Below are 144,179 nucleotides of genomic sequence, written 5' to 3'. Positions count from 1 at the left end.
AGTTTGAGACCTAGTGATCAAATGGAGTGAGCTGAATTTAAAAGGCCCAGACTTGCTCCCTATCAAAAGCAGAGGCTTGAAAACACTACCCAGGATTTGAAGTGGAGGAGGTAAACTCATGCTAATCTAAAGTGTTCAATAAGTGCCAGGCTGATCATTCTCCATAGAAATCATTGACCAATTGTTAGTAAAATGAGTCAGGTTGTATCCATGGCAAAACCTGTTTGAGGAGAAAACTCTTATTTTGATACTCAAGAATAGCTTAAAGCTACCACAGCTATGTGCAGGCATCAGATGAAAACAGAAAAAGGAGGTTGCTAGGCCATGCTTGTGCTATAGATAACTGCAAATGGAGAAAATCATGCATTGAGTAACACTTAGGAACTCTTAGCTCTTCAGATAATATTCAATATTCTTGATAACTAATCATACTGCCTATTGATGCTTCCACAACATACTAGACCAGTAACAGCTAACCAGTCTGGCCTAGACTGTTGTACAAACCAAGGCCACATGGTTGAAAGTGTTATGGAACAGGGTAATAAAGTACTTGGTTAACAGAGTAAACCAGTTTTTCTTAATCTTGACAATTTGACAATGTGTGGACTTCAATTCCCAGAATTCCTCATTCAGCCATGCTGAGGAACTCTGGGAGTAGAAGTCCACATATTTTCAAGTGGCCAAGGTTTAGAAAACCAGAATAAAGTATGGTTTCCTTAGCTAAACTGTGGTGAACTCAGTCAATATCTGAAATTCCTTTCCTCAAGGTAACCCAGATATGCTTCTAAGTCCAAAGCTCAAGTGACATACTGGTGAAAACAATGCACTCTACATAGCCCCAGAGACCCTCTTCTGGTACTCTGAAAGTTCCAGAACAGCCCTGAGGGGAGACAAATGCTAACCAGAATTTAGCATATCTTCTGAGAGAAGCAACAGTCCTTAGCAAACAAGCAATTTGTCTTTTCACATGCTGAATGGATGAGGGAGTGGGAGAAATCACAGTAAATGGTTATTGTTAAACTGACACAATAGGCCATGATGTATACTATACCAAAACACAGACACACTTCTCCATTTAGCCTGGTAGGGCCAACACGAATAAAAAAGGCAGGTGACATTTCCACTGTGTTTTGGGGTGGGTGGGAGGGTGTGTGTGGAATAATGCCTTCCCAGACACCCCGAAAACGATCCAGAGTAAACAGGACAGCGGTCCCTCTTCTAACCCATAGAAGGTTCATCCATCTTCCCTCCCACCCGGTATGGGGGGGGGGGAGGAAAAAAGTCTCTCCTCCGCCATCTCCGCAAACAAGCGGGGGGGGGGGGAAGAGGAATGGGACTTGGAAGAAATCAAAAACAGCAAGCAGCCTCCCCGCTCCAGCCTTTTGCCCCGGCCAAAAAACAAAAACAAAACCGCTGGTTCCCGCTCGCTCGTTCACCCACCTCCTCTTCCTCTACTTACAAAATTGTCTTCGCATCCGTTCTCTGGACACAAGACATAAAAAGAAACGCCTGGGTCTGCGTAGAAATCCATCCTCCTCTCGGTCTCCTCCGTGGCAATAAGCTCGAAGGGGGTGTTGGAGCACCATTTATCCGCAACGTCAGCCAGCTGCTGGAAATCCATCCTCTTCTGTACTGGCAGCTGCCTTCAGCCTCCTCCTTCCTCGGCTTGTGACTGTATCCGATTCTGCTCCCCTCGCCCGCTAGGAAACCGGGCAGTCGGCCCTTCTGTGGGCAGGGAAAAGGAAGGGTTACTGGGGGTGGGGGTGCTTCAGGCCAGGGCCCTCCTTTGCACCCTGAGTGATTGTTGCCGCTTACTAGCTTAACGTTACTTGATAACTTCCATATATTGTTTACATACTGGGTGTAGAAGGCTGCTTGGCGCTCTCTGTCTGTTCTGTCTGTCTGTCTGTCTGTCGCTCGCTGTTTCTTCCCCGCCTCCTCCTCCTCCTGCCGCCGCCGCCGCCGCCTTTTCCTCTTCAGTGGCCGCCTAATATAGGCTCAGGGCAGCTGCGCTAAATTCTGTGGGGGTCAATTAACGGGTGTGGGTAAAAGCTGGATTTTGCCGGATCCTACTTGGATTTTAAAGGATCCACCCGTTTCTTCTCAAACCCGAGTCCTTCTGTTAAGCTCGCGAGCCTCATCCACCTCTCCACCTGCTTGAAGGCCCCTCCTACCAACTCTCAGGATAGTAATTCTTGAAATATTCTGCCAGCACGCATGCATAAAACCGGATATCTAGGTTCTAAAGGCCCTTGCCAATATTTGCATGACAACCCTTTTTCTCTAGGCCGATTTTTGCTCCAAAATAAAAACACAAGTTGGGCCTCTTCTACTTCAAAGCAATCGAATGCATTAGAGCCTTGCAAAATCACAGTGAGCATTCTGGATCTTATCAAATCCAACCAAAGTGGGATTTGCATTTTCAAATATTAACATCTGCCTTTGATGAATTTCAAAACTAAAAATGTAAGATTGCTTTTTAGTTACACTCTAGTGTAAAATATTTTTTTAATTCCAGTCTTGAAAAATATTTGCAGTTTGGCCTTAAGTCTTTTTATGCAGAAGTCTATTTGACTAACATTTAATGATTACTAAACTGGGAGGCAATATGTGTAAGTGAAAAACTAACTTCCAGTAAAAGCAGAGGATTTGCTATTCAATCTCCCCCCCCCCCGTCCCCCTCAAGATCTTGTGTGATCAGAAGGCACACAACGCTATGTTCCTTTTAGCCATCAAGTATGATCATTTGAGGGATGCGGTAGCTCAGTGGGTTAGGACGCTGAGCTTGTCGAACAGGAGGTCGGCAGTTTGGCGGGTTGAATCCCGAGTGCCGTGTAACAGTGAGCGCGCCTGTTACTCGTCCCAGCTTCTGCCAACCTAGCAGTTCGAAAGCACGTAAAAATGCAAGTAGAAAAATAGGGACCGCTATGGTGGGAAGGTAACAGTGTTCCGTGCACCTTTGGCTAGCAGGAGGGCACTAGAAGAAAAAGTAACATGTAATCATACTCAGGCTAGGAAGTGATATAAATGTACCTGCTAGCTGTTTTTTTAAGGACATAGAACTACAAATTAGCCAAGTACTTCATTGACTAGTATTTGTGAATCCAATCCATGTGATTAGCTTATGTTCTGTATGCTTTATAGTTAGGCTAACTGTGTAGTCATGGCAAGTATTATCATTTGAACAAAGCTAGTATGAAAATAGGGACGCGGTGGCTCAGTGGATTAGGACACTGAGCTTGTTGATCAGATGGTCAGCAGTTTGGCGGGTCGAATCCCGAGTGCCGCGTAACAGAGTGAGCGCCTGTTACTCGTCCCAGCTTCTGCCAACCTAGCAGTTCGAAAGCACGTAAAAATGCAAGTAGAAAAATAGGGACCGCTATGGTGGGAAGGTAACAGTGTTCCGTGCACCTTTGGCGTCTAGTCATGCCGGCCACATGACCACGGAGATATCTTCGGACAAGCGCTGGCTCTTCGGCTTTGAAACGGAGATGAGCACCGGCCCCTAGAGTTTGAAACGACTAGCACGCATGTGCGGGGGAACCTTTACCTTTACCTTTATGATCATTTGATTTGTACAGTAAGTGTTTATTGTATTTTATGTTATGTTTTATGTCCTTTCTTACATCACTGTGATAAATTACTGAATGAATAAACATTAAGACAATCTCTATAACTGGACACTGTTACTAGGCGGAAATAATTTTAGACTGTTCAGAACTGTAATGGACTTTTTTTTAATTGTCTTTCTTGAAATTTTTGCATCTTAATATGGTCAGAAACCTGTCTGTAATTTCATGTATTTGGCCTTCTCCTCGAGTTTTATTAATATAATGATTCTTGAACCTCCTCTTCCCCATTGCTCAGCAACACATAGGGCACTATGACACCTCCAACCCTTCTGATATGCTATTTGCTCTCTTCCCCAAAATACTTGGAAACAGAGGTCACCTCCTCAGGGCACCTGCAACAATTCTGGATTGGTAGTGCATTTGTTTAATCACATGCCACCATCTTTGTGAGCAACACTGCCAATTCATTTCTGGCTCTACTACAACACAACAGGAATTGTTGGAATACAGTTCAGAATTGAAGCTTGAGGATAACTGGGTTTGGGTAGAAGAAATAACTGCCTCATCATACCTCTTGGTGTTTTCCCTGTTTTATATCTACTAAACTACCACACCACCACACTATCTTTGTGCTAATTTTTTCTCATTAGGACAAAGAAGCAGCCTTCACAACAAAGGATAATTTTATACTAATTTTCTCTTTAATCTCAGCATCAGAACCAATTTATTAATGAAATGATTGGCATTGTGGGAAGACCTAATTCATCTATTTGCCAATCTAGCCAGGTTAAAATGTCTTTGTTCTCCATCATCAGGGAAAAAAAGAATGTGAATGAATGTTCTTCATTATATTGCAACTTTTCTGTTGATTACCTGTACAGTTTGAAGGTTGCAGACTATTAAAGAGTGTGTGTACTAGTTTATACTATGAATTTTTTTCTTGAATCCTACTGTTCCATGATTTACTTTACTGTGTTAGGATTTATAAAATAAACCTGTGCAGTGACCTCCAGTGGCCTCTTTCAACAAACCAACAATACAATCAGGTGACAAGATGAACCTAGAAGTTTCCACAAACCAGATTGATTGGCTATCTCATTTTAACTGCTGTAACTTAGGTATAGGCCAGGGGTCAGCAACCTGAAACAGTGAAAGAGCCACTCGGAACTGGTTCCCTCACAAAAGGAAAAACTGGGAGCCACAAAAAATATGTGCGCATGCGCATACATGCGTGCATGCGCAGAACAGGGTTTGACAAGAGTGGAGCCAAGGCGAGATATGCACCTGCCCTGCATATTTGAATTGATTGGTTGAACTTTTTTAGTCCCACTTTTTTTTTTTGGACTGCACATGGCAGAGGACTGGGAGCCGCAGGAGATGGCTGAAAGAGCCGCATGTGGCTCCGGAGCCACGGGTTGCAGACCTGTGGTATAGGCTAAACAAATTTCTGTATGATTTTAAGTCAAAGAAAGAAGAAACACATTATCAAAATAGAAAGAACAACAAAGAAATTATATATATTTATTTCTGGCAAATGATTTCTGTAACTAAAAAATTAGAAAAAAAATAACATATTAATTACATATAAAGTTATGCTGATGAAGTTTGTCTGGCTGTCCTGGGCTCAGTCACTTGTCATGGTGCTTAATTGTTGAAGGTCACTGCCTGCTCTTGTTATTCTTTATTATATTTAAACTGCTTGGGCTGGACTGTTGCTCAGGCAGAGGACACTTCCTAAATTAGATTGGGACTTTGTACCTATGTTCTTTTCAAGCCTCATTTTCTAGACAGAGCAGCTCCGTTCCTGCAGGTCAACATTTGAATTCTAGGCAGGTTAGGGATTATCTAATAATATTAACAAAAAATAATTTTATTTATGTTTCCTCAAGGCAAAAAATGGAATTCTTTATTTATGTTAAACATCCTTTCAGGTAGATTTGCATATCACACTAAATCATAGTTTGTTGAATATGGCTTGCTGAATAACCCATTATTATCTTGAATTATGAATCATTCTAAGCCATGAGTCATGTTTACAAACCATCTGTCTGTGAACTGGCACCGGGCCGCGGCATGCTAGAAACCAGGCCATGTAAACAAGCGAAGCTGCATTTGTAGGATGCAGGCAACATGTAAAACTACACGCCCCCTCTGGTCCATGGAAAAACCTCTCTCCACGGAACCAATCCCGGGTGCCCAAAGGTTGGGGGCCGTAGAGTTAGAGCTTGTGCTGCAGGATGTTTTACAGACTTTTCAATGTTTCCTGGAAAATAAGACCGGGTCTTATATTAATTTTTGCTCCAAAAGATGCATTAGGGCTTATTTTTTGGTTAGGTCTTATTTTGAGGAAATACAGAACTAAATGCATTCATCTGGTAACTCGGGCTTATTTTGGGGGTGGGGTTTATATTACGAGTATCCTGAAAAATCATGCTAGGCTTATTTTCCAATTGGGTCTTATTTTGGGGGAAACACAATATATAATCAAATTTATTTATTTATTTATTTATTTATTTATTTATTTTATTTTATTTTTATACCGCCCTTCTCCCGAAGGACTCAGGGCGGTGTACAGGGCAATACAATAAAATACAACATATAAAAATTAAAAAATATTAAATACAACGGCCCAATTCAATAAATTAATACAAAAGTGTTAAAATACCCCTAAACCCATCAGACCAGGCCGGCTTGTTCAAATAAATATGTTTTTAGGTCACGTCAGAAGGAGCGAAGGTCGGGAGCCATCCGGAGCTCCACCGGTAAACGGTTCCAAAGGTCTGGCGTGCCCACAGAGAACGCCCTCCCCCTGGGGGCCGCCAGTCGACACTCTTTGACCGACGGCACCCTAAGGAGGCCCTCTCTGTGGGAGCGCACTGGATGAAGGGAAGTTGATGCTGGCAGCAGGTGCTCCTGTAAGTAACCCGGACCCATGCCATTTAGGGCTTTATAGGTCGTAACCAGCACCTTGAATCTTACCTGGAGGGCAACCGGAAGCCAATGCAGCTCACGGAGTAGAGGTGTAACATGGGAGTATCAGGAAGCCCCCACCACCACTCGCGTGGCTGCATTCTGCACCAGCTGGAGCCTCCGAGTAGTCCTCAAGGGCAGCCCCATGTAGAGAGCATTGCAGTAGTCCAAACAGGAGGTCACGAGTGCATGAGTGACTGTGCGCAAGGCATCCCGGTCTAGATAGGGCCACAACTGACGCACCAGGCGAACCTGGGCGAAGGCCCCCCTAGTCACAGCTCCTATATGATCATCCAAGGAGAGCTGTGAATCTAGGACACCCAAGTTGCGAGCCCTATCTACGGGGGGGTAATATCTCACCCCCCATAATTAACGATGGAATATTCTGAATTTCCCGAGACGCCGGCACACACAGCCACTCAGTCTTGTCAGGCTTGAGCCGAAGCCTGTTCCTCCCCATCCAGACCTGGACCGCCTCCAGGCAACAGGACATCACGGAGAGGGAACTAAGCCTGGTGTCACTAGTTTCTACACACATCGGGGGGAAAGCGCAATCCTATTAATTTTAGTGGAATTTACACCCTTGCTTTACATAGTACTGTGTTACAGATTATAGAGCTGCCATTTATCTATAATCAATTTGTGGACTATTTTTTCAATGTTTATCTGTAGAACTTTCACTTAGTTCTTTGTTATACTTTATGAGTCAAACTAGAGTCTTGGACTTTAAGAGAGCTAATTTCAATACACTTAGAGAGAGCTTGGGAAGGATTCCATGGATGAAAATCCTCCAGGGGAAACAACTCAAGAAGATTGGGAAATTTTGAAAAGTGAGATAATAAAAGCCCAGTCTAGCACAATACCAACAAAGAGGAAAACTAACAACTCTCAAAAAAAACCAGCATGGCTGCATAAATAACTCTCTGATAAATTGAAAGATAAAAAGGACAAGTATGGAAAGTGTAAAGAGGGGCACATAATTAAGGCAGAATATCAGCCTGAGCCTGCAAAGATGAAGTGAGGAAAGCTAAGACTCAAAATGAACTAAGGCTTGCGACCAAAGTCAAAAATAACAAAAAAAGCTTCTTTCAACATGTAAAAAACAAAAAAGTAAAGGAAATGATTGGTCCATTAGTGGGGGAAAGTGGCAAGAAGGTGACAAGCAACAGGGAGAAAGCAGAACTATTTAACTCATTTTTTGCATCCGTCTTTACACAAAGGGGAAAAAACAGCCCAACCTATTAAAAACTATCATAAAAAACAAATTAGAAACACAAGTTAAGATAGGCAAGAAAATGGTAAGTGAGCACCTGTCCAGCCTAGATGAGTTCAAATCACCAGGACCAAATGGATTACACCCTAAGGTTTGAAGGAACTGGCAGATGTGATCTCAGAACCACTGAACTACATCTTTCAAAGATCCTGGAGCACTGGGGAACTACTAGAGGACTGGAAAAGAGCTGATGTGGTTCCCATCTTCAAAAAAGGAAAAAAAATGGATCCAGGAAATTACACACCTATCAGCCTGACCTCAATACCTGGGAAGATTCTGGAAAACATAAACAACTAATCAGCGAACACCTAGAGGCAAACAAAGTCATTACCAAAAGCCAACATGGGTTTGTCAAAAACAGATCATGCCAGAGAAATCTTATTGCATTCTTTGACCAGGTGACAAAATTAGTGGACCAGAGGAATGCTGTGGATATAATTTATTTGGACTTCAGTAAGGCATTTGATAAAATGTGGGTTAGACAACATCACTACCAGACAGATTCGTAGCTGGCTGACCAGCCATACTCAGCATGTGTTCCTCAATGGAATTGCATCTACATGGAGGGAAGTGAGTACTGGGGTGCCCCAGGGCTCTGTCCTGGGTCTAGTGCTCTTCAACATCTTCATCAATGATTTGGATGAGGGGATAGATGGGGAACTCATCAAATTTGCAGATGACACTAAGCTGGCAGGAACAGCGAACACGCCAGAAGACAGGCTTAAGATACAGAAGGATCTTGACAGACTTGAACATTGGGCACTATCTAACAAAATGAAATTCAATGGTGAAAAAAGTAAGGTTCTACATTTAGGCAAGAAAAACCAAATGCACAGGTATAGTTTAGGAGGTACCTTGCTCAATAGTAGTAACTGTAGGAGGTAACTTGGAGTCCTAGTGGACAATCACTCAAATATAAGCCAGCAGTGTGCTGCAGCTGCCAAAAAAACCAACACAGTGCTAGGTTGCATTAATAGAGTTGCAATCAATCACGTGAAGTGTTAATACCACTTTACAATGCCTTGGTAAGGCCACACTTGGAATACTACATCTAGTTTTGGTCACCACGATGTAAAAAAGATGTTGAGACTCTAGAAAGAGTACAGAGATGAGCAACAAAGAAGATTAGGGGACTAGAGGCTAAAACATACAAGGAACGGTTGCTGGAATTGGGAATGTCTAGTCCAGGGGTCAGCAACCTGAAACAGTGAAAGAGCCACTCGGAACCGGTTCCCTCACAAAAGGAAAAACTGGGAGCCGCAAAAAAATATGTGCACATGCGCGCATGCGCAGAACAGGGTTTGACTGAAGAGTGGAGCCAAGGTGAGATATGCACATACCCTGCATATTTGAATTGATTGGTTGAACTTTTTTAGTCCCACTTTTTTTTTTTTGGACTGCACATGGCAGAGGACTGGGAGCCGCAGGAGATGGCTGAAAGAGCCGCACGTGGCTCCGGAGCCGCGGGTTGCGGACCTGTGGTCTAGTCTAATGAAGAGAAGGATGAGGGGTGACATGATAGCAGTGTTCCAATATCTCAGGGGCTGCCACAAAGAAGAGGGAGTCAAGCTATTCTCCAAAGCACTTGAAAGCAGGACAAGAAGGAATAGATGGAAACTAATCAAGGAGAGAACCAACCTAGAACTAAGGAGAAATTTCCTGACAGAACAATTAATCAATGGAACAACCTGCCTCCAGAAGCTGTAAATGCTCCAACACTGGAAGTCTTTAAAAAGAGACTGGACTGCCATTTGTTTGAAATGATATAGGGTTTTCTGCCTGAGCAGGAGTTGGACTAGATCACGGGTCGGCAACCCGCGGCTCCGGAGCCGCATGCGGCTCTTTGAGCCGTCTCCTGCGGCTCCCAGCCGCCTGGTGCGCGCGCACCTCTTTGAACGGGCAGTGGTGCGCGCGCACCTCTCCAAATGGAGAGTGGCACCGCCCGTTTGGAGAGGTGCGCGCGCACCTCCCCGAATGGTGAGAGGTGCGCGCGTACCTCCGCGCGAACGGGCAGAGGTGCCGCTCTTTGAGGAAGCTGTAGCGGCCCGTCTCCGAAGCTGCTGCTTTCGGCAGCTTTGCAGACAGGCCGCTACAGCTTCCTCAAAGAGCAGCGCCCCTGCCCATTCTGAGAGGTGCGCGCGCACCTCTCCGAACGACCGGAGGTGCGCGCGCACCTCCCCAAACCTTTGGAGAGGTGCGCGCGTACCTCCGCGCGAACGGGCAGAGATGCCGCTCTTTGAGGAAGCTGTAGCGGCCCGTCTCCGAAGCTGCCGAAAGCGGCAGCTTTGGAGACGGGCCGCTACAGCTTCCTCAAAGAGCAGCCCCCCTGCCCATTCGGAGAGGTGCGCGCGCACCTCTCTGAACGACCGGAGGTGCACGCGCACCTCCCCAAACCTTTGGAGAGGTGCGCGCGCACCTCCGCGCGAACGGGCAGGGGCGCTGCTCTTTGAGGAAGCTGTAGCCGCCTGTCTGCAAAGCTGCCGAAAGCGGCAGCTTCGGAGACGGGCCGCTACAGCTTCCTCAAAGAGCGGCATCTCTGCCCGTTCCCGCGGAGGTATGCGCGCACCTCCAAAGGTTTGGGGAGGTGCGCGCACACCTCCGCGCGAACGGGCAGGGGCGCTGCTCTTTGAGGAAGCTGTAGCCGCCTGTCTGCAAAGCTGCCGAAAGCGGCAGCTTCGGAGACGGGCCGCTACAGCTTCCTCAAAGAGCGGCATCTCTGCCCGTTCGCGCGGAGGTATGCGCGCACCTCCAAAGGTTTGGGGAGGTGCGCGCGCACCTCCGGTCGTTCAGAGAGGTGCGCGCGCACCTCTCCGAATGGGCAGGGGGGCTGCTCTTTGAGGAAGCTGCCGCGGCCCGTCTGCAAAGCTGCTGAAAGTGGCAGCTTTGCAGACGGGCCGTCGCCGTCGGGCAACCGGGAACCGGTTCCATCTCACTTTTTAAAAAAATGGCAACCGCGTGCATCCGTGCAAAAAACTGTTTTGCGCATGCGCAAAACCTTTTTTGCACATGCGCGTGCATGGACACACGCACGCGGCTCCCACTTTTTTTAATTTGTGATGGAACCGGTTCCCAGTGGCTCTTTTCCTTTTTTAGGTTGCCGACCCCTGGACTAGATGACCTTCAAGGTCCCTTCCAACTTATTATTATATGTCCATTGCACCAAATGAATATAGTAGTAAAAAAATTGCTATTTAAAATGGCACTGTGGCTTTATCCTCCAGTCTGGGCCTATATTTACTATTGTTTATAGATTGAAATCTAGAGATGCCCACATTTATGCAGCCTTAAACTCTGAATATATCAGCAACCAAATATTTTACCTGTCATGTCGGGATTTTGGCCTCAGGTTATATTTGCTAATATCTGTTTTCTTGAACAAACAGATATTCAGCAATTGGTTTTTAAAAATGTTTTCCTTATTTTCATTTCCATATTTTTCTCAGGGATAAGCACCTTATAAGCTGTGAGTTCATATAACATGCAGCCTACAGTTTTTCCCCTTGCCGAAGAATTTTTCTGGTGCCAATAATAACATGTTCATAGCTTCACTCAGAGATCCTGTCCAGAGAATGCAAGTTATGATCATCGAAGTTTGGGCAATATATTTAGAATGTGGTAATGGTGTATTTACTATGCTGTAAATATTGCATAGTATATACTATTTCATTACTTTTGTGTAATTTTAATTGTTATTTAATTTTTCTTTTTTTTTACTGTAGTTGGATCATTTTTAAGCAGGAAATTACATTATAAATAAAATTGTCTTCTGTTTGATTTTAAAGTTCCTTGCATCAAGTCAGTTACAGCATATGCAGAGTAATATAGACAAGGCCTTATGCGGTAGGTTTTACTCTGAACCAACATTTGTTCCCTTGCAATTCATGGATCATCTACACGGACCTACCAAAAAGAATAATACAGTGTCTGCAGCTGGTTACTTGTTACTGTGCAACAATAGCTTGGATTTCCCACACACATCACCATCATCAGAACTGGATGTTTGAGTATAGGTAATCCTCAACTTACAACCATAACTGGGACCAGAATTTCTGTCGCTAAATGCAATAGCAATGTGGAAGAATCATTATTTTAAGAAGTTACTGTTTTGATTTCTCCTTCATATTAAGAATAAGTCTAGAAGTTCAGAGTTCATTCTTAGCTAACCTGCTTGTTTTTCACTCTTGCTGTGGAATAAAGGAAAAGGGGAAGGAACCTTCACATAACTCTAAAGCTTTGTCCTCTGTAAAAATCTTAAGAGTAGCAGTTCCAACCCCAGTCGTGTGCAATCTCCTGAACATAACAGGGCCATGAAATCATGGTGCCAGGTTTTGATTTAAAAAAACTGTTTTATGGAGGGGGGCACTTCTGCATGGAGTATAGCACTAGGTACTGTGAATACTGGCTACCCATGGGGTATCTTTGCTGTTGTTATTAAGGAGCTCCTGGAAGCTTGTAAAAGAGTTGGGCATTACCTTGCTTATTATGTTTGGTTTTTATGTTATGCTTTTAAGTCTGCTTGAACTAAAAATAAAACTTAAAATCCTTTTATTTAAGGGAGTGTTCATTGTCTTTGGATCCAAAACAATCAATTGCCTAGGCAACTGATCACTGCCCTGACATTTGGCAAAACATAATTGGGATGAAGATATAATCCAGTGACAATGCCCTGGTTCTGGAAAAGAATATCTACTAGGCAAGGTGCTGGTACCATAATTATATCCTTTGTTGGCCCAGCACAAGCGTTTGTGTGATGCCAGCAAGGGTTGGTGATAGCGCCACAGGTCGTGAAATGGGATACCGTGCCGTGGGGTACAAAAATGGGATGCTGCCACACCTCAGGGTGCAAAAATGGGATGTCGCTGCATCTTGGGGTGTGAAAATGGTATGCTGCTGCACCAAAGGGCGTGAAAACTGGGCGCCATGCAAAAACAGGGCACTGCACCACCCAAGAATGGGGCAGGGCTAGTGAGTATCATGTGGGTGCTAGTGCCACCCTGTTTGCATCACGCATGTGCTCGCGGCCCCATTCATGCGTACACGCACGCACATAAAATGCTGCCCCTCCCTTTCCCGCCAACTGAGAAAGGTTGGTGACCTTTGATCTAAAGACCTTTTGATTAACCAATATTTGAGATTGCCTAATGCCACTACAGAAGCATCCTTATTTGATTGGTGTATACTGACTATACAGTACAGAAACCCAGCTGCCAAGAGCAGATGCCTTCATGTCATTCCATTAGAGAGGCAATGGATTAATTAAGAGGAATAGTTATACAGGCAGGGATTTAGCAGCCAAGGTTTACAAGACCTGATGCTCAATGTCTCACAGCTGGGATGAGGACCACTTTATGAAAGGAGTCCCTTGCTGTATGCTAAGTTCTTTGCTGGCACTGCTGAGCCCAGCACAGGGTTATATAATGCTGATAGGGCAACTATCAGTGTTATAACCTCCTGTATCTTGTATATAGGGTACCGAGAGAAATGTTCCCAAGCCTCTTAAGTGGCTAAAGAGGGAGAGAGTTCTCAGCAAAGAGAATCCAATTTCATGAAACTTCTTTTAAAAAGTGTGCCAAAAACAGATATGTTACCTTCCAAACTTAAAACTGTATAAAATTAAATAAGCATATCCCACCACAGGCAGCAGCAGTGCCTGGAAATTTTATATAGTATGTAAAAGAAGCTGGTTGATTAATGTATTTTTTGTCTTTAGCAATGCATCTGAGGACATTTTAGACAAAACAAGAAGAAATGAAGTTTGCTATGTTCTTGCTTTATGAGCTTTAAGGTATAATTCACTGTATGAATTTGGAACTCCTTGTCATTGCAAAGAAGTGGCATTTTTGTCAAAGGTGTCTTTTTTATTCCTTCCTTTCTTTTAAAACCAAAAAAAAAAGAAAGGGCCAACAATTTTACTAGGAGCCAGTCTGGTGTAGTAATTAAAAGTACCTGGATAGAAACTGAGTTCGGATTTGTCTTTTTTCAGAGCATCCAATTGATGATTTGGGGCTAGTCATGGTCTCTCAGCTTTAGGAACGAGGTATGATAGACCGCTTCTGAAAAAGTTGCCAACAATGCTAAGAATCACGACTGACTCAAAACACACACACACACACACACACACACACACATTATGGGAAAATCGCCAGCCCAATGTTGTCAAAAGAATGTGAGAATAGACAATGTTATAATAATAATAATAATAACAACAACAACAACAAGTTGGAAGGGACCTTGGAGGTCATCTAGTCCAACTCCCCGCTCAGGCAGGAAACCTTATACCATTTCAGGCAAATGGCTGTCCAGTCTCTTCTTAAAAACCTCCAGTGTTGGAGCATTCACCACTTCTGGAGGCAGGTTGTTCCACTGGTTAGTTGTTCTAACTGTCAGGAAGTTTCTCCTTAGTTCTAGGTTGCTTCTCTCCTTGACTAGTTCCCATCCGTTGCTTCTTGTCCTGCTTTCGGGTGCTTTTACTTCTGACATGTCTCTGAATTAGATCAATTTACTGAGAACCCATGAAAGTAAACTATAAATTTATAATCTCACCCTGTCCTGCAATAGTGTAGGCTCTTGGAAGAGAGGCAGAAAAGGGAGGAGAGGCTGGGTCTAGAAGAAAGAAATTTAAGTTACAGGTGGCTCTGCTTATGGCAGCAGTAAGAGGGAATCAGGAAAGTAAGACCACTGACCAGATAAAAAAAAGTCCCAAACAATGAGGAGGAAAGTTCAATGTATTTTGAAGTGAAGAAAGAGGAAAGTTCTCACTGATAATAAATGCAGGTGATCAGAAAGAAGAGGCAGCAGCTTCATATGTTTTAGTTTTTAAACTCTACATGGATTATAGAAGTTTATTAGATTTCATTTGTCCCTCAGCATAGCACATGATAAATAAAGCAGAAAATAAAATATATTTAAGACAATGTTTGATACAGACTCCATAGATTAATATGGTCTAACAAACATTTTATAACAACTTTTGATTAGGGAAGCAGTTCAATACTAAACATGTATACATTTTCTTCTTCCCAGCTTTGCAGCTCTTGATTTTCGAAAGTTATAGGGGAAATAAATGGCATTAGGAGCTGTGGTGGTGCAGTGGTTAGAATCCAGTATTGCAAGGTAATTCAGCTCATTGCCAGGAATTTGATCCTGACTGGCTTAAGGTTAAGTCAGTTTTCCATCCTTGCAAGGTCAATAAAACGAGAACCCAGATTGTTGGGGGCAATATGTTGACTCTGTAAATCGCTTAGAGAGGGCTGTAAAGCCCTATGGAGCGGTATATAAGTTTAAGTGCTATTGCTATTAAAGTTTTTTGCAACTGAATTGTATAATTGTAGTGAGCTATTTAAGCTTTGCCTCAAGGTTGCTTGCAATCAGCCATACCCTGTCAGGTATTGTTGTGATTCTGTTAATCTTTGATGATTTATCTTTACTGCAGGAGTATTTGGCTTGCCCACCTGAGAGTGGGCAGTTAATCCTGATGAGTCCAAGGACCAGACATCCATGATAATTTAGGAGTCCTATAGTCTGTTTACCATTACGATATGGTTAACAAGGTACAACTTTTTCCCCTTCCCCAAATGGTGCAAAAGGAAAGGGTGGTATGGTATGGAATTGGAAAGAAGATGCTTTCAATGAAGTAAAATGTGTAACTGACAGCAAGAGTCATAGAAGATAACCATACAAGGGATCTGTGGAAACCTATAATCAGAAAAAGTGGCCTATAGAGTTTTGGTTAAAGCTGTTCAAAAGTGCAGAAGTACAGTATGTCCTGTTGAAAAACGCAATAGGTGGTAATTATGTACTACAATATATGGAAGAAATAAACCCAATCATAGTTAAAACAGCACCCAATGTAGGGATGGATAAGTGACTCTAGAACAGAAAAAGGATGTTGAGGTCAATTTAAGTCTCTGCTTTGGTGAAATGAAAAGCGTATTTATAACAAAAGCTTATTTATCACTATATAAATGGTAACTTGGGGACCTGTCATGTTCCTGGAAGAGGTTATTAACAAGCCTCTGGAAAATATTAATTGGCTGAAAAAAGCAATTGGTAAACTATATTTGCCCTCTCCTTTGCAAATTATTTTGATGCCCTCACTTTGGCTTTAATATATAAATGTCTAACCACGGGCACTCAAAAAGCAATTGGGCTATATCTCTGGACCTGTAGATTTATAGTATAGCTGTAGATTTATGGTATAGTATAGTATGACTGGATTGTTCTCAGGTCTGGTTTGTTTATAAATGATTCCAGGTGTTTGGCACCCAGATTATAGAAGATAACTTTAGGGACAGCAATGTTTTGCAAGAGCTATTTTTGCCAAGTGAAAGGGATGGATAGCCCAAAGAATATACCTTAATACCTTAAAGGATCAGCGTGGATAAATGTGTTATTGTTTCCAACTATTTTCTATCTTCTGTTTTCTAGAAAAATTTTCTTTGAAGCTGTTGTGTATATTTTAGATTACAATAGCTTTCACAGATAATTGGGGTCACAAAGATATTGAACGTATGACTCAATAACTGATTGTTAAAATAGCTGCATTTGTTCTAATTTACGAATACATGAGCATTAGTACAATTGCTGATGTCCTAGCAGTAATTGGGACCCTCTATCTGCTATCAGCTAGGGAGGAACAGGTGTCATTAAGTAAGAATGCTGTTTGTTCATCTTGCATCCAGTTTTAGAACACCAAACAAGACCACTATATCTCCAGATTTATTTATTTTATTTATTTATTGAACTTATATACCGCCCTTCTCCCATGGGACTCAGGGCGGTTCACAAGGTAATTAAAATAACACTACAAATACAAAAAGTTAATAACAATTAAAATAAATTATCCTTAAAATATAAAACGCCTATAGCTCCAATTAAAACCCAATTATAATTATAATAAGTTAAAATTAAAATTCTCAGTCCTGGCCGGAAAGCTCAAAGAGCCAGGTCTTCAGGTTGCTGTAGAAGTTTAATACAGGTAGTCCTTAACTTACAACAATTTGTTTAGTGATCATTTAAAGCGGCACTGAAAAAAGTGACTTATGATCATTTTTCACATGACCATTGCAGCTTCCCTGTAGAAAAATTAGCAAAATTCAGACACTTGGCAACTGACTCATATTTAGGTTTGTTGCAGTGTCCCAGGGTCATGTGATCACCTTTTGCGATCTTCTGTAAAGCAGTCAATGGAGAAGCCAGATTCACTTAATAGACATCTTACTAACTTAAAACAACTTCATTAATTCACTTAATGACTCTGGGAAGAAAGATTGTAAAATGGGGCAAAACTCACTTAACAAATGTTTTGCTTAGCAACAGAAATGTTGGGCTCAATTATGGTCATAAGTGTAGGACTGCTTGCAAAGTGTTTTTAGAATGGAGCCCAACTATAATCAATATTTTAAATTTGGCATAGCATCCAGTAATTATTTTTCTAATAGCTATATAGATATGTATTCCATATGTTAAAGTTAAATGTTTCTATGAAAATGTACCATTTATTATTTGGAGACTTGGAAATCATGCAAAGAAAAAAATATGGAGAGAAATTACAATATGTCAGAGGTGAAATGTAGTGGCAATGTGGGAAGAGCATTGTTATTTTGAAAAGTTACTTAGATATTTTGATTTCTCCTTCATATTAAGGTCTAATTTAGAACTAGACTTCTTTTCCACTCTTGCTTGCTGAACAAAGGAGAAGGGGGAGAAATCTTCATGTATTTTCAAAGCTTCTCTTGCTGCAAAAATTTCAGACTTTTTATTCCCATCCTAGATTCATGTGTCAAGGTAAGTCAAGGTAAGGTATTCCAGTCTCCTGAACGTAGGGCCATGAAATCACAGTGCCAAGTTTTGATAAAACCTTTAGGATTGTTGTTAATTGGGGAGCTTCTGCAATGGAACTGAGCACTAAGTACTGTTGATAGCATATGTACTGTCATTGTTAAGGAACTTCTGGCAGCCTTTAAGAGATTTGGGTGTTATCTTGTTATGTATGCTTTTAATTCTGTTTGCTTGAACTAATAATAAAGCCTAAAATCCTTTTATTTACTAGTGTGCTTATTACCTCTGGAACCAAAAGAACCAAGTGCAGTTCACAGATGCGTGTAATTTTTTTTTTTAGCTTTAGTAACTGAGAAAGTTTATTTGAATAAAACTCAAATTTCCCATTACTCTCATTACATGCAGATTATCTAGAGGGTACTTTTTTCTCTGCTATATTTTCATAATAGCTCTAAATGTTGATTGCATGGAGTATCAAGATTAGCAATGCATTAATTTTTATAAAAAATGCACATTAATTTATTTTTGGCACTTTTTAAAAATAAAAGCAATTTCTCCTTGTTGAGAGGCTGATAAAACTCCAATATTCAATTTTTCAGATACAGCTGTTATTTGCAGTCTAATGGGTCAACTGATTTTTAGAGAAACCACATTTTTGGTGAAGCAAGCAGAACTTTTCATTAGGTGTTGTTTCAGGATCAAACAATGGGAGGTAGAGAGTAGTGATGAGGTCTCAGGAGCAAAAATGTGTATTGTGCCCCTGAAAGATACTGCTCCATTGTTGATGGTGCAGTGAGATTCAGAGACTGGGAATTGATGTGGCCTGCTCCTCTTCCTCGTGAATGGGGATAAATGGACAATTCAGTGACCCAATAAGATTTAGTAAGATTGTGGATAAACTTGGATGGATGGTGGCTTAATTCACCTCCACTCCCTTGTAACATATGTTTTTCCAAGATATATGAGGCTACACTAAATAGGAGAAGGAAAAGAAACTGCAGAGTAGAGTCTCATTTTATGCTGCCTTTCTGGGGATACTTTTCAAAAGCAGAGGTGATTAGTGCTTCATTCTCTCAACATTGTTTATGTGACACAGGTAACTGAAAGGCATTAGTCTGAAGCTAAAATTAAATCCATTTGTGACAATTTAAATGGTTTGTACAATCATTACAGCTCAATTTTTGTGTGAATAGAGCTATTAAATTTTTGGCTCTTGTTCCTTTTTCCCACCAAAACATTTTTGCCCATCAATTAGTTTTGAGCACCAATTGGTTGTAATTAGTTATTTCAGATGACTTGCACATTCTTCCTGTCAAATGGGTTTATGGTTATAGATTGATATTTGACATTTACCTTTATGAATTTATGTAACCTCACCATACCCCGAAGGATTTTGCAAATTGATTATATCAACAGCAATAGCGCTCTTAGACTTATATACTACTTCATACCGTATTGAAGTATGGAATATTTCTGAACTTTTGAATAGCTGTAACAAAAACTCTATAGGCTGCTTTTTCTGATTTGAGTTGGTTTGCCAGATCCCTTGTATGGTTATCCTCTATGACAGGGGTCCCCAACCTGTGGGCCACGGTCTGGTATTGGTTCGTGGCCTCTTGGCCACTGGGCCGTGGAAATGGCTAACAAGTGCGCGCACATGTGCATGCACCCTCCTCACTCGCGCTAGCAGCCCCATTTGTGCACGCATGGGGGCGCTAGCACTGCTGCCAGCATCATGCAGGCATTAGTGGCCCACTTGCGCATGGGTGCTAGCAGCAGTGATGTGTGTGCACTGCGCACATTTCTCTGCTCCTCCCTCCCTCCGGGCCACCAACCTGGAAAGGTTGGGGAGCTCTGCTCTATGACTCCTGCTGTCAGTTCTAAAAGATTCCCTTGATCTGGAACTTATACACTTTATTGAATTACGTTTTACTTCATTGAAAGCATCTTCTTTCCAATTCCATACCATATCACCTTTCCTTTTGCACCATTTGGGGAAGGAGAAAATGTTGTACCTTGTTAACCATGTTATAATGGTAAACAGATCATAGGACTCCTAAAATTTTTATGGGTGTCTGGTCCTTGGATTCATCAGGATTAACTGCCCACTTTCAGGTGGGCAAGCCAAATACTCCTGCAGTAAACATAAATCATCAAAGATTAACATAATCACAACAATACCTGACAGGGTATGGCTGATTGCAAGCAACCTTGAGGCAAAGCTTCAAAGCTCATTACATTTTGTATTTAGGTAAAGATAATGTTATACAATTCAGTTGCAAAAAACCTTTAATAGCAATAACACTTAGACTTATATACTGCTTCATGGTGCTTTACAGCCCTCTCTAAGTGATTTACAGTCAGCATATTGCCCAACAATCTGGGTCCTCATTTTACCGTCAGAAGGATGGAAGGCTGAATTAATGTTGGGCCTCTTTGTCACAGAAGCATATTTGAATCAGCATATTGCCCCCAACAATCTGGGTCATTTTATCAACCTCAGAAGGATGGAAGACTGTGTTAACCTTGAGTCAGTTAGGATCGAACTGTTGGCAGTCGGAAGTTAGCCTACAATACTGCATTCTAACCACTGCGCCATTTGGACATCGGATTTTAATACTACTGGTGGGCAAAATACAGAACAAGATTTATCTTTGATAAATCAGGAATATTTTTCTAGTCTACAGCTAGATTTTTGTACCGAAACCTAGTTTGTTTCACAGTATGTCAACTACTGTGAACTAACGTTCGCACAGCCAGCTAAATGGATGCTGTGGATGTCTCTAATGCTTCCAATCCCTGTCTCCATTCTTATGCTGTATACTAATTATCCTAGCTTTGATATCTATGGAAAATGCTGGTATTTGTGATTCGGTTAATCATGCCAACTTGATCAAAGACCAATACAACTATATTGTTAAATCTGTGATGTGCACACTACAAAGCTGTAACAATTCTTGTGTTTCTGGGTCAGGACCACATGTATATCTAAGATTGTGCATTCATGTGTAAATAATACTGAGTAACAATTTTTCACTATGGTTAAGGTATTCAAACCAGTACTGTATAAAACAGTATTGTATTGTGTAAAACAGTATAAAGGGTATTAAGTTCAAAAAGGTCAGATGAGTTCTAACAAGAGAGAAAGCTCTGTTAGTGTTTGTGCTGCTGAAGCTTATTCTTTTATTTAAATAAATTTTAAAACACAAAACTACAAAATGTTACAAATAATATAATCCAAAATACAGAAATATAAACAAATATAGATTGATGATACAAGTACATCTGAGGCAAAATAACATCAAAAATAATGTATTATACTTCTTAGATTCCATTTCATTCCTATTTTTATTCCTTTAATACTTGAACTGTTAAACACTTCAGTTGTCTCAATAGTCATGCTTTTAAATCACATATGGCTACATGAATCACAAGAATTCTCTTTAGGAATCAAAAGAGCATCTCCTGTGCAAGTGTTATGGACCGTGAATAGTTTGAAAACGCTTCAGCCCTGTTGAAGTATTCTTTTCCTTCAGTTTACTATTTGCATGCCTCTATAAAATAATTGAAATTCCATGATAAAGTTCATTTTTAAAAAGACCCTAATTAAGCTGACTTTTGAAGAAGTACATTTAAGTACATATAGCGTTGAAGCCATATTAATATTTATATATTTATTAACCAGAACAATTTGTCTTGCTTTTGTCAAATATCATGACCTCATCTTGGAACGCTGTGGGAAAATATGAATCCTGTTCTGAGAATTCATTGCAGCCTTAATAGCATACAACTTGCCAGTCAAAACAAAAATGAACATCCCCTTCATTCTGAATTTGGACAGTCATGAATGGTTCATAGCCCTGATGATAAATTTGTTTCCCCCCCATTTGTTTGTTAGTTCTAGACAAGGAGTCTATGAAAAATTCATACTACAACTGAAAGCTATGATGTCATTCAGAGCACTGACTTATGCCAGTCAATTTCACAGTCTTCACAATAGCTACTGCTGCTATGTGAAGCCAAAGAGACACAAATATTTACTGTGCCTGTTTTGCCTTGTAACTCTTTGTTTCTCACTTGTCACTAGGTATGAGATCATTTTTTCAGCCTACTGAGTCCATGTCTTTGCACTGGCATATAAAGAACTCTGTTGCTTGTGTGGGACAAAACAGTAGAACTTTTGAGAGGAAAACTAGATCTGATTTAAACACAAGGCACTTTTATTCCAGTAACAACAATAATAATAATCTTTGTCTGCTTAGTCCCCTTTTTAAAACAATAATAAAATTAAAATGAAGTCACACATTTTAATATTCATTCCCTTAAAACCAATCTTGATAATATGCAGCCTAAATTGTAGGAGATTGCTGGATATGCTTCTTACTAAGGTTGCTAACAAGTAAATTGCTCAAAAATATTTTCTATATTAGTAATTTGAAAATATGGGACAGTAACTATAGATAAACTAAATTAAACTTGAAAAACAATTTGGTACTTTTAACTCATGAAATTCTCAAGAAATATTTCATTGGTGAAATATTTTTTCTGCATTAATTTTCTGCTTTTTGTTTCAAATTATTGTATAAATGGGTTAGCTGTATTTAGTACAAAGCATGTATGAAGTTTAAAATACTTCATTAGGAAACAATATATGAAGGGTTGTCTCTTCTTCTAACCAAAGCAGCTTGACAGATGAGACTTATCAGTGTTTGAAACAAAAATCTTGTTAGCAATAAGATTGGCTAGCAATTGTTCCAAGATCAATATGAAACAGTATTTCTTTTATATCATCTGAAGTTTCAGACCTTATCATTCTATGCTATATGCACTAAATATTAGTAAACAAGAAAATCTTACAATTATCATTTCTATCCACAGAAATGTTATATATCTCGCACACGTAACGTTAATTCAATTGTACTTGGCAGTATGGAGCACTAAATAATACTGGCTTCTTCAATACTAGGATAGCAGACATAAATGCCCAATTTGAAATATTTGCATAAGTAATAATATGACATTTGTATGTTTTTTATTTGCACACAAATGGCCATTTGTGCATAAATGACTATATAAATTTCCTGCAAAAATAAAAAGCCCTAGTAAATCCTTACAGCTCACAACTAGTCTTTGAGAAACTCTGTTAGCTAGCCTGTTTATAGTGTATATAGCCTTTGTTTATAGTGTAAAATATATTCAAGACAGCCTGAAAAAAATGGGAGCAAGGTGAGAGTGGTTTTTTCCCCTAGATGATTAAACTTTCCTTGTCACAAGGGAATTTTTATTCACCACAAATATCCACTTGTATAATTTTGTACCCCTGCCTTAAACTTATGAAATTTAGGTGCTATCATTCTTATTTTGATATCTCATTGAATATCAAAGTTATGTATTTCTTTTTAAAATGATTGATATCTACCTTACAAATAACTTTTGCTTTAAATTTTCAAGGGACTCAAGCAAGAACCTGATTAGAATTCATCAAGATGATTACCTTTTACAGGTTATGGTATATGACATGTCTGAAGATAAGATTTCAGTTTTAGATTAAAATTATTCACACCTACTGAAAAAAGTTAAAAGATTATACTACAATAGACTTAATTTATACATAGAATAAACAGAGGACAGTTCTGCTCCAAGAACATTTCCCTTCAGGTCACATAATGTTAACAATTCTATTTATATAGATGGGTTCTAGTAAGTCAGTTACCACTTTTGTATTACTCTTCATTAAATCTGCATTTCTATATAACAGGAAACAAAAGCAGCAAACCTAATTTAATCGTCGCTGTCACTCCCAGATTCACTCAACTGCAAGTCATTTCCTGTTGTTAAAAAAAAGAGAATTGTCTTAATTTTGAATTAAGTTCTACATTGATGAATTATGAAATGTTAGCTATCAGAGACATAAGAGAGCAAAAATAGGCAGCAATTTTATAAGACCATTAAAGAGTTTACTCCAAGTGGATTAGTTCTGATATGTATACTGAAGACCGGAGTTCTATTATTTCTGTTTCCAGTGTTCTTTGGCATGATTCACAAGAAGCCCAAATGTTGCAATGATTCCTATGCAAATCACAAGCTCATAATTTTCTTTAATAAACTTGTGTACAACTAGAGTTTAAGTTTTTTATTGGCTTCATCAGACTTGACCCAGTAATGGGACTTTGAACTAATATGAACTAAAGCAACTGCATGTACTGTTAGTATCAGTTTCTTTAGACTAGATCTGAATCAGTCAGACCAACAACTGCTCTAAGTTATGAGGTCATGCTGAAAAATGCAAGTCATTACTATCTATAAAAAATCATGACATAAAGATTAACTAAGGTAAAGGTAAAGGTTCCCCCGCACATGCGTGCTAGTCGTTTCCGACTCTAGGGGCCGGTGCTCATCTCCGTTTCAAAGTCGAAGACCCAGCGCCTGTCCGAGGACGTCTCCATGGTCATGTGGCTGGCATGACTAGATGCCAAAGTCGCACGGAACGCTGTTACCGTGGTGGTCCCTATTTTTCTACTTGCATTTTTTTACGTGCTTTTGAACTGCTAGGTTGGCAGAAGCTGGGACGAGTAACAGGCGCTCACTCTGTTACGCGGCACTTGGGATTCGACCCGCCAAACTGCCGACCTTCTGATTGACAAGCTCAGCGTCCTAACCCACTGAGCCACCGCGTCCCTTAAAGATTAACTATTAAGTGTATAAAGGGAAAAATAAAGTATGTGTTGGAAAAGGAAAATAAGTGTTTCCAACAGAAGAGAATACATTTAGCTTAAGGTTGAACTGTGAAGTCCTTGGGTGCTCTCTGAGCTTGATTGTTTGCTTACAGAAATAACAGCCTTTATGATGGACCAACAAGAAGACCAGCAGAGTGCATCCATGAACACCAACTAATAGTTAAAAGATACACCTTAATGTCATGTGGACAGACTCAATCATAGCTTTGACTGAGAAACTGTGAGCATCCTAAAGGTAAAGGTAAAGGTTCCCCTGCACATATGTGCTAGTCGTTTCCAACTCTCGGGGCCGGTGCTCATCTCCGTTTCAAAGCCGAAGAGCCAGCGCTTGTCTGAGAACGTCTCCGTGGTCATGTGGTCGGCATGACTAGACGCCAAAGGCGCACGGAACGCTGTTACCTTCCCACTGTACTGCTCCCTATTTTTCTACTTGCATTTTTTACGTACTTTCGAACTGCTAGGTTGGCAGAAGCTAGGACGAGTAACAGGCACTCACTCTGTTATGCGGTACTTGGGATTCGACCCGCCAAACTGCCGACCTTCTGATCAACAAGCTCAGCGTCCTAACCCACTGAGCCACCGCATCCTAGACCAAGCATCCTAGACCAAGCTAAATCCAAAATATCTAGAGAATTCCTGGAAGCTCAGCATTCAGACAAATCAGCCATTAAAGATATATATAGAGAATCACATTTACAAATAATTCAAGAGATGGTAAAAAAAAAACTAAGGAGGAAACAAAAAGACCAGAACACATTCTCTCCAGCAGTTTATATCCGGAAAAGAAGGAATACCAGACAAACAATCAAGCAGAAATAATATCCTAGTCAAGGAACCGATGATCTTATGAGACAGTCCCGATGGAGCAGTGGTTAAAATGAAGTACTGTAGGCAAACTCTACCCACAGCCTGGAGTTTGAGCCTGATGGGGCTCAAGGTTGACTGAGCCTTCCATCCTTCTAAGGATGGTAAAATGAGGATCCAGATTGTTGGGGCAATATGCAGATAATGCTTCTATATTGTAAACTATCTAGAGAGTGTTGTAAAGCACTAAATTGTGGTATACAAGTTTAAATGCTATTGCTATTACTTAACTAAGTAATGAAACATCTACAAGCAAAGAAACAATTCAGAGAACAGCAAGGACTCAACAGAAAACAAGTGTGTTTGTGAATACAAATGTCACTTGTTATCTGCAGTCTTATATTCACAATTATAGAAACCAAGCCTACAAACATTTTTGTACCTGCAAAAAGGTGCAAATGTTACATTATGTCAAAAAAGCAGTCAAGCTTTTGTGGATGCGTAAAATATATTTTTGAAAGAATTATATCATCTAAGCAAGATGCCTGCATTTCTTTTTCACTTAGTTGCAGCTTGATTGTGAGGCTCTAAGTAGCTTCTTTGTGACTTTTAGCTCCTTTCAAATTGCTTTCCTGGCTGATGATGGGAGCTGCCCTTCTTACACCATATGGTTTATGCTGGCTTCTCTACTGCCTGCAGTTGTTGCAGGATGTCTGTGGACCAACTTCTCAAATGTGCTCATCCTGTTCACATATAATTACTGATTTCCATAAGTTGTGTGTGGGCAGCATTGACATCCAGTAGCCTGACAGAAATTAATGCAAACAAGTTGTAGGCAGCATCACCATCTTATGGGCTTCTTGAATGCCAGTGCTGATTGAAGACTGTTCCCACAGTAAGTCACTTGAAAGAGGCTAGTTACCTAAAGGGAGCCACATGGAGCCCTCCTGACTGAGCTGATCCAATGGGATGCATTTCAATTGGGCATGAAAAAGGAGCGAATAAAGATCACTACACAGACAACCCTTATGGGAGGTCAACCACAGACTCAACCCCAATTCCCAAAGATGAAAAATTTTGTTATTTCAGTACCGTTATCTCCCAGGAATGAGGACAACTTGTACTTAGAGCAGCCTTCCTGAGCATGTTGCTCTTGTGAAATCTTGGTCTATAGTTCTTATAATTTCCAGGTTGCATTTATGTTGTATGATGGCTACTTAGTGAAAATACTTACTGAGAGTATTCATGAGTTGATTGTTGCCTTGTGCCCTGCCAGTACCATTGGCAACCACATTCTTGTTGTTACACTGCTGAGAAGGAGAAGGATGTGCAGTTTCACCCCCATCACTGCTGGAAGTTTCATCACCGCTCCCAGAGGAACTCTCAGAATCAGATGAACTGCTGCCACTACTGCTACTCATCTGCTCAATAATTTCAACCTCAGCTCTTAGTTCTAGAGTAAAAATAGGAGGGTCATTTCTTAAACGTTTATTTATTCATTAAAAATATAGCCTGAGTTTTCTCAAGAAATTCAAACTTATTTAGATAGCACTTGCCCCTGCAATTCTAATTCTATATGGTTGATTTTGCCCTAGGATTGAAATTCTAATTTTAACTTAAATATAATGCTCCATTGGCTCTCAGTTATTTAGCCCACCCCAGATAGTCCATGGTTTTAAAAGATGTCACAGTTTTAATTAAATTACATTTGGTTTCAACTAATATAATTGTAAGGTGACTGGCTGTTGAAGGTTATAAGCTGTGTTCCTGCCATTGGAAAAATATACTGAAGAAAACTTACAAGGGGGAGTAATAAATTTTCTTTCCATCTCAGACAGTAGGCAGGCTATAGTAAGTGTTCTACCTCTCTTAATGTCATCCAATTGAGGCTCTGGTGAAGGATTGTCTTTCAGTGGGGATGTTTTAGGTCCAGCTGCAGGCTTTATTGGAGCTCTGAACTGGCTGGAAGATTGTGCAGCTCGAGCAGATTGCTGTTCTATCCGTGCTTGGATTTTACTGCTGCCTTCAGCTCTGAAAGGAAATATTTAAAACAGATAACATGTATAATATGTAGTTGCTTTCCATAACTTACCATACCCTTAATTTAGTTTGAGTCACATTATTTATTTTAAGAAACCCTTACTACTGTTTTCATATTAGAAATACGTCCAGTATAATCTTGGGTCTTCCCTTTCAGACAAAGAACCTTTATATCTAATATATCAAAGGCGGCTGTCTCTCCCCAACTCCTGCCTGTTCCAAAACTGTTGATTTTGTTGGCTATTCTGCCAGTTATAATTAAAATAGTACAAAAAGTGGTGAATTTATGTGTGTGGAGATTTCTGTAAGAGTAATTGGGTCCGCTCTTCATACTTCTGTTTCCTCATATTGCTTCTCCTTTGTGGCTATGCAGAGGAGTTCTTCCAATTCTAATCCTTCTTTGTAGCTTGAGGGAATTATGGAACTAGGATTGGTACAGTCTTTGAGAGAAATGGGAAGCTTAGAAATATGAAATATAAACAAACAAATAAATAAAATCTAATTTCTATTCTCTCATTCTCTCTGATCTTAATAAATCTTAAAGATTAAATAAATAATACCAATGTACCATTTATGGAACTGCTAAATTCCCATTCTTTCAACTGAAGAAGCAAGAATTAAGTACCAGCTAAAGTTTCCCAAGAATTAATTTTTTAAAATTTAAAATATCATCTAGGTCATCCCTCTGCTAACTTTATTAAAGACGGATAAGATCAGTGATGATTAAAGTTCTAATAGGGAGAGAAAGCATATCGGATATTCTTGGAATAGCCATTTCATTTAAGAGTGGAGGTTATGGACTATGTACTAGACTAGATTTCTTTCCACCATTCTGATATTTAATGTTTATTATTTTATATAGTCAAGATAAAAGTAGGGGATAGAAGAACAGTTATTTCAAAAAGAATTATACCAGACATGTCAAACACAAGGCCCGGGGGCCGGACCCGGTCCGCGAAGTGGTTTCATGTGGCCCGCAAAGCCATCCTGGAAACAGTGAGGGAATGGCCCCCACTGCCTTGGCCCTGGCCCAGAGACCCTCCTTCTGCCAGAGACCCTCACTCAGATCTGTCCCACTCCTGCCCAGGACCCCATAGGCACTCTTGATGCAAACGATGTAGAGCTGGCCACGCCCACCCAGTAGGCCATAGGCACTCTAGCCACGCCCACCCAGTAGGCCACGCCCACCCTGGCCATACCCACCTGGCCCCCTGAGGGCAACCGCAATGCTGATGCGGCCCTCAGTGAAACTGAGTTTGACACCCCTGAATTATACTATATGCTGATCCATATTGGCCTCATATGTTTGAGCCTGTGTTACCTTGTCTTTTTGACTTGAATGCTGCTACTTATCTTTTCAAGCACATATTCCCCAGTATCATGGTTGATAATAAGTACACAGTCTTTTTGGTAAGGCCTTTTGTTTCCTTTGAAAACAGTCATTGGAGGCGTAGAACCCTGATATTGAAGAAAAATAAAAATATATTTAAATCTAAACAGGTAGTTATGCATATGTAAGAAAAACAGATATAATAAATAGCATAATCAGTGTCTCAAATCCAACTCAGAAGATTATGCTTTAATCTGTATTTTCTTAATATTTTGTTCTATGATAGGTCGTTGCTATATTTTTAGATGCAAGAAAGAAATCATATTTACTTTGGCAAAATTAGTACACAGAACTTGCTATTTACAAAAATGATTATTCATTTGCTAATTTTCCAAAGAAAAATTGTCTGTATACTATGCCTGTTACACAGAAGAAATAACTGAAATTAGAAGTGACAATTGTCATAAACCAGTAGAGAAACATTTGTTGATTTTGCTACAGCAGACTGATATGGCTAACTTTGTGACTATAAACACCATATTAAATATTCTATCGCTATGCAGATAGGCAATGCAACAAAATATTTTATTTATAGTTGAGAATATAATTTATAAAGAAATCAAACAGAAAGTTTAGTTATGATTCAATATCTGGAACAAATATATCATCAATATTATTTATATTCAATATCAATAGATTTACAGAACTTAACATACAGTGAGGGGAAAAAAGTATTTGGTCCCCTGCTGATTTTGTACATTTACCCACTATCAAAGAAATGATCAGTCTATAATTTTAATGGTAGGTTTAATTTAACAGTGAGACACAGAATAACAACAAAAAATCCAGAAAAATGCATTCCAAAAAAGTTATAAATTGATTCGCATTTTATTGAGTGAAATAAGTGTTTGATGCCCCATCAATCAGCAAGATTTCTGGCTCCCAGCTGTCTTTTATACAGGTAACAAGCTGAGATTAGAAGTACTCTCTTAAAGGGAGTGCTCCTAATCTCAGCTTGTTACCTGTATAAAAGACACTTGTCCACTGAAGCAATCAATCAGATTCCAAACTCTCCACCATGGCCAAGACCAAAGAGTTGTCCAAGGATGTCAGGGATAAGATTGTAGGCCTATTCAAGGCTGGAATGGGCTACAAGACTATCGCCAAGTAGCTTGGTGAGAAGGTGACAACAGTTGGTGTGATTATTCACAAATGGAAGAAACACAAAATAACTGTCAATCTCTATCGGTCTGGGGCTCCATGCAAGATCTCACCTCGTGGAGTTTCAATCATCATGAGAGCAGTGAGGAATCATCTCAGAACTACACGGAAAGATCCTGTCAATGATCTCAAGGCAGCTGGGACCACAGTCACCAAGAGAACAATTGGTAACACTCTACGTTGTGAAGGACTGAAATCCTGCTCAAGATCCCCCTGCTCAAGAAGCACATGTACAAGCCTTAAGTTTGCCAATGAACATCTGAATGATTCAGAGAACTGGGTGAAAGTGTTGTGGTCAGATGAGACCAAAATCAATCTCCTTGGCATCAACTCAACTCACTGTGTTTGGAGGAGGAATGCTGCTTATGATCCCAGGAATACCATCCCCACCGTCAAACATGGAGGTGGAAATATGCTTTGGGGGTGTTTTTCTGCTAAGGGGACAGGACAACCTCACTACATCAAAGGGACGATGGACTGGGCCATGTACTGTCAAATCTTGGGTGAGAACCTTCTTCCCTCAGCCGGGGCATTGAAAATGGGTTGTGGAGAGGTATTACAGCATGGCATGGCAATGATCCAAAACACACAGGCAAGGCAACAAAGGAGTGGCTCAAGAAGAAGCACATTAAGGTCCTAGAGTGGCCTTAGCCAGTCTCCAGACCTTTATTCCATAGAAACTCTGTGGAGGGAGCCGAAGGTTCAAGCTGCCAAATGACAGCCTTGAAACCTTAATGACTTGGAGATGATCTGCAAAGAGGAGTGGGACAAAATCCCTCCTGAGATGTGTGCAAACTTGGTGGCCAACTACAAGAAATGTCTGACCTCTGTGACTGCCAACAAGTACTAAGTCATGTTTTACGAAGGGGTCAAATACTTATTTCACTCATTAAAATGCAAATCAATTTATAACTTTTTAAAATGCGTTTTTCTGGATTTTTTGTTATTCTGTCTCTCACTGTTAAAATAAACCTACCATTAAAATTATAGACTGATCATTTCTTTTGTCAGTGGGCAAATATACAATATCAGCAGAGGATCAAATACTTTTCCCCCTCACTGTGGTTCTAGAGAATTCAGAAATATTACTTTATGAATACTTCAATGCACATTAGGATTCATACATAGCCAAAATAATATTAGGCAATGAAAATGTTTTAAATATAACATCTATATAGAAAGTTGCCAGAAATTGAGAAGGATTCTGACATATTTGTCTCAGGTTGATTATCGGAGGTGTGCATGCTCTGAAACATCAGAGTATTACAAATCTCACAAGCACACACACTAACCTTTATATAGATTCCACACAAGCTTGAAAAAAGTACTGTAGGCCCTATATAAAGATGCATTAAACTAATGCAGCAGCATCTTTCTTCAAGCTTGCCTGGAAATCAGAAGTGCTTATTTCAATGATACAGTAAAAAGTCGTATTTATAGTCAGGCCAAAGTATTTCTTTGCAATCTTTCTCAAAGTATGCACAGCATATTCAAAAGACAGTCGTTAAAAAATGGTGTTTTCTTAAGCAAGTCTGAGTTCCCACAAATTGTTTTTATGAAGTATATCATGTTTCCCTTGGCTACATGTGAAGAGTTCAGAGCAAAGCTTGTAGGAACCTTGACACAGAAAGCAAATCTGCAATGTGAGATATGGGAAACTTACAGGAATATGTGGTAATGTAATTGTGACTTCATCTCCTTTACCAACTTGAAGCTCCCCTTCACAAGACGTATCTATAGATGCTGGTTTAAAATCATCTAGAGGATACAATAACTGATATTAAACATACATCAGATTATAAAGGATGCTTGATGAGTATTTATTTAGACACAATCACATTACTACTTTAATTTTATTTTATTTTATTGTTTTCATTGGCATTCAAATAATTTTGGAACCAGCTTAGTAGAGTGAATGTGCAGACAGGAATTAAACTGAATTACCAAATTATAATGTTCTTCTGCAATTAGGTCTGTCGTGCTTTGTTAGCCAATAACACAAAAAATTCTAACACATCATACTTCATTTTTTCAAAAAGCTATTATCTGCTATAAAAAATAAAAATAAAAGCCTTAATTTTTTAAAATTTCCTTGACCAGTCTTTTTTTTTTGAAGTTCATTCGTAAGGCCAGTTTTTGTTTTAAATGACAATTCTATAAGTGGCCAACTGAACCAACTTTTTTCTAGAAATAACTATTTTCAGATAATACTCCCTACCTTAGTTTGAGAGCACAAAAATTATTAAGAATGCAACGAAGACTGATTCTAGCTATGAAACAAAAGGTTTCTATTGTAGTCCTTGTCTTTTCAACAATTCCAAGAATGATTGTCAGTATAGGCCTGGTATATTCCTCTTCCTTTAATAGTAACTTGATGTAATACAACCAACATTATATATAATAAGCATCTATAATATGCAGTCTACTATTAGCAGCCTGAGGTGACAACTGGATGCACATTTTGCATTGACAGCAACTACAAAAGGCACAATTCTTTCCTGGTGCTGCAAACAGATATTAATCAATGTCCTATGTTATTAAATGTATTTTTAATTTTTATCTTGCCATTTTCTCTGAGAGCTCAAGACAGCACATATATGGGTATTCTTATTTGAAATCAAGTCTCTGGATATGACATGACATTGTGCAACATATAATTATATAATATAATTATACATTATACAATAAAATTTTGTTTTAATAGAATAATTAGAGTGTTTATTAAACATGAATGCCCATATTTGTCATTTGCCTGTTATGCAAAATCTGTCCTCTGGGCCATGTTATATTTCTTAATGTGATGATACTCAAAAGAATTGTAAACTGCCTCAGAAATTGAGGTTTTACTGTTCTTGTTTGAAGATCCCTCCAGATATACCTTTTGTGCAAATCCTGGACTATGGATCTAATGAAATCAGGGCTGTGTAGGGCTGAGTTAAAAACTCTTCTAACTCAGCCCTACAATAAGCTTCTTTCTTTTTCTTATCTTTTTTTTCCAGTGCCGGAGTTTGTGGGCAGCTTTTTAAAATTGGCTTTGCTTTTATGTCACCACACTTTTTCTGGATGCAAGCAAACTCTTGGCTCAATGTATGCTAGAGAAGTAACAGAAGCAAATTTTTGAATCTCTTCTGTTGAACATCTGGAGGGAGAACTGATTGGCTTGTGGTATTCCTTGCTAGTTTTCATTTCTTTTTATCTTAGAAGCTGCTCATATGCTTCAAACTTATTGGTGAGGAATTGGAAAATGAAACTGAAAATTATTTTATGATTGGAAACTGAAGAAATGAAGTTTTTCTCATTTATTTTTTTTGGTGAGGAAAAAAACCCACAAGTAAATGTCTAGAGGTGAAACTCTTTACAGAAGGGACAGATAAAGTAGGGCTAGATTTGCCTAATCCATAACTAACAAACATAGGTAACTGATTTAATCTAATTGCCTGGGTTTGCATAATACTAAACTGTCAATTAACCATATCACTTAGATCATGGGTGTCAAACTCGCTGTGTCATGTGACATGTTGTGACATATTGTGACTTCTTTCGCATTGCCAGAGCTGGGGTGGGTGCAGCCTCCGCATGACGCAACCGGCCCATGGGCCGGCAGTTTGACACCCCTAACTTAGATTCTCACAGCACACTAAACCTGAGTAAATAAAAGCAACTACTACATTCACATCTCACTTTTGTCCAAAATGTTTTGAAAGGGTGATGTTTTTTTTAATGTTACTCTAAATGAACCATATGGTGGTTTAACATAGTGGCCTCATTACCACAAGAATACAATTGGCTCAATTCTCACAACACAGGGATCCACAAACTATCCAACCCTATTAAGCCTTTCTGTGGATATTAGCTATTAAAACCTCTAGAACATTATCCCCTTCCAGGTGAGATTTGCACCCATCCCTTTGGCCTTTGGAAAGGGCCTGAAAACCTGGCTCTGACATCTGATCTGGGCCCCAACATGTCATTCTGGAGGTGGTTAATGGACTGAGGTAAGACCCCATCCCCTCCCTGTGTACATCTGTTAACTTTCCTTCCCATCTTTATCAATTTAAATAAATTTTAGTGTTAATATGTTTTATTTATTGTAAACTGCCTGGAGTCGCCTTTAGACGAGATGGGCAAGCACATAAATCTAATAAACAAGCAAGCAAGCAATTCTCCAAATACTAAAATCAACCGTGTATCATAAAGCGAGTTCAATTGGGCTTACTCCCACAATAGTGTAGGTAAGCCTACCCCAACATAGTGCGCTCCCAGGTAAACCACAGCACGCGGCTGCCGCTTGGCTGAGCAGGATGGGAGGTTGTAATCCAAACCTTAGAGGAGTGGACCAGGCTGGGGAAGGCTGCTCTACCCACTTACCTGGGAGTAAGTCACCCTGAACTCAATTATCGGTTAGGCAGGCATAGGCTAGCGCGGTTAGGGCCCTCTTTTGACACGGGGCCAAGCCAGCTTAATCAAGCCGATGCTTTGGGGGTCGCCGGCCTGGCCCGTAAGCGCCGCCTCTGCCGGGCACTCACAGCGAATGGTGTGGAAGGAGGCTTTAGGGTGCCGCTCGAAGCTTTCGCCCAGCTGCAGAGGATGCTCCTCCTTGTCCAGCAGCGGGTTCGCCACGCCGTTCATGGCTACTGCGGCGCCCACCGAGAACAACAAGAACACCCGCAGCCGCCCCGCCCCGCCGCCTTCTCTTCCGGGATCGGAGCAGCGTGCAACTGGGAAAAGGCTCCCCGTCCGGGGGAGCCGATCGAGAGAGGACCACGCGGCTCGGCAGTACCGTAAGGCGTCCTCGTGGTTTTTGGGCAGGGAGATCCGGGAAACTTTTGAGGGGCAAGAAGGGCGTGCGGGGTGGCGGGACGAGGAAGGCCTTACCGGCCCCAAACAGCTAGGTAGGTAGGTAGGTAGATGATAGAAAGAAAGGAAGCACTAGGGAAAGCCTACCACCGCCTGAGACTGCTGCATTTGGCCTGATCCGCAAAGGGTTCTTGAATCGATAGCAACCCTCAGGACGCGGAAATTAATCCAGATCCCTAATTGGATCTTTCTGCCTGATACGCCCTTCCTCCGAGCTGAACAAGAATCGATCACCTCGGAGCACTTTCTGTTGTGTTTTCTTGGGAAACAGGAGTGTAAAAAGGTGTATTGAGATGCTGTCAGATTAATAGTTTTTCTATTTAATTGATTTTAATAATAAAAAAAACAGTCGAAGGCTCCTACCAGGAGAATTCATCTCTTGGTAACTTCAGACTGATCTTTGAACTCTTGTTTTGGCTACAGAATGTAAGTGGTTGGTTATTGCCTTTTTTCGTTGGTATTCGTAGTCCGTGACTTAAAACGGTGACCATTTGAAGTTAAAATGGCACTCAAAAAAGTGATTTATGATTTTTTTTACACTTACGACCGTTGCAGCATCCCCAGTCATGTGAGCAAAATTCAGACACTCAGCAACTCATATTTATGAAGGTTGCAGCGTTCCAAGGTCATGTGATCACCTTTTGCAACTTTCTGACAAGCAAAGTCAATGGGGAGCCCAGATTCACTTAACCATGTTACTAACTTAAGAACTGAAGTGACTCACTTAATAACTGTTGCAAGAAAAGTCGTAAAACAGGGCAAAACTAATTTAAGAAGTGCCTCATTTAGCAACAGAAGTTTTCAGCTCAACTATGTAAATTGTCGAACACCTGTAGTCTAGACTGGTAGTCTACCCAGAACTAACAGAGGCCTCCCTTTGAAGGACTGCCTCTGAGCCCAAAATAACTCAACCAAGTGCAGTCAGATTAATAGTTGATGTAGCTCAGGATTGCTTAGATCACTATTTCTATGTGTAGACCCAGGGCTTCCCCTAGGCCAGGGGTAGGCAACCTTGGCTCTTTTATGACTTGTGGAGTTCAACTGGCTCAGGAATTCTGGGAGTTGAAGTCCATGAGTCATAAAAGAGCCAAGGTTGCCTACCCCTGCCCTAGGCCATCTCAGGCATCCTCAAATTCAAAATTATTCCCAGCCTATGTTGAAAAACAATACGATAACAGCTATGAGAAGTGGTAGCTGCATTGTTTTAATAAATATTGATAAATATAGCCCATAAAAATAAAAGCTGTTTGGGGATCCTCTATATTATATTTTTTAAAAGTAATACAATGTGATATGAAGTCCTGAGAGAAAAAAGTTTTAAGAAACACTGGTCTAGAATAGATCATTCTTCTGCAGCCTGACCCCTTCTATGTGAATTGAAACCAGTTCTAGAATTCCCAATAACCATGATCAAACTGAGCCTTCTGGTATTTGGTGGTATATAGCCATTGTCTCAAATTGTGATTAGGATAGACGGCTGTAGCTCTGTAATAAGACTGAATACTACACTAAAATTGTATTTGCATGATAAACCAGCCAGTAATATTTATAACATATCAATCCAGCCTATGTTGTTAGTTTATGGTTCAGTTATGCATGTTTTACAAATCCAGCCTAACTGGTATGGCTTTCTGTGCTATTCCTTGGTTTGCTGTATGTATGACATGGTTTACTGAGGGAAGAGTAAATGGAAGAATAAATTTTGTTATGGTTTGGGGCAATCGGTTATTGACTAATGGGTTAGTTTGTGTGATAAACCCATCCTACAAATAAATTGTGGCATTAATTAAGTTGTGGTTGGGTTAACACATGAAACTAAACTGAAACTCGAATTACATCTGGGCTTAAGGTGCCATAAGAATCAAATTAATATTTTCTAGTCCATCTTGGTGGACTATTATTCACTACTGTAATGAAGAACTGTTAACTGGTTACATTATTTCTCTTTGTGACCTGTAAGTGCATGCAGAGCTCTTAATAGATTAATTAAAGTGTGCTTTTAGAAAATGAAAGTAAAGGAAATGATCTATTATCAACATACTTTATTTGGTACCCAGAGAAAATTGAGAAATAATAACCTTTCTTTATTGTGTTTTTGCATCTAGTTCTTGCATAATATGTGATATGGCCAATTATTTAATTAAGGATTAATGCAGCTTTGAATCTGCTATGTCCAGTAATTAAGATGATTAAATCCAAAATTCTGAAAAGTCACTCATCTATTCCACATACTGATGAGGTAATAATTGCTTGTGAAGATGAGTCTTTCGCAAAAACAGAGCAGAAGACAAGAATTCTAGGTCCTGAAGAAGCAAAACAATTAACCCAAAATCAGGTCTTAGTATCTGACTTCAAGAAGCAGAAACTTGAGAAAGAAGCACAAAAGAACTGGGATCTATTCTACAAAAGGAACAGTACCAATTTTTTTAAGGACAGACACTGGACAACAAGAGAGTTTGAAGAACTAAAAGCCTGCCGTAAAGTGAGTTTCACATTCTTTGACACCAGAGGGCAGTAAAGAACTACTATAAAAAAATCTCTGAATTGAAAGCCTCTAACTGATCTTATTATGTTATGCATTCTATAAAATTCAGGCTAGGCTGGTACAGTATGTTTGTTTTGCAGATTCCATGGTAAAGTTTGAGATGGAAATTATAATATTGTCAGTCAGTTCCTTGGTATGCAGAAGGCCTTGCTCTGCAAAGGAACTTTTACTACATGTACATATTTTAGGCTTTAATTCATTCATACCCTTGGAAAAATAACAGGTCATAGAATTATAAAACAAAATGATACAACTTAATTTAAAGATGCTTGGTTTATGCCAAACAATAGTAGTTACCATGTCTATCATTTGCAATAAAATAGAAACATAAAAATACAATGATGGAGAATAATTCTTTCTTTTCCTATCAAGATGGCTATTAAACTTTATTTTAGGAAAATGTTTATAATTGGACATCTGGGGATGTAGTTGGGATCCTCAGAAAGCATTAAGCTAGAAAGTTGACAATTCTCAATTGCTATCAAATAATAAAAATCTATAAAGTTGGGTGAGAACTGAATTTCTAAAGTTGAATTGGGAAGCTATCAGTTCTCCAGCTGTTGACAAATTGGAAGTCCTACCACCCTCACCAATTTGTCACACAAAATAGGATAGTTGGGAGATCTAGTTCAGTAATATCCGGAGGGCTGCACGCTCTTCACACCTGCAGCAATGAGATATCATTATTATAAATCATGAGTGGAATTATGATTGTAGAACTCAGAAAAGTTGCAATTTTTATCTTTTTCAATCAATTTGATTGAAGATGATTCATTTTTCCAGAGTTGAATCTGGTCCCAATTCCTAAAAGATGCAAGTGGAGTTGTGCTGTGTGAAACAAGTATCCATATAGTGAACAAATGGAGTTCCTGGACTATATTCTTAGCATTTTGTCACTAGCAGAAACAGTAAGGATCAGCTAAGTGGTAATGTTAGTCTCTATTCAGAGCGACATAGCAAAAGAATTAGATGGATTCTGGGCAATTTTGTCCAGTTTGTTGATAAAGTAATTTCAATAATTAAGTTATAACTCATTTTTGTATAGAATACAAAAAGTATCATGAATTCTGTTTTATATCTTTAATTTCAAGAAACTATCTTTGATTGATCTTATGCTTCTGATTCACTAGAAGATGATTCCATCTGTTGTATGTATTAAGATACAACATTTGTATAAATTGTATGACTTGAATCACAATAGGTGTAAATGGAAATTTGCTATAATAAATTTGATTTTAAAAGCTAATGTTGTTAGTCCAAAAATTAATTCATGTTGTTTGAAAGGATCAGACAATTACAATTTTTATTTTCTCACCTCTTCAGTTTGAAGATCAAAAATTGACAATTCTAGAAGCGGGTTGTGGTGTTGGGAACTGTTTATTTCCACTTCTAGAAGAAGATTTGAATATTTTTGCTTATGCGTGTGACTTCTCTCCCCGAGCAGTGGAGTATGTAAAGGTTCGTAAAATATTTGTCATTTTTTTCTTCCATTAAGTGAATACATACATTTGAAAGATAAGCTTTTAAAAAAATGAGAAGAAAGCAAAAATGGCATTGTTTTAATATCATTAAATTGGTTCAGATCTGCTGAAATTAATTAGAATTAGACAATCATTATTAGCTGAAGTCCTATTTTTAATGTCTGTGTAGCAATGTCAGAGTTTGTATTTAGGTCATTTAGGAGGTAATACTTTTTCATTTGAACTACCTATTATTTACTCATTTGTTTAATTTGATTTGGTAGTTCATTAAATTATCTTAGCCTGGAATTTGAGTTTTATGCATAGTGGTTAATATTACTCAGAATTTTATGGAACAGAGCATCGAAATTACTTATTTTAAAAATTTGTAAGATCGCTTATGATGCTGAATCACTATAGTAAAAACAATTACATAATACAATAAAAGATCCACACCCTAATGCTGGAAGAAATACATATGTACAATTTTATATATAATATTAACAATCAGGTCTGCTTTTTCTATTTTATACCAAGGTGAAAAATTTCTTCTGAATGTACATAAACCAAATAATGTCAGCAATTTCAAAAAGTGTGAATTTGAAGACCATTTTAAAGTTTCTGAAATGAAAAAGTGATCTAAAGATACTACCATGGGAAAGGTTGTGATTCATATTTAATTACCTGCTTTTCTGCTTGGTTGTCTTCAGTTCAACACTGAGGGAGATTATAATAAACAGCTTCAAAATATCCACTATCTAAACCACTATTTTCCAAACTTGGCAACTGAAAGTAGACAGATTTCAGCTCCCAGAATTCCCAAGATAGCCAAACTTTTCTGTATTATTCAGTGTTCTATCCTCTTTGATTTACTGTGCCAGCTTCAGATTTCAAAATATAAACTTAAATAAGGTTGTACCATATGTTTATTTCACAGCAAAATTCTCTATATGATGCCAAAAGATGCAAAGTATTCCTGTGTGACCTGACCAAAGATGATCTTGTGGAAAATGTACCACTAGAGTCGGTGGATGTGGTTATGTTAATATTTGTACTTTCTGCCATTCATCCTGAGAAGATGCATTTAGTTTTGCACAATATTTACAAGGCAAGTCTGCATGGTTATAATAACATGGTTTTTACCATGAGCATGTATTTTTGCTATGAAAAGATTTATTTATTTTTTTATTTTAATTCCATTTATATCCCGCCCTTCTCCGAAGACTCAGGGCGGCTTACACGCTTAGCAGTAGCCTTCATTCTATGTATATGCCTGCTTATTAGGGCTTTCACACACACCCCAAGCGGCATTATTACAAAGTCAGCTTAATTGCCCCCAACAATCTGGGTCCTCATTTTACCTACCTGTAATACAGAATCTGTGCTCTAATTCACACAATACATTTTATATATGTCAGCAATCCTTGTATGATTCAGACTTGCAGCAACTTTCAAAGAGATGATCTTTATTTGTGTATTTTATCTGCGAGGAACTAAAAGAAGCTGTAAATAGTCTGAACTAAAAGGAATGCTGTGTATCAGGTTTGTCTTTTCCAAATAAGATTTAATAGAAAGGTAATTCATACAGATAAACCTTGCTTAATGACTATAATTGGACTGGCAATTCCATTAGTAAGTGACATGGTAGTTAAGCGAGACATCAAGCAATTGTGATGTGATTTTTCTGTCAGTTTCCACATTGACTTGCTTGTGAGAAGCTCTCTGCAAATGGCAATCACATGATCCATGGATGCTGCAGTGGTTGAGGACTGCTCAAAAAGTTACTTTTCTGTGCTGTCTAGCTTCAAACACTTGCTAAATAGGGCAGTCATTAACTGAGGATTACATATTTGCTTCAGGTGTATTTACCTATCTTGTAATAACTAGAAAGTGGATTAATTCCCAGGAATATGACTCAGAATGTCTTAAATGCAAACTAAGGTGGTGATTCCCAGGTTCAAGCAAATAATGGGAATTGATTTAAGCTATGAAATGTGTTTTATGACAACTATGAAATTAATTTTTCTAGTGTTATAATTAATGTGGAATAATATTTTAAAACTCTTTTAGAAAGAAATGAAATTGTGTCAAGTCTGCTTAACAGGACCGAGCCAAAGTGGCACAAAATGTTCCACTTTTTATTATTACATGGTTTTGTGTATTAATTAAGTCCAGCTTAATATGCTTCATATTGTTCTCAGGTTTTAAAACCAGGTAAATATGTCCTATTCAGAGATTATGGCCTTCACGACCATGCAATGCTGAGGTTTAAATCTGCTTGCAAGGTGGGAGAAAATTTCTACGTACGACAAGATGGAACCAGGTCATACTTTTTTTCTGATGGTGAGATCTTAATTAAGATATTACGCAGTGTGGGAAGCACCCAACAAATACTGAAAAGCAGGAAAAGTTTGCAAAACAAAAATCTGTCAGAACAAAAATACAGTGTATTTATAGTAATCTATAAATAATACCCAGGTATTTTTACTGAAAGGTTTTCTACAATACAAGCATACTGATGGAAAAAAAATCATTTGTTCAACAATAAAGAAGCTAGATATGTTTAAATATCAAAAAGCTGCAAATAGCAGCCTCAACATCAGAATGTTATTTAATAACTGTTAACATTCATTTTGATATGTATATAATCCTTTTCTAATGTAAGTTTGTATAACTCCAAATGTAATAGTAGTCCCTACAAAGTATAAACCTAAAGAAACTGTCCTCCAACATTCCTTTTATATCCAATTTCAGCAATTTAGGATTTAAGGATTTCTTCTTAAGCTAATACTTCCTTGTATTCTTGAAAGCAATGAGAGTCTGACTAAATCAGCGTTTCTCAATCTTTGCAAATATCAGATATGCTGATTCCGACTCTCAGACGAATGGGATTTGAAGTCCACCTATCTGAAAGTTGCTGAGATTGAGAAACGCTGGATTAAATTATACTAAAAACTTTAGTCCAGCTTCTTCTTGCTGACCATGGACGGGCAGGTGCATAGTGAAACCCCAGGTAGCTCAACCTACTCCCATTTCTTTTCAGAGAAATAAAAATAAAAATGTTATTGACTCTGACTGTCAAACAGTGACAGAAGGTAAGGGATGTGAAGGCAGCCTCATATAATAATTTGTAAGATTCTAGAGTCACCTTGTAGGGGAGATGGGCAGCATAGAAATTAAATAAATAAATAAAATCCTGATGAAATAAAATCCCTTTGCGGCTGGGTTATAAAATAAAAGTATCTCGTGGGTTACATTTTATTTATAACCACTAAAGATATTTCTATTTTATAATCAGCCACAAAGGGATTTGACAATTGCCCACATTTCAGTAAAAGCTTCTATTGAGATACCTTCGAAGCTGAGCCCTGCTGCCTCGAATAATCTCCAGGTTTTCTCAAAAACTAATTTATTAAAAAATATATATTGATAGTTAATGATAGATTGTTATTCAAAAGATATATCCTAAGTACCTCATAAAGGGACAATCCATACTTAGCAGCTTTCTTGGGCAAGTGGAAGGAAAATCTGACTTTGGATACTGCATCATTTTCTGCATTGATGCCTATATCTTTTTTTAAAACCATCAATGAAACTGTTTCTCATTTTTTTGTTTTGAGAAGAATAACCTGCCTATTCAGGATTTGTATCATTTCATCTTTGTACTTTAACACAAGTTTCTTAAAAATATTCTTCCCTTTTTTCCTGTAGCGTTTTTGGCAGAACTTTTCCTGTCTGTGGGATATGAGGAAATAGTCAATGAATATGTGTTTCGAGAAACTTTGAACAAAAAAGAAAACATATGTGTGCCAAGAGTTTTTCTCCAAAGCAAATTTCGAAAGCCTCAAAAATAAGCTTTTGCTAATAAGTTGTTGGACAGTTGAAGTTCAAGATTACTTTCTTATGTTACTCAGTTTAAACCATTGTGGGCTGCTTGCGGTCCTGGACAGTTGACAATGCAGCCCTACAAGGTTGTAAAATTTTAATATATTATTTTTAGCAATAGTTACCATATTATATATTTTATACATGTTCAAGACAATTCCTCTTTACTCAATGCAGTCCAAGAAAGCCAAAAGTTGGACATCCACATTCTTTTTTAACTTTTGTATGTATATTTCGATATTTATTGCCCTGTACACCGCCCTGAGTCGTTCGGGAGAAGGGCGGTATAAAAATTTAATAAATATAAATATATATATATTACATTCATGAAAATAAGCCTAGCACTTGCCTAGTCCTCTTCTATTAATACAGTCCTGAAGATTCTGTTTTTATTTTAAATATAATTCCATAATTTTTGATTAAACTACCAATTTTCAGATTTATCATTCAGGATCACAAAGCTTTTCTTGGCAAGACTTTAGAATGCTTATTGTCAGGCAAATTCCAGAAGTGTGGCTAGCCTCATATGTAAGAAGTGTCTGATTTCACATGATAGCTTTGTTGATACAACAGAGAGCCAGTACTACTTTACTACACCTTAGCCTAACATAATGTGCATACCTAATGTGTATGGTTAGTTTATAATGTGTATGGTTAGTTTATAACTCATTATCTAAGGGAACACCTGCTGCCAGCATCAATTTCCCATCGTCCTGTGCGCTCCCACAGGGAAGGCCTCCTCAAGGTACTGCCAGTCAAGGATTGCCGACGGGCGATCCACAGCGGGAGGGCGTTCTCTGTGGGCGCGCCTGCCCTATGGAATCAACTGCCAACGGAACTCCGGACTGCCCCCGACCTTCGTTCATTTCGCCGGGACCTAAAAACCTGGCTCTTTGAGCTATCTGGTCTGGACTGAGGGGTTTAATGTTTTTAAATTGTGATTTAATTTTTGCGGCTAGGCTTAATTTTATTTTATTTTAATTTTATATTGGATTGTTCTTAAATTTTGCCTTGTAAACCGCCCTGAGTCCTTTGGGAATAGGGCGGTATATAAACCGAATAAATAAATAAATAAATAAATTATTATTTTTAAACCCAAAACATTACCTTTTGTTAACCCAGGGTGAGTGTAGTCACAGTTGTAGAAACATAGTATGTCACTAAGTGTAGTTTAGTTTGTTGATTATGAGCCCCTTTTGTGGGTTGTAAATCTTAAATTGTGATTTAGTATGTTATGCAATCCCAACTAATAGTAGTTCTTTTAATTCATTGTTAAATAAAATGTACCTCATCATAATGAAAGCCACTTAAGTGACTTTGGGCCAGTCACTCTATCTCAGCCCAACACACCTGAAGGGGTTATTGTTATGGGGAACATAGGAGGAGAAAGGTGTATTGGATATGTTTGTATCTTGAGTTATTTGTAAAAATAATAAAGGCGGAATAGATAATAGAATGGAGAGGGAGAAAGAATCTGAATTCTAATATTAGATAAGCACATTGGATGCCAAAATTCAGATACGCCTGAAAGACAGCTGTTCGTACACATATATTTTGCTCATACACTTTGAAATACTTTGCTGCTGAACAAAATATTTTTGTACATGTGGTCCTGAGGTTACAACCATTAAGTGTTCCTTACCTTGTGATGGCCCTGAACTAGAGCAGGGCTCCCCAACCCCCAGTCCGTGGAGCAGTACCGGGCAGTGGGATGCCAGCAACTGGTTTGCACAAACAAGTAAAGCCCTATCCGCAAGATGCAGGCAGCACACAAAACCACGTACCCTCTCTCCACGGAACCGGTTCCTGGTGTCCAAAAGGTTGGGGACCTCTGAACTAGAGGATTTACAATATATTCTAATGACTGTAAGTGTTTCCATTTTGATGTGATTCTGATACTAGCTTTTGGATGCCTGACCCAAAAGCTAGGGTTAGAATCACATGATTGCAGCTACATGATTGCAATTTCCAATCAAACAAACACAATGAGGAACAAACAAGCAGGAATCAGAAGTCCCAGCCATATGTGTTTCTCACTTAACAACCCGTGTAATCCTCACTTAAAATTTTTAACTGGGAGAGCCAGAATTGCTTTTGTTATATAACAGGGTCATGTGACATTATGCTTTATGACTGCATCACTTAGTGATAGCAATTCTGGTTCCACTGTCATTGAACTAACTAAATATTGTAAATTGGAGGAACAAGCAATGCTTCCTTGAATACAGAAGCCGTTGTCTGCGATCAGACAGGAAAACAAGACATTTGATTGATAAAGCTGGGATAAAGCTAGAAATTCTCCTATTTAGCATTATTGGACTGTATTTATTTGGCATGCTCATTTGGAGACTTAGCTATGCTCACACAACTCATTAACTCAGTTTTAAGTAAACCATTGTCAATGTTCAAACAACACATTGAAGCATAGATCATACTGGCTGAAATAACACAATACACTAAGACACAAACTAAAGTACATGTTAGTTTAATGTGCACATGAAGTGATTATAGTCATTGATACTGGTTTGGTTCAACCCATTAGACCCGGCTAAATTTGTGTATGCTTCAGAGTGTTATTTTCACTTGAAATGGGAAAGAACTGTTAAAAGGAGGATGAGTAAAAAAGATGGCTACTTCTGTTGTAATAAGAGCAGGTTTCAGTCTTCAGTTTTCTGGCAATAATAGGAAGTAAGTAGGCTATGTTTGATGGTGTTACAGCTTCTTGCATCCAGTACAATGAGCCAAAATTTTGTCCTACATCAGGCAACTTATTTCTTAAATATTGTAAAGGCTGAACTCTCTTACTACATTAAATATTTGCTTAACTATGATTAATTGACTAAACTGCGATTGGCTTAGCCTTTGTGCCATTAAAAAAAAATGTTGGATTAGACATGACTTGAGAGATCTGTGATAGGAATCTCCTGATGTTTTTTTGGCCTAAATAGATGGGAAATCTGGGCCATGTGGCCCTTGACCAAATTGCAAAATCATTCTCCTAGTAATCATTTATGACTTGGATCAAAACAAACTGTCTCTTGTGCTGGCAGCCCACTAGGCAGGAAGTGAGGGAGGGAGGGAGAAGCAGCCATAAAAAAACAGGCCCGGCAGAAAAAGAGTAAAGGAAAAGGGTGGCTCTGTTCACTCTGGCCTACGCTTTCCCTATCACACAGTCCTATGAAATCACAATGCTCACTCAGGCTCAAAATCAGTGAGCAGAAAGCCAAGTTTCAGTCAGGTCATGGCGGTGGGCTGAAAAGCTAATCTTTTATTCTTGAGTTATATTCCTCATTTTCATTTTCTCAAACTTATAACTCACAAGAGGTTAGAAGAATAGAGTAGGTATCTTTTCCTCTTTTATTTATTGCGGGGAGAAGAACTTGTATGAAGAAAGCTGCACAAATCCAGCCAGAATGTTTTGAAAACTGTGACTTAAAGCTTAATGGGTTGTCATCTCGGTCAGCCATTATATTCATCTTAGGGAAGCCAGGGCTTAGTGTGTGAACACTGCCATTGTAACGTAATTAAGAAACCGGGTTTAAAACCAAACGATGGCCTAGAATAATATATTGACCTGGTACTAAATTTAATATTTGAATGTTTTCAATCTATTCTTAAAATGATTTAAAAGTTGATTGATAAAAAGGACATAATTGTGGTGCTCTATTGATTATATTAGGTATCAAGTATACTTCATAGCTAATTAGTTCATGCTTTTCTTTTTGATCAGAGTTATATTCAACTTCGTTTACACTGTAGTTTTATAGCACCGAAGAAGACAGGTAGAGTGTTGGTACTGATAGGATGGAATGTATTTGCACAATATATTGTTGGGCTGATTTCTTGGTAACTGTTTTCAAAACAATTTCAGAGACAGTCTCACTTTAACTGGGCTGTGATATCACCAGTCCATGCAGGAAATCTCTGTGCAACATTGTGACATAATCAGTTTCTGTTACCATGGATCAGTTCTTCTTTTGCTCATAATTTTTTCAGTTTACTTTCATCCACATGCCTTATTATTTGTTACTAAAATTATAAAAAAGAAATTCTTTGTTGGTTCTTCTATCTGGCATATACACAACTGGCTTATAAACTTCTTCTGAGTTGTTATATAATTGTTGTGATTCAGGGTCAGCCTGTGGGTTCGGCAGTTGGGTCGGACGACTCAGAGGGGGAGGGGGGTGTTGAAGACCTTGCTGAGGGGGTTGAAGATCTTGGTGATGATAGCCCTCAGGCAGGCCCCTCCCACTTGGTCACCATGGAGACCCAGCTGTGTGAGCCTGACAGTGTGGATGAAGATGACCCACAGCTGGCCCTGTTCAAGGACGCAGGAGGCAGTCAAGTAGGAGTAAACAGAGGAAGGCAATGGGGCTTCTTGGAAGGAGGCAGAGAGAAGCCACGCCCTGAACTCTATAAAGGGAATGTGTGGGGAGGGCTGGTTTGCTGAAAGCAACCGCTCAGATAGTGTTTCAAAGCTCCTGTATCTTGGTTCGTGTCTTGTTTGTTTTTGTAGTAATAAATTTGGCAGACGTTATTCCAGCCTCTTGCCGTTTGTAAAGGGGTTGCCTTTTCTGCAGGGCCGGTAGCAGGCTGGTACAGAACAATAAAGTTAGAGTGGCTGCCTAAAATCACATGGTAACAGAAGTGAAAATATTGGATAATTACATGACAATCCCATTTTTGCTGTTAGGATATCTCTCAATTAGACCATAATAGTGATCTAATAGTTGTATTTCATCATTCAGAAGATCCAAAATAAAGTGGGCTGACTAGGAAGTATTGGCTTGTTTTCTTTCTGTTCTACCATTAGAACTGGATCCTTACATTGTGCTCCTTACTCTGTGATCCCTGACCCCAAGTTTTAGTAGTACAGTATCTCTTTGGGAATTGAAACTTCCCACCATTTCCTTTACCTTGACATCCAAGAAGTATCATCTCTTCTCTAAAGGAACACAACCTCTGCTAACACCAATTTATTATCTCTTTGCCAAGGCATGGTACAAATCTCCATAACACAGTAACTACCAAATTACATATTGAGGATCACTGGGTTAAAAATAAAAATATGAAGTTGGGAATTAAAATTAATTAAAATGTTGCATAATTGTTTTAGTGCTGTGGTCACATGTTCCTTGAAAGCATTCATGGTCACTATTTATTTTGGAAAACTTAATCCAGACCCCTCATTAGACTTTTGTGGGGATTTGGTACATATACCAATGTCTTTACTCTGTAGAACATTTGTATCGTTTTCATTCTTTCGCAGCAAACATTTTTCAGCATGATCTAGTGTGTCTTATTTTCTACCTTTTTACATTATGTCTGTCCATACATCTAGAGATATACATTTGTTTGCCTCATGAAAGTCATTGGGGCACAAAATGTCATTTTCCACTCCTATGTCCTCTAGCACAAAGTGTACCTCAGTCGCTGAGAATGCATTTCTCATATAAAAGGTGTAGGTTCAATCTGGCCATTTTCTACCTAGGACCAGACAAATCTCTACCTGAAACCATGGAGAACTAAACTTCTGAAACTGAAGAATTTCACTTCTCCTTCCATATGTGTATCTACTGTATCTGTAAAGGAGAGTTCAGTCTCACTTTGTTGCTCAACCATTAAAATACTGTCATCTTTCATGGTTTTACTCTGTATGCTGCACCTTAGATATGTACCTTATGATATCCATGTTAAGGACAATTTTGTGCAGTACAATGAGATTTATAATGCAGCATATCAGGCAAACATAGTTGGTGGTAATGCTACTAAACCATGCTTTATTTTAACACAGTTTGCAGCCTACAGTGACTTGATCAGTGTAGCAAGTTAAACTACAATCAATTTTAATTGCTTAGTGTAATGTAGGAATTAAGCCAATATAAAATATTTTTTCTATTAAATGATGAAATAGGTTTACTACATGATTTGTAAGACAAGGAAACCTCCTTATGGAATTACCCTACATAAGTGGCAGCTATTTGTGGTTGTGATAGTAACTGGGCTCCCAACCTTCGCTCTTTTCGCCGCGACCTGAAGACTTGGCTATTTGAACTTGCCGGCCTGGACTGAGGGACTGGGATTTTAGATTTTAAATTTTAAAAATTTTAAATTTTAGAATGTTTTTTATTGTTTAGGGCTATTTGGTTTAATTTCATTTTAATTTTTGTATATTATGTGTTGTTCATAGTGTTTTAATTGCCCTGTACACTGCCCCGAGTCCCTTGGGAGAGGGGCGGTATGTAACTCCAAATAAAATAAAATATAAATAAATAAATAAATACAACTAGGGTGTTCTCCAAGGTACCTCATTATGTTCTAATTTTGGAACTGACGGAAGTAGTATCCATAAACCTGTCAGTTTCATAAACAATGAAGCCTACATTTTAAAAGCACTTGTAGGAAGGAAACCAAATTGAGAAGGTATAGAAACCAAGAAAATACAAAAGTAGTTCAGAGGAAACGTGGCTGTTTTAAATGTAACCTTCCCCCAAGAATTTACTTTTGTTTGAAATACAGAAGGAATAAGAATATACCTGTATTATATATCAATTTACATCTCAGATAGGGTGGCTTCATCAAATGACCATACGTCAGTTCCCTTTTCTGTAACAGGGTTACAAAGTTAGTACATTCACTTTAGGATTTCTCTGTTACACAAGAGAGAGACAAACAAATACTCATATTTCTTCTTTTCAACACTGGGAAACCTGCATCTCTGATCTGTGTTTGGGGAAATGATTTGGAATCATATGTTAATCTGTGATTTGATTAGTTAGCCACAATGGTTCTTATGACATACTAAACTTTCAGAAATAGTTACCATAATCCTGGCATTGTTCACATAACATGCTAAATCAAAACAAATATTCAGATTACATCCTACACAACCTTTTGATTCACATAAGATTTTAACAGATAATATGGTTTGATTCTGTCTTAGCCAATGTAAGCATACACAAAACTAAGTTACATTTCATGGTTTACAGACCACAATGGCTAGGTTTACATAAATATTAGAAGTGATCAGGCAACTGCAGTATTTATTAAAGTTTTTCCTATTCTGTGCCTTAGAATGTGAATAACTGTTTTAATGAGAAAACACAGTGGAGGCTTGGCCACTAATCTAATCTCTGTAAGAACTACAGTGCCTCTCCTGGGAGAAAAGGATACTACCATAGTAAAAAAAAGGAAATCTGGCTTGTGCAAGAGTCCAAAAACTTTGTCCAAAAGATACTTCATGAAGCAATTCTGCTTTCCTTCTAACAGCAAAAGGAAATGAAGTGTGGTGTTGCTTCACTTGTGTCACTCTTGAGTCTGGTGTCCAGCAACTTCACTACATAGAAGAGATTGAAACAGTTTAGTGAAAGACATTGGGTCACACAAAGCACCTCATTGAGGACAATGGCATTACTGCCTTGAGAAGGAGAATTGTGATGATGCTTTGGCATGAAATGCCTTGTACAAGGCTTAGTTGCCTGACATGAGCCTAGTGTTGCACTGTTTTTAGCTCTGGGTTATTTCAGCAATGCACATTTTTTAAAAAAGCTGGGCTTTGATGAGCCATCTTGACTTTTTGACACCCCTATACAGCCTGGCCATAATAGATTTCCCAACAGATTTCTCTTAAATAAACGAAAACAAAGATTGCCTATATTCCTAAATCAAAATTAATGAGGTCAAATATCCTATTGTAAATCAGTAGAATAATGCAACTTCAGGTTTCAGGATCTTTAAAAGAGATTGACAGAACAAACATCTCAAATAATAATTATTCAAAATTGATTGAAATTGTTTTCTTCTTGGATTTATGATCAGATTTGCAGCTGACAAATAATGCCTGGGATCCCTTGGCATAATCCACCAATTACAACTGTGCTGCCACCATGTGGTTGTTTGGGGAAATTAAAATATGCTACCTTAACTGGGTCAGCCAACTCCTCCCACTCTGACGTATTTCCTCCTTCTGACCATGTGCCTTTACACCCCTCCCCTTGCTGCGATGGATTTCCTTCTGGTTCCTTTGTGTTTCATCTCCTCCTCCATAACCGGCAGACACATGTGCAGACACTGTGAGCCGTTACTGTCTTGACCTTGAAAATACCGTCTATGCATCGTCTACCTCACCTTGTTTTGCTGTACTCTTCTCTGCATGCAAATAAAGGTCCTTCTGGATGATAAAAGGTACTTTCACGAGTTCTGCTATCTGGCAAAGACTGTTATCAATGATAGTATCCACTTATACAGGCCGGCACAGGGGTCTTAGAAAGGGGAAAAATCATTAAATGACAGGCTGATCCAGAATAGTCAAAAGACAGTTTGAATTCCTACTGCCTGCAATCCATATGTGTGTGTGTTATCTGCAAGCAAGCTCAGTGCAAATCCACCATCTTGTGAAAGCAGAAGCTTAATAAGCATTTTCTGTGCAAAGCTGAAAAACTGTTTCTGTATATTGGATTTTGTTATAAACCCTGTTTAAGCTGCAATCTGCTTAAAGAGACTACCTATATTTTTTTTGCAAAACTTGAAAAAATGTCTAGACAAGGCTCTGAACACTCTTTTATTGCTGAATCAAAAGAGATGCATCATGTTTCAGACCTCACAGACATTCAGGGAGCTGAGTGTGCTGATTCTGCTGTAAAACCCAAGCGTACACTAAGACGAACCCAGAAACTCAGGGAAAATTATGAGGCAACTAGAAATGAATTTTCCAGTAATCTGTCAGACTTATGGTAAAAAACTGTGCACTGCATGTCAATTTTGCAGAGTCTTAATGAATAATCCTGCTGAATTAAGAGGCTCTATAAATCACCTATCTGCAGCTTATAAACGTTACCAGCAGCTGTCTGCAAAATACACAGGTTTTTTTAATGACTCTAATGTAGATGATTCCTCAGCAGAGCTAACCACGATTGATGAACTAAACCAGCAAAGAGATTCCCTAGTGCAAGATGCAAAGAATAAGGCAGAATTCCATATTACTGAACTGCAGGAGACCAGATCTTATAGATCCACATCAACTAAAGTCACAATACGCTCTGCTAGATCCTCTCGTTCCAGAGCTTCAACATTGAGTGACAAGCTAGTAGAGGCCCGAGCACTTGTAGAGGCAAAGAAAGTGCATGTTTCCTTTGCCAGAAAGGAAACTGAAATAGAAGCTGAGAGCAAAGCCCGCCAAGCAGAGGAGGAAGCCCGTCAAGCAGAGTCAGAATACAGAATAAAGATTCTGCGAATGGAAAAGGAGGAGGCAACTGCCTGAGCAAAGCTGAAGGTCTATGAACAGGCAATGAAGGAAAGCACCGATCCAGATTGTTCCATCCCAATAGAAGTGGAAGATGCGATGGAACGCACCGGTCAATATGTGCTAAAGCATAATGTTTCCAACGATGCAGAGCAATGCTGTCCTGACTCACCACACAGAGACCCCAGAACTGCAAAGGCCTGCAACTCTTCAACACCACAACACAAGTGTGCCAACTGTACTTCCTATGAACAACACAAAGACCCCAAGCCTGCAAAAGCCTGCAACTCTTCAACACCACAACACAAGTGTGCCAACTGTACTTCCTACAAACAACACAAAGACCCCAAGCCTGCAAAAGCCTGCAACCCTTCAACACAACACAGGTGCGCCAACACTTCAAATTGCATCACCTACTGCCAATGACAAAGTAACTTCCAGCAATAAACAATGGTTTAATTGACAGCCAGCACAAGCCCTAGGGACTACACCACAACTAGACTCTCTTGCAACAGCATTCTATCTTGGTATACCTCACCCTTATTCACCAGAGAACCTTCACACCCAAGGGGTCCCACAAGTTTCTTTGGCATCAAGGAGTGAGAGATCACCGCAGCTGAATGCTCTTGCAACATAATCCTATCCTGGCATACCTCACCTTTATTCACCAGAGAGCTTTCATGCCCAAGGGGTCCCACAAGTTTCTTTGGCATCAAGGAGTGAGAGACCAGACCATTCTGACTGCGCCAGACACATGATTCGTCAAGAGCTCATCACCACTAGCCTCTCAAGGTTTGATGACTGTCCAGAGAACTACAGATCCTGGAGATCAACCTTCAAAGCTGTTATTGCTGATCTCAACCTTACCGCCAAGGAGGAACTCGATCTACTCATAAAGTGGCTCGGGCCAGAATCTGCAGATCGTGTTAAAAGACTGAGATCAGTGCATGTTGACTCCAGACGCAGGTCTCGCTGCTGTATGGGCAAGACTTGAACAAGCCTTCAGAAGCCCAGAAGCATTAGAGAATGCTCTATTCAAAAGACTACAAAACCTTTTGAAGATAGGCAACAAAGACAATCACAAGCTCCAGGAACTAAGTGTTCTCCTCATGGAGATAGAATTGGCAAAAACAGACCCACGTCTACCTGGTCTAAGCTACCTGGACACCTCCCATGGTGTCAATCCAGTGGTGTTAAAACTGCCATACGGCCTGCAGGAGAAATGGACACAGCAAGGCTCAGACTACAAAGGACACCATGGTGTTTCTTTTCCCCCATTCTCATATTTTTGCAGGTTCATCAGCCACCAAGCCTGGATAAGAAATGATCCCATCTTCAACTTCAGTGAACCCAGTGTGCCTGCTCCATACACAGCAGCTCCACACAGAGACTTACGTGGAGCTGTGTTTATAAGAAAAACGGACATCTCACCTCCTGTACCATTTCCTGCTCAATGGAGTGATTCAGGTGGTGGGAATGAAGATCCTAATCGTCAGTGTCCTATTCACAAAAAACCTCACCCTCATAGAAAATGTCGTGAGCTTAGAGCAAAGACTATGCAAGAGTGAAAAGAGGTTCTTCAAGAGCTTGAAATATGTTACAGGTGCTGTGCTTCATATGACCATTTTGCTAAAGATTGTAAAGCCTCTGTCAAGTGCACAGAATGCAATAGTGACAAGCACTATACAGCTATGCATCCTGCTCCACTTCTAAGCGATCCACAGCAACCACCTGCATCTAACCCTGCTTCAAATTATGACAGGGAGCAACATGGCGGGGAGCAACAAAATCATGTTCCAGTCACAAATGTCTCATCTTCACCCCAATCTCCAAGTTAGCGACCTTGTTCTGCTCAAGGACCAACAAGCTCAAGAATTGAAAGGCACCAAAACTGTCATCAGACCCATCACAGATCTTCTCCTGCTTTTGCCTCTTGAGGACTGAACTCGTCGCCTTTCCTGGTTGGATCCTGACTTCAAGAAGAAAAGTGATTTGAACTTTACATTAGACTCTTTTAGGCCTGTAATGGCAATTCTTATTGCAATATGTATGCATGTTTATTTCTTATATCTCTCAGGTTTATTTCTTATATCTCTCAGGTTTTTAAGACAACAAGCAAATCACAACCATTTATTTGTATTTGCATACCTACCGGTATCAAGTTTATAGTGGTATTATGAAATACCAGACAGGGAGTGTGCTGCCACCATGTGGTTGTTTGGGGAAATTATAATATGCTATTTTAACTGGGTCAGCCAACTCCTCCCACTCTCTGACGTATTTCCTCCTTCTCCTGACCATGTGCCTTTACACCCCTCCCCTTCCTGGGATGGGCTTCCTTTTCTTGGTTCCTTTGTGTTTCATCTCCTCCTCCATAACTGGCAGACACACGTGCAGACACTGTGAGTCGTTACTGTCTTTTGACCTTGAAAATACCGTCTATGCATCGTCTACCTCACCTTGTTTTGCTGTACTCTTCTCTGCACACAAATAAAGGTCTTTCTGGATGATAAAAGGTACTTTCACGAGTTCTGCTATCTGGCAAAGACTGTTATTAATGATAGTATCCGCTTATACAGGCCAGCACAGGGGTCTTAGCAAGGGAAAAATCATTAAATGACAGGCTGATCCAGAATAACAACTATTTTATCTATTATCACATGATTTTGTAATTTTTATAAGATGATAAATGCAAGTAAACTCATTTATCAATTTTGGGAGTTAAACAGTATTGCACACTGAGAACTCAAGCTCTAATTAACTGGGCAAGAGGATATTCCTGATTCTATGCTATGCCTCTCATGGTCTTTGGCCTGATGTTTCCTTTAAGGATTCCTTTGAGTTACATACATATATGTAGTGCCTTTGAGCCAATGTTAACTCCTGGTGACTGCCTGGACAAGTCTCTGCAGTTTTTGTGGCAAGATTTCAGAAGTAGTTTGTCATTGCTTCCTTTTTAGCGCCGGGAGAAAGTGACTGGACCAAGGTCATCCAGCTGACTTTGTGCCTAAGGGACTAGAAATTATGGTCTCCTACTTTCTAGTTCAGTTCTTTAACCATTACTTCAAACTGGCTTTCAGATTTGGGTTAACTAATCACAAGTGTTCATAGTTGAGAGCTGAAGATCTCAAAGACAAAGATGAAGTAGAAAGGAATAGTACAGAATATTTCGATAAGGTTGAGCAAAACTCTAAAATGATTGGGTGACTGAAAAACCTCATAAGACACGATAGGTGTCATCAGAATCCATGAAGACAAGAAAGTATTTGTTGAGCAAGATCAGAAAGAAAAAGCAGGTTATGCAAATTGTTAGATGTATAGGAAACCACCTGCACTGTTAAGAAAGTCTTAAGGAAAGACTGGCAGTGAATGAGGAAGCAGATGGTAAGTGGGTGGGGGAAAAATAAGACCGTCTCAATAGATCTACCACAAACTATTCTGTTCAGGTTGAAAAAATATCCTCCCACTCCCTCTTGCCTGACGTCTTTATATGTTCGTATCGCAAGAAACCCTAGATAATAAGATCTGGTTACAACTGATGGCTGGAAAAACAAAATATTCTGTTTTGTTCCTGACACCAATTTTATCTAGGCAGAAATCGGAACTACAGATAGTCCTCCACTGACAACAGTTCACTTAGTAAAAAATTCAAAGTTACAATGATACTGAAAAAATGACTTACGACCATTTTTTATACGTACCACTGTTGTAGCATATCCATTGTCATGTGATCAAAATTCATATGTGTGGCAAGTGGTTCATATTTATGACAGTTGCAGTGTCCCGGGATCATGTCATCACCTTTGGTGAGCTTCTGATAAGCAAAGATAATGGGGAAGCCAGGTTGCTTTAACAACCATGTTGCTAACTTAACAACTGCAGTGATTCACTTAACCACTATGTCAAGAAAAGTTGTAAAATGGGGTAAAATTCACTCAACAAATGTCTTGCTTAGCAACAGATTTTTTGGGGCACAATTGTGGTCATAAGCAGGGCTTTTTTTCTCATAGAACGCTCAGAACGGAGTTCCGGCACCTTTTTTGGATGGAACCTTGTAGGGTAGGCAAGGCAGGTTGTATGACACGTATGAGTTCCAGCACCTTTTTCTTTTACAAAAAAAAGCACTGGTCATAAGTCAAAGATTACCTATATAGTCTATAAACTCATATGAAGCTTGTGTGCAAGTGCACACAGGCATGTGTTTGTATTTTGGTTTGTAGTTCAATTGGCAATCAGATATTCACCATTATAGCCAATTTTAGTCTTCTGAATGCAAAGAAATGTAAACATAAACATGTATACAGTACATGCCACTTCAGATGTAATTTTAGGAATATCTATTCTAATAAAATAAAAATAAGTCAGCTCTGCCTTTGGAGATGCTGTGTGGGTATCTTGTTTGTCGTGGAGCACAGGTTGAAATGTAGCTGCTTAGAAAAACCAGAGGGGCCTGGAAAAGAATTGGAAATTCCTGGAAGAGATCATAAGGAGGAACAACTGAAACCTGAGCAATAGTAGGTTCCAAAAGATCTCTAGATGTAGAAGATGAAGGTGCATGTTCTCCTAAATAATTATGAGCTGATATTTTCTTTCTCGCCATGGAAAGTGTGATCTGGATCTGGACTAGTTAGGAAGCTGTCCAGTTCAGTGATGATTTTGTAGCCCAGAATCAAATGATCATAAATGAAATTTCATGGACAGTTGTTACTCTTTTATATAACATCTTTATATAATTGTACTTTATCTGGGAACAAATCCCATTCAGCTCATTAAGATGATATAGTATTGCATATTATAAGGTTTTCTACTTTGTTCTGCACTGATCAGACACTAGCTCAAATATTGTATCTAGAAAGGTATTATATTTTAGGAAGACATCAAAAAAAATGGAACAACTTTAGAAAAGATACAGAGAAAGAGTAAAGCATAAGAAACTAGGACACAAGAATGAAGATTGAAGGAACTAGCCGGGATCATTCATCAGATGGCCCAATAAAATTATAGTGGGCCCAACTGATGCCTCTTTCCTTTTTAACTACAGTCTCACTCATCATCTTGACTCTTTTGATCCTCCCCTAAAGACATTCCACAAACACAACATTCAGCCATGAGAATACTAATGGGGGGGGATATGGTAGTGCCTTTCAAAAATTTAAAAAGTTAACATGAAGAAGGTCAAATTCTGTTGTCTATCATTCTAGACTGTAGACTATAAAATATTAGATTAAAATTTCAGGAAGACAGATTCCAGTTTACTATTAGGAAAAATGATCAAAATGTGAGTGCTTTGTAACTGGCATGTATTTATAATAGATTCAGTGTCTGTTCCAGAATCACTTGATCATCTTTTGCGATCTTCCCAGAGGGCTTCCAATAAGCAAAGTTAATGGATCTGCTTAATGACTGTGTGATTTGCTTGACAACTATGACAAAAAAGAGTAAAATCCTATATCTCATATTTTGTCTATTAGTAAATAATAAGCCCTCATTATTCAATCCTAATCAGCAAAAGCCCATTAAGAGCTAGCAGAAATTTCTCTTTTTGTCCCTGTCTTTCTGTGTGTCTCTTTGTCTGCCTCCCTCTCCCCCCCTCTCTCTCTCACGCACACGTACATACATACATACATACATACATAATACATACACAAAACACCTTAAACTTTTCAACTTTGAGATAGTTTCTCAAATACATATTCTCTTGAAATAATATTGCCAGATTTTTTTCTTAAACAGTTTGGCATTTCTACTGCAACCTCTCTCTTCTCTCTAACTATAAAACAATGCAATTTCATGATAGGTCAGGAACAGCCACAATTACTTCAGTCATAAACCAGGAACAGCCACAATTACTTCAGTCATCAAAGGTTTAGTGATATCTTAGTCTAAGAAAGGTAACTATGCAGGCTTTTATGCATATTTGTTGGGAATAAGCTCCACTGCTGTTGGTGAGGTTAAAGTGAAGTTTCCTTATATCCTGGCAACTTCATGGACACGTACACAAAGTTATCTTAGCAAGTATTTGATATTGGTTTGTACCTGCCTTTTGCCGATACTACTTTTCTTTTTCCCAATCCTATTCTATAGTCCTAACATTTTCCAGTGGTCTTCTATCATATCAATGCATCTATCACACCATATCGTATATCATATTGTATCATTATTTGTTCCTTCTGTTTCAAGATTGGTCAAGGTCCATTTGCCATACAGCTAGATTTAGTGACATCACTTCTGGATAAACAAACAAAGAATCACTCTGTACCACTAACTTTGCAACTGAACACTATAGATTTAAGATCCATAGCTTGGTTTCACATCCTGTTAGCTGAAGCATAGATGTTTTGTTTACCATTTTACAGAGTGTATCTTCACAATGTTACCTATGCTTCAGCACAGGCCATCATGGAGGTATCTTACATTCATCTTTAGTTGTTCCAATTGTTTCAATCTTGCTAGTTACTCCAGACAAGAAGCATAATCAGGAGTACTAGCTCTGTCTTTATTGTACAGTTATATTAACAGAAGGTTGTAACTCTAAAAGTACATCTCTCCCTCATCTTCCCTTGCAGTGCAAGAAATTAGGGAGGTTCCTACTGAGGTGATTGGTACATCCCAATTCCTTCTCAAGACTCAGCTGCTCCATTCTGACTGTAGCCTAGATTGTGGCTCTTCCAACTGTCCTCCAAGATCATTCCTATACACCATTACAAGTTTTAAAACATTATTTTCCCCTTTCACCCCATACAAGCCATACAATCTGAAGTGCTCCAGTGGCAATGTTGAGTTGGAGGTTGCCCCAGCCCCTACTGGCTATTTGGAGCTGCAGACACTTGAATTTTCAGGCTCCTTATCTACATAATTTTGGAAGACCACTAAAATTGTTTTAAATCTAGCACTCTCCTAAAATAACCCAGATTAAACACAAAAAGAGGGAAGGAACATGAATCGGGAAAGAGCATGAAGAACATGTGTGCTGCTGCTTCTAAAGAGGGCATTACATTCTGCTTCAGCTGACAAGGGGCTTGTCATGCCATATTTATATGACATTTTATATTTTGGAGGAGGGAGCAGATTCACTTTATATACTTGAATGCCATTGTGTACTCTCCAACGACTACTACTAGGCTACCTCTCGCCTACCAGCCATTTGGAAACCCACCTTGATTGACAGACGAGGCCCAACCACCAAGAATGATACCAGACCCAAACTCATGATAACATCACATGACATCACCACCACACAACCATTCAAAAAGCAAATCCGAACCCACAATGATAACGAGGCACAACCACAAAACAGAAACCTAACTACAGCTGCAACATCAGCCACTTTAAACCCCTCCAAACCACACAATAAGCAAACTGACACCCACTATAAAAACATGGCACCACCACAAACACGAAGCCGAACAAAAGCAGCACAACTCACCAGCTCAGGTCTGGGGCTGGCAGCTGAGACCAGCCCATCCACTCAGAACACACCCCCACCCAATCAGAACACACCCACCATTCAAAACACACTCCCACCCAATCAGAACACACTTGGTCCCCCACCCAATCAGAGCACACCTCCACCCACAGAACACACCCCCTCTGGCAGTTTAAAAAAGAGGAACAAACAGCCACATGCTTCTCCCAGAAGAAGGAAGCTAAAGCCACCAGCCTGATGATGACGGATGGGATTCCGTCGAAACGTTGCGCCTACACCTTTAGTTCTACGCGGGAAAAAACCTGAATAACCAAAGAGATATATATATATATATATATATATATATATATATATATATATATATATATATATATATATATATATATATATATATATAACACACACACATATATGTGTGTGTGTATGTGTATGTGTATGTATATATATATATAAAGGAAAAGATTCCCCTGAACATGTGTGCTAGTCGTTTCCAACTCTAGGGGCCGGTGGTCATCTTCGTTTCAAAGCCGAAGAGCCAGTGTTTGTCCGAGGACATCTCCGTGGTCATGTGGCCGGCATGACTAGACGCCAAAGGCGCACGGAACGCTGTTACCTTCCCACCGTAGTGGTCCCTATTTTTCTACTTGCATTTTTACGTGCTTTCGAACTGCTAGGTTGGCAGAAGCTGGGACAAGTAACAGGCACTCACTCAGCTACACGGCACTCGGGATTCAACCCGCCAAACTGCCGACCTTCTGATTGACAAGCTCAGCATCCTAACCCACTGAGCCACTGCGTCCCTACACACACACACACACACACGTGTGTGTAAATTTTTTTGGATTGCTAACAAAGAATTAAAGGGAAGATTTGTCCCATGTATATATAACTGCGCCTTAGTTTATTTTACCAGATCATAATTCCCAACATCCTTCACACTATTCATGGTAGCTGGGACTTACAGTTCAGAAATATCTGAAAGTTGGTGACTTTTTTCACTTCTCTGTTTCATTTTTATGAGTTCTGTGGAAGAATCTCCCTCTTCTACCCTTCAGAAAGACTTTGCTGGGAGGAAGTACCTGTTGATGTGCTTCAGTTGTGGCTTTTGTTTTTGTTGACTTTTTCATTGTTGGTGGGATATTGTGATTTTTGTGGTAAGTTGTCCAGAACAGCATTTCTGGGACTCTGATGTACAAATCAATCAACCTATCAATGGCTGTTTACCTGTCCACATGACCACATCCATCCCCTACATGCAATGCACACCTACCCGCTTATGGCAGTCAGCTGTGTGCCTAGTGAAGCAGCTGCGCTTCACAAAAGCTTCCGGGCCATCTCGACTCCTTTAAACCTGACGGGCGCCCACCAGTCTCCTTGCGGGTTCGCCAGAAAGCAGTAAGGCTGGCTTTCCACGACGTGGCTCTGAGGCGCCCTAGCTCGCGGGTTGACTGGACCAGGCTGGTGGTATGTGGGGATTGCCGAAGCGATTCCAGGCGCAGGAGAGCAATTCTGCAGCGCTGAAAAAATCGAGTGGCCTGGGGGCGAAGCTTGTATTACTTAACCGCATTTAAAATATTGTTGTTGCTTTGTTGCGGCTATTGTATTATTCTTCGGAGGCCTTGCTTTAATTGCTTCGGGGAAGAAGACGCCTGGTACAGTTGAATTCACATAGGTGTCAAGGAGGGACAGAGTCACTTGGTGACAGCGCCGCCGCCGCCGCTTTAATAACAGCAGTTGCGGCGGCAGTAAGGGGGCGAGGCACATTTCCTTCTCCCTTTTGCTAACGGAGAAGCGGTTCCTTCTTTCTGGCGCAGCCTCGTGGCGAGGAGTAAAAGACTCAGGCCAACGCGCAGAGGCTGCACAGTCCTCTGCCAGTGGAACCTGGGCTGCTGGAGCAGCTTGGCGGCGGCCCTGCCCCCCCAAAAGCGCAGAGCTAGGAACAATATTCCTCCTCTCTGGATCGGCAAATAGCGCTCAGCCAACATGGATCCTGAACCCAAGAGGACCGCGGCGGAGGAAGGGAGCCAGCTGCAGCCTCCGGAAGCTGAGGAAGAAGTGGACCCCAGGATTCAAGTAAGCGGAGTCTCCGATCGCCCTACCCGAGATCCTTGGGAGAGTGGCTCCAGGGGCGCTATTGCAGCCGAAAGTGGGTGGGGTGATAGGATCGGGGTGCGTGCAGGTCTGTATTTACAAAGTAAGCAGGCGTGTGTGTGTGTGTTTGTGTGCGCGTGTAGTACGACCTTGGTTAGGTCCTTTGAATCTTGGAGGATATCTTTCGCTTTCTCTCCCTCCAGGGGCGTTTTCCTCTCTGTTGCACCCCATTATTTTGATGGTAATGTGTTTGCCACCCACCCACCCTCTTTTTTGGTTTGGCTTTATTAGATTTCCCCGAAGTCTTTCTGCAGCTGGCTGGAGAAACTCATTGCAAAGGAAAGATGCTCCCGATTCGAAAGGTGCTTTGCTCTTCATGGAGCGGCATTTTCTTTCTCGAGCCGGATCCTTCCTCTCCCAGTTTGCTCCGGTTTCCTCATTTCAGCTCCTCTCCACAATCCGTTTTTATCTTTACAGTTTTTTTTAGCATGGCGGACCAACGCGAACCGGGAGGTGGATCGAAAAGGAGATGGGAGACCACCAAGGGATGTCGTGCCTGGGCAAGAAGGACCCTAGAAGGTTGGGGGCGAGTTAGAAAGGATTGGAAAGGGCCTTGGGGTTAGTTTAATCCATGTGCAGGATCTTGTTGTAGTTCTATTAAAAGGCAGTACTTCATCTTTGTTAATAGATGATGCCAGCTCCTGCTCTAAATGTCATCTGACCCTGCCATGAAAAAAGTTTTGGTCCCTGGGAGACCTTTGGATGTCCTCAATAAATTCTGATGCGTTTTAGTAGTTCAGGCTAGTCTCAGGTGACAGCATTTAACTGGCTACCTTGAAAAGTGGGTTGGTGCCTGAATGGGAAACGGCTGTGAAATCTCAAGGCCATATAGGTGGAAAGGAAAAAAAAAGTCATCCTGGAAAAAGGAGGGTGGCAAATCAATTTCATATCATTGCCAATAAAAGTGTATCCATGATAGTTTGACTTGAGGGAGTGACATCTTTACCAGAACTGGAAGGCTATTGGCAGGGCTTCTTAATAGATGCAGATTTAACATAACCTGAGGGATCAGGTGGGAAGGTTAACATAAAGAATACATAGGAAAGGATGTTATATATTCTATTACAATCTCTCACTTTTCCCATTGCTGTCAAAATTGACAAAGTTGTAGGAAGCATCTCCTTCCCTAGTACAAACCTGGCCAATTTGTGAAGGTAGTCAGTGGAAATTTCATCTTAAGAATCAGAAGAATGATTTGTGGTGACTAAGGAAATGGCACTTTTTTTTATATAGCATAGCCATTGTACATTTTCTATGAAATTCCTTCTCTAAGGTGACTCTCCTATGGCAGATCTGTTATCCACTAAAAGATTTATATTGCCAGTTCTCTGGCACAAGTCGAATCATTCAGTAATGCCAATGTCTCAACATTGGTTTAAATTTGCTGCTAGATTTTGCTGGCAGTGTTTGTAACCATTCCGTGATTTTTGTGGTATTTTTTTGTGTGAATGTGTATTTTGTTTGCTTCCCCCCCTAATTTATTCTATAAGCTCTTTGGAAGACACTTAGGTGGTTTTTGATATGAATAAAGTCCTGATTGTTTTTATAGTTCACTATTATTATTTAGGGATGTGGTGGCTCAGTGGGTTAGGACGCTGAGCTTGTCGATCGGAAGGTCGGCAGTTTGGCGGGTCGAATCCCGAGTGCCGCGTAACAGAGTGAGCGCCTGTTACTCGTCCCAGCTTCTGCCAACCTAGCAGTTCGAAAGCACGTAAAAATGCAAGTAGAAAAATAGGGACCACTACGGTGGGAAGGTAACAGCGTTCCGTGCGCCTTTGGCGTCTAGTCATGCCGGCCACATGACCACGGAGACGTCCTCGGACAAGCGCTGGCTCTTCAGCTTTGAAACAGAGATGAGCACCGGCCCCTAGAGTCGGAAACGACTAGCATGCAAGTGCGGGGGAACCTTTACCTTATTATTATTTTTTACAAAAAAATGCTATATTCATTCTTTTGATGCTCATGTCAATGAACTTATCAAGAGTTTCCTTCACTTTATCAGATTGGGGTTGGTAATAATAATCATGATGTTGCTATGGTGGGAAAAACTTACCAGCCAATTACATTGGAAATCCAGTGCAAGTATTCTTTTCAGTAGAGTTTCATAATACCTTTCCAAACACAGGGAAGTAAGGTTAAAATAAGAAAAAAAACATTGCACTTCAAATGATCCAAAACATTGTTTAAAAGGAGAAGCTTTATCTCCTTTCCCTCCCTTTTTCCCTGCCAGTCCTGACTTGAAGAAGACTTTGTTTCTTTATAGTTAGTTATTTACGCATTAGATTTTTATCCCACCTTTATGATTTTATAAGTAACTCAAGGAGGCCAGAATACCAGTTATCCTTGACTTAAGGCAATTGAGACAAGAAGCAAGATGGTTGCAACCAATTTGACCTTTTTGCCATGTTTGTTAAGTAAATCATATAGTTGTTAAGCAGATCCGACTTCCCTGATTGACTTTGTTTGTCAGACTGGCTGAGATGGTCCCACATTGTGACCACATGACTCCAGGATGCTATATCCATCATAAAATCATGTCAGTTGCTAAGTGCTTTAATTTAGATCACATGATTGGAGAGATGGTCCAGTGGTCATAAAAGGGGACCGATTGTAATTAACTTTTTTCATTGCTTCTGTAACTTTGAACAGTTTGTACTCCTTCCTCCTGTTATTTTCCCTGCAACAATAGATAACCCTATGAGGTGGGTTGGGCTGAGAGAAAGTGACTGGCTGGAAGTCATCTAGCTGCCTTTCATATCAGACTAGAACTCAGCATCTTAACCAGGACACCAAATTGGTTCTGTTTTTAAAAATTCCTGAAGTGCATTTAAAATGGTTGTATTTTTTAAAATAGACAGACTCTGGCAATAGGATAAGAAGTAAAAAAAAAAAGTTTGTTTTTGAGTACCGTAAGTTCAAATTCTTCCTTGTCTATGATTATTGCCACTCTTTCTGAATGTGGAGCAATCATGCTAGTTTGCTCTATAATACTATTGTAACAATTGGTAAAAAAGTGAAAGTGAAGCATCTGACAAATTTGTTTTCTCTTTTTTTCGTATCACAGAGGACTGAAAATCTAGAAATGCAAAATCTAGTTATAATATTATGTAACTATCCAGTGCTTTTTTTGTAAAAGAAAAAGGTGCCAGAACTCACACATGCCATACAACCTGCCTTGCCTACCCTACAAGGTTCCATCCAAAAAATGTGCCGGAACTCCGTTCTGAGCGTTCTATGAGGAAAAAAGCCCTGTAACTATCTGATACAAGGAATGTTAAAATGTGTAATGTGGCATCATTGTGAAAATAATGCAAATTACATAATTCATGACTTCATGACGTACTTACCCCCTTCTCTGCCATACAGACATCACGCAGATACCTATGACTTAAGTCAGGAAAAGGAATTCAGCCAAGAACCTTGATTGCCATGTGAGCTTTGTCCAATCTATCTCTCTCCTACTAAAAGTAAAGCTGGGAGTCTTTTTACTTTTTTAGAGAATGTGAGATTAATATGTACAGTGTCTTATTCTCCTTGAAAGAATGACAGGGTAAACATATAATAAATATAAAATAAATAATTTTAGTATATTATGACTGTTACATTGAATTTCTTTATTTATTATTGGAACCAAACCCTTAAAGCCTTCAAGAATGAGGAAAATTTGTATTTTTCATCAAAACTTTTTCACAATCATATGCTATTTGATCATTTGTCATTTTGCCAATAGTGCCACACTAAATAATTATGCAGAGCTTCAATAGTAATAGAAAAACACCCTCAAAGCTTAAATTAGAATTATGTTAAAAATTAACCTTCAAAATATGTCTGGTCTCTGTCTTTGCCCTTTCAAACTGAGCCTTAGCTAAAGTAAAGTTCAGTTGTACTTTTAAATGTTTTCTATCTTTCTGTTTCCATTTAACATTCCATTGGGGGGCCTCTCTGTGAATTGCCAGATGACACTTAATAACATGATTCCTCCTAGAGCTCTCTCAGTGTCTTATTACTCAACATGTTATTTTGCCTTTCTTCTAGGGAGAATTAGAAAAGTTGAATCAATCTACAGATGATATTAATCGGAGAGAAACGGAGCTTGAGGTACACCTTTTCCTTGCTATTTTGTCTAAACATCCAGCTATATTTTTTATTTATTATATTTCAGCTGGAAAATATTTATTTAGATTTTTGTGCTAAAATATGCAGAAAAAACTGATGAAAACATGTGGATTATGAATGAAGGAAAAGAAGGTCAAATATATCCATTTCTGATACTAAAATTGGATGAGACATTCTGTGCATAATTCCATGAATCTTCTTTATTAATCTTACACCAACCAAATAATCATGCTTAGGGATCCATGAGGCAACTAATCTTGTTTCAAAGTATTGTTTTCTTTATTTTCTTAAGGTACAAAAATAGAAAAATCAGGAAAATAAACTTATAAATAGAATTCATTTATACCAAAAGTATATAGACTATTAAAATATGTTAAAACATATAAAAATACAGTAGTAACAAAATTATTGTATTCCTAAAATCTTAAAAACAATTTACAAGATAATGTAGCTCAACCTTCAAACAAGTTAATCTGAGACCACATGAAAATATATTCTCTGATCTTTCTTTTCTGTGAATGTGAAGCCATGTGACACTCAAAGCTTATGTTACACCAGAGCAATTGTAAGTTATATTTGAAAATAACAATAATTCAGAATTCCTGATTTACTACGAACTAGCAATGTGGTGGATGATTCAGTCTCTCCCTTCCCATTTTTGTGTGTAACGCTAATGAGTTGCAGACAGCTGTAATATATAAATCCAGAATCTCAGGTTAGGTTGGTTCCAAAAAGATGGGTCTATAAGCAGTGGTGGGATTCAAATATGTGAACAACCCGTTCTTTGTGTGGATACCGCTTCTGGAAATCCATTCTGGGCCTGGGCAACAAAAAATTAGCTACCAGTTCTACCGAACTGGTGCAAACAGGCTGAATCCCACCACTGCCTATAAGCCACTAATAATTTAGAGTGCTTGTTTTCCCCCCCTGAATCCTGGTTTATTTTTCACAGCAACAAAATAAAACCATGGGTCATGTTGTCATGATAAGCTTTTCCTATTTCTCCCATATCAGTAGATAAAATTAAACTGGCCACAATCATCAACCTGTTGCTTTTTAATAGTAACTAGATAATAGATAATAAAAATAATATAATTATTATCTGCTGTTAGAGATGGTGTTTGGATTTGATAGCCCAGCATTTTCAGATTTTTACATCTAAAATATGAAGGAACAAAATGAAATATTTTATTGGAGAAGAAATGGTTTCTATAACAGACAAATGCTATTTGTTTGGCATTAGTTTTCTGGGTACTACATTATATTTAATCAAGTCCAAGCAAACCACGTTACCTTAATGAGATGGATAACCAAACCATTTAGATCATTTTCTTCCATATAAGTGATTTATACCTTGTTTCACATATATTGGTTGGAAAAGACTAAATTGTGTTTACCTAGCACAAATTTCTTGTACCTTCATATTTAAATCTCTGTCCTTTAGTTGATCGTAACCAACATCAGATCAAATTAAGAGTCTTGGCAAAGAAGAAGCAGCTATTCTGGGAAATGACAGCAATTTCAACCAGGCAGTATCTGCTAGGATCTCTGGATGTTAGTGTGTGCAAAAAAGCAGTGAGGAATATGTCCAACTTTACTGGCAGGTGCTTTCCATATGTGGCTTTTTGAATCGGGCAACAGTGTTGTGGAACATTTACAGTGTATGCCAGTAACTTGATCAGTAGAGTGTTTATGGAAATTAATAGCCAGGCATAATATAGCTGTATAAATACTTTATTTAATAACTTTATTGGTAGCAAAAGCTGCTCAAACTTCCATGGGGATAAGAGAGTTGGGGACAGAAATAAAGATTGCTTGTGTTCTTTCTTCACTAGATTGTTTTAATTTCTGCACTGAGTCCAGAGAAAGGAAAAGCTAAACTTAGTATGTTTCATTTATACATGGACTGAGGGAACTTCCTTGGCTGGAAAAGATTATTATAGATATGGGAAGGAATCTGGAATCTATGAAGAAAAAGATTGGGAGTGTTTGGTAGAAATATGGTGAAGAAATAATGAGAACATATGAACATGAAATGATAATATGATAGCCATCTTTAAGAAGTTACACACAGAAGAAGCTTGTAATGTTTGCTCATGTTACAGGTTTTTAATTAAACAATAGAAAGAACTTTCCATGTGATGTTATTAGCTATAGAACAGATTATCATAATCCACTATGAGGTTCTTAAGAAAATGTGATGGGAATACTGTAGGAATGAACATCCTGTATAGGTAGGAGTTTGGACTAGACACTCTTATTATTTGCGTCTATCTGTTTTATAAAGCTGGTATTGCCACTTATTAGTTATTCCAAAAATAGCCATCTCTTTTCTGTGATACAGAAAACATTGAAGAGGTAGACTCACAATTCCACTTCCTAATGTTATCAATATAACTCTGATGACATTTATTAAGATAATATTTGGAAAATGCTTAGGCAGATACCTCCCTGATTCCCTGGAATATCAGTATAAAGAGATGCATCAAAATAAGATTTAGAATATTCTATTATTATAGTTAATCTCAATAAAAAGTAGTAGAGTTTTCCTATGTAATTCATTTCCTAGTCTATCTAATGACTGAGACAATTTGGCCAATGGTCAGAGCCAATGAAATTTGCAGATGAGCAATATCTGAATACTACATATCCCCCATTTAGCTATATCATTAATTGCTCTCTGAAATAAAGGTAGTTTATAAATGTAATGAATGAAATACTTGATAAATAGAAGTGCAGAGTTGGTGGACACTGTTAGGCTTAATAGATTACAGGTGTTAGCTTATAATCAATAATGTTTTTTATGGATAACAAAAAACTACTCTGTGACGTCTATTCCCAAACATACTGCTTTCATTAGCTTCCAGTTTGTTCTAACTGGTTGCAAACATTCACTTCCAAGAGTTGAATTTATTTATTTATCAAATTTGTATGCCACCCATCTTGCCAAAAGCGACTCATTGATTTCTGTATCAAAGTATAAGACCCAGCTGGATTTCATGATTAAGGTGGGACTAGAACTCACAGTCTCCTGGTTTGTAGCCTGATGCCTTAACCACTAGATGGGCGGAGCCAAGATGGTGGAGAGGCAGCAAAGGCTGTAAAGAGCTCCTCCAAAAGTAAAGGTTTTATTTTATTTTACTTTATTTTTATTTTAACTTTTTAACCTCTTTTAATATTGTATTTTAACCTACCTCTTTTAAACTTTTTAAACCCATTTTTAACCCATTTCAACTTTTTAAACCATAATTTTAAACTTATTTTTAAACCTGTTTTAACAAACCTGAATGGGGAAAAGAAGGAAGAGACAGCACTCTGCAGCAGAAAGTATATCCAAGCCTTTGAAGCAGCAGAAAATGGAGGATTATATTGCAAACAGACAGTCTGCTCCAGTAAGTAACTCATTCGCAGGCACCTTATCAGATAAATTTAATTTATGTGACTCATCGGAATGGGACTTACAAACTGAACTGGAGAGCAGACAGCGTGTGGAGTTGTCTTCCTCCCTCTTGGAGAATGGCTCCCCTCCTTGGAATCTGGCAACAGCCTCTTTTACACAGGAGGGAGATGTAGCAAATTTGAAGGGGGAAAATGTGACAGACTTCCTCTCTAGACAATGTTTGCTTACAGCCCAAACTGTAAACTCAATATATAATCTCTTGTCAATTGTCATGGATAAGGTTGATTGTCTGAAAGAGTCTTTTGCAGAGTTTGTTAGGAGCCACCCAAATACTGTGGAAGGACTTGGGAGGATAACCATGGACAAACATGGGATGGCTAACTCAGAAGGTGAAAGTAGAGAAGGACCTTGTTCTCCTCCCAAAAATTTGAACACCTACAGAGAAAACACTCAATCAGGCAAAGGTCTAAGAGATGACCAATATAACTACAGTCTGCAAACTAACCAGGTTACTTTGCAAATTTATGACAAGAGAGTAAATAGAGGGCGTTGGAGCAATAGAAAAGCTATTAGGCTGTCCCTGAGCCAGCTGCTCCGCTGTGAATCCACTCTGATAGATCTACTACATGTAGAGTGGCTGCCAGCAAGAACACAATGTATGAGAATTCTATCATTCAAGCAGCCCACAATTCCCTCCATGCTCTTCAGAATGAAGCCCTTTCTGAGCTTTTTCTCTATATTTCCAATAAGGGTCTTTTGCTCAGAAAAAGTGTGCCCACTCCTCAAACAGCGTCACCAAGAGGGAACTGTCGCTTTAAATCTAGGCTGCAACAGCCCTCACACTACTAAGCCTGAGGCTGCTGCAACTGAACTGACCCTGAGAAAGCAAAGAAGCAATATACGAACTGTGTTACCCACAGCTGCAGGAACTGCTGAGGATGTGCCAGAGGAAATGTTGATTGACCTATTCAGTGCATTGCCAGAACCTGAGCAAGTTAACATCATTCAAAGATTGGACGACCTAAAAGAGGCACTGACAACAACCCAATCTACAGCAAAGCCTCTATTTAATTTGGATCCACTAAACACGCAACCTTGTGACAAGATATTTAATCAACAATCTGCCTTTACCTCAACAGTAAAAAAAGGTGTTGTCACACAGGCTGAGAGTGGAGTAACTGCACTGACTGACCCAGCCTCTGAGAAACAACTGAAAGACAAAGGGCTTCATCACACAGTGCCCCCTAAACTGACAAACACTAAGGACATAATCCAGCTTCCATCCTCATTTGATTTAGAAGTTCCCACAACATCTCTCCACAACATGAACCCTCAGCCATGCCCCTCCAAAAATGGACATAAATCTACATTTATTGACTTAAGCCAGAGCACCTGCTCTTTGGAAAAAAAAAATCATTCTTGGAGCAAGAGCAGAGGCACACTGGCAACCGAGATATAGAGGAGCAACAACAAGTATCAAAGTATAATTTGAAGTCTTGTATCAAAATATGAATCCATAATATATTGGCTGCTGCATCTGACTTGCAATTATGACCATATTATTCATATGACTTTTTTTCTTCAACGAAAATCACAAAGCATTAAAAAAATGGTTATCAGTCTGCAAAATCCATTTCTTTGGCATTCTCACTTCTGTAAGACAACCATATATTGCCCCCTGGAGCAATTTGCTTTGATAGTTCTTGGCAAGGAAACCTCACTGGAATGCAAGGTGAAATGGTTGCAAAAAAAGAGATCTCTGCTTTACTCCTGGTTGATTTAAGTCCAGAGTACATCAGTTAAATGTATGTACTTAATAAACTGTGAAGATGGTTTTAGTTAGGCTAGTAAGGGAACAGCTATTAAAAGTAAACAACTGTTGATAGCTTAATGTTTTGCTTTGTAATGAACCTGATTAAAATCCATAACTATTGATACAAAAAGTGATTTAATCATTAAAAGAATGAGATCTACAGAAGAAAGTAGAAGATTAGAGAAGGTTATGGTGTGCTTTTAATGCTGGCTTTGTGTAAGATTCCTGCATGTGACTGAAGCATTTCTGAGTGGAACATCTTGTTGGTGATATTTTTTTTTAATCCCATTTATATCCCGCCCTTCTCCGAAGACTCAGGGCGGCTTACAATCTAAGCACAAATCAATGTGCTTAGCAATAGCCTTCATTCTATGTATATGCCTGCTTATTAGGGCTTTCGCGCGTGCCCCCCCAAGCGGCATTATTACAAAGTCAGCTTAATTGCCCCCAACAATCTGGGTCCTCATTTTCCCTACCTCGGAAGGATGGAAGGCTGAGTCAACCTTGAGCCTGGTGGGATGCGAACCTGCACTAATTGCAGGCAGCTGGTGTTACTTAGGGAGGCATTAGCCCACTGCTCCATCAAGGCTCTTTATTAAGATTTAGTGATGTGATGTAGCCAGGAGATTGCTAAGATTAATTGGCTGCTGTGTTTTCAAAGCTTGTCTTGAAGTGATTGTTCTTTAACACCATGTAGGGGACACTTGTGACTTAAGGAATGTCACAGACACAAATATTTGTTGTTCCTCTGAACACTGAACCGAATTTGCACTGGCCATGGTAGATGTGCATGGTCTATAAATGGGGCAAAACACTATCACCGATTTGTGACTGCGGGGCTGAAAAACAAACTATCCAACATATATTGACAGAGTGCCAGAATAGAATCTATAATAGAGATTTCCTGGCTGAGACATATGGAGGAAAAAATTATGTCTGTAATGTAGATATATGTTTATAATATTTTAGATTTTATAGTTCATATTTCGTACAGTATTTTATCTCTTATGGATTTTTTAAAATAAAAAACGTGAATGTGCCATAGGAGAAATAATGTTAGTAAGCAGAGATTTTATTTTTATTTATCTCTGTAGATATGGATATGATTCTTTTAATTTGGTAATATTAGCCTATAATAATTTAGTATCATGTTTAACTAAAAGCCATCTCCCTATCATTATTAGAATATACATTTTGGGCAAGGCTAGCTGTGGTTGAGGTTTAGCTTGGTGCTCTCTGAGTTTGGTTTTCTTGCAGTTGTTTCATTATCCAACTAGGTCAGGGTTTCAGCCCTTTGGGAATTGGGCCACACAAGCAGCAGGTGAGCATGAGCACATGAAGCTTCATTCGTCAAGCAGCGCACGCTGCGGAAGTCATCCCCTCTCCCCTGCTGTTGTTGCCGTCCCCAGTCTGCAGAGCTAGAATGGTTGGGTACCCCTGAATTAGGTAACATCTGCAGGGACTCAGATTTGCTCTGTTTATATACAGTGGTTTTTCTTGTCAGTGTTGATGGAAATGTTTATTTCTAAATAGTTCCTTGAATAGGTTGTTGTTTACTGTTTGTTTGTCTGAGTTGGTAGTTCTTTGAGTGGAGTATTGTTTACTGCTTCATTATTAGTCTGGTATTAATTGTAGTATAAATTCCTGTTTATCCAGGTGAAGTTCTGATCTTTTTTTTCCTTTTTTCCCTTTTTATTTTCTCCTGAATAGTGTGTAAATGTTGTGTTAATTCTGTGTGCCTGTTGATAGCTGATTTGTCTGAACACCAAACTTCTAGGAATTCCCTAGTGTTTTTGAACTTAGCTTGGCCAAGGATGCTCACAGTTTGCCAGTTGAACTTATGGGTAAGTCTGCCCATGTATTGTGAAATTAAGGAGTTTTCATCATGACTTCAGATTGCTAGCTGGTGTTGCCAGAATGCAGTATTTCCCAAACATACCCATCCTCCAGAGGAGTTGGAACTATACAAACCATTTTCCAGTAACAAAACAGAAGCCATGCTAGCGGAGAATTTTGAAAGTTGCTTGTCAACTTCTCTGGAAAATAGTAGATTGAAAATGTTCACTGTAGGAGTTTTAGTTGCAGCCTCTGGAGCCATGCGTCAAATATACTATATAAGGCTGCCTTGTCCCAATATGCTCTCCCCAAAATGCTTTGGATTATAAGATCCATATTTGTTTGCCAGCCTAAAATTTTGTTTAAAAAAATCTGTGTATTTTGTTATACTGAAGGCAAAATGGAATCAGGGCAATTATACAAGGGAAGAAATTATAATTATTTCCTTTGTATGTAATATCCTCCCCTCTCAAAAAAGGGCTGATTAACCCCAGAAAGGAAACACTCATTGGCTATGTTCCTGGCTTTCAGGTAGCTTTCAAGTAGAAAGGCAATTTCCTGATCATGCTTGTTTTCTCACTTCAACGTTTTAACACTTTGTACATAAACTTTTTATATTGATTATGCACAATTAATGTGATGTGTAATTTAGCTTTCAAATTCCTTATAAATACTTGTTGGAAATATACTCCTGATTACAATGCTTAAGGAATGAAAATATGCCTTCTAGTATTCCATGATAGTACATGATAATCTTGTCAGGAATTTCTGGGCATCTTTTTTTTTAAGTGTAGGAGACACAAACTTTTTACGAGAGTGAAGAAAATTTGAATTGTAGAGAGATTGTGAAAATACATTAAACAGAATCCGCTGACATGGGTAAGGAAGGAGAAGGATTCTGTGATCCTTGTCATGTTGTCATGGACAATATCTAACAGATATTTATAAATCCAGTAGATTTGCAGGCATTCTTATGCTACAGAGTGAAGAGATGCTTTTTTGTAGGCAAGATATTCCTTATTCCAGGGGTGTCAAACTCAATTTCACTGAGGGCCGCATCAGCATTGCGGTTGTCCTCAGGGGGCCGGGTGGGTATGGCCTGGGTGGGTGTGGCCTACTGGGTGGGCGTGGCCAGCTCTACATCGTTCGCATCAAGGGTGCCTATGGGGTCCTGGGCAGGAGTGGGACAGATCTGAGGGTCTCTGGCAGAAGGAGCGTCTCTGGTCCAGGGCCAAGGCAGTGGGGGCTGTTCCCTCCCTGTTTCCAGGATGGCTTCGCGGGCCACATGAAACCACTTTGTGGGCCGGATCTGGCCCCCGGGCCTTGTGTTTGATATGTCTGCCTTATTCTAACAGTAAGAATGGAGTTATCTGAAGTGTAGATTAGCATGCTTGGGCGGGATACTATGATAAATGCATTGAATAAAATAAAGTAATAGACATTGGAGGAAATAAGAGTTTTAGACATTTAGGATTTTGAAAAAAGCTCAAAGAATAGATATTAGTTTGTGTGAACACATGGGTTGGAGAGCTCAGAGTTTGGAACAGAGAGTTTTTGCCAACATTTCTGTCAAGTATTTAATGATGTATTGAGGTTGAGCTATGACCCATATTTATGTAGTCCGTGGCTCTCCTTGGTAGCTTGACTTGAACATTGCTTGTAAAGAATGACCTCTGAGAACAAAGACACTTTAGTAAATTGTGTGGGAGAAAATTGTAGTATGAGCTTGTGTATTGTGTGTATCAAATATTTTCTATGTAAACTTTCATGAACCTTTTCAGATTTTTTTTCCTGGCATTCCTTGTTCATACTATTAAAGGCTAAAAAGAAGCATTTCTGCTTTAGAAGAAAGTCCCTGTCTTTTAGACAAACTGTTCGTGACAAATTGTTCGTGGTTTTTCTTGATCTGTATCTGTGAACTTGTAGAGAGTGATAGTTTTATACTATCTTTATATTAGATTATGAAATTGTATTCTCAATGTATTAATACAGTGCATGTATTCCTACTACTGCTATCCTTCTCTAGAGCAACATTTCAGAATAGAAAGATAGGAATAAAACTGGATTTGGGTATGTTTGTTGATATATTGGCAAAAAACATGACAAAGCTGATCTATACTACTCTTTATTAGTATTGGTATAAAAAGAAATAAAGCTGGTATTCTAGTTTACACATTCTCTACATTATTAAATACATTACTTGAATATGTTGTTAAACTGAAACTATGATAGGCAGCAGAATGCAATATTTATGTGCCCACCTGCTGATGGTTATGGCACGTAGGGAATTATAATGTCAAATTTAAGAGAGCAAATGATAAAGGAGCATAATGGATAGATGAAATGAAAGAAACAAAAATATGGTACTTTTAAACTAGGAGAAAGGAAATAATATATCTGAATGAAAACAATCTGTTCTTGTGAAGTGCAGTTGTTAATTAGATTCAGAGATGTGACGGGTTAATTCTGAACAAAAGGGCTGAAATGTATGTCAGAAAATATGAATTTCATATTGTTTGTATGGATGGATGAATGTAGAAATCCATAATTGGAGACAGTTGTTTCATTCTAGGGAATGATGAAATAAGAGATTAACTTCTGTGAAAAAATAACTAGATGAAAATTGTTCAACTACATGGGAGAGAAAGTAAATGATACATTCATCCAAGGATGAATTGAAATATAAGGAAATAGAGTATGGAATCTGCTTGTGAGAGTGAAAAAAATATGTTACAAAATGCCATAGAAGTGTTTGGATGTTAAATAATAATAACAGAGGTATCACAATAAATTTTGCAAAAATATGTAATATTTTGAATGAATGTAAAACTGGATAAGAAGTTATTTTGCTATATGAGATGAAAGGTGGGAATGAGACATCGGAATACAGGAAAGGTAATTAAAAACAATTATTTAATGAGTATCTGCTTAGAAAAAAGACTCCGCCCCAGTACATAGCTTAAGCATACATTCCTATATAGACATAGTAAAAAAAACACCAGGCAAATGTAAAATCATGATTAATTTGATAGTTTGTGATGACAGACTGAGAAAATTAAAAGATGCAAGACTGATGAAAGGTTGTTGATAGATTCAGAAATGAATCTTGGAAAAAAGATGGAAAAGGGAAGAAATGAAAGAAATGGGTGTCAAAGAATGTTTTTAATATGTATGAAAAAATATTACAAGATTAATCTTCCAAAGGAAGGAATGAAAAATCAGCAAGAAAAAGAGGATGTGAAAGCTGCTTGGAATAGAATAAAAAGAACTGGTAACACTCAAGTGGTAGAATTAACACTAATGGGAATGTGTATGTGTATGTGCGCATGCGCACCTTTAAATTAACAGAAAAAAATATCAATATACATATGTGACACAATTTTAAGTAGTTTGTTTTAAAAAATACAATTTTTTTCATTATATTACATAATTTGTTCCTGTAATCTGTTTCTTCATAGGTCACAAATAACTCAGTTGAATAGGGAAAAAGATCAGATTTTTGTGTGTGTTTGTGTGTGGATTTGTGTGTGTGCATGTATGTACGTTATATACCCACGCATGCAGCTTTTCATCAATTCTTTGGATAAAAGAAGCATAATGGAAAATAATTGGGGTGCAGTCATAGCCTGGTTAATTTCAGTTTTGAGAAACAAAACTATTTCTTTATTGCTAAGATTAAAAATATAAAGTATTTATGTTGTCCAGAAAAAGGAAATTATTTCTAGCACACATTTTTCATTTAGCAATAAAGCAAACATATTATTATATCTAACCTCTCTCAAGTCTATCTGTTTCTATGTCATTCAAATAACTGTGTTTATGGATGCCATCCATTTTTGTAACTTAAAATCTCTTGCAAAAAATAGTTTAGTGCATAAAGACAAAAGACCACTTACCTGCAAATCCTTGGAGTTGCAATAAAATGGGCACAATTCAATTCTGCTTTTTTTTAAAAAAAGGAACTTTCTGTGAAACTAAAGGATCAATGTATGAGAAATATAATTAAAGAAATAAATAATTATTTAATTTTGTATTTAAGATTTATCAACAGAAAAAAAAATTAAAAATTTTATTGGGCAGTAAAAATGCCATATGATTCTTTCAACTCTCATAAATACAATCCAATATATCAAGAGGGAAAAAGTATTCCTTTTTCATGATGATAGATAGATAGATAACCTTTACTGTCATTTTTTACTCTGGGCACAATGGCACAAAATGTATAGATATAATTCTGTATCAAAACCCAGAATCTAGCCACACATCAGTGCTTATTTAAAAAAACACCAGAAATACTATACAACCATTTACAAGAAACTATATAATCATATATATAATGGATTAGGAGGCAACCATCTCTATGTTATGGTTCCTCTCTTGGGCTGACTAATATCCGCAGCTGTGACCATATTCTACACGTTGTTTCAAAATGTGTTTTAGCCTTATTTTTTTGCAAAGTTTTAGGGAACTGAAGAGATTGTTTTCAATCCTGATTTGTCTTAGATAGTTGTGTTATCCCTTGTTCTTTACTCCTCTCAGTAGGTCTAACTTTAATAAATCACAAAAAGTCTATACCTGGTGAGCTGATTTCTTCCATTTTTTTATAGACCAGAATTAAATCAGAGCTTGTGTATGACCAAAAGCTTGTAAAAAACAAATAAGCCAAAAATAGGCTACATGTATCTGCACACATTTCACTTACATTATTCTTTCTGAATATCCCCACAGCTCTGTTTTCTTTTATTATTACTTATTATAGTAAAATATTTAATTTTTGCCTTACAGCATCCTAAATATAAAATAACTCATTGTACATCAGACTGATTTGATAGAGTTAAATCTACACACATATGTGCCTAAATGCAAAAACAAAATAGAGAAATGTTTTTTATATTGTAAGGCAGGTGGAAAAACAGTCTAGAAACTATGCAGGTGAAACAAAATTAAGAGGAAATGTCCAAAATGAGAGAACTATTCCTGGAATACTCACTACCTTGAATATGTTGTACTTCAGCTTTCAGAATTTCCAACCACTCTGAATAGTGATTGATATAGGAAGATAAGCTTAAATCAAGCTTAAGCTCTGGAAGCTATTTGAATGCAATCTATACAGCTCTTCTGACTATAGTATTGACGATATCTGCCATTAACTTTTTTTCCAGGATGTTTTGTTAATTTCTAATCTCTGCTAGGGTGGTTTTCTTTGAAATATTATCCAGGTTCAACCCTGATTAGCATGCAAGCCCAGATAGGTTTTGTCAGATAGCCCTGTTGATATTTAGTTAATAATGTATGAATCCCTTAATGAGCAACAATGTGTTTTGAAATGAAGTAGCCATTCCTAATGTTGATCTTATCAAATCATACCAAACCAGTTTGTCCATTCTAGCCCAACAATTTCCTATTGGAATTTAACTTTAGAAATTCATTAAGAAGAACAACTTCTATTTTATTTACCAAAGATTACTTTGTCTAGTTTAAGAAATCAAAGTACTAAAAGTTTAACGTACAGGTAGTCTTTGATTTATCACTGGTTGTTTAATGACTAAGCTTCAGAAAGGACCTGGCTGTCAGTGTTGTGTCATTCCCCATGGTCCCATGATCATAATAGGGTGCTTGGAAACATGTTTGCACTTACGACCAGTTGCCAAGCACCTCACAGTCATGTAATCACCATTTGTAATCTTCTCTGAGAAAAAGACTTCCTCAGAAGATCAGTGAGGAAGCTAGCAGAGAAGATTGCAAGCTGCTGCTGCTGCTGCCTACTTAGAAGCTTTCTCTCTAGTCTTTGTGGGCTGGCTGAAAGAGCTCTTTTGGGGAAATCTTAGCTCTGTCTCTCTCTCCCCTCAGAACTGAGATTTTTAGCCCAATGAAAGATTTCCCCTCCCCTCTGGCCATTGGGGTGAAATCCTTTGATGGATTGGGTGAAGAGAGTTAAAATCCTCAAGATTTTAGCTCCATCCTTGCAGCCCAATGAGAATCCCCTCCCCTGTGGATCCTCCCAGGATCTTTCCATGAGAGACACTTCATGCTCCTAACCTGGGATTCTGCCCATTTAACTCTCCAGGAGATTGCTTAACAACCATAACTGGGAGTGCCAGGATTAATATCAAGGAGCAAAGCAGCCATTTGCTCAATGCCTGAGATTCTGAGCTCAATTCTGATCACATTTGTATTTCCCAAATGTCATTTCGTAAACAGCACCCAGGCCAGTATATTGTTAGTTTTCCTGCTCCTTAACCAAATCAGACAACCAAAAGAAAACTGCACTATATTCTATTGCTAATAATAATGTTATAGCTTTTAAATCACATCCTTAGAATTGGCAGTAAAATGATTATGCTCTGGATGAAGAACCACATTAATCAGTTCAGTGCTCTGGAGTCATTCTGTCATTGCTTACAGCTGTTCTGTGCTGTTCCTCTGTCCTTTCTGCTTTTTACCAGCTGTCCTGCATCAATGGACGCTTCCTTCTGTTTTGTATCACAATTATGTAAATCATTGTGCTCTTTTTTATTACTATCAGTCTTCTAATTCTGTTCTTGTTTATTTCAGGCTACAAATACTTCTGACAATTAAATTCCACTTTAAAATATTTATTCTCTGTTATACACAAGTTTGTATGTGGATCAAGTAGGAAGATGCTACCTTCAAATTAATTGAATTTACAGAGACTAACTCAGTGTTAAAAGTCTCTGGTGTTTTTGATGTTTTGAAATTCCCAGCTGGGAAATTTGTTTTGCTTTGGCCTTTCAACCAAATAAATATTTGTGAAAAGTTCTGAACAAAATTTGAGGTCATAGGAAGGAATCCCATGGCAACATCTTTACTGTATCTCATAAATACTGAAGTCTATGCTGGTCTCAGCAGCCTTCTCTACTTGGAATTCTCATGGTTCTTAATAAACACTGGAAATTACTGGCCTGAAATTCAATTCCTCTGGATGGTTATACTGTCATTTCTTTCAGCAATGTAGACATTCCTTCCTACACTGTCACATGCTACTGGCTAAGTTCACACATAGGGTTGAGCTGTAACAGGGGTTAGCATATTATTTGCTACCATGGTTGCTAAACCAAGGTTCATGTTTACCCCCCTTATATGATCCTGATGAGCTGAAACAACTTTCAAATAAGCAAAGGAAACTTGTTTAGCTATTACTTGGCATTAAATTTGCACATGACAGACTGTTATAGGATTATAGGATGTAGAGCAGAAATTAAAAAGCAAAATATGAAATTTTTTATGTTCTTCTGTTAAATGCAATTCACATAGCCACCCTGATTTTACACCTCAGTTCCTGATTGCTATTTTCCCATTTCAAAAGCCAATGTGTGAAATCTTGATCAATTCATGTAAAATAGAAAAATTGAGTACTTACTTTGAGGAAACCCACCTTTTTCAAGCTATTAACAAAACATATACCAACACCCATCATCCTTTCCTTCCAGGGTAAGCAACGTTATACCAAGAGAAGGAATAAGGGTAAGGCACAAAAATTAAATGCATAATAGAAGCGTGCGGTGTAAAGTTTAGTCGATACCAAACTATTTGATATATCTCTCCATACCATTTAGTCCCCCAGCGAATTATCCTGACTTCCATTAAATCCATACAACACTTCATATAGTTTCTTTTGCTTGTTAAACTTCTCCTTTCTCTCTTTCCAGAATCTCATCATCCCTAGCCAGTTACAAATTTCTCAGGCTTCTTCTTGTCCTACTTTTCCTTCATATTTTACAGTTCAGTTCTCATTCATTCTTTTTATATGAATGTGTATTACAAAGTGTTTCTTTCATACTGGTCTTTCATTTCTCTTTATATTTTTTCACTTTGCAAATCCAACTTTCACATATACATAACAAAGTAATCAGAAGCATAACCTTATACATTGCTTCTTTTGACAAATATTCATTACTCACAAAAGATTGCATATTGCATCCATTTCTATCAGTATCTGCATCTTAAAAATTTGCAATTTCTCCATATTTTTGTAATAATCTACCAGAATGCAGGAATCATCCTTGTGAATCAAGTGCTTTTTTCAGTTTATGAGTAACTTGAACTTATTTACTTTCCTGTCAAATATAAGTGCCTTAGTCTTGAAAGTATGAATTTTCATAACTGTACTCCATATTGCATCAAGCCACAGGTGTCAAACTTGATCTTGTCACATGATGTATCATGACGTTGCACAACATTTTTTGTCTTTGCGGAGCGGGGGTGGGCATGGCCTGTGCATGATGTATCCAGACCATGGGCCGCCAGTTTGACACCCCTGCATCAGGCAGTCTGATGTGTTTTGCAAATCATTTGGATTCTGAGCCAACAATATAGTATCGTCTGCAAATAAAACAATACATATATTTTACATTCCCAACCAACACATCTCTAATGTTATTATAATATTCTTTATATGATAATAATACTAGTAGTTCAAGTAGTCATCGCTTAAGCTTGGCCTAATTGGGATTGGTAATTCTGATGCTAAATGAAGTGGTTGTTAAGTACAAATTATGACTCTTCTGCTTAGTGACAGCAGTTCCAGTAGCCTCACAAGTGATTGTTAAGCAAATCACCATGGTCATTAAATGAGATATCACATGAGGTATGGCATTGTTATCCTCATCAGAAACATCTCAAAAACAATCAACAAAGACCAATTTGGTTTAGTAATTAAGGCACCAAGCTAGAAAGCTGGAAATTGTAAGTTCAGGTCCTGCCTTAGCCAAAAAAGCCAGGTGGGTAACCTAGGGCTACTTACTCACTCTCAACCCAGCTCATGATTGTTGTAGTGGGGACAATAGGAGGAGGAAGGTATGTTAGATATGTGCACCACCTTGAGTTATTTGTAAAAATAATAAAGGCAGAATACAAAAAATAAAAACACAAAATAAACTATTGGTTCAGACTTAGAAACAACCAACCATATTTAAGTAATTTTGGAGGGACAACTAATGCAAGACTTTATTTTTGAAGAAATATTCAAGCTTGCAGAAACACAAAAATGAACTCTGAAGTTCAGAGTCTGCTGTACAATTAGGTAAGAGGGTTGAATGAACAGTAATGCCTATACTTCCATAATTTTAATTTAAATAGGGAATATTTTAATAAATGAAGCAGGAAAACAATTTTGAAATCAGTTCTTTTGTTATCTAAATTTACAGGTAATCCTTGGATTACCATAGCAATTGGGGTTGGAATTTTTGTCACTAAGCAATGTAGTTATAACATGCCATCATGTGACCACATCACTTAGCAATGCCAATCCTGGCAGTTCTCACTACCATCAATACGTTTTTAAGTTTTTAAGAAGAGAATGGACAGCCATTTGTCTGAAATGGTATAGGGTTTCCTGCCTGAGCAGGGGGTTGGACTAGATGACCTCCAAGGTCCCTTCCAACTTTTTTATTATTATTGTTGTTGTTGTTGTTGTTGTTATTATTATTATTATTATTATTATTATTATTATTATTATTATACTTTTATTCATAAAACAAGAAACTCAGTCAACTGAATGATACCTCAAAGTTTGCAAAGTTTTTGGACATAGTTCCCAGTGCCCTTATGACAATGGGCATCACTGTTACACGTTTCATCCATAATCATGCAGTTTTGATGGCCAGGTCGCTTATTAACATGCAGCATTCTGAACTAAGTGTGGTGCCAGGTTCAAAGAAATCAAATAACATGATCTGCATCCAAAAAAAGCTACAACCCCCAACCCCTATTACTGTAGGTTTTCCTGACAAAGGGTTTTGAATTTTTTGCTTCACTGGTGAAGTTTGTGATGGTATTACATGGACTGACATGTTGTTTCTGGGTCATAATGATGCACCCATTTTTCATCAGTGGTCACAGTGCTGGGATTTTTTTTTTAATTTTCATTCTTTTAGTATGGCAACAATTGCTTGCAAAGTTCAACTCCTAAATTTATCTTTGCATGTGAGGATCCATCTTGCACAAAGCCTCTGATACTGAAGGAGATCAATACTACACATTCCTATGAAAAATGCTGAGCTTGGCAGCACCCTTTTAACAATCTACTGATAGTCCTTAATTAGTTCTTCAGTCTTTCTCATTTGAAACCTTTTGGTTGCTATCACAGCTTATCCACTTTGTTCTTGATCACATTGATAAACTCTTCCTTCTTCACCATCTTCATATATTTTGGTACAGAACTTTTGTCAACATAATTAGTGTAAACCACCTGTAGCTGGCAGTGAACTCTGAGTGAAAGAACTCCTTCAGCAATCAAGAATAAAATCATGGTGCACAATTAAACATTTTTTTCTTGGTCATTTCACAAAGTATAGCAATATATAATACGGTAGTACAGCTTTCTGCTAACTGAAGTGAAAGAATAGATGCTAAAGAACATGACAGAGCTTCTACTGTACCAGTACTGCTATCTGTTGGCAATTTATAACACTGGTGTCATTACATTTCTTTCAGTCCTCCTAGAATGGGATGATTGTTTCAGGGAATTGAAAGAGTAGCAATTTTTCAATTTCCTGTTTTGTTTCTCTTTCTAAGGACAGATATTTATTTGCCTCAGATGTCAAAATCATTTGATCAGCTTTGGGTACAATGAAGCTTATGCAGGTATTCCTCAATTTATAATTATTAATTTAGTGACAATGACACTGAAAAAAGTGACATGCAACCAATTCCTGGACCATCCCTATAGACACATGAATAAAATTTGGGTGCTTGGCAACTGGCTTGTATTTATGAGAGTTGCAGCATCCTGGGGTCATGTGATTGCCATTTGCAACTTTCCCAGTCAGCTTCTGACAAGCAGAATCAAGGAGAGGAAGTTGGGCAAAAAAAGGGCGTAAAACTGGGCATATCTTATTTAAAACTACTTACAGACTTACAGAATCTTACAGAATATCAGAGTTGGAAGGAACTTGTAGGTCATCTAGTCCAACCCACTGCTCAAGCAGGAGATCATATACCATCTCTGACAAGTGGCTGTCCAATCTCTTCTTGAAAGCCTCCAGTGATGAAGCACTACCTTGCTTAGCAATGAAAAATTTGGTCCCAGTTGTGGTTGTAAGTTGAGGACTACCTGTATTATCTTTTTAAAGGATGGTGCTCTTTGCTATTCTGCTACTTATTCTCTCCTTCCCTTTAGGAGGATGCATGCTCTTTATCTTAATATTGCCAATAATATATACACTGAAAGAAAAGATTGACTCCCTGGATCCTTTTCCAAATGTTAGTAAATACGTTAGTCTGCTCAGAAATCTTCTATCCTGTTTGAGGTGTGGATAATATCCATCTTGAGTTTTCCATCTCCAGGTTTTAGATCTAGGAACAGCACTATATTGTGTAGCAAACCAAGGCAATTAATTAGGTCATGTTGGCTAATAGAAGAATAATTTAATCACTTATATCCTACTTTAGGTAGTTGAAGAAAAAGAAATAATACACAAAACAAGGAGGAGGGTTGTTTGAAGAAAGGAGATTGAGAATACACTAATGTTGTTCAGTAAAGCTATTAATTGATTGAATATTAATATGAAATTAAAGATATTTTTTCTTTTCCTTTAAAGGCCATTTAGTAGTTAGTAATTTGGAAAAAGTAACCTGTTAAGGAATGAGGAAAGTGATTAATGTTTCTAAAGAGCCAAAGGATTTTCTCCCTGAAAATATAAAAAGTTGTATACTTATGCTGGTCTCAATGTTGCATTAAGAGTTGAAACTTGGGACAGAGCAGATGTTGTGAAATACTGCTTTTTATTTAGATTAAAGCTCAGTGAAGATTACTTGATTATGTGAACAAAGATTCACATCTTTTAAAAACTCTATCTCTTCTCACATCAGGTTGTATCAGAAAGTGTTAAAAATGATAAAATTCAGAAGTATAATACATTATGTTTAGCACTATCTCAGGTTTTCATTGATTTTATTAACTTTGAAATTGAGTTACACAAATATTGTTCTGCTAGGTAACTAATCCTAGTTTTACCTAAAATGACTTAGTGCTAGTGATCTATGAGAAATAGGTATTAGCAGATTTGCTGTGTTTTTCTTTGTAGGACGCACGTCAGAAATTCCGTTCAGTTCTGACAGAAGCTACAATAAAACTGGATGAACTTGTGAAGAAGATTGGAAAATCTGTAGAAGATTCAAAGCCTTACTGGGAAGCCCGAAGGGTTGCTAGGCAGGTAAGAATACAATTGAAAAAAACTATGCAATTAGTTCAATGGAATACAACTTTAGAGGCACAATAAAAACACAATGGTATTGTTTATAGCACATGATCTCCCTGCTATGATGCTATGATGGGTATTTCAACTGTATGCTTCCTATGAGACAGTGACCTTTTTCTCCTTCCAAGCGGGATGAATACCACCCACTCAGAACTTATCTATTAAAAGGCTTGTTTATTCTCAGTTCCTACTACTAATGATCACTGCAAAATTTCTAGTAATTCATTCATACTTCTTCACTGCAGTTATTGTAAATGCATCACAATAGAATCAATTATTCTCTTTTTCTTCAATTATGACTTATAGAAAGTTGTACTGTAGATTTTCTTTCTCTAAGCAAAAGGAAAAAAATAATGGTGATATCACCTACCGTATATACTTGAGTATAAGCCGACTCGAGTATAAGCCGAGACCCCAAATTTCACCCCCAAAAACTGGAAAAAGTTGTTGACTCGAGTATAAGCCGATCCGCCGTTCTGCAAGCCTCTGCCGCCAGCAGAGGCTCGATCCGCCATTTTGCAAGCCTGAATACACAGTCGCCGGGTCTCCGTTCCTCTGTGCCCTGCCTGCCTGCTTCTTTCCACAGCGGAAAGAAGCAGGCAGGCAGGGGGCGGAGGAACGGAGACCCGGCGACGTTTGGGGAGGTTTGGGCGCCTCTCCAAATATCCCCAAACGTCGCCGGGTCTCCGTTCCTCTGTGCCTTGCCTGCCTGCTTCTTTCCACAGCGGAAAGAAGCAGGCAGGCAGGGGGCGGAGGAACGGAGACCCGGCGACGTTTGGGGAGGTTTGGGCGCCTCTCCAAATATCCCAAAACGTCGCCGGGTCTCCGTTCCTCTGTGCCCTGCCTGCCTGCTTCTTTCCACAGCGGAAAGAAGCAGGCAGGCAGGGGGCGGAGGAACGGAGACCCGGCGACGTTTGGGGAGGTTTGGGCGCCTCTCCAAATATCCCCAAACGTCGCCGGGTCTCCGTTCCTCTGTGCCCTGCCTGCCTGCTTCTTTCCACAGCGGAAAGAAGCAGGCAGGCAGGGGGCGGAGGAACGGAGACCCGGCGACGTTTGGGGAGGTTTGGGCGCCTCTCCAAATATCCCCAAACGTCGCCGGGTCTCCGTTCCTCTGTGCCCTGCCTGCCTGCTTCTTTCCACAGCGGAAAGAAGCAGGCAGGCAGGGGGCGGAGGAACGGAGACCCGGCGACGTTTGGGGAGGTTTGGGCGCCTCTCCAAATATCCCCAAACGTCGCCGGGTCTCCGTTCCTCTGTGCCCTGCCTGCCTGCTTCTTTCCACAGCGGAAAGAAGCAGGCAGGCAGGGGGCGGAGGAACGGAGACCCGGCGACGTTTGGGGAGGTTTGGGCGCCTCTCCAAATATCCCCAAACGTCGCCGGGTCTCCGTTCCTCCGAGCCCTGCCTGCCTGCTTCTTTCCGCTGTGGAAAGAAGCAGGCAGGCAGGGCGCAGAGGAACGGAGACCCGGCTTCGTTTGGGGAGGTTTGGGGAGGTGCGCGCGCACCTCCCCAAACCTCCCCAAACTTCGGCAGGTCTCCGGACGGCGGTGGCTTGGGAGAGGTGAGCGCGATCCCGGAAGCTCCAAAGCCTCGGCCGCGCACAAGTCCTTGGTAAGTTTTTTTGTTGACTGGAGTATAAGCCGAAGTGGAATTTTTCAGCCCAAAAAGTGGGCTGAAAAATTCGGCTTATACTCAAGTATATACGGTAAATCTTTTTCATACCGTATAATGGAATTGTGGGTGGATTCACTTAACTTGTGATAGCCAGTCTGAAAATATTGCAGCCTTCCAACCAGTGGTGGGATTCAGATATGTGAACAACTGGTTCTGTGTGGATGCCACTTCTGGAAGTCCATTCTGGGCCTGGGCAACAAAAAAATTAGCTACCGGTTTTGCTGAATTGGTACAAACTGGCTGAATCCCACCACTGCTTCCAAGTGAGCTAACAAAAAACTGAATTGGCACAAACTGAATGTGAATGTTCCAAGGCAGCATATTATTGACTTATTTTTGAAGATTTTCTAAAGCTGCTCCCTGGATCTGCTTCTAAAATGAATTGAGAATACTGCCTAATATACTTGTCAATTATCGATTTATTGTGCTCTGAATTTATTACTTATTTTAGAACAATGTTTCTGCAGACTCTGCAGAAGGGAGAAGTTGTGACCTTTTCTCTACTTGATCTCTCCAAAGCTAAAAAGCCTAATACATATTGTCTATTCCCTTGCTAAATCTGCAGCTATTCTGATCTTGTTGCCCTCTTCAAAAGAATGCATGGTGGTTTATTGGGAGCTAATTTGCTTATGTCTGACCTATATATTCATGGTATGGCCTAAAAACTACAGAAATTTCTTTCTGTGCCCAGAGATCTTTTTTTTTAGTTAGGAACTCTATTCATACAGATGTTTTCAATCCTGATTTTGAAAGCACCAGACTAATCTATATATTCATTAAAACATTACTTTTTGTAGAATTTGTGGCAAACTAAGTAATGATATGAATTGTACTATCTTGAACATTTGTTTGGAGAAAAATAATCCTATGTTAGTGAAAATTGTAGAGTTGTACTTTTGGGCTATGAGCTAGGTCATTTTTGGTATAACAATGGATTAATTTTTCTGATGCAGTTATGCTTCTTTAATTGTTCAGAATCCACCGAGTGGCTTTTTGAATATTTTCTTTGCCTCTTGAAAAATACAGTTTTGGATCCATGAAATATATGCATGTTGTTGAATAAAAATTAGAAGATGCTCCTGAAATTCATTAAATGCTATGGTAGCTTAAGAGTTCAGATTTTAAGCTAAAAACTAGAATGTCTCAATTCACTGATTTTAAAGAAGTTACTATTTCTAAGGGAATAAATAATGGTGACTTATTTTACAGTATATTATCATTATATCTAAATATGTAACCATAACTATAAGTTTTCCCAGTTCTTATAGCAGCAGGAAGAATATTTATATTACATTACATCACATTGCATCACACAGCACCGCAACTGTACTGCACCATACCATACCAACATGCTCCTAGAAAGTCTGTTAATTAACCAAGCATACCAAAGCTATATTTAACTTCCTTTTGAATAGGAAATTCTCTCAACCTGGTTTATGGAAGCAAACAAACAAATAAAAACTGTTCCTTACATAGTAGGAAAATTAATAGGGAAAGAAAGAGGAAGACTACTAAGGTATCAATTCTTAATCTATATGCTACTAAAACTCTCACTGTGTTTATCTGTTTGTTTGTCCCTTCACATTAGCCCAAACAGTATATTATATTGCAACAATTTTTGAATCAAAGTACCCAAAATCCACTAATTTGAAAAATGTATAAAAATAATCTAGTACCCATTACTCCTGTGCAATTGAAATTTCTACTATGCTCAGTTCAGCTTTATTTGCAAAGTTGTGGCTGTGGCAACATCTCCTCGATCATGAGATTGTGGTTTTCAATTCTCCTTCTCAGCTTCCACAAACAAAGTCAGTGGGGAAGCCAGCAGGAAATTGGTAGTCACTGCTGCCCCAATGCTTTTTTGCCAACTTGATGTCTTTCTCTTTATCTGTAAGTAAATACTGGCTTATTATTGAAGTTCATTTGCTAGAATAATTATTTTTCTATTTATGACCAGACTATTCAGCACTGGGATAAAAAGTATGGTTGGAGTAAAATATAATGTTCATTCTGGTTACATTAGATTGTATTATCTTTTTCTAAAAGGTTGAGTTACCTTCCATCATGGGTTGACGTATCATTAGTATGTTGATAATACACTACTGCACATTTCTGTTTTTGTGGAATTAAGCAATGTTGTGAATGTCCTATCTTTGGAGAGATCTGGATGGAGAACATCAGGATTCAAATGAACCCTGGGAATACTGAGTGGCTTTGAGCTTTGGGCCCGCTGATTCTAGGAACAGAACAGAATAATAGAGTTGGAAGGGACTTTGGAGGTCTTCTAGTCCAATCCCCTGCTCAGGCAGGAAACCCTATACTATCTCTTCTTAAAAACTTCCAGTGTTGGAGCATTCACAACTTATGGAGGCAAATTGGTCCTCTGATTAATTATTCTAATTGCCAGGAAACTTTTCCTTAGTTCTAGGTTACTTTCTCCTTCATTAGTTTCCATCCATTGCTTCTTGTCCTGCCCTCAGGTGCTTTGGAGAATTGTTTGACTCCCCCTTCTTTGTGGCAACTCCTGAGAACACTGCTATCATGTCACTCCTTGTCCTCTTCATTAAACTAGACATAACCAATTCCAGCAATCGTTCTTTATATGTTTTGGCCTCCAGTCCCCTAATCATTTTTGTTGCTTTTCTCTACACTCTTTCTAGAGTCTCAACATCTTTTTTACATTATGGTGACCAAAACTGGATGCAAAATTCCAAGTGTGGTCTTACCAAGGCATTATAAAGGCCCTTCATCCAGATCATTTATGAAGATGTTGAAGAGTACTGGGCCTAAAACAGAGCCTTGAGGTATCCACTTCATACTTCCTTCCATTTAGATGCAGTTCCATTGGAAGAGTACATGTTGGGTGCGGTTGGTTAGCCACTTATGAATCCATCTGGTGGTGATACTGTCTGATCCACATTTTTCTATCTTATCAAGTAGTAGGTTGTGGTCTACTTTATCAAATACCTTAATGAAGTCCAAGTAAATTATATCCACAGCATTCCTCTGATCCACTAATGTTGTCACTTTGTCAAAGAATGCAATAAGATTTGACTGGAATGATGTGTTTTTGAGAAACCCATGTTATGACTTAGTTTGTCTCTAGGTGCTTGCTGATTTGTTGCATATTGTGTGGTTTTAGCAATTCAATATACCTTAAATATTTTATTTAGTTGTGATTTTTTTCTTTAATGTGCTTCTTATGGGAATGACCATAAAGGTATTTTTGAACATATTCTAGGATTATGTTTGTTCCAAATTCTCATAATGACTTGTCTATCAAAATTATTTCTGACATCTACATAAATCTTAACTTCATCATACTGTAAGTAGGCATGCCCCCTAAATCTAAAACCATGCCCTTCCAACTCCAGTAAACTTGTATTTCTCAGCCTTACCCATTCTTTCAACCAAACTAAGCAACAGGCTTCAAAGTACTCTTTCAGGTTTAGTAAGGCTTTAGCATCAGGCAGGACTTTCAGTCTTTTATTTTACCAAACAAATTTAGATATCTCTTTTTGTTATTGTTTAAATTGCAAATCTGCAGTGAGAATAGATATTTTTTGAAAGGAGAATAGCTTTCCTAAAGGCTGTTCTAATCTTGAACCTTCAGATTTTTGTTGTTTTTGTCTTTTGCGAATGTCTGATAATATTTTGAAGCACATCCGCTTGAGGAATCTCTTTGGGTGACTTGATATAAATCCAATTCAAGGTCAATGTAGAATTCTAGGAGAACGGAAACCAAGCCTAATTCAAAATTGCGGAGAGGAGGGAAATGGTTTCCTGTCTCTAAATTGTGGAAGTTAGTAATTTGAGATGTTGATTTTCTGAGGAGGGATCATCATTTGACTTGGAAAAGAAAAATGTTTATATCAGCCATTTCACATATCTATACAGTCAACACAGGATAAGGACATCTTTGTGAATTTATGGGAAAAACTATGATACCCTTGTTTTGTTTCAGCCTTAACAGATTGCATTTCTTTGGTATCCATCCCTGCTCTAGAAACTGCTTTCTCCTAATAATCAAACCCATCGCTTCCTGTGTATTATCAAAAATTATTAACATGGCCTCAAGGGTGCTTCAGATTTGCTGAAAGGCTTCTATAGTATCTAGAGAGTATGTCAGACTTACACTAGACATACGTCATAAGGATCATAAGTCTTAGCAAGTCTGCTAAGAATTGCAGCATAAATATGCTCTGCTCTCCAGACTTATTTATGAGATGTGTTGCATTACAAATGACATCTGATATGGGTTTGTGTTATTTGGAATAAAATGACTCACAAGTAGCTGCTGGAGACTTCTGATGTTGTTCTTTCAACTCATATGGAATATGAGGTGCAAGATTTTTTTTCTATTTGCATCAAGGTTTTCTTACGTTGATACATTTTCTTAAAATGCTTTTTTAGGCAAATTATAATTTTTTATTCAACTTCCGCAAAGATCTATCTGTGCCAATTAGATTTGTTTCTGGTAACTTATAAGACCAAGGCATTGTAAATACAATATAAAACATGAGCAACATGGATTCTTGTTTATTGTTATGTAATTTACTGGTTAAACTTGTGATTAATTTTATGGATAATGTATTTGAATAAAATTTTGCTGCATGCATATGTTTGTATCCTAATGTTTGGCTCTATTTTTGTACATTTGTACATTTATATGCACCTGATCGATTTCCATGAAATCTACTTTTAAGAAAATGATTTTTAAAATTACAGTACTGTATATGAATTCAGTCTAAATAACAAAGATTGAACTTGAAGTGAGAAGCTGATGGTACAAATTTCTCTGCTACCCTGCAGTCACTAGATTGACAATTCATGCTAACTTTTAGCCCTTTTGATCTCCTGTGGAGCAAATCAGATTTGTATAAGTTGATTGAGAATACATATACAAGTAAAAAGCTCTGAAGTATTATGCGGGTAGTCCTTCAGTTACAACAGTAATGGAGCCTGCCAATTATGGTCACAAATTGTGATAGTCATTAAGTGAGGAACTCACGTGATTGCCTTGCTTAACAACCCCTACCCTGTTCTTCTGGGTGTGGTCATTAAGTAGAGCATAGGTACCTCGGAGGTAAGGGAGGCCCTGGGAGGCTAGCACAAGCCCAGGCTTGCCTGCTTGGGCCTCCCAAGGCTTCCCCACGTTCCCCTGGCACTCAGAGTCCTTCACTTGCAGGCCTTGAGCTTCCTTCCCATCCAACCACTCATCTATCTGGGAAAGCTCAGACTAGCTGCAGTGCATGTAAAGATACTGCAGCTTGCAACCTTGAGCTTCCTTCTCACCCAGCCACTCATCTACCTAGGGGAATTCAGATTGTCTGGAGTGGGCAGAAAGTAGCTTCAGATTGCAGGCCTTGAGCTTTCTACCCACTTAGCCACTCATGCACCCAGGGCCAAATCCAGGGCCCAGCAGCCCCCAACTTTTCTGTTTTTTTGCAGCTTCTGAGAGGTTTCTGGCTGATGCGAAGCTCAGTGTAGGAGATGATCAGGCTGGCCAAAGGGTGGGATGTTCCTTCTCCTGCCCACAAGAGATCTTGAATTCTGTTGACCCTTATCTATCAATTTGTTTTGACTGTTAGTAGTTTAGATTATTGTAGAGAGCAGTAGCATACAATAAACCTATATTCATTTGAACTGCCTGGACTACTGATTTCCTCAGCTTTCCTACAGAGGAAGCCTTGTGGGAACCTCATGTTATTTTGCAAGCAAAGGCTATTCTCACAATCATGTAGGAGGTCCTGAAATAAATTCTCCTTTCAATTTAGCCAAATATAGCAAACAAATTTGGAATGTAATTCTGCATTAAAATCACAAAACTTCAAACAAATTTAATAAAAATAATTTATTGTATCATGGAAAGCATATTTCAAAAATGCATATTTGGCAGAATTCAATATAAAAATGTGTATTTGAGAAACAAAAAAACATTGGTTATGATTTTTAAGCAATTAAATAAAAAAATATAAAAAGATATTTAGTTGGAATGAAACAAATTCAAGTAATGACCCTTCATCCATTCCTGTGAAAACATGAGCTGCTGAATATTTTGCATTGTTTCTTATACTAGCCAGATCAATTAGCTGTTTATTTCTTTGATTCACAGAAAAGTTTTTACTCTGGCTATTTGTTTAGGAATCATCTTACTGTGTTCTGTTTTTGTAGTTCACTGTCCTGATTTCTAGTTTCCATTTTTTTCATTGAAAATTATTTTTCTATAAGTCTTCTTTCATGTTCAGTCAAGTCTTGGTTGTGAGTAAATTATGTAGGATAATAATAATAATAATAATAATAATAATAATAATAATAATAATAATAATAAGAAGAAGAAGAAGAAGAAGAAGAAGAAGTTGGAAGGGACCTTGGAGGTCATCTAGTCCAACCCCCTGCTCAGGCAGGAAACCCTATTCCATGTCAGATAAATGGATGTCCAGTCTCTTCTTAAAAACTTCCAGTGTTGGAGCATTCACTGCTTCTGTAGGCAGGTTGTTCCACTGGTTAATTGTTCTAACTGTCAGGAAGTTTCCCCTTAGTTCTAGGTTGCTTCTGTCCTTGACTAGTTATATATATAGGTTATCAAGGGAAAATATTTTATAAGATAATAATTGCAGTCCTAAGATATCAATCAGCTAATGCCGGTAAGAAGTACATGTTACAGAAGATTCTTTCATGTTGTGTGTATTTTGTGTGTGTGAGTATTTAGCACCAGCTTTTCTGTAATTTGTCAGTGGAAACTCCATCAATGTATTATTGCTAATCATGTGAATAAAATAAAGCCTTGGGAATAATGACTGTACACTGTATAGTCTGCTAACGTTTAAGCAAATAAATATTTGGCTTCTTGCTAATAACTTTAATGAATAGCCTCTGCCTCTTTTCAGTTGTCATAAGTCTTACATCAATAACCTATGAACTTTTGTTTGTGGGAAAAGTTGTCTTTACAACTTTCTATACAACTTTGGATTTTTTTAAAAAAAGTAAAATGACTATATGAACCAACTGAACTGCTTTTTGGTGCAAATTATTCTGAAATGATTTCTGGTATTGTTCCAAATAATATTATGGGGTATTTTCCAATTTATCTTGTGTGTGTGTGTGAGAGAGAGATCCGTTGGAGATTAAGTCTCTGAATTAATTTATATAGATTGGCAGAAAATGTCAGTTACAATTATTGTTTGAAACATTTCATTAAGAGACGGTACTATCAGTAGATACACAAAGAAGAAAAAAGTCAAAGGAAAGTAAGAAGGGTCATTAGATGAAAACAGGTGGATATTTATTTATCAACAGTGTGACTGACTTTCTTAGCAAGGTTCTGACAAGAGGTATTTTATTGACATCATAGTTTAGCAATATCTGAAGGGCCAAAGCTTCCCCACTCCTATATTAGCAAAAAGCCTCCTTAATTACTAAGTAATTAAATTGATGGTTTGTAGCAAGATCTGCTTATTTTTGGATTATATAGTTCTACATTCAGCATGAGAGGATAGAGGACTGGATCAGATTTTATGCTATTAGAGTAGTTAATAGGAATTATTAACTGCTCTAAAGATTATATGTTATTACCTAAATCGGATTTAAATATACACGTCTTAAATCTTGTTGATTTTTTGGGGTTGCTTTAAATAGAGCTAATCTGGATCTCAAAAGTTGGAGATATTACTTTTAATTTATTATAAAAGTGATGTTTTAAAATAGGTTTTCTGCACTCAATGTGGTGTCTTAGCAACAAGCTCTGATTATGTATATGAGCACATGACCTTGAAAAAAATTCTAAGTCTTTTCATGCTAATGGAACCTCAAATGGTTAATTAGCTAGCATCTATAGTTGCAAAATGGTGGTTTAAAATTGAATGCTATAATATACAATATTTTTTTTAAAAAAACATTAACAAAATAGTTTGAGCAAGCAATTCATAGCCATGACTTGGTCTTATATTTTTGAGAGGGAAGAAAAGGAACTTTATCATCAAAATGTGAAGGAAAGCTGGTTCAGCCCGAACGTACAGCATCCTACATGAATTGTCCTTTGGATATGTTAAAACTATAGAATAACTTGTACATTTTTGGAGACAATACTGAAACAAGCAGTGATCAACGCGAATCTACTTAATGATACGATGAGATGGGGAATGTTACATATATAAGCAGGATATAATCCTTCAATCAATAGAAATAGTTACTGGCGTCTATTCTACTGACATTTTAAAATCAGCAAATGAAAATCAGAAGAAATCATTGGGTATTATTTATCCCTTTCCTTCTTAAGTTCTAGATCAATTTAATCTTTCATTGCAGGCTCAGCTAGAAGCGCAGAAAGCAACACAGGATTTTCAGAGAGCCACAGAGGTGCTACGGGCTGCTAAGGAAACCATTTCCCTTGCAGAACAGAGGCTGCTGGAAGATGACAGGCGTCAATTTGATTCTGCATGGCAAGAAATGCTCAACCATGCCACACAGCGGGTAGGCTGTATTACTACTCTTCTTATCAGTTTTTAAAGTATTTTAGGCAAGATGGAATTGATACCTTACAGAATATTGCACAGGTTCTCTCACTTACTTCAGAGACAGTAGATATCAGTAGAAAAGCAGCAAGACTGTTTGCAGGTAAAGTAACCACAGGTTAGTAACAGGTAGAAAAAGGCTGAATCTGTCCATGATTGATTGGCCTGCAACTGCACAAATAAATAAATTGACTTAAAGGTACATAACTTGTTTCTTCAGGTCTTTCACCCCTAGCCACCAAAAGGGAATCCACCCATCTGAGTGCTGGCCATCCTTTTCTCTTTTTTTCCATTTCCCCAGCATTACGATTATCTTCGGAAAAATAGGAGGATTGATTTGTAATAATTATTTAATATTAAACAGACTTTGGGCATTATTTATGATTAAATTAAAGTAGTTATTTTTTAGTAGGCTCTATGGCCATTGTTAAGGGACGCAGTGGCTCAGTGGGTTAGGACGCTGAGCTTGTCGATCAGAAGGTCGGCAGTTTGGCGGGTCGAATCCCGAGTGCCGCGTAGCAGAGTGAGCGCCTGTTACTCGTCTCAGCTTCTGCCAACCTAGCCGTTCAAAAGCACGTAAAAATGCAAGTAGAAAAATAGGGACCACTACGGTGGGAAGGTAACAGCGTTCCGTGCGCCTTTGGCATCTAGTCATGCTGGCCACATGACCACGGAGACGTCCTCGGACAAGCGCTGGCTCTTCGGCTTTGAAACGGGAGATGAGCACTGGCCCCTAGAGTCGGAAACGACTAGCACACATGTGCGGGGGAACCTTTACCTTTACCTTTTTATGGCCATTGTTAAAAAGAAAAGTAATTGCCTTTTTAGAAAGACCTGGATATAATAATCTAAATGGACTCTTCAAATTCAGTTCCATGATTCTGTGATTGAGTTTAATTTACATGGAAGTTTGTCATTTTTTGCATTTTTATAACATTTTAGTCAAGTGGCCAATGGGATGTCAATAACATTAATAAATTATAGCAAGATATTTACAATTCAGATTCCACTGAGCCCTCTTTTTTCTATGCTATTTTGCCAGATATTACTTAGACATTTGAGGAATATTATTACTAAAACAATAATGTAATAGCTTAAACTCAAAAATATTTTCATAACCCTTTTTAAAGGTTATGGAAGCAGAGCAGACAAAAACTAGAAGTGAGCTTGTACATAAAGAAACAGCAGCCAAATACAATGCTGCCATGGGCAGAATGAAACAGTTGGAGAAGAAGTTGAAAAGGGCTATCAACAAATCCAAGTAAGTTTAAATCTCCAAGGGATCGTGTGAAGTTGTGATTGTTGAGTGTTTTCTGACATATGTAAATAGAACCATGAGAAACCATGGGAAATGTCAAAGGCAGCCTTGAGTCATAGACTCCTTCCAAATGCTCAGAACAGAACAAATACAGAAGGCGTCACAAACAGGAAATAAATATTATGGGATCATAGCTCAGCAGTGTATAGTATGTGATTCAGTGCAAATCATTTAGCTGTGATATTGTCAGATTAGGGATTAAAAAAGTCTTGCTTAAAGAGTTCTTCATAAAATCTTCTATCAATCTGTATTAGCAGTTATGAGTTCTCTGGATCAATGGTCTTAGTCAATGAGCCTTAAGTTGTGGTTTAATCATCATTGTAAAAATAAGAGTTGCCTGAAAAATCACAGGAAAACTACATTATAGTTTAACCGTTGTAAAAAAGACCTGTTTGATGAATCCTGCCTGGCCCTCATATTTAGTGCTTCATTTATCTGTTTGAGCTACTATTATCCTGTGCTTCGAATGCCTTTCAGGATGGTTTAAAAGCATCTCTTAGTCAAATTATATTAGCAGCAAGTTTATGGCTCAAGGCTGGTAAATGAAACTATAACATTATTTTAGTAGTTTTTCTATTATGATACAGCCCTGTGTTAGATACCATTTTCAACTCTCTGCTATACTGTAACAACAGAATGATTTAATCCAAAGGGCTTTCAGATTCTGGATCAGAAGCTTCTGGGAGATCCCAAGCAACTGGGCAAGGTGGATCCGGTTTCATTTAAACTTGATCTCACTTGTACACGTAGAAAATTTCCAACATTCTCCAGGATTTACTCTTTGCTGTCAGACCCACTAGGTAGATTAGATCAAGAAGACAATTCCACAGGAAGGCTAGAGCTAATTTTATTAAGACTAGCTATAATAACAGAATCTTGCAAATCTTATTGTGTTTTATTTCTTCCTCCTTCGTGCAGTTCAATAAATTGTCTATTTGAATCACTTCTGAATGTTATCTGGATGTTCTGAACTTAGTGTTTCACTCCTCTTTGCCTTGACAGTGGAGTATCTTGTATATCTTCAATATCATTGTTCTTAACTCTCAATATTCTATTAGGCAATTTGAGAATCTGTGTACTGTTATATATAGATTAAATTTAGGTATATTATCTATTGCTCAACCCCAAGCCCAATGAAATTATTATTTTTTAGGTGGGTAGAAGTGTCACACAAATTCATTAGCATAGTATTACGGTATGTTTTGTATAAACAAATTCCACATATTGTAATGATAGGATGGCTAGATTATTTCAACAGGATGGTAGATGGCTGAATGGATGGGAATTAAAAGAGAGTGCATTGTTCTTCTACCAATAATAATGCTATTATGTTCCCATCCTTATAGGCCTTATTTTGAACTCAAAGCAAAATATTATGTACAATTAGAGGTATGTACTTTTTATTTATTTTATGTAGAAGATAAATATATGTAGTTCTGGACTGAGTTGTGGAGTCCTTGATTTTCTCTGTGCTTGGTTGTTTGTTTGCAAATATTTCATTAGCCAACTAGGTATTAGCATCAATGTGAATTATTGATTTTTCTTATTTAAAGCCATCTGACTCCTAAAAAACTAATAGAAAAAAAACCTCATTCACATTTGTTGCTGCTGTAGCGGCTGTTTCATTTTAAGAATGATGAAACTTTTATAGATGTGAAATTTTCTGTATAAATGGGAGGTATTGTCTTTTGGAATTTGAGGAAGAATACATAGCATTTAGCATATTTATTTAGTTCTAATTAATTTTATACCACCTTTATAGGAACCAGATTTTTCAAAAAATTAATTATAATGTATTAAAACAATAAATCAAGAAATATATTAAGTCTTCTCATAGGACAGTTGACTCTATAGAGAAGGAGACAATTTAGTTTCTTCCGCCCCCTCACCCCCCAGGAACATTTGCTATTATTTTTTTGTAGTGTGGGGAATGTAGACAATACAGTCATGGCCGAAATTGTTGGCACCCCACAAATTTTTCCAGAAAATCAGGTATTTCTCACAGAAACGTATTGCAGGAACACATGTTTTGCTATACACAGGTTTATTCCCTTTGTGTGTATTGGAACACAACAAAAAAAGGGAGGAAAAAAAGCAAATTGGACATAATGTCGAACAAAACTCCAAAAATGGGCTGGACAAAATTATTGGCACCCTTAAGTTAATATTTGGTTGCACATCCTTTGGAAAAAATAACTGAAATCAGTTGCTTCCTATAACCATCAATAAGCTTCTTACACCTCTCACCCGGAATTTTGGACCACTCTTCCTTTGCAAACTGCTCCAGGTCTCTCTTATTGGAAGGGTGCCTTTTCCCAACAGCAGTTTTAAGATCTCTCCACAGGTGTTCAATGGGATTCAGATCTGGACTCATTGCTGGCCACTTCAGAACTCTCCAGCGCTTTCTTGCCATCCATTTCTGGGTGCTTTTTGACGTATGTTTGGGGTCATTGTCCTGCTGGAAGACCCAAGATCTCGGACTCAAACCCAGCTTTCTGACACTGGGCTCTACAGTGCGACCCAAAATCCTTTGGTAATCCTCAGATTTCATGATGCCTTGCACACATTCAAGGTACCCAGTGCCAGAGGCAGCAAAACAACCCCAAAACATCATTGAACCTCCACCATATTTCACTGTAGGTACTGTGTTCTTTTCTTTGTAGGCCTCATTTCGTTTTCGGTAAACAGTAGAATGATGTGCTTTACCAAAAAGCTCTATCTTGGTCTCATCTGTCCACAAGACGTTTTCCCAGAAGGATTTTGGCTTACTCAAGTACATTTTGGCAAACTGTAATCTTGCTTTTTTATGTCTCTGTGTCAGCAGTGGGGTCCTCCTGGGTCTCCTGCCATAGCATTTCATTTCATTTAAATGTCGATGGATAGTTCGCGCTGACACTGATGCTCCCTGAGCCTGCAGGACAGCTTGCATTCCTTTGGAACTTGTTTCGGGCTGCTTATCCACCATCCGGACTATCCTGTGTTGCAACCTTTCATCAGTTTTTTTCTTCCGTCCATGACCAGGGAGATTAGCTACAGTGCCATGGGTTGCAAACTTCTTGATAATGTTGCGCACTGTGGACAAAGGCAAATCTAGATCTCTGGAGATAGACTTGTAACCTTGAGATTGTTGATATTTGTCCACAGTTTTGGTTCTCAAGTCCTCAGACAGTTCTCTTCTCTTCTTTCTGTTGTCCATGCTTAGTGTGGCACACACAGACACACAATGCAAAGACTAAGTGAACTTTTCTCCTTTTTATCTGCTTTCAGGTGTGATTTTTATATTGCCCACACCTGTTACTTGCCCCAGGTGAGTTTAAAGGAGCATCACATGCTCCAAACAATCTTATTTATCCACAATTTTGAAAGGGTGCCAATAATTTTGTCCAGCCCATTTTTGGAGTTTTGTTTGACATTATGTCCAATTTGCTTTTTTTCCTCCCTTTTTTGTTGTGTTCCAATACACACAAAGGGAATAAACCTGTGTATAGCAAAACATGTGTTCCTGCAATACTTTTCTGTGAGAAATACTTGATTTTCTGGAAAAATTTCTGGGGTGCCAACAATTTCGGCCATGACTGTATATTTCAGTAAGGTGGAAATTTTGCTGTGGGTAATGGATAGTAACCTTTCAGTATGGAAATGTTCTTCTTCCTAAAAAATAGTTCACCTGCACATGTGAAGTTGTGTATAATTCACTTTTGTATGCTAATATTAGAAATATATACCCAGGATGAAAAGCATCTCCACCTGCTATAATAATCCACAAAACTGTATATATATTATGTTTGAGCTATAAGCTTTCAATCAAGCCTTCAATGAAGCTAGCACCAGAACTAGAAAGAACATTTTCAGGATAATTTCTTTATCTAGTATCCTCCTTAGGTGTTGGACTCCCATAATCAATCATCCCACAAGGTATTGGATTGTCATGCTTGATGAATCAAAGAAATCAGTCCAATATGGTGGGAGGATCTTAAAATTGGATGAAGTTATTTTAAAGTTAGAATACTTCATTCTACATGCTAGATTGAATGATAAGACATTTGTGTAAGAAAAAAAAGAGTTCAGTTCTCTGTAAATCTGCTGATCGTGTCAGCTTTATTATTTTGGTGAACAGCTTTATGGGAAAGCTGGGAGGTGTTTTAGAGGGCCCCTAGTGCCCTAATGCAAGTTTTTCTTCACTTGAAACCTGTGCAATTTATTGTATATGGATATTTAGAAGGTTTTCTTTGAGTGAGGAAATCTTTTTGATGGTTTTATTAGCAATTAAAGAAGATAGTGGATGACCTCCAAGCAAAATTGGCTTTGGCCAAGGGTGAATACAAAACAGCCTTGAAGAACTTGGAGATGATCTCTGACGAGATTCATAAGAGGCGACGAGCTTCGTCAATGGGGCCCAGAGGATGTGGTGTTGGGGCTGAAGGCAATAGTACTTTGGCAGAAGACCTTTCAGGATGCAAGTTAGACTCAGATAATGTTTCCAGTAAGTAGTAGAAAAAGGTATAGAGTTTTGGCCATGTCAATTTTTTTCAAAGGTTATATCAGCAACTAAGAACTGGTCAAAAAGTACCAGGTGTCAAGGAGCCAATTATAACAGTATAATTAATAGAGTGCCAAAGTGCTTTTCAATTTTCCAAACAATTTTTCCCATTAGAATTTCTTTTTGAGGTGTGGTTGAAACAGGGCTTTTTTTCTAAAAAAAAAGGTGCCAGAACTTTCATCTTGTTAATCTTTTATTTATATAATTTTATTTATATATTTATTTATATAATTAAACAATTATATATTCAATTCTTAACATACATTTAATTTATTGTATTTAAGGCAAATGTTCATAGAAAATTCCAAACTTTTGTCGAATTCTCGTCTGGTAAATCATCTTGACTCCTTTCCTTGCTCTTAGTATCTATGGCCGAACGACGTCCTCTGAGTAACCACAAATCAATGTACTTTGAAGGATCGAAAAGTCTCAGAGGTGGTCTGACAAGTTTGATAACAAAAGTGCTGAAATTGTCGTAGTCTTTAACGAAGCTCTTGTTGGGGTGGCAATTAGATTCATCTGTGAAAACCCACGTTCACATTCACTTGAAGAAATAGGAATGGTATTCAGAGTCCGTATCAAACGCAACAGTTTTTCTGGATATGACTTTTCGAGAATGTATTCACGGAATCCACAAATCATTTCTCTTTCATTTAGTTGCAGTCTGATTGATAAGTTTCTAATTTCCACTTCTCCAAATGTCAGTTGAGTATTAACATCTTCAGGCCAATGTTTTTGATCAAGTACGCGAGACCATCATCTTTGCTATCAAGTAATCTTTTTTCAATTGACACTTCCAATTTTGTATAAAATATACTTGGGTCAATGGGAGGATCCTTTTTTGAATCTCTTTTGTGAAGTAAAACTCCACGAAAGCAAAGATCACTTACAGCAGCAACAGCACAATTATAATAGGGCCCAAAGTTCTGTCTTCTTTCTTCAAAAACTTGTACCAGTATTTTTATTTTCTTAGTTGCCTTATACAAGTTGATGTTGCAGTCCTGTAGATCCAAACTTAAATCTGACAATTCTTGGAGAGCGTCACATATCAATCCTAGGTCCAATAAAAATTCTGTAGATGTTATTTTTCTTTTCAAGCCATCATAAGTGCATTTATCATTTTTATCTCTTGTAGGATCGTGCATTGCTTGTTCAAAATGATACACAAGGGATTAAAAATTATTCCATGCAGCCAAAACTGTACGCAAACTAGATGACATCCATCGGGTACTTAAAATTCTTCCAATTTTCAGCAGCTCAGTCCCCAGTAATTCTGCACATGAATGCAACTCTCTGCTATTCTTTGGTGAAGCATAGTATATGACATTCAGTTTATCAATAAATGATTGGAATCTATTTATTCCTGAAGTTTCCTTGGCAGCATCACCTATTGATAATTCTAGTCTGTGATTAGCACAATGCCAAACTAATAATAGAAGGAAAACGTTCTGACAGCAATTTTTTCACTCCACTTTTACATCCCATCATCACAGCGGCGCCATCGCATGCCAGAGAAATCAAATATTTTTTTCAAATAATCTTCTGTCATCCCATAAGAGTAAAGACATTGGAGTAAGGAATCAAATATTCCTTTTGCTGTTACTTTTTCAAGTTCTACCAAGTCCAAAAACAAATTTACTGGTGAATTCATTTCCATACCTTCGATACAGCATCGAAAATACTATGAGGGTAGTTTTTTTGCTTATTGTGGTTGATTCATCAGTTATCAATGAAATTTTATTATTGGATCAAACAATTTCTTTAACCACAGTTTTCCTCATTTCTTCACTTATATGATTAACAATATATAATCTTAAAGGGCTTGCCATTGTGATAGAAGATTGCAACCACTGCTCCAGGGTTTGGCTAACTTAAATATGCATAGCATAATTAGATTTATTATTGCTGCTAAAGCTATGGATTGTCTTCTGTCCATGGGAGGGAAGCTTGGTAGATTCTAAATTTCATAATTTTAGTTATTCCTTTGTGGCAGGGTATATATGAGAACAAGCTGCAAAGGTCTTTAAAAACATGTTTCTTACATATTTATATTTTTGAATCATAAATATTAAATCTTTTTTCTTTCCAATGATCGAAACTAATGCTTTAGAAATATAATTTCCAGTTTTAGCTACAGCGAACAAGCAAATTACACTAAAGCTAAATTTAACGTTACTAGTTAAAGATATTTACTCTATTTCAGAATTACCATTCTTTCAGTCACAATCTTATTCCTATTCAATTTGGCTGATTTTAAAATGTGATGTAAAATCATAAGCACATAAAAAGAAAACAGCAGAAACAGCTGCAAATTAACTCAACAGTTCTATGCTTAGCAACATTTCCATTTAATCAAAGTCCTTGCTCTTTCCAAATCTATTTCAGGGTTTACTTTCTATATACACAAACAATGGGAAATGAGTTTCTAGGCTGGTTCAAATTTTTTACACATTCCAAAAATTTCAGGTAATGTATCTGTTCCATATAAATATAAAAGCATGATAGGCTCTGTATTTGTACAATGGCCCATTATCTCAGTGTGCAGAAATGTGGATAACTACAAACAGAAGTTGCAAGCCCTCTCCTTGACTTCAGAGTCATCCTGGTGAGATAGTCAGCATATAAATTTAATAAATAACTTTTTTTTTCAAATGCCCTTATCAAGAATTGAATTTGAATGAAGTTTCAGAAAAACAAATGTTCTACGCTGGTGGTACTAAGCTCCCAAAGATCTAGCATGGGATAAATGAATTCTTCCTAATAAAAATAACTTCCTGCCTTTTTCTAATCATCATTTCTTCCCTACAGCAATTTGAAAAGTAAAACAAAGTGAAACAAACCACTACTCCCTCCATGCAGGGAAAATTTCCTTGAGTCATACTTGGATATCCTATTTGCAAATAATATCTTACTTACCTAGTTGAGATGGTATAGTTGGGGAGCAGGGAGGAGTGCAAAATTCCTGCCTTCACTGCAAATTGCCTGTGCAAAATTCGCCTGCTGGGTCTTTTGGCAAGCTCAGCAGCAATTCCTATTGGCTTCCAAAAGCCAATAGCATAGCTGACTCAGGAATTCTGGGAATTGAAGTCCATGAGTCATAAAAGAGCAAAGCCTGTAATAGGCTTAAGCCAATAGCAGCACAGCTTGTGCAAAAGCTTTTTTTTTTTTTGCAAAAAAGGTGCCAGAATGCCGTTCTGAGCGTTCTGTGAGAAAAAAAAGCCCTGGGTTGAAATTGATTGTTGTGAGAGAGTGTTGTTTTCACTTTTTCTATTACGCAACTGTCTGTGGCTTCTAATGTTTTGAATCTGATAAAAGTCCTTTGGGAGGGTTTTTGTTAATGAAAATTTCTCATATTTAGTAGAAATATGACAAATCAGGAATCTGGAAATCCCAGGAGAGATGATTGTACCATGAAAAGTAGGACAAGCAACATTCTCAGCTTTGTTGTAATAATAGTAAAATTTTGCCAAATCTATTTTCAATTTTGACTTTGTTAAAAGTTTCTTAAAAACATACAAAATGGTTTAAAATAGGTATTAAACTATTTAGTACAATTATCCATCTATGAAAATTGGAGAGTTGATTTCATAGGAGCATGGTGGCTCAGTGATTAGAATGCAGTATTGCAGGCTAATTCTGCTGACTGCCAGGCTTTACAGTCTTTACAGGAGAGGACTTTTCAACCAGTGGTATGGGTACCACCTGTGGTACATTGGCACTTGCAGGTGGTACGCGACCATCCTAGAAAAGTGGTAGCAGGGAAAGGGAATGAGCTGAACCGGTGGCAGCACCGCACAACCCTGAGGGTGACGGCTAGAACTTCACGGCTGTCAGGGCTCAGCGGAAGCGCCAGGATCAGCACCAGGCTCTAGCTGGAGCTTGGTGCTGATCCTGGCGCTTCTGCTGAGCCCAGAAGCAGTGCTGATCAGCTGGAACGTTGCAGTGTTTCCAGGGTCTTGTGATTTACATTCAGATCCTTGGCAACTGATTCATATTTATGATGATCACAGTGTCCCAGGGTCATGTGAAGTGACCAAAACCTGCTGCAACCATCCAGCAGATGGGGGGAATAAAAACCAAACATACCCACCCACCACCCACCCCCACTGCCAATCCTCAACAGAAACGCTCACAACAATGAAAACCTCGGACAGTAGGAAGAGCGCCACCGGGCGGGTGGCCAGGCAGGTGTCTTGCTCGGTTGTGGCTTGGGGGGCACTTTTTTCAGTGCCATTGTAACTTCGAACAGTTACTAAGCGAACTGTTGTAAGCTGAGGACTACCTGTACTTCATCACTTTTTTCCTTTTTTTTTTGATCATCAATTTTTTGATCCCTTGCTAGGCGACTGGTGGTACTCGGATGTTGCCATATCCTAAAAGTGGTACAATGGGTGAAAAGGTTGAAAGCCCTGGGCTAGGACACCGGACATGGCTAGTATTTTGAAAATAGATGAAGGGTAGGGGTTTTTTGTATTTACCATTCTCTAGCTGAACCTTTCCTTTGGAAAATGACGACATACGTAACATGAGTGTGGATGCAGCTGATTTATTTTTATGACAATTCACTTTTTTCTAATGGCCTTCGGTGATTGGTTGAGGAGGGTAATCATACACCATTTTTATATTACCACCTAGAAGTATCCATGAAGTTACCTAGAATAGAGCTTCTGTCAAAGTAGACTTTACCTTTTTCCTTTTGGCAAGAGGTGATAGTACTCTTTAATATATTGCCGAGCATAAACAATAGTGGGTTGCAGTGGTTTGGGATGGGGGAACAGAAGTCCTAAACAGGGGAAAATAATGCTGAATTTTGTTTTATTTGTTCCAAGTTAGGGAGGATTGTATTATTCTGTTAGTTGTGATTGAGATGGCTTATAAGCATGTTTATTCTTTAATTAATTAATGCTGATTAATTTTTTTTAACATTTTCACAGTGGCATCAGAAGTATTTGAGGATGACAACTGCAGCAGCTTTGTGTCTGAAGACTCTGAAACTCAGTCTCTATCTAGTTTCAGTTCTGGTCCCACAAGCCCTTTTGATATACCAGCTCAATTTCTTCCGATGACTCGCCCTAAAAGCTTGGATTTGTCTAGCCCTATATCATTATCTGAATTTGGTGTATTTCCTCTATTGGGACCTCGCAGTGAATGTAGTGGGGCATCCTCTCCTGAATGTGAAATTGAAAGAGGTAAGTTGGATTAATGAAGGCAAAGATCAATGCAATACAGAGATAAGACAATGGCTAAGGACAAACAATGCAGATGTGAGATATGTAACTCTGGGAACAGTATATGCTATTTTGTTGCTGTATTTCAAAAGGATACTGTAGATGTAGAGAAAGCTAGAAAAGGGAACAAAATGATCTGGAAGTTTTTAAGAAAGGTGATAATTTTCCATGCATTTTGTAACATGCAACTTCTCAGCCAGATCTGCACTAAAAAGCATAAAGCCTGGTGATAAAATTGTATGGTTTTGGTGGCCATCAAATGCAGTGTAATCAAGATTGATAGGACTTTCCAAGTTTAATGGTTAATTAAAGATCTTTTTGGACTGGATTCAGAAGCACACATACTTTGTAAGCGGAGTATGAATCCGACCCAAGTGTCAGAATCCATTTATATCATATTCATAAATGGAATGTTTCAAACATTATTCCATGGATTCTGCCATCTCCCGAAGAGAAGAGAATGGATGTGTATTGAACCGGTATTAGGCATTTCAAAGGAAAGGAGAAGCCTTTTGAACTGGGGAAAAAAAAGGGGGGGGGCTAGCATCTGGCTTGTGTCACAGAAGAGAGCAATAAACATGAAAGGTCCTAAGTTCCTTTTTCCCACGAGAGGGATGATACGAGATAAAGGATGGGGGACTGACCAAATGGGGCTAAGGGGGGTTAAACCGGGAACTCTTTATAAGGGTTTAGTTTGTGGAATAATATTAAGTCCTGTCTCGTATTCCTACAACCAAGCATGTCATAGTAAAGATTCTTTTTGGAATAGATTTGACTCCCAAGAATTTTGTCTTCCTAAGACATGGTTTGCGGTGGGTCCTGGAATTTTACCCTTTATAGGCCAAAGCTGCAAAATCTTTCCATCTCATTTTCACAGGAGACAGGGCAGAAGGAGCTGAGAACAAGATACTTGACAAAGTGAACAAGAATAAGAGCGTAGACAGCAGCTCTTCTTCCAGTGGCCCAGTTCTGGACAATCGGTTGAAGCAACTTTCCCTACAATGCCTGAAAGGCAAGGATGGGGTTTGTGCAGACAAAATAATAGTACAAACTGGGTGAAGTAATGTCCGGAGCCTAATGAGGAATATAATTTATTTATACACAACTGTTTTTTGATTGTCCAAACCTAGTGCCAATAACTAATATATGCCAAATTTTTGTCTTTACTGTACAATAAAGACTTACACAATTGCTGAGGGCTAAAATATGCGCATTTAAATATATAATAGAAATCTTGGTCAGGACAGAAATTGCAAAGGACAGAAATCTCGATCCTTGTTAAGACGTTTTGTAACAGTTTGGGAGAAGCAATAATTAATACCAGTCCTCTGTGAAGTTTAGGCCATTCTGGCACTGAGGGCAAAGCCAGGTTTGGAGGATTAGCTGGTGTCTTATTTGTGATTTGAGCTGCTGTGTAACACCATAAAATTCCAGGATGCTAGCAGCAAATCCTTTGAAATACCTTGCATTGTATTTTGGGTTACCAAAGGAAGCTGCTTCATGTAACAGAATTTGATATCTTTAGTCTTCCTATAGAATTCACGAGTGTTGATACGTTATACCTCAAAGGTAATTAGAATGTTAATATTAATGCACAGGATCCTTCTAGCTTTTTACATGGCTGGGGGGAGGATGGAGATGGGAAGTAGTTTTGGTTTATATATTATGATCAAAATGAAATGGGCAGTTGGAAACATTAATGTAGGATACCACTTTGTTGTGAAGTACCAGTTATGATAATCACTAAGCATAGACAGGAAGATTCTTCCACAACCCACCAACTAAAAGAGAGAAATGTTGCCATAGCTTTGACATGGGGAGCAATTTCTAGTATCTCTGCATTATCAAGCATTTTTGGAGTAGTTAAAAAATTAAAAGTTAGTATCCTTTAAGTAAAAATCCAAATAAGATAGAAAAGAAGTTGAAGCATGTAAGCAAGAATTGGTATTTACGCTAGTAAGAAATAGTAAAAAGCAGAGTTGCTTTACTAGTTAACATTTCTAAAAATTGACATAGGTCATCCTTAATGAACATATTTTTTGAGCATTACTGATTAGCAATATCCATTTTCTCAGTATTTATTTGGCTTTTGTTTTGTCAAATGTTATGTGTATATTCTTAAAACAAATGTAAAAATTATTTCACACTAAGCCTCCTCTGCTCTTTTGTTTTCATGTGTAGTATGTTTATTTTTAATCTTTACAACTTCATTCTTCAAATATATATATAAGTCTTCCATATTGTTTTGGTTATACTTTGGCTGAGGATCTTTGCAAGGAACAATGGGAATGGTAATAATAAAGTGAGAACTAAAAATGTTAGTAGTGAGTCTGTGTCTGTGTAAGGTGCTATATGTAATAAAATTTAGTTTGGGGATTGCCTTTATAAAAACTATGAGATACAAAATTAAACTGTTTTGTTTCGTGGGTGTTGTGATATTTAATCATTTTCCTGTGGCAAATTCTGGCCCTTACACATTACCAGCAATCACCAACATCCTAGTTAAGGGAGAAGTGACCATTTTCTACAGTATATTTGCTGACCTGCTATAAAGACAATTAGGGTTACCCTACACCACAGGTCTGCAACCCACAGCTCCGGAGCCACATGTGGCTCTTTCAGCCATCTCCTGCGGCTCCCAGTCCTCTGCCATGTGCAGTCCAAAAAAAAAAGTGGGACTAAAAAAGTTCAACCAATCAATTCAAATATGCAGGGTAGGTGCATATCTCGCCTTGACTCCACTCTTCAGTCAAACCCTGTTCTGCGCATGCGCGCATATATGAGCATGTGCACACATTTTTTTTGCAGCTCCGTTTTTCCTTTTGTGAGGGAACCGGTTCCGAGTGGCTCTTTCACTGTTTCAGGTTGCTGACCCCTGCCCTACACAACTTATTGTACTTTTTTGTACCCTTCCCATTTTATTTGCAATGCATTGGCTGATAGTCATTCTAAAAGTTTTCTGTGGTAGAAGATGCACTGCCTGTGCCTGTACTGCAGAGGCCCTGATCACCTAGTTGCTAAGTGTCCTGCAAAGAAAACTTTTCCCTTGCTTGGTGAGTTGGGCTGGTTTGGCTTGTAGTTTTGCATTCTTCAGTTTGGATTTTACTTGTAGAGTGGCAGTGGTGGTAGAACTGCCTCTAGGCTTCATAGGACAAAACCTCTGTGAGGAAGTGAACTTTTGGCTTCTTCCCTGGTTTAATGTGACTCAATGAGAAAATTTCTAATTTATGGAGTGCAGTTGGAATTAGAGAAGAGCTACAGCTTGAACACATGCAGGTTGTAAACAGCAACATTGAGGCAATATTGAATGAAATGTTGATGAAGGAAGAAGTTTGAAAGAAAAACTTGAAAATGACACCGAACTTCAGAAAAATCAGCTGAATGTACTCGGATATCAACTTGGCCTGGACTCTTACAAGGTTGATGATGGGTTAACTATCCTTCAGTTAAAGAAGAAATATCATCTAGCTTTAGAAAGTGCTCTTAAACAAATATGGAAAGGCCTTGGGGAAGTGTAACCATGGACTTTGTCATGCTTTTCCTGAATTTGCAGGGAGCCATGACGGTGGTAATGGTGATAGACATGCTCACCAAGATGGCCCATTTCGTGCTTTGCATAGGATTGCCCATGACACAGGAGACAGTACGGCTGTCACATCATCCGGCTACACGGCCTACCTGTGTCAGACCGAGGTACCCAGTTCATGGCCTGGTTTTGGTGGGTGCTCTTGGAACTTATACAGGTGCAGGTATGTCTCTCATCCTTGCATCATCCAGAGACAGAGGCATGGAATGGATGAATGCCATGCTAGAGCAGTATTTGCATTGCTATGTGAATTTCATCCAGGACAATTGGAATCTGCTGCCGCTGGCAGAGTTTGCATACAACAATGCCCAGCATGCTTCGACTTGCATGTCTCCATTCTTGGTGACCTACAGATTTCATCAGTGTTTGTTCCCTCTGACCATTGTGAATTTACTGGTGCCTGCAGTTGCACATTTCTTGCATGAACTCATCACCGAGTGTTACAGGAACAATTGGAGCAGGCCAAGGAGGACTATAAAAAATTTGTGGATCAACACGTCGAGATGTGCCTCCCTTGGCGGTTGGTGACCACCTCTGGCTCTCTATCTGGCATATACCCACAATGCGACCATCCCACAAGCTTGATCACCAGTTCCTAGGCCCATTCCCAGTGGAAGCGGTCAACTCAGTGGTGTACCATCTGACCCTGCCTGCCCAAACGTGCATCCACCTGGTATTCCACCGGTCACTTTTTGCTTGTGTCTGCTGTGCTGGTGAGCCCCCGCCGGAGTCAGTTTTAGTGTATGGAGAGCCGGAATATGAGGTGGTGCGCATTGTGGATTCCCATGTTCGCTGGGGACGTCTGCAATATTTAGTGGACTGAAGGGCTATGGCCCTGAGGATATGTTGTGGGAAGATGCCGATGCTGTGCACACCCCTTGAATGGTTCGTTGGTTCCACCATTTTTCTCTAGGACAACTATTCCATATTAAGCAGGTAGAATTGAAACTGCTTTGACATACCAGTTAGAAAAACAAAACTGATGAGGAAAATGGAATTTAAAATTCCATAATATATATAAAAATGCTAATTCTGTATAAACAAAGGCATCAAAATTAAGTATCAGGGTACATGAGCATTTTTTTTTATTTGCCTCAACTTTACCATAGCACAAATAACAGAAATCATGTTTTCCACTTTGTTTTGCAACCATAAATATAATATAATAGGCTGCTCTAATTTCAGGATGCAATTCTTCTTATGACAGTCCACATTCCTTTTATGTATCTCATATAAACATTTTCTCAGGTAAGTTCTTAGATAGTTCTTCAGTGTGCTATTTTTATTAAAAATGTTTTTGCAGGTAACTTCATTGCAACTGTGATATTTTAAGAGGGGTAGCAGTATTGAAGTCCAAGAAAAATGGTCCTTCTTGTTGTGGGAGGAAAGTGCTTGGAATAATGTTGTAAGTACCAGGAGGTATATTCTCAATTTCCAGATAGCAAAAGCCACACCTTGGAAAGTTAAATACAGAAAGAAGATAATGTAATACAAGCATCTCATAGCACAGCGATAAAATATGCAGAAATCAGATGAGCTATTACCTGTAATCACCACTATTTTTCTTCTGAAAACCCAAAGATCCCGGATCTCCTACTGTAGAGACTGTTACAACTTCAAGTCCAACACTGTACTGCCTACAAATGAATCAGAAATTGGAAGGTTTCTGAGTTTAAATCAAAATTAGAACTTTTCAAAAATGATGTACCTTCTCTGATTCTATCTGGATGCATATTTGATTCACAGTTTGTACTAAGCCATAACAGTATTTAACTTCCAGAATTATTTTGAGAATTATGTTCTAACAGTTCTAAGATGGCGGCGCCTGGATTGCCTGCAGCTGCATTGGCTCTACGAAATTTCATTTTGATACATGTTGATTGGTGTACATTCAAAGTGACAATAAAGTTGTTGTTGTTCTCCCAAAGTTGCCATGTGAATCTAGTCACTGAAGTCTGTAATCATTGTTTATGGCTAAATATAATGTATGAAGGCAGCCTCACAGTTTGGGATAGAGCTCGGAATTTGAACATGATAATTCTTTTAAAAACTACTATTTATTTCTAATTTCTGATAATACGGGCTGAAAATTATGGATAGCATAATTCCAACTGGTGAATCTATATTTTTAAGTCTGAAACTGCAAGTCTTACCTGTAAATGGTTAACTGTATTGTTAACCAATCATTAAACACTATACAAACCTTGGCCCTCTTAGTTCAAGCAGGAGTGGCCCAGTCTTGTCTACTTGAAACTGGTATATAGGGTTATTCTTGCAAGTATCTCTAAAATTTCCACATCCTCCAGCGCTGCGACCTTTCCACTGTCCATTCACCTGAAAGAAAATCACCCAAAGAGCTTCTCAACTGGCACATCTATTTTCTTCTTTTTTCTTAAAAAAACTTTCAATTTAATTTCATCTCTCCTACTTAATCAGTCCTCATTATTCATTTTAAAAGATAAAGTTCATTTCTCAGCATATCACATAGACTTAACTTGATGTCATGCTTAGTACATACTTTTAGGGACACAAGAATAGATGTTCCAGAAAGTGAAATTGGATTTGAAGCATCGGGTTCCTTTCTAGCTCATAATCTCTGTATAATCTGACTGGTAATAATACATCAGAGAAAACTGTGAGGGATCATTTAATCCTGGGAAAAGGATATGAAAACCTATTAACAGTGGCTTAATGAGAAATACTCTACATTTTAGTTGTTTTCTCCCAACCTGGTGACCTTTATATATATATTGGGACTAGAATTTTCAGCCAGTGAGCTATTCTAAAGGTTCTTCTGTTTGGGGAGGCAGCCCAAGAGAGATTGGAGCCATTCTGACTAGCATAGAACTTCAAAGGTTATTTGCATTATATTACATTCATGCTATTAAAATTGGCTAGACTAAACAATTCCAATCATGCAATCAAATGTTCTTCGACTATCATGCATCCCAATACAACTCAACTTAGGAACAGCTTTTTTATTCAATCTAATCCAAGGAGTAGATAATGCAATATTATGTAATAAAAACCCACAAAAGAAGACTGCAAGTAAACTCTATATCTATGAAACTATCTTACTTTGCATGACTGTAGATACCTAACATTTAAATAGTTAGGTTTGTGTAAGATGTAGTAGTAAAATTTTAACTACAAAATTAATTATTTCTTACCCTTTTTGATACAGTATATGGTGTTGGGATCTTAGAAAAGGTAAACTTGCATGCTGAATACACCTAAGATCAAGAAGAAATTAATCTTTAACCCAGAAAGATTCATACTCCCAAGAAAAAAGAAGTGTATTCGGAAAACATACAAGGCTGGACCTGAATGGAACTATATAATTTTGATTTCTTCTCACTGAAAAGCTATCTGATTATACAGTTTTTGTGCAACTCAGTGGTCTCCAACCTTTGCGGCTTGGTTGGGAGAAGGGAACTGGGCTGTGTGAGCGATGCGCCAGCACACACGTGAATGCACACACAGCTCAACTTGTGTGAGCTCTGGGCAAAGCAAAGTCACACTGGATTTTGGTGGTAACTCTATCCTAATCAGAGGCAGATGGTCATTATCAAGCTTATTACATAGACACAATATTTTTCATAATGGAAGTCACGGAAGTTGAAGATGTGGCAGTGCTAATGATTTCCATTTAACATTTTAAAAAGTTTACATATACACTTACCCTGATGGTGTAATGAATTGTGTTCTGTTTTTCATACTGAGAAACCACAAGTGTAAATGTATGAGTGCCTGGAGAAGTGAGTGTTATCTTGGTTAGATAGTGGGGGCTATTGATTCGAATTCCATCAATGTATGGTGGAGGATCAGCTGAAAATAAAAAAGTTCATTTGTATTTAACAATAATTTAGAATACACCAATCTGAAACTACTCTAATTAATATAAGTAATAAATTAATATTCTACTAGGGTACTAATAGGGAAGCAGCACAAATACAGCACTAACTTTCTAAAATAAATTCTCTGCACAAAAACATGGAGAGATGGGCAGATCTTACATTTCTAGTCCAAATTTTCAATTCAAGAAATCAATAAAAATATATTTTAAGGTGAATGAAACTTTATGATTGCCAGGCCAGAAGGATTGAAGCTCTGACCATTTTATGTCCAGTGTTGTGCTGTGGCCATCATCTTGTCTTTTTTGACATCCCTCTAGTCCTAGTGGATGCTGTGGTTAGCAAACATACTTCTCACCCAAAGTTATATTCAAACTTCTTATCTTTCTTCAACAATTAGTCAAGAAGAAAGGAAAGTTTTAGGAAAGAGAATTTTGATATACATACCAGGGTAGTATACCTTTTTCCCATCAGTTTTATAGACCACCATTGTGATGAATTCCCGGTTGTGTGCAAAGTCATCCTACAGAAAAGTGATTACAAAAATCACTTTAATCCTCAAAACCAAATATTTATATACTATTTATGGCCAGGATTTCATTCAACATTCTTTCTTGCCTAAATTATCATAAAATTGTTTTAGACCTTTCAAATCCAGCAGCCTCCCCATATCTAAGTATCTCTGATTTTTTTCAGACTTCAGGTTCCATCATAGTCACACATCAAGAGCTAAAATGCCATAAGCTAGTAGCCCAACTGATCTGGAATATGCCCAATTAATGGATTGCAAATTCTGGATAGGGAAAATGCATCTTCATTTTAAATAAACGTTTTTTACAGGATAAATATAAATACCAAATCTTTTATCATGAGTCCCTGAACTCTGATTGGAATCTGAAATGAGATAAAAACTGGTTATCCTTGTGGGGATGGGAGGCTAAAAGAGCCCATCCAGTTACTTCCTTCTGCTCATGTCTAGTTTACACCGCAGTTAATGAAGTACCACTGTGATCAGGCATAAGAACACTGCAATCCGTTGTATATGGAGATATGCATCAAATATGTTTTTCATATTTGGGCTATCTTTCTGGTAACTCAATTGTCGTAAAGAACACCCACTTTGCTTCCTTTACAAGTTATTTGGAAAAGTGATGAACACCTTGTCAGTAATGTGTCGACTGAGTAGAACCCAGACTGCAGCGCCACCTTGTGGGCACTGAACCTCCAGCCTGTACTGTGGATTATTAGCCAAGCTGTAAGCATCTTTCGCAGGACCCTGTTTTGCATCCCAGGTACTGTTCAGAAAAGAGAAATGTAGAAATAGAGTTATGAGTATTTAAAAAATTGCAATTCCACAATTACAATTAAATATTCTACCACTTGCTCTCAATTTGATCTGGCAAATTAGCATGAAATACTAGGGAGAAATAATAAAGCAAAAACAGCTGCAGATGTGCAAGTCTAAGCTTACAAATGCTCTAAAAGCGATGGTATAACTTTTCACCAGTTTAAACATGAATCATTTATTCTTGGGCCAGGCTTCAAAATGTAAAGAAAGGCATCACAGATTAATACTTGAATGTTAGGCTAAGGGAGGCTAATAAGTTAACATTCCTGCTATTTCCATCTCTATACTTTGCAATAAGTATACAGGAAGAATAAGCATTTTATATCCTTTTCTATTGGACAAACCTGTGAATGCAGGTGGATTCCTTAAAAAGACCTGGATTCCAGTTCAAATAAATAACATCAAAATACTTGCATAAATCTTCCCAAGCAATCCAGAAAATTCCTATATAGGGAAAAACACGCAGATAAAAATGTTTTAATTTTGTTTACCAATGAATTATTATCCAATACCAGTGACTGAATATTAAATTATCAAATGGTAGAAAAAAAGGATTAAAGATTATTGCAATCTTGGGCATTCTTACTCAAAGATAAGTTCCGAAGAATTCAGTGAAACTTACTCCCAGAATGCATGCACATTATATTGCACGACTGTATTATACATTAGTACTGAGAAGTTCCTAAATCAAATTAGCTTACAATCTTCCACCTATTCAAAAGCGGCAACAGGTTTCAGTTTAGCACTTGAATACAATGCATTTCAGTGTTTGTTTTGTTTTTACAACTGCAGAAATTATCTGTAATTTTATCAAGATCTTTTAAAATTGATCACCGATTCCAATTTTTAATAAAGCAAAATTCATCACTTATTTCTTGAATTGTGTTATTTCTTACATTTATATTTCACCTTAAATCTGTGAGATTAGCAAGTGTAAATTAGGATGAACAAAAGCAGGACTTGCTCCAAACCACTTTGTGAATTCCCTGGTCTCACATAAGTTCTTTAGCTGCTATGATAAACTAAACTACACTGGCTCTCACTCACTGCCTTTCCTCTGCCAAATCTAAGTGGAGATGCTTAACTTCACCCACTTTCCTTTGAAGTTACAATTTCTTATTCGCAATTACTCCAGTATTAACCTCGCTACTTCAATGGTGTTTATCTCCGGTAAATATGCACTAGTTTGTATCATATGTCATTAACAGCCTTGGAAAATTTTAGCCCTGCAAGGGGATCTTAAACAGTTATCAAGCAGAAGATTCAGTGATTCAGACAGCTCTGCTTTTCTCTCTTGCAAAAGACCATCCTTGATTGTAATCCTATTTCAGATTGACGAGAGGTAGGATACCGTGCCATCTGCAATTTTTCTCTTGGACCACAAAGGGGTACCAAGAGAAACAAATCATTTGTAGCCTTGGTTCCCTCCCCCCCCCAAAATAAAAAAATAAAAATCATCTTGATCTTTTACCATTGTCTATTTTTTGAGCTGTTCTGGGATCAAAGTTTAAGTATTTCTTAAGTTCAGAAGTCCAGCTCTTGATATCATTTTCACTGTATCTCCCTTTCCAACGTAGGTGGCTCCAGGGATTTTTCAACTGGAGGAAGCGGAGACCCTGGAAAAGAGGAGACGTAGAATATGACTTTATAATATATTTCTTTTTGAAAATAAAGACAAGAAGTTAAATGTCATTAATTTTATCGATCATGGATTACAATAAATATCTCTATCTGTTTCTCTCTCTGCCATTTAATTCCTACAATGAGCTGATAAAATCAGATTTTTAATAGCACTATACTGCAATATCTGAAACTGGCAACTCTATTTTTGAAAGAATTCAACCACTGTAGACGAGAAGGGCCACGGCAGGGTTCACGAGGGCTACGGAGAGGACATATAATATCACAGAAAGCAGGGGTGATTTTTTTTTTAAAAAATTTCAAGTTCAGTATTTTTTTAAGGACATTCAGTATATCAAAACAACTTGATATTTTGTTTCTAAGAAGTACTGAAAATTTGTAAATCTTCCTCAGCAAATGTCAGGGGTGAGACGGGAAAGAGGGCTCCAATGGCTTCAAAAAATGAACTAAGGTGTCACCTCTGCAATGGACTTGTTTACCTTTCTAACATTATTCCATTATTTTAAGCATTTTAATCCCGAAATGCTTGGGACCAAAAAAGACTAATTGGACAGATTTTTCAAAGTCTGTCTTTCCCTCAGTTTTTGAGCAGCAGTACAAGAGATCAGATTAAAAAAAGAAAAAAATCATGTCATGTCAACCATAAGAGTATTTATTTATTTATTATTTATTAATTTAATTTGTATACCGCCCTTCTCCCGAAGGACTCAGGGTGGTGAACAAGGCAATAAATACTAAAATACAGAGATACAAAAATTAAGAAGAGATTAAACCATAATGCCCAATACAGTACAACAATAAATTACATAAAAACAATGATAAAACCCAAACCCATCAGACCAGGCCGGCTTGTTCAAACAAGTAGGTCTTTAGATCGCGTTGGAAGGAACGAAGGTCGGGAGCCATCTGGAGCTCAACCGGTAAACGGTTCCACAGATCCGGCGCACCCACAGAGAACGCCCTCCCCCTGGGGGTCACCAGTCGGCACTCTCTGACCGGTGGCACCCTGAGGAGGTCCTCTCTGTGGGAGCGCACTGGGCGGAGGGAAGTTGATGCCGGCCGCAGGTGCTCCCTAAGGTACTCCGGACCCATGCCATGTAGGGCTTTAAAGGTCATTACCAGCACCTTGAATCTCACCCGGAAGGCAACTGGAAGCCAATGCAGCTCACGGAGCAGAGGTGTAACATGGGAGTATCGGGAGACCCCCAACACAACTCTCGCGGCTGCATTCTGCACCAGTTGGAGCCTCCGAGTGGTCCTCAAGGGCAGCCCAAATGTTCTTATTTCAGTTACCTTGAATTCTCTAATATCCAAAACGGCATAGGCATGGGTTGGTACTAAACCCCACTGTTCCCCTTCTTCATCAGTCATCACTCCTGTAGCTGTTGTAATAAGCACATCCCCCTTGTGAAATCTGGCCAAGAACAAAAAGTTTACTTTAGACATGGCTGCTAATGCTTCCCCCATTCATTGCCTGGCTATTTAGTTTTCTAAATAAAAAAACACAGATACTATTTTGGAAAATATAACTATGTGACGGCTACTACAGACATTCAAGAAAATTCTAGGAAATAATGGGGAAAATTTCACACACTCTCCCCTCATTTCTCAATATTTCTAATTTAGCCAGTCCCTTATGTCAATCCCTGGCCACTGAATCCTGGAACATTAAACATAGCACACTTTCATCTTCACCCCTGGAACTGGATTCTTTATAATTCTGACTGTCCCATAGATATTACTTTCAGGACTACATCTATGTGTTTTGGCCATGATATATCTTCGTAAAATGGGGAACCACCAGCTGCTTTTCCCAAAAAGAATCAGTCAGGCCAATTCTAGTGGGACAGTCCTGAAGGTATCTTGGAACCAAGATGTAAACAGGTTTAAAGATTAACGTGCATATAGAAGCCAAGAGAAAACAAATTCAAGGACTTGTACAGGTGCAGGTAAATACAGATATAATATACTCCACCCAATAACTGCCATGTAGGGTGCTGCATTTTAGGTCAACTGAGTGCTGATGAAGCCATGAGTAACTGTAGCCGAGTCTTCTCATCTAAGGTTGGGCCATAAATAGCATACTACATGGCAGCTTGACAAAGAATCCCTTGGCCATGGCTTCTACTTCCAAATGTAATAGGAACCACAAGTTCAGGAGGATTTCTGAGTTGCAATGGCATGTACCTATACTCAGTCAGTTTCGTTCTTCAAACACCTACTACGTAGGCACTGTTTCTCCTGGAAGCCATTCAAAAAAACAGGGTCCACAGTGGATTAAAAAAAAATATCTTGAACTTTTACAACACTGTGACTGTAACAATATTTTTGGAAATCAGCAAAAATTACCTTTGGTAAAGCATTCTGAAAGAACTATCCTTGTTAAATGTTTGATTGTCTGAGTGCATGGCAATCCTCTCAGGAATCCAACCAGTCAATGCATGAAGATCAATATTCTGTCATCACCAACAAAAAATGTACAATTCAGGTTAATGAAATCATACTTCCAGGGAAGTGCAGTTTTTGATGAGCATACATTTCGATAATAATTCTACATCTCTGCAAAATTTCTTTTTCTCTAATGCAGGCGTATAAGGAAACAGAATAGTAATCTTACATTTTGTATTAGTTTTCAAATAAGATAGAATTGTATTACACGAGTCAATTCCTTTTTTGCTTCTTTGTTGGATGGCAAATACAATGGTTCCTTGACAATTACAGAGATTAAATTTAAAATGTGATTGTAATTAGGCCAAGTATTCTCACTACTATGTTTATATTGAAGCACACATTTCATGTTCAACTCTGCTAAACAAACTACAAAACATTGGGGACTACAATCTCTTTTATACAATTTTTTTGTACTGAGTATCTAATTGTACAGTTTTAATCACAACGTTGTAACTTGCCTTTTTATTTTCAAATTTTAATTACAATTTTTGTAGTTTTTGTAGTTTTAGTTTCGTAGTTTTTAGTATACAATTTTTTTGGACTACAATTCTATCATCCTTAACCTCGTTGACAGTTGTTCCTCAAAATACCTGGTGGCCACTGCAGTGAGAAAAACTGAACTAGATTAAAAGGAAAATTATCTACTAAGTCTAAGGGATATTTTGTCAGCTGACTTTTTTTTAACATTTTGCCAAGAATTACATAATACTCACCGAATTTGAACCTGGAAAATCATAACCTCCCATGACTTTCATGTAAGCTTTTTCTATCAATGATACCCAGAGCTCATTTTTGTTGTTTGAATAGGAGCAGAGAAGTTCTCCACTGTGATCTACTGGTAACAGATCATCAATGACCACCTGGTCAAAATACATGGAATAAGATCAAACAATATGCAAAGCAAAACTGCAAACATTATCCTTTTGGTAAGATTTTTGAGGAAATTATTACAAAAGGAAGGTTTGCAGAAGCAAGATTGTTAGAAACCCATTGGATGATGGGATAGAGGGCTTATAAAACCTGTTAAATCTCTACCTTTCTAGGGACACCATTGATGTGCAGCTTGACCATGTATTTTCCACATGGATTATATTCTGGCTCTCCTTTTTTATTCTGTGGGTAAATGATGCTATGTTGAGAAAAACATGAATCAAAATTAGACTACATTCTGTAGATATTAGATATACATCATTTAAGCCAACAGTCCCAACGTTCCAGCTTGGTGACCAGGGGGGGGGGGGAGAGAGGGAATGGTTTCATGCGAGAGGCAGACTCGTGCACAAGCAGCTCAATTGTGCAAGTGGCACACACGCACATCGCTTGCATAAATGGAATTCACATGTGAGTGTGATTACCCACTGCTCGCACAAATGGAGTTACACATGCGAGCATGAGCGCCTACCATATGCGCAAGTGGAGCTTTGTGTGCACACGCCCACCACTTGCGTGACCTGATTCCAATTCCGATCTGATTCCTGATTCCGATCAGTAGTGGGCTGTGGCCCAGGGACCCCTGATTTAAGCTCTACGTCATTAAAAAAAATCTCAAGGCACAAATTACGCTAGGAAATGTTAGAAATGAAAACACTGTATGAGAAAGTAAAATACTCTGACAATGAAACACAAGGATAGCACTTACCAGAATAACTTAATAGCAAATATAGATTGTTACTGCTTTTCACTTTTATGGAAAACTTACTTTTGGGCATATTTTTTTAAACAAAATTATAGCATCACCCAATTAAACAACTTAAAAATTAAAGAAGGAACTTATAACGGATTTACCTTGAAATTTTTAAGTTTAGAATTCAGATATTGCCACTGATATGAAGGAACCTAACATTAAACCTTGTAACTAGACCATTGTTTCTCAGTCTTATGAAGTTAAAGATGGATGGATTTCAACTCCCAAAATTCCGACAGCCAGAATGGGATCATCCATCTTAAAGTTCCTCAGGTAGAAAAACACTAGCTTAGGATCCCATTGAAGAATGGGGAACAAGATAATACTCAGAAGATTGTGCAAAGCAAATTTTATATATACTGCAATGCAATTTAGAATGCAAGTATGAAAGCATTTGTTTACAAACATTGGTGATATTTGTGAAACAACTATAATGAGTACTTCAGAATCTCCTACACAAAGTCACTTTTTTTCTATAAACAGGTCTGCAGAATAAAATTTTTGCTACTAAGGCATTTTATCTTTGAATGATTTATCTCTTTCCTTTAGGACTTGATCAGAAATCCAGAAAAATACTGTACACATTAAATGAAAAAGCAATTTGACAAAGTATGTTGAAACTGTCAACTAAAATCAAAGCTATTGACTTCTAAAGTTTAAATCAGAATAAGGTGCATCCCAAATTAAGTGTTACTGGCAACAAATAAAATTATTAAAGAAAACTCCTGCAAGTCAGAGTAGAAAAAAGTGTACCTTGTGATCAATTTTTTGTTGTATCTTCTTTCATAAGCTGCACTGATAGCAAGTGAAGCAACAAAGGAACAATCTGATACAATTGTCTAAGAACCCAAAAGAGTAAACAAGTACAAACAGAATTCAGGAATTTAGTTCTTACAGTTCAGCATAATAATAGAGACAACTTTGATCCAACTCAAGGCTATTTTTATTTCCTCAGTTGAATTAGAAATCTGTCAATTCTCTGACAGATTCAAACTTATTTCGAAAGCATTTTCAATGTGTTTTAATGATAACATTTGTCACTAGTTCTCTTCCTCACTCCTCCCTCATTTCCATTCACTATCATGAGACAACTGCCTTTACTGGGTCTGAATCTGCAAATGGAACAGTGGTTCTACTCTTGGACAATATTCCTGGAGCCTATTAGCACAAGACGTTGATAAAACCAGAGAAGAGACACTGAGGCTGCAGGGCTTGCAAACAGAGAGAAGAGACCGAGTAAGGCAACATCCAGTCTTCTTTTTCCGTTAAAAACAAATATAGGTGAAATTACAGGTAGATCTTATCTAGTGACTGCTCTGTTTAGTGACTGCTCAAAGTTGCAATGATGCTGGAAAAGTAACTTTACCACTGAACCTTGCTCTTACGGCTACTGCAGTGTCTCCATGATCATGTGATTGAATTCATTGCTTCACTACCTGCATTTATTTATAGTTGCTGTATTGTCCTATAATCATGTGATTACTATTTGTGCATTTCACAGGTGGCTTTTGAAAACAGAATTAATGGAAAAGCAGCAGTAAAGCTGCAAGTTAATGGTGATGTGTTATCTAACTTAATATCCATATTGATTAGAGATGGAGTTGCCAATCCCAATTGTGATTGTTAAACTTTCACAAAACTGTAAGTGTACAATATATACAAGAAAGCAACTTTGCAGACAAAAGATAAAAAGAGAAACAGGAAAAAAATCAGGTTTACCTGTTTAATGCTGAAGCTTGACACAGTATAGATCATAGTGGGATTATTTGTTATATCGTTTGGCCGTATCCACCGGGAAAACACGGCCTTTTGCTTAGGAGACAAAGGCAATGGGCCACATTTATCTCTGAAATCAAAACTGCTTGGTAAGTATACTATACTTAGCAAATATCATTTCATCTTATTGTTCAGGATTTTTTTTTTTAAAAAAAAAATTAAATATTTTCAGTGCATGCGACCCAAAACTACATTTTTATGGTTTTGTTCTTAGCTTCCCAGGTCTTAATAAAACCCATTTAGTTCCTAATCTGAATTTGAGCATGTTACACTTCAGTCAAACTAGTCTCTTTATTATAGAACATTCCTTATTTTCTAATTCTTTTTTTTTTTACTTCTCGGGTCCTTGCATATACATCCTCTAAATTACCCTGGCTCTAAGAAGACACAAGCTATTGCCTCATTGGCTAAGATCTACATCATGCTAAACGAAGATTAACTGTAATACATTATAGTATAGTGCAGTGGGTAAACCCTACCCTTACGGCTTATAAACCATGATTTTTGGCCTGATGTTATGTAGGAATAAAGCTACTATGGCTTATTCAGTAACTCAGCACAACATGTAAACAAGTGTTAGCAGATAGTCTTTGGAGAGATATTTAACTTACAGAAAGGGTGAGCAGAATCGTGGCAATTTAAAAATAGAGTTTACAACAATTGTTAGAGGTAATCCAGAGGACCACTTTTTTGGGATTTCCCCCCCCCCCCCCAAACCTGGAAAGAGTTCTAGCTTTAAAAGAGAAAATAAAGCAGTAATTCCTGCTATATTATTCAGGTCCACATTTCAGACATCATAAGTCTGACACTGGAAGAAGCCAAAATTAGCAAGGTAAAGATTCATTGGAAAATACACTGCAAGAAGCCATTGCTTTCACAGATCGCCAAACTGATACATACCGTATTTTCCGGCGTATAAGATGACTTTTTAACCCATGAAAATCACCTCAAAAGTTGGGGGGTCGTCTTATACGCCCAGTCGTCTTATACGCCGGAAAATCAGTGGGTGGCGTCTGGCGGGAGCCGGCAGGGCAGTCCTGCGCACGCCCGCACTCCCCAGCTGCTCCCCAGCTCCTAAGGAGTCCTCGGGGATGCTGCCTCAAGACGGAAGAGCGTCGGACGGGAGCCGGCAGGGAAGTCCTGCACACGCACGCGCACGCAGGACTTCCCTGCCGGCTCCCGTCCAATGCTCTTCCCTCTTGAGGCAGCTCCTGCCTCAAGAGGGAAGAGCCGGCTCCCGTCCAACGCTCTTCCCTCTTGAGGCAGCAGCTGCCTCAAGAGGGAGGAGCGTCGGACGGGAGCCGGCAGGGAAGTCCTGCTCCTGTCTGATGCTGCGCTTCCGCCGGGCGGTCCTGGCCAAGACGAGCCAGCAGGCAGCCGCCGTGAGCGCGGCGTTGAGGGGCAGCGGCAGGACGGCCCAGCGCCTGTAGGACAGCCAGCAGCCCCATGCGCAGCAGCAGCCGCCGGCTCAGCAACAGGTCCGAGCGCAGGAGCCGCACCGCCAGGCTGCCCAGGAAAAGCAGCCGCACCGAGAGGCTGCACGCCAGTCCAGCTCCATGAGGGGCAGGGCGGGAAGCCGGCCGGGAAGAGGGACCGGGAGCCCGGGCCGAGCGCACCTTGGCCGACGGTGAGAGGGAAGCGGCACATGAAAAAGAGGCTGCGGGCGGAGCTGCCCCGCCCTGCGCCGAATGGGAGAAGTTCAAGGCCTGGGGGGGAAGCAGGAGGGGCACCGGCCGTGGCGGGGTGGCGGCTGCCCTCCGGCGCTGCCTGCCGCCTGGGAAACGCTGCGCCTTGGGGGCCGGCGGGAGCAGCGGGAGGGCCGGCGGGGCCAGTCGGGCCTTCGCCTCCTCTGCGACGGACAGGGAGGGCAGGGCATGTAAGTATTTTCCGGCGTATAAGACAAAAAACCTTGAAAAAATTTCCATGTTTAAAACATGATTAATGTACTCACGTGCACCACATAACAATTCTTCAGATTTACATTCATACAGTATGTAAAGTTGTATGATTTTTCCCCCAAAACAGCACAATTTGAAAAATTGCTACTGATAACCAGATGTTGAGCATGTTTTTTTGCTGTCCATTCATGCATCCATCATTCACACATACATAAACAGTATGCATACATACATATCAGTAATTATAGTTTATTACAGTATCACAGTTCAGCAATACTGAAAGCTCTAAAAGGTGAGCAGTGAAAAAAGTATTTGGTGTGTAAAAAGATAAAACTTACGAGAAAGGTATTGGAAAAGCAAAGCGTTCTCTCAGATCAACACTCATGAAAGGGACGTATTCAGTGCCATTTATTTTTGATGTCTTCCTAAATACAAAGGGCAAGATGTTAGAAAAACAGAACTTGTTCAAATTCTACTTCTTTCTCTTCATGCCAATGAGGATTTGTTCTGCTTAGTATTTGGGTCCCTTCCTACTATGAGACCTGAATTAAACATATAGATCTTGTGCACAATTTTTCTTCAGTTTGCATTGAAAGTCCTGTTTACAGAGCAAACTGTTGTTTTAAAAGTATTCCAACATTCCACCTTTCAAAGAGACAAAGCCATGGAGGTATGTGATAGAATAATTAAAACTACATAAAGCTCATTTTGAAAAGCTTAAAAACTTCCTGCTGAGAGGACCCTAGATCCCTTTGGTTATGGCAAGTGCTGCCATTAAACTATTTCTAGAGCTACATCCATGTATTTTTCTTACAAGATGGTTGCTATGGTCTTTCTTTTTACAGGAAGTTTTTTTCAACTTCCTAATCTAAGAGCCCTAGAATTCTCATACTATCATTGCCCACTGTTTCCACTAAATGCTTGCCATAGGGCAGCAGTTCCCAACCTTTCTGGCTCTGTGGACCAGCAGTGGTGACAGGGGGAGGGGATGGTGTTGCCTGCATGTATGCTGCTTGTGCAAATGGTGGAGCAGTGGGCTAATGCCTCCTTAAGTAACACCAGCTGCCTGCAATTAGTGCAGGTTCGAGTCCCACCAGGTTCAAGGTTGACTCAGCCTTCCATCCTTCTGAGGTAGGTAAAATGAGGACCCAGATTGTTGGGGGCAATTAAGCTGACTTTGTAATAATGCCGCTTGGGGGGCGGGGCGGTGAAAGCCCTAATAAGCAGGCATATACATAGAATGAAGCCTATTGCTAAGCACATTGATTTGTGCTTTAAATTGTAAGCCGCCCTGAGTCTTCGGAGAAGGGCGGGATATAAATGGGATTTTTTTTTTAAAAAAATGGAGCTTTCCATACTTGCCAGCCATTTGCAGCCAATTCCCAATGGGCCACAAACAGGTAGTGGTCCGCAGACCGAGGGGTGGGGACCCCTGCCATAGGGCACTTAATGATTACAGATTTTGTACTTCTCTCTTTTCTCCCCAAGTCAGTCTTAGACATTTCTACCTTAATTTAATGTGGAAATGCCCAGTAATAAAGGATTTCTTAAAAAGAAAAAAAAACTTTTGAGAACCAGGCTGCTCTATTTCTTTCAAGTGAAATGGCCACAGTTCCTTCAGCATTTTCCCTTAGATGCTTCTACAGGCAATCCTCCACTTTACAACCATTCATAGTTACAATGGCCCTGGAAAAGTGACTTATAACAGTCCCTGTGCTTATGACTATTGCAGCATCCCCAAGATTATCTGATCAGAATGTTGGCATTTGGCAACCAACATGTATTTACGATGACTGCAGCATTCTGGGGTAATGTAATTGCCATTTGCAACTTATCCCGGTGCGCTTCTGACAAGCAAACTCAATAGGGGGAAGCCAGGTTTGTTTAACAACTACATGATTAGCTTAAAAACTCCAGTGGCACTTACCAACCTCCCTGCTTAACAATGGAAACTCCTGTCCCAACTAAAGACTACCTATAGAGCTTTTAAACAAAACACTACTTTAAATTGTTTTAAGCATGTAGAAATGTGATTCTAGATCAACTAGACCTAGCCTTTCCCATGTATTGCCCCCATCATGCAATGAGTACCAACTCCTCAAATCTCCATGAACATTGTTATTCTAAATATCTGCAGCCCATCACATCCAACAGGGAGCAGCTTGAAGAAAGCTGATTCATCTATTTACTATGCAATATTATACCAATCTCCAAAAAGAGCAGAAGCATCTAGCTGAATTTATTTAATGAACAAAATTAAGCAGCTTGGATGAGGTACTATCTGGGAATTTCAGGGCTGATGGTCAGATTAGACCAGACATGTCAAACACAAGGCCCGGGGGCCGGATCCGGCCCGCGAAGTGGTTTCATGCGGCCCGCGAAGCCATCCTGGAAACAGTGAGGGAACGGCCCCCACTGCTTTGTCCCTGACCCAGAGACCCTCCTTCTGCTAGAGACCCTCAGATCTGTCCCACTCCTGCCCAGGCCCCCATAGGCACCCTTGATGCGAATGATATAGAGCTGGCCACGCCCACCCAGTAGGCCATATGCACTCTAGTCACGCCCACCCTGGCCATACTCACCCGGCCCCTTGAGGGCAACCGCAATCCTGATGCGGCCCTCAATAAAATTGAGTTTGACACCCCTGGATTAGACAAAGGGCAAAAGCAACCAGGAGGTGGCAACAACAAACTTCTTCTCTCCTAAGATAGGAAAACTATATGGATGTGTCTATGTAACTTACCCAGAGCAGAGCTGGGCGTGAAGGAAGTTTCAGACCATAATATTAGCAACTGTTTTTCTTCTTTCATTTGCTTCCTGAAGAAAATGTGACTCACTTCCTGATATTTTGAATACACTCATCTATAAGCATGTCTGCATGCTGGTTTTAAAAATCATGAAATAGCAAATGGAGTTTATATAGAAATTCTGCTGCATTCATCTCTAGGATAGTATTTTTCAGCATGAAATTCTAAACACATTTATTTAAAAGCTAACCTATTCAATAAACTAGATTGTAGCCTAGATTAGAAATTACGTTTTATATAAACATGTTGCAGATATATTTTTCCTCCCTTACCTAAGCACTTGGATCTCCTCCACAGTATATCGCTGACCTTGAGGTTCACTAGCATGAACAGGTCTGATGGACTGTGGCTTATCATTCAAGGAAAAATCAGGTCCCAATGGAAAAAACGTTCTCACTGGCTGACTTTGCTTCACTGGAGCTGGTTTGTCTTTCTGAGATGGCTTTGAATCTTTCAGTGCTTCAGCTCTACAATTAAGTTAAAGGAAATGGCAATTGCAATACAGCAAAAAGAGTAGGTTCATTCTTAACCTTTGCTTTTATATGCTTCCCTATTGACATATAAACCACAAGGGTCAAACAAAATTGTGGATTCTGCTCTCACCAACCAAACTAATGAGTAGCTGGGAATTAAGTGCAACTCAATTATTACAAGTTACTTTACACAAAACCTAAATCATATGAATATGAGCTATGATTACATATAAGACTTCTGTTTTAGAAATTATGCCAAGCCTTGTTTTATTCAATACTGAACAAACCAGAATGAAAAAAAATATATTCAGAATTACTTTCAAACAGTTAAAATGTCTTCTTGTATACCTGAGACATGGTTATGTCACAGTTCTGGACTGTTATTTGGATTGTGAGTACAAAATTCCAAGAATTACCTGTCCAATGCCTGCCGAGCTAGTTGCTTCAGTTTTGTTTGGAGAACTGTTTCTGATGTTTCACTAGACTGGAATATTGAAAAAATAAGAAGGAAAATAGTGTGTTAAACTATCCACAAAAGAAATCAGCTGCCAGTAAATTTTCTTTCCCATTTACTACACATCTGTTTATAGAAAATGGAGAAGGTATAATCATATCAGGCTATTATTAGCACCTTTCCCTCACCAATATATAAAATAAAATTGCTTAGGTACAGTTCATTAGAAGCTGCTGTTGGCACATGAATAAAAACTAAATCCACTAAGTATTTCCTATGTTTATGTTTTGGTGTTCCAAGATGCAGTTGAGATTTTTTGCTCAAAGCCAATTCACAATGGTTTTGTCTGCTTACACACAGTTAATCCAATTTTTTTGGTTCACTTTACCATAATTACTATACATATGCTGCAGGAATATAACCGGCTAAACGAAAATATACTTGCCATATACATATCACTATGATGGCTCCTTGGTACTTTCTGAGCTTAGCTGTTTTCTTGCAGATATTATCCAAATTAACACTGATGCTAGCTAGCACTGAGGAAGTTACCTAGTTTGGTCAGCATTTAATTTGGTAATGAAATATCTGCAAGAAAACAATCGTAGAGAGCACCATTTCAACCCTGAGCTACAAATATTCTCCTTTATTGGAAACAGCACTACTGTAATCAATCCAACATGTTGTTGTTGTTGTTAGTTGCGAAGTCGTGTCCGACCCATCGCGACCCTATGGACAACGTTCCTCCAGGCCTTCCTGTCTTCTACCATCTTCTGGAGTCCATTCAAGCTCACACCTACTGCTTCAGTGACTCCATCCAGCCACCTCATTCTCTGTCGTCCCCTTCTTCTATTGCCCTCAATCTTTCCCAGTATTAGGCTCTTCTCCAGTGAGTCCTTCCTTCTCATTAGATGGCCAAAGTATTTGAGTTTTAGCTTCAGGATCTGGCCTTCTAAAGAGCAGTCAGGGTTGATCTCCTCTAGGACTGACCGGTTTGATCGCCTTGCAGTCCAAGGGACTCACAGGAGTCTTCTCCAGCACCAGAGTTCAAAGGCTTCAATACTTTGGCGCTCAGCCTTTCTTATGGTCCAGCTTTCACAGCCATACATTGCAACTGGGAAGACCATAGCCTTGACTATACGCACTTTTGTTGACAGGGTGATGTCTCTGCTTTTTTTTTTTAATTGAAAAGTTTTAAAATACAATTTTCCTTTAAAAATCCCCCCTTCCCCCTCCCTCCTCCCCCCCTCTCCCCCCTCCCCCCCGACTTCCCAGAGCTAAATACAAGGTATATATATAAAAAACAATCATAAACAATCATATACTAACAACTATAAAGTCTAAAATCCATCACTCTCTAGCTTATATAGGATAAACAAGCCTTAGTAATATTGAATATGTATAAAAAGAAACTAAAATAAGAAAAGAGAAAAAAAAACGAAAGAAGACTTATTCAAATGCTACATAAAACTTCTTAACCCTATACTTATTATGGAATGGAGAAAATGGATTGAGTTTATCCAGAACAAGTATGTCTCTGCTTTTTAGTGTGCTGTTTAGATTTGACATGGCTTTCCTCCCAAGGAGCGTCTTTTAATTTCTTGGCTACAGTCCCCATCTGCAGTGAACTTGGAGCCCAGGAAAATAAAATCTGTCACTACCTCCATTTCTTCCCCATCTATTTGCCAGGAATTGAGAGGGCTGGATGCCATGATCTTGGTTTTCTTAATGTTTAGTTTCAACCCAAGTTTTGCACTCTCCTTCTTCACGCGCATCAAGAGGTTCTTTAGTTCCTCTTCACTTTCTGCCATTAGAGTGGTATCATCTGTATATCTTAGGTTGTTGATGTTTCTTCCGGCAATCTTAATTCCAACTTTTGATTCATCTAGCCCTGCCTTTCTCATGATGTGCTTTGCATATAAGTTAAATAGGCAAGGCGACAGTATACAGCCTTGCCGGATTCCTTTCCCAATTTTGAACCAATCAGTGGTTCCGTGTCCAGTTCTCACTGTTGCTTCTTGGCCTGCATATAGGTTTCTCAAGAGACAAATAAGATGGTCTGGTATGCCCATCTCTTTGATCCAAACAATCAAAGGCTTTAGCATAGTCAATGAAGCAGAAGTAGATGTTTTTCTGGAACTCTCTAGCTTTCTCCATGATCCAGCGTATGTTAGCAATTTGATCTCTTGTTCCTCTGCCTCTTCGAAATCCTGCCTGTACTTCTGGTAGTTCTCGATCCACATACTGCTGAAGTCTAGCTTCTAGGATTTTAAGCATAACTTTACTAACATGAGAAATGAGTGCAATGGTGCGATAGTTTGAACATTCTTTGGCCCCTGCCTTTCTTTGGAATTGGAATGTAAATCCAACGTAAGTAACTATAATTCTCAATGAGATCTAGACAGTTATGCAGTCCTCCAATCCTTGACCATATAATTATTGTAGACATGTAAAAGGAAAAATGATTTCATCAGTAATAAGTCCAGCTTTAATTAATGAACAAAGCATATGTATTGATGTTAATGCCAGCAGTTGAAACAGAGAGATTTCAAAAATTCAAGGAAATAAAGCAAAACTAAATTCAATTTTACTCAAAATGCAATGTTTCTTTTAAGAAAGGGGAGAAAAGGAGGAGAGGGGAGAGGAGTTATACTTGGTGGAGTTACATCATGATTGTGAACTCTTCCTCTAAGACGTTTTGCCTACAAGACTCACTAGAATAGCATAAAAAAGTGGTACCTGCAACAGTCACAGTAGTAACACTGGACTGAGGTTACAAACCAAATGCATACAGTTCTGCTATGCTTTTCTCAGAACCAGCCAACAATCTTCCACAATCGCGACCTAATTCAAGGAAAAGAGCTGTTTGGGAGTTATAGGTAGGTGCTATGTGAATGCTCCTGGGTGCTCTGAAGCTTCTTTTTTTTGCTTCAGACATGAAACAGTGAAGTTATTGGGAGTAGGTTTTTATCAATTCAAATTTACTACAAGGTTGTGATATAAACTTATCTGGTCATAGTTTCACTGAAATCACTGGAGCAAATTTATTATAACAATAGCAAAGTTTCACTGATTTCAACAACTACTGAAACTCCCCCCCCCCCCCTTTTAACATTTAACTTTCTGGATCAGGAGTAGAAATCACAGATATTCAGGGAAAGGGAACTCACTAACACTAAAATCTTTTGTTTCTATTTCAGTAAAAGTATGATTTTTTTAAATCCCATTTATATCCCGCCCTTCTCCGAAGACTCAGGGTGTCTTACAATCTAAGCACAATCAATGTGCTAGCAATAGCCTTCATTCTATGTATATGCCTGCTTATTAGGGCTTTCGCCCCCCCCCAAGTGGCATTATTACAAAGTCAGCTTATTGCCCCCAACAATCTGGGTCCTCATTTGACCTACCTCGGAAGGATGGAAGGGTGAGTCAACCTTGAGCCTGGTGGGATGTGAACCTGCACTAATTGCAGGCAGCTGGTGTTACTTAAGGAGGCATTAGCCCACTGCTCCACCAAGGCTACTGTATGTATGTATGTATGTATGTATGTAACCCCTTCATGGATTACTGCCTTGTCCCCTTGTCGTGGCGAAGGGGCTTGCGTAATTCAATGAAGCTATGAGCTATGCCGTGCAGGGCCACCCAAGACGGAAAGGTCATAGCAGAGAGTTCTGACAAAACGTGATCCACTGGAGAAGGAAATGGCAAACCACTCCAGTATCTTTGCCATGAAAACCCTATGGACAGTACCAAAAGGCAAAACGATATGACGCTGGAAGATGAGCCCCTCAGGTCGGAAGGCGTCCAATATGCTACTGGGGAAGAGCAGAGGGCTAGTACTAGTAGCGCCAGAAAGAATGAAGCGACTGGGCCAAAGCCGAAAGAACGCTCAGCTGTGGATATGTCTGGTGGTGAAAGGAAAGTCCGATGCTGTAAAGATTCTTTCTCCATAGGAACCTGGAATGTAAGATCCATGAATCAAGGAAAGCTGACGTGGTCAAACAAGAGATGAGAAGACTAAACATCGACATCTTAGGTATCAGCGAACTAAAATGGACAGGAATGGGTGAATTTAATTCAGATGACCATCAGGTATACTACTGCGGGCAAGAGTCCCTCAGAAGAAATGGAGTAGCCTTCATAGTCAATAAAAAAGTAGGAAAAGCAATAATGGGATACAACCCTCAAAATGACAGAATGATCTCAGTTCGAATCCAAGGCAAACCATTCAATATCACAGTAGTCCAAGGCTATGCCCCAACCAGCAGTGCTGAAGAGGATGAAATTGACTGGTTCTATGAAGCCCTACAGCACCTTATAGAACTAACACCCAAAAATGATGTCCTTATCATCATGGGAGATTGGAATGCTAAAGTAGGAAGCCAAAAGATAACTGGAATAACAGGCAAGTTTGGCCTTGGAGTACAAAATGAAGCAGGGCACAGGCTGATAGAATTTTGTCAAGAGAATACGATGGTCATAGCAAACACTCTTTTCCAACAACCCAAGAGACGGCTTTACACATGGACATCACCAGACGGTCAACACAGAAATCAGATTGACTATATGCTCTGCAGCCAAAGATGGAGAAGCTCTATACAGTCAGGAAAAACAAGACCAGGAGCTGACTGTGGCTCAGACCATGAGCTTCTTGTTGCAAAGTTTAGGCTTAAATTAAAGAAAGTAGGGAAAAGTGCTAGGCCAGTCAGGTATGAATTAAATCATATCCCTGTTCAATATACAGTAGAGGTGACAAATAGATTTAAGGAATTAGATCTGATAGACAGAGTGCCTGAAGAACTATGGACAGAGGTTCGCAACATTGTACAAGAGGTAGCAACCAAAACCATCCCAAAGAAAAAGAAATGCAAGAAAGCAAAATGGCTGTCTGAGGAAGCTCTGCAAATAGCTGAGGAAAGGAGGGAAGCGAAAGGCAAGGGAGAAAAAGAAAGATATGCCCAATTAAATGCAGAATTCCAAAGAATAGCTAGAAGAGATAAGAATGCCTTCTTAAATGAACAATGGAAAGAAATAGAAAAAAACAATAGAATAGGGAGGACCAGAGATCTTTTCAAGAAAATTGGAGAGATGAAGGGAACGTTTCATGCAAAAATGGGCATGATAAAGGACCAAAATGGCAGGGACCTAACAGAGGCAGAAGAGATTAAGAAGAGGTGGCAAAATTACACAGAAGAACTATACAAGAATGAGCTTAACGTCCCTGATAATCACAATGAGGTGGTCACTGACCTCAAGCCAGACATCCTAGAATGTGAAGTGAAGTGGGCCTTAGAAAAGCTGAGCAACAACAAAGCTAGTGGAGGTGACAGTATTCCAGCTGAGCTATTCAAAATCTTAAAAGACGATGCAGTAAAAGTGCTACACTCAATTTGCCAGCAAATTTGGAAAACTCAACAGTGGCCACAGGATTGGAAAAGATCAGTTTACATTCCAATTCCAAAGAAAGGCAGTGCCAAAGAATGTTCAAACTATCGCACCGTTGCACTCATTTCTCATGCTAGTAAAGTTATGCTTAAAATTCTACAAGCTAGACTCCAGCAGTATGTGGATCGAGAACTACTAGAAGTACAGGCAGGATTTCGAAGAGGCAGAGGAACTAGAGATCAAATTGCTAACATACGCTGGATCATGGAGAAAGCTAGAGAGTTCCAGAAAAACATCTACTTCTGCTTCATTGACTATGCTAAAGCCTTTGATTGTGTGGATCATAACAAACTCTGGCAAGTCCTTAAAGAGATGGGCATACCAGACCATCTTATTTGTCTCTTGAGAAACCTATATGCAGGCCAAGAAGCAACAGTGAGAACTGGACACGGAACCACTGATTGGTTCAAAATTGGGAAAGGAGTCCGGCAAGGCTGTATACTGTCGCCTTGCCTATTTAACTTATATGCAGAGCACATCATGAGAAAGGCAGGGCTAGATGAATCAAAAGTTGGAATTAAGATTGCCGGAAGAAACATCAACAACCTAAGATATACAGATGATACCACTCTAATGGCAGAAAGTGAAGAGGAACTAAAGAACCTCTTGATGCGCGTGAAGAAGGAGAGTGCAAAACTTGGGTTGAAACTAAACATTAAGAAAACCAAGATCATGGCATCTGGCCCTCTCAATTCCTGGCAAATAGATGGGGAAGAAATGGAGGTAGTGACAGATTTTATTTTCCTGGGCTCCAAGATCACTGCAGATGGGGACTGTAGTCAAGAAATTAAAAGACGCTTGCTCCTGGGGAGGAAAGCCATGTCAAATCTAGACAGCACACTAAAAAGCAGAGATATCACCCTGTCAACAAAAGTGCGTATAGTCAAGGCTATGGTCTTCCCAGTTGCAATGTATGGCAGTGAAAGCTGGACCATAAGAAAGGCTGAGCGCCAAAGAATTGAAGCCTTTGAACTCTGGTGCTGGAGAAGACTCCTGTGAGTCCCTTGGACTGCAAGGCGATTAAACCGGTCAGTCCTAGAGGAGATCAACCCTGACTGCTCTTTAGAAGGCCAGATCCTGAAGCTAAAACTCAAATACTTTGGCCATCTAATGAGAAGGAAGGACTCACTGGAGAAGAGCCTAATGCTGGGAAAGATTGAGGGCAATAGAAGAAGGGGACGACAGAGAATGAGGTGGCTGGATGGAGTCACTGAAGCAGTAGGCGTGAGCTTAAATGGACTCCAGAAGATGGCAGAGGACAGGAAGGCCTGGAGGAACATTGTCCATAGGGTCGCGATGGGTCAGACACGACTTCGCAACTAACAACAACAACATGTATGTATGTATGTATGTATATATGTATGTATGTATTTATTTATTTATAATGAGACTTGTATGCCGCCCTATCTCCCGAAGGACTCAGGGCGGCTAACAACAATAAAATACAAATGAATACAAATATTAAAAAAGAATTAAATTATGTCAAAGTCCCACTAAAACCAATAAAAACATTTAAAACTATAATTAAAACCCCATTATCATCAATCCAGGTCGGCCTGTTGGAAAAGATATGTCTTAAGGTCACGGCGAAAGGACCAAAGGTCTGGGGCCATCCGGAGCTCCCGGGGGAGTTGATTCCACCAAGCAGGTGCCCCGACAGAGAAGCCCCTCCCCCTGGGGGTCACCAGCTGACACTGTCTGGCCAACAGCACCCTGATGAGGCCCTCTCTGTGTGAGCGCACAGGGCAATGGGAAAACGTTTCTGGCAGCAGACAGTCCTGCAAATATCCTGGGCCTAAGCCATGTAGGGCTTTATAGGTAAGAACCAGCACCTTGAATCTCACCCGGAGGGCAACCGGTAGCCAATGCAGCTCACGCAGGAGAGGTGTAATATGGGAGCATCGGGATGCTCCCATCACAACCTGTGCGGCCACATTCTGCACCAGCTGAAGCCCCTGGGTGGTCTTCAAGGGCAGCCCCATGTAGAGAGCATTGCAGTAATCTACCCGGGAGGTGACGAGCACATGAGTGACCGTACGTAAAGCATCTCAGTCCAGATAGGGTCGCAACTGGCGCACCAGGTGAACCTGTGCAAATGCCCCCCTGGCCATGACTCCAACATGATCTTCTAAACTGAGTTGTGCGTCCAGGAAAACGCCTAAGTTGCACGCCCTATCAACAGGAGGCTACACATTTGCTTGACAAAGTACCTAAAATTGGTCTAGAGCAGGGGTAGGCAACCTCAGCTCTCTTATGACTCATGGACTTCAACTCCCAGAATTCCTGAGTCAGCTGTCTCAGGAATTCTGGGAGTTGAAGTCCATGAGTCATAAAAGAGCCGAGGTTGCCTACCCCTGATCTAGAGTGTCCTTTTAATTTGAAAAATGTTAAAATAACATTGTGGCGAGAAGGGCAGCAAACAAGTTTAATAAACAAACAAAAATAAAATAAATAAAAAATCTGAAACAAAGGTTCAGGACAAGTAATTCCCAACAATATTCCAAATCAGGAAAACCCTTCCTGAATATAAATACAGGTACCACTTTTTTATCCTGGGATGTGTGCATACATCATATTTTCTACTATAAAAATTAGAAAGCAATTCAAAGGGCTAACCTGATCCAAAATACTGGTTGGTTATTTATTTTACTGAAATTTCCCACCATAAAAAAGGGATTTTCTTTACTGTCTTCCATGGTCATATATTCAAGTTTCTAAAACAATGAAGAAAACATGGATGTATGCACACATCTGCCTGAAGGGTCACCTGAATAAAGGGTAGGATTTCTTACCATAACATAAATCCACCAAGTTAAGTGGTAGCTTAACGTACTGTTTTCAAACAGAGCTCCACAGCTTCAGTGTACAGCTCTACGGCTTCCTCTTTGTTGCCTTTTTCATCTTCATCAAAAGCTTGGGTGACCAGGAAGTGGGCACGCTCCAAGTCCAGCTGCTGCTTTGATTTCAATGGATCAACTTTCTGCAACTGAACTAAATTAGGAAGAAAATTATTAGCCTGCCTTATTTAGTAACTAATGAACTTCTCTTATTAGAGTTGCAATATCCGCATAAAAGGCTGGATATAAATCTTACTGACAATAGCTAAACGATAAACAAAAATAATATTCATTAGCAACTTGGTATTCACGTATGAAAACTGCTATGTATTTATGGTCAACCACATACAAGAACAATTTAAACTGAGTTCTCAAAAACAAAGAGATTGGACAAACTTCAAAAAGTATAACTACCTCAGTTGAAGAGAAATAATGGAATATTTTTGTTCCTATATCTACAGATAGGAAAAAGTGGAAGCCCGCTCTGTAAATTTCATAAGTCCATGAAAAATATTCACTTCCTGCATGAAGAGATGTGGTTCTGGATTTGGGGAATGATGCTCTATTACAGGGCTTTTCAATCTTTTCACTAATTATACCACCTGCGCCTTTGGCGTCTAGTCTTGCCGGCCACATGACCACAGAGACATCCTTGGACAACCGCTGGCTCTTTGGCTTTGAAAGGGAGATGAGCACCAGCCCCTAGAGTCGGAAACAACTAGCACGCATGTGCGGGGGAACCTTTACCTTTACCTAATTTCCTAGCAAGGTGTCAAAAACTTGACCAAAAAAAAGGAAAAAAGTGATAAAGTACAGGTAATCCTTCACTTACAACAGTTTGCTTGGTGACTGGTTGAAGTTACAACAGCATTGAAACAAGTGACTTATGACCATTTTTCACACTTATGACTGTTGCAATATCCCCAGGGTGATTTACATTCGGATGCTTGGCAACTGATTCGTATTTATGATGGTCACAGTGTCCCAGGGTCATGTGATCCCCTTTTGCAACCTTCTGACAAGCAAAGTCAATGGCCGGGGGAGGCGTGGCCAGTTCAACATCACTCAGGTCGGGGGTGTCTGTGGGGGGAGCCGGGCAGGGATGTGGGTGTCTCCGGTGGAGGGGGGTGGACACCAGAGTAAGGTCCACTGGAGGAGCATTGCTTTCTCTCTTGGGCCATGCAGGGGACTCTCGGATGCTGGCGTGAGCTGCCCGGAGCCCTGAGCAGCGGAGGGCAAGCATCCAGCCCAGCCCTCGAGCTCCCGCGGCACTAGGACCTTGCAGCCCAATCCAGTCCAGCCGCACTTCCCCGAGGGGGCGCCTGGCTGCACTTACCTCCTCCTTGAGGTTGCTGCTGCTGTGCTCGCTCTCCTTGGCCAGGCTGCTCATGGTGGGTGCAGGAGTGCAAAGTTCATGGGTCAGAGGGAAGCCCACTCCCTCTCCATGCGAGGAGACCCGACTTTGTAGCAAAAGCATCCTTAGCGATAGGATGGTAGATCACCAGAATAGGCCAGGAGGAAGGTGCCAGGGGATGGCAAAAGGGCAGCAGGGCTGATGGTGGCCAAGTGCTCTGGCAGGACTTCCCTCAGACCTTCCCTCTCATTCCAATCTCTTTCCTTTTTTCCTCCTCCTTCCTTCCCTGCTTCTCATTTCCATCTCCTTCCTTCCTGTTTCCCTGCCTCCCTTTCTCATTCCCATCTTCTTCCTTCCTTTCCTTCCTGTTTCCCTCCCTCCTTCCCTTTCCCATTCCAATCTCCTTACTTTCCTTCCTGTTTCCCTCCCTCTCTCCCTGCTTCTCATTCCCATCTCCTTCCTTCCTTCCTTCCTTCCTTCCTGTTTCCCTCCCTTATTCCCTGCCTCTCTGCTTCTCATTCCCATCTCCTTCCTTCCTGTTTCCCTGCCTCCCTTTCTCATTCCCATCTTCTTCCTTCCTTTCCTTCCTGTTTCCCTCCCTCCTTCCCTTTCCCATTCCAATCTCCTTCCTTTCCTTCCTGTTTCCCTCCCTCTCTCCCTGCTTCTCATTCCCATCTCCTTCCTTCCTTCCTTCCTTCCTTCCTTCCTGTTTCCCTCCCTTATTCCCTGCCTCTCTGCTTCTCATTACCATGTCCTTCCTTCCTCCCTCCATGCCCAGGAAGGGACAAGGGGAGGGGGAGAGGTTGCCAGCATGGCCAGTGTCCATGGCTTGAAAGGCCAGTGTAAATTCCTGGACAAAACCCACATAGCCTTAAGAGCAGAGTGGCAGGATATTTGCGATGAGGGAGAAAAACAGTAAGAAACACAGCTGGGGAGGTGCCACCCTCCACGAGGAATGAAGAAAGGCACCATCCCCTGAAGGAGACCAGCAAATGGCCCTTGTTCACTTCACACACCCGGCTCTGTAGGCTCCGGGGGAGAGTCCACATTACCTGCGTGATGTTGCACAGCCCCCAGCCTGCCTGGTTTCAGCAGGCAGTGGCGCACTCTCTTCACCGTGGAGAGGCTGCGCTGGAGCTGGCGAGAAGCTGAACCTGGGTGCATACACAGGAGGTGGCGAGTGCATGTGGCCTGACATCCCGAGTGAAAGGGAAGCGCTCAGAATGCGGTCAGCCTACAGGGCAAAATGGTCACCTGCCAATTGCTGGTCACCTCCAGCCAATGCTGTCTTTCTTCATTCCTCGTGCAGGGTGATCCCTCCCCAGCTGGGTTTCTTCCTTGTTTTTCGCTGCCACTTGTGTACGTGCCCAGCATGGATGGCTGTCACAAAGTTCAGATTGGCTCCCGGCTGGCCTGTTTTTTAATCCTCTCCTTTCTCTCCCCTCCTCCACCCTCCTCCTTTTCTCTTCGGTGCAGGCCCAGCTGACTCCTCTTCCCAAGGATGTGCCTTTTTTTCTCTCCCTCTCCTGCCCAAACTGTCTCCTTTTATATCTTCTCCTGTCTCTGCCTCCTCGTTTCTATTCCGGGTATGCCAGAAGTGCCGATCCTGGGACCTTTGCCTTGTCCCAGCAACCCTGCAGCTTCTGATGACTACCACAGCAAGTCCTGTGCTGCGCTGTTTTAGCTCATTCCCTCCCCCGCTACACTTGCCTAGGCTAGACAAGGTCGCTACCACCTGCCAGGTGCCAATGTACCACCGGTGATATGTGTACGATTGAAAAGCCCTGCTCTATTAGACTATTGAGTAGAATGACAATGAAAACAAGAAAGATTTTTATTATTTACCTGCAGCATATAAAGCTTGAACTCTTTCCAAATATTCACTTATTTTCCCTGGAATATTTTCTAAGGTTGATCCTGCCATTGCAGCATAAATCAAGGCTTGTGCAGCTTCCTGAGGAAAGAAAACATAACCAAAGTATGAAATTTTCTAATAGCTTTAATGATATATCAGTATAAATAGATGTGGCAAGTGGTTTTCAAAGGATTTATTAAATTTTAGAAATTTCCAAAGGATTCCCAAAATTTGTATGCATATGCATAACTGCTTTTACAGTTATGGATAAAACTAGTTGTTTTTTTTTTAAAAAAACAAGTCTTGAGGGTAGTCAAGTCAATGACCTCAGAGATCACAGCCAAAATGTTCATTTTTTAAAAAAAATTAATTTATAAGGGCTTTGGCATATAGTTTAAAGCTTCATGTGGGTCCCTTTAAATATCTAAAAACAGACTTTAGATATGCCCTTAGGATGGAATAGTGACGAGGTTGCAGCCTTGTTAAAGAAACTATCTTGGTTCAGGCTTAAGCATGCATGAACCCAAACAGGATGCTACTGCATTAAGACATGTTGGGTTGACTTATCTAGTTGTAGAAGGTATGTACTTGTGCTCACTCAGGTTTAAAGTACTGCAAATAATTTTTAAAGCACATACCTCACTGCCCTATTAGATAAGTGGTTTGGGATATTCCCAAATTCAAATAATTGCAGAGAAGCCAAAGCAGACATATGGATATGATCTTAAGATATTTTAAAAAGTTTGATTATAATTTCTGAACACACAAAATATCTATGCTTTATAAAATAAGGTGCGATTTTTCCTGCAAATAATTAGCTTATATAGAAATATTAGCTGTAAAGACTACATACATGGAATAAGGAGACAAAACAATAATTCATTATGACTCCATTACACATAACATAACCATATAGGACAGGGATTAATTTTCACAATATTTTTTATCTTTAGGAATCATATATTTGAATGACTGTCCTCTGGATGCTTGATTTGCCAGCCATTCTGAGGCCTTTATGATGCTGACAGTACAAGATCAGAATTCTCATTGCTTTGCCTATATAATTTTGGTCATCTAGACAATTTGGTTACCCCATACAAACAAGTTTTATAATGTATCTAGGAAATTATACGATTTATTCAGCTCCAATGGAACAATATGCAATTACTGAGCACTTTCCCCCTGTGCCTGTTATTCAAAATTAGAATTGGGAAGGCATTTAAAAATTGTCAGGAGATGCAAAAAGAAAAAAAAACAAGCAAAAAATAAACAATAAAAAAAATCCATGTGAACTTTTATCCATAGAACTTAACCAGTACTTTGAGTACATAGTAGAACATGATGTGATCATTTTTTTCTCTTTTAAAAATACTTATTTACCTTACAAAAGTAAGGTAAATCTTAATTAGTCCCAGAGTTTCTTCACAGTCAGCATGACTGAATAAAGTTTCACAAATATTTTAGAAATTTCTGAGGAATTATATGGTAACAGGAAGAGCACATGCTACTTCTTTGAGCAGGCTGTACCAATACTAAGGACGATATTATTTCAGAATACCAACTATGGTACAGACAAAAGCACAGAACATCCACTGTAAAATTACTATATCTTCCAGACTAGAGCAATAGTATCTTGCGGGGGGGGGGGGGGAATACTACCATATATCCATTCCAGAACCACCAATGTTAAGCCCTAATGAGGTAAACATTTTTCTGTAAAGAACAGAATAAGATCTATTATAGAGACTGCTGCTGCTACTATGCCAAGGGAATCTACTCTGGTCCTTCTGAAAATTGAAGTGGGGGTTGTGTGGCTTAACCTCAGGCCTCAATATTGAGGCCAATGAGAATTGTAAATATTATTAGAAAATAACCTTAGACACTCATTGATTGGCTACATCAAAAGCAAGTGTTGGCTGATGAGCAGGCAGGCTGCAGAACAAGTTGATCCACTATAGCAAAATTCACTATAGCATCATGCTAAATCATGTGCCAGAAAATATTCTCTCTTTCTTGATATAGTTTCTTGATATAGATTTGACTCAATCTCCAAGGGGAAGTTATGAAATTAATACATAGATTCACATCAAATTTATCAGACCAATTATGGTGCTCTATAAAAAGATGAGATGTATATAATACTCAGATCTTTCAGGCACAATTCTAACAATATATTCAGACTTCTCTATTTAACCATAAATATCAATTTGATGCAAGTAATTCTACAACACTACCCTAATATCTATTTTGCTCTAGATGGATAATGCTATCATCCTTTCCCCAATATAGGAAATATTTCATGGAGCCTACAGGTTTTTCGGCATTAATTGCAGGGAGGAAATAGTAGAAATTAATTACAAACTGACAAGCTAATGTTATCCATAAGTGATAAATTAATAGTAATCAGAATGAGCAAATTAAGTTCTTTAATCATATAAGAATTACTTTCTAATGTGTAGAATGAAGAAATAAAACCATCTCATCTCATGCACAAAACTTTCAATGTTACAGTTAGATTTTCCAACCATTATGGAAATAACTACATCCCACTGTTTGCAATGTGGGGCCAAATTGTTATATATCACATTTTGCAAGGTTCAGATATGTGCCTATAAAAAGTATAAGACTCATTATATTTAATGAGGATCACTGGACTGAAATGTGAATTAAAATTACTCAATTCATTTAATTATCACGAATAAGTTTAATAATAATAAGTTGGAAGGGACCTTGGAGGTCATCTAGTCCAACCCCCTGCTCAGGCAGGAAACCCTATACCATTTCAGGCAAATGGCTGTCCAGTCTCCTCTTAAAAACTTCCAGTGTTGGAGCATTCACCACTTCTGGAGGCAGGTTGTTCCACTGGTTAATTGTTCTAACTGCCAGGAAGTTTCTCCTTAGTTCTAGGTTGCTTCTCTCCTTGACTAGTTTCCATCCGTTGCTTCTTATCCTGCTTTCAGGTGCTTTGGAGAATAGCTTGACTCCCTCTTCTTTATGGCAGCCCCTGAGATATTGGATCACTGCTATCATGTCACCCCCTCACCCTTCTCTTCATTAAACTACACATACCCAATTCCAGCAACGGTTCCCTATATGTTTTAGCCTCCAGTCCCCCAATCATCTTTGTTGCTCTTCTCTGTACCCTTTCTAGAGTTTCAACATCTTTTTTACACTGTGGAGACCAAAACTGGATGCAGTATTCCAGGTGTGGCCTTTCCAAAGCATTGTAAAGTGGTATTAGTACTTCAGGTGATCTTGATTCTATCCCTCTGTTAATGCAGCCTAGCACTGTGTTGGCTTTTTTGGAAGTTTGATTTCCCATGTTTTCTCTAACCGGTTCCTTCATATACAAATGAGATAATTAATAGATAGGGAAGAGAACTGGAAATGGAATAAGAGACCCCACTAATTCCTCAGATTAACCTCAGCCAATAAGATCTCAATTTAAGAGAACTACAAATAATGATACTGAAAAAAATAAACTCCCCGAGTTCTTAATCTCCAAAGGCTAATTCAGTCAGTAGGCGCACAGGTTCCAGCTCTGATGAAGCTGCGGGAAATAATTCTAGCCCAAAGAGTAAGCGGCAGAGCAAATATGAGTTGCTTCGTCAAATAGCGCCCTATTCCCTCTCACCACCCATCTCTACGGCTCTTCCGACTGGCTAAGCGCGTGTCCCTCCATGCCGGGTGCCATTCACAAGTGCGCGGGGCTTTCCTTTGGGCACCCAGCCACCCCTTGCCTTGCACCTTGTAGTAAAACGCAGCTTCTTGGTATTTCCCTTCTTGATCCTTCTGAACCGCCACCTGCGCGAACTTCACCGCGTCTTGTTCCTGCGCTGCACCGTCCATGGCAGAAGAGGGGCCGCGCGGCCCAGGGACGTCCTCCCCTCTCGCTTCAGCGGCCCAAACACCGGGCAGTTATTTTCGGTCTCCACTTCCTCCTCTGTGAAGTCAGGGCAATCCCCGTAGCCCCGCCCCATCCCGGAAAAGGAAAAGACTTGTTTTTCTTTCGGGAACATTTTTTTTTAGTGTAGGCGCATGCGGAATAGAGATCCCTGCCTTAATGCCTGACACCAAAGTGCAATCGATCGAGTCCCATGGCACTAGAAAGACTCGTCTATGGGTTTTGGCTTAAGTTTTAGTGGGCAACGTTTTATCACAGGCATTTAAAATGACAATTTTGCTCTCTCAGACGCGGAATTTCCCTTATTCTCCCGAATTGCAGGAAGAGGTGCCAATATCGATTAAAGTTGGATTCATACCATATAATTACTGTTCTACCGAATCGTCTTTTTGTGGAGTACCAGATCTAAGCTGCACATAAGTGGACGACCACTAGATGGACGCCGAGAGCTCCAGTTTTCTGCATGTCTTCTGCCATCTGGTGATAGCCTATATATATCTTTGCTCGAATTTATAAACTTCCCGCCCACCCATCCCAAGGGGCGCAGGCGCAATTGGTTTGGACTAAATCTTTATGACACCCTGAAATATGAGCTATCCTGCAATCAGTTTACTTGTATTGCTACTCATCCCAGCCCATATTCTGTGCCCGATTGTATAATGACATGCCTTTTTGATTCCCAAAGCGTACCATTAAAAAAAACCTCTCTTTTGCGTTCATCTGCTGTTGCGCAATAGAAGGCACGAATGACAGCTCCTGCTGTGTTAACGTCTTCGTAACTTCACGGTTTTGTAGTAGCTGTTTTTACTCTTTGAGCTGCAAATTGGTGTCTAGTGATAATTCGGCTATAAAACATGAGAAAAATT

The 144,179-nt window shown here is 39.1% G+C and overlaps 5 protein-coding genes across 13 annotated transcripts in view; 2 read left to right on the top strand and 3 right to left on the bottom strand.

Annotated features, from left to right (window-relative positions):
• MTURN (maturin, neural progenitor differentiation regulator homolog) overlaps positions 1–2,092 on the bottom strand; it is a 25,818-nt gene extending 23,726 nt beyond the window's left edge. For 4 of the 6 annotated variants that reach the window (XM_083378562.1, XM_083378564.1, XM_083378561.1 and 1 more), the window contains exons 1-2: positions 1,859–2,040; positions 1,460–1,725 (exon numbers count right to left, since the gene is read on the bottom strand). In XM_083378562.1, coding sequence (XP_083234688.1) covers positions 1,460–1,621 — 162 coding nt within the window. In that variant the 5' untranslated portion in view covers positions 1,622–1,725; positions 1,859–2,040. Of the gene's footprint in view, positions 1–1,459; positions 1,726–1,815; positions 1,839–1,858; positions 2,041–2,073 lie in introns of those variants that run through there. The other 2 variants (XM_083378565.1, XM_083378563.1) reach the window with 2 other exon arrangements.
• Positions 2,093–14,192: 12,100 nt separating this feature from the next.
• On the bottom strand, positions 14,193–34,420 carry EAF1 (ELL associated factor 1). The gene is made up of 6 exons (XM_083376684.1): positions 34,254–34,420; positions 31,391–31,485; positions 28,498–28,634; positions 27,001–27,167; positions 26,371–26,589; positions 14,193–23,423 (listed from the first exon to the last, which is right to left on the bottom strand). Exons 1-6 carry the CDS (start codon positions 34,354–34,356, stop codon positions 23,377–23,379), a joined length of 768 nt encoding a protein of 255 aa, XP_083232810.1. The 5' UTR covers positions 34,357–34,420; the 3' UTR covers positions 14,193–23,376.
• A 10-nt stretch (positions 34,421–34,430) lies between these two features.
• On the top strand, positions 34,431–44,654 carry METTL6 (methyltransferase 6, tRNA N3-cytidine). Its single transcript, XM_083376683.1, has 6 exons — positions 34,431–34,508; positions 36,690–37,066; positions 38,453–38,587; positions 39,527–39,697; positions 40,791–40,932; positions 42,301–44,654. The coding sequence occupies exons 2-6, from the start codon at positions 36,770–36,772 to the stop codon at positions 42,441–42,443; spliced, it is 888 nt and encodes a 295-aa protein (XP_083232809.1). The 5' UTR covers positions 34,431–34,508; positions 36,690–36,769; the 3' UTR covers positions 42,444–44,654.
• A 15,924-nt stretch (positions 44,655–60,578) lies between these two features.
• On the top strand, positions 60,579–108,458 carry SH3BP5 (SH3 domain binding protein 5). Its single transcript, XM_083376944.1, has 9 exons — positions 60,579–61,214; positions 65,328–65,390; positions 84,505–84,633; positions 94,655–94,819; positions 95,991–96,121; positions 97,525–97,567; positions 100,442–100,661; positions 105,653–105,907; positions 106,824–108,458. Exons 1-9 carry the CDS (start codon positions 61,125–61,127, stop codon positions 107,003–107,005), a joined length of 1,278 nt encoding a protein of 425 aa, XP_083233070.1. The 5' UTR covers positions 60,579–61,124; the 3' UTR covers positions 107,006–108,458.
• Positions 108,459–109,363: 905 nt separating this feature from the next.
• On the bottom strand, positions 109,364–143,375 carry CAPN7 (calpain 7). Of its 4 annotated transcripts, XM_083376941.1 has the most exons (21): positions 143,157–143,375; positions 139,400–139,508; positions 136,197–136,354; positions 127,881–127,948; positions 127,264–127,458; positions 124,523–124,609; positions 122,230–122,356; positions 121,264–121,349; positions 119,862–119,955; positions 119,540–119,686; positions 118,725–118,831; positions 117,669–117,789; positions 116,206–116,350; positions 115,079–115,178; positions 114,546–114,681; positions 113,834–113,909; positions 113,215–113,360; positions 112,703–112,765; positions 111,736–111,866; positions 111,077–111,169; positions 109,364–110,986 (listed from the first exon to the last, which is right to left on the bottom strand). In XM_083376941.1, exons 1-21 carry the CDS (start codon positions 143,256–143,258, stop codon positions 110,842–110,844), a joined length of 2,436 nt encoding a protein of 811 aa, XP_083233067.1. In that variant the 5' UTR covers positions 143,259–143,375; the 3' UTR covers positions 109,364–110,841. The 4 variants fall into 4 exon arrangements, 3 of the variants coding, with proteins under 3 accessions (XP_083233067.1, XP_083233068.1, XP_083233069.1); XM_083376942.1 differs by lacking the exon at positions 127,264–127,458; XR_014494162.1 differs by lacking the exons at positions 109,364–110,986; positions 111,077–111,169 and adding an exon at positions 112,051–112,185 and having other exon boundaries at positions 111,735–111,866.
• Between the last annotated feature and the right edge of the window lie 804 nt (positions 143,376–144,179).

Source organism: Vipera ursinii, assembly GCF_947247035.1.
Source record: "Vipera ursinii genome assembly, chromosome: Z".
Classification (NCBI taxonomy): domain Eukaryota; kingdom Metazoa; phylum Chordata; class Lepidosauria; order Squamata; family Viperidae; genus Vipera; species Vipera ursinii.
The sequence above is the reverse complement of the archived record's forward strand: the minus strand, read 5'-3'. Positions and strand labels throughout refer to the sequence as shown.

Excerpts from the sequence above, each read along its gene's own strand:
- EAF1 (XM_083376684.1), bottom strand. The coding sequence starts at position 34,356 with ATGAACGGCGTGGCGAACCCGCTGCTGGACAAGGAGGAGCATCCTCTG. Across the intron at positions 31,486-34,253 it reads CTCCTTCCACACCATTCGCT|ATGATTTTAAACCAGCATCT; the intron begins GTGAGTGCCCGG and ends TGTATCCTCTAG. Across the intron at positions 23,424-26,370 it reads TCAACTCATGAATACTCTCA|GAAATGACTTGCAGTTGAGT; the intron begins GTAAGTATTTTC and ends TTTTAACAACAG.
- METTL6 (XM_083376683.1), top strand. The coding sequence starts at position 36,770 with ATGATTAAATCCAAAATTCTGAAAAGTCACTCATCTATTCCACATACT. Across the intron at positions 37,067-38,452 it reads AACTAAAAGCCTGCCGTAAA|TTTGAAGATCAAAAATTGAC; the intron begins GTGAGTTTCACA and ends TCACCTCTTCAG. Across the intron at positions 40,933-42,300 it reads GTCATACTTTTTTTCTGATG|CGTTTTTGGCAGAACTTTTC; the intron begins GTGAGATCTTAA and ends TTTTTCCTGTAG.
- SH3BP5 (XM_083376944.1), top strand. The coding sequence starts at position 61,125 with ATGGATCCTGAACCCAAGAGGACCGCGGCGGAGGAAGGGAGCCAGCTG. Across the intron at positions 61,215-65,327 it reads AAGTGGACCCCAGGATTCAA|GGAGAATTAGAAAAGTTGAA; the intron begins GTAAGCGGAGTC and ends CCTTTCTTCTAG. Across the intron at positions 100,662-105,652 it reads AGACTCAGATAATGTTTCCA|TGGCATCAGAAGTATTTGAG; the intron begins GTAAGTAGTAGA and ends ACATTTTCACAG.
- CAPN7 (XM_083376941.1), bottom strand. The coding sequence starts at position 143,258 with ATGGACGGTGCAGCGCAGGAACAAGACGCGGTGAAGTTCGCGCAGGTG. Across the intron at positions 111,867-112,702 it reads CATATACTGTATCAAAAAGG|GTGAATGGACAGTGGAAAGG; the intron begins GTAAGAAATAAT and ends ATTTTCTTTCAG. Across the intron at positions 110,987-111,076 it reads AAAAATAGTGGTGATTACAG|GTGTGGCTTTTGCTATCTGG; the intron begins GTAATAGCTCAT and ends TAACTTTCCAAG.